General features: G+C 45.0%; 1 protein-coding gene across 1 annotated transcript; it reads left to right on the forward strand.

The window, feature by feature from the left end:
- Nucleotides 1-25,970: 25,970 nt before the first annotated feature.
- Su(dx) (WW domain containing E3 ubiquitin protein ligase suppressor of deltex) lies at nucleotides 25,971-89,429 on the forward strand. The gene is made up of 22 exons (XM_084590364.1): nucleotides 25,971-26,129; nucleotides 28,990-29,066; nucleotides 33,569-33,634; nucleotides 33,723-33,864; nucleotides 34,076-34,200; nucleotides 34,333-34,485; nucleotides 38,459-38,827; nucleotides 43,828-44,125; nucleotides 53,984-54,079; nucleotides 60,448-60,613; nucleotides 68,462-68,516; nucleotides 68,598-68,686; nucleotides 68,783-68,889; nucleotides 71,831-71,912; nucleotides 72,020-72,091; nucleotides 79,813-79,901; nucleotides 79,970-80,129; nucleotides 80,216-80,349; nucleotides 80,417-80,557; nucleotides 80,626-80,746; nucleotides 83,182-83,383; nucleotides 87,278-89,429. Exons 3-22 carry the CDS (start codon nucleotides 33,586-33,588, stop codon nucleotides 87,448-87,450), a joined length of 2,823 nt encoding a protein of 940 aa, XP_084446490.1. The 5' UTR covers nucleotides 25,971-26,129; nucleotides 28,990-29,066; nucleotides 33,569-33,585; the 3' UTR covers nucleotides 87,451-89,429.
- The last annotated feature ends 22,875 nt before the right edge of the window (nucleotides 89,430-112,304 follow it).

A 112,304-nucleotide genomic window follows, 5' to 3' on the forward strand; every position in this document is an offset into this window, starting at 1 on the left:
ACGACTATGTCACGTATCCATGTATTGCGACGTCATGACTTGGTCCCGAGAGCGTGTAACGTTACGTCACGAATTGGTCACGTGGCCTTGTATTGTTACACCATGACATGTGCATGTGAGCATGTATAATGCGACGCCATGACTTTATCATGCGATCATGTGACTTCACGACTTGATGACTTGGTTATGTAAAACGACATCGTAACTCAGGCCGTGTGACCACGTAACTTCACGTCGTGTATTGCTCGCCACATGGCTTGATGTCATCTCTTCACCATGTGGTCACATGACATTGACTATCTTATATGCTGCTGCTGATGTCATGGTGTTGATCTACAATCACCTCCTCTACGGACCGCCTGCTATAAATGGGGGTGCCTAAAGCTGGACTGAACTTGCTGAAGTGTTGAGAATCGCCGAACTCGAAAGATTAGGACAAGCACGGGTAGAACCATCTTAGAATGGTGAGACCGACAAACTAACAGGGGAACAAATGACAAGGTCTCCCTACCACCACAATGTCGCAGAACAAATAGACCATCCCCTCCACCGCAACATGCACCCAAAATGCCATAAGGGGAGAATGTAAAAGGCAGCAGAAGCGCTGGTTCACAGAGCAAAACAATTCAGAGTACAAACACGGCCGCTCGATGGAAGCGCACAGTGGTAGAAGAGATCGCTTACGTAGACGCCGCGAGTGGACGATCGGGGGCGGTAGTAGACGGTCGCGGGGCACCAGTCGCCAGACTCGCCACCGCCTCCATCAGGAGCAGAGACACAGCTGAAGAGGTCGCAATAGCGCTCGCTTGCGTCGGAACCAAGGCTCGATCCTAAGCAATATCAAAACTGCTACCTGGAATGTCGGAAAATGTATGCTTCCGCAAGAAACCTCCCGCATTCTGTCCACAGTTAAAATCGATCACAAAATCACCCTTATTTGGGTCCCAGCACGGAAATCCATCCCCGGCAACGAGGCCGCCCATGCTTTAGCCCGAGATCTCTACTTCCGGGCAAACGTGGAGCTGCCGACAGCCAGAGGATGGACGAATGTTTGTAAACTTATAAAGATCGTCGAATATTATAGATCAGGAAGACGTCTGATGTCGCCACCGGAATCCTAGCTTAAACAGTAAAGAGGCCGTAGCCTGGCGGCAAATACAAGACGGAAACTTCCGTCTGGTTGTTTCACACCCAGACAGATGACAGAAATGGTGACAAATGCGAAGAGAGAGGGACCCTCGATCACATCATTTGGGAATGCCCCAGATCATCGGGCGCTAGGGATGGCATAAATAGTTGAGAATCCTTGGAGACCCTGCTCCTAAACGAGGTCCCCACTGACCAGCAACAATTCACGAGTCGGGAACTGGAACTGCATGCATGTCTCGCGCTAAAAGACAGGCGATTCAGACGCTGAGTCTGATCAGACGTATTGCTCCTAAAACGGACGACACCCGCTCAAACGTTGCACGACAGTTGGTGCGGGCAGTTGTGCAACCGCGCCTTGTTTATCAAGCCCTATTTCAACATTTGACAAGGGCACAATGAGATCGCCTTGAAGCTGTAAATTGAAAGGTCATGAGGGCCATCACTTACTTTCCCCGTATCAACCCAATCGTGGCGTTCCAAGAAAACACTCAGCTGAACACAATAGATGAACCGGTTGTTATATGTGGGTCGTTGCCACATCGGTAGCGTTGGCCTGGCGGCTCCGTGGCTCGGCGGAAGGCCTCAGCGGTCCCGGCAAAGACGAGGCGTCGACTAGCAATACAACGTTTAATACAGCATCACGCAGGAACGGGCAGAGAAGCAGGCCCTAGAGAAAAGTTGTCTGGCGTCGTCTCTGAAGTCTCTGTGTAGTCTCTCCTGCAGCGGAAACTGCCGCTGCTTTTTATACGCTCGTCAGTTCAGGTGGAAAGGGCGAAGAATTCATGTCCGAGCTAGCTCGGACTCGATGTCGCGACAGAATCTCCTCCACCTCCTGTTGACGGGCGAGGGCGACGCTCTCACCCTCAAGCGCCAAGCTTGGTCAGCGTTTGCACGCACACGCACGCACGCACACACACACACACACACACACACACACACACACACACACACACACACACACACACACACACACACACACACACACACACACACACACACACACACACACACACACACACACACACACACACACACACACACACACACACACACACACACACACACACACACACACACACACACACACACACACACACACACACACACACACACACACACATTACGGCACATGTATTTCTAACGTGTCGGAGCACGCTCTCGGGAGGAAGCGTTGGGCGGCCGTTTGCACGCCGCTGAAATGGCCGAAACGCTCGCTGCTTTGACTGACGCTGCGCTGCGGCAGCGTCAGTTGTCGCACTGGTCGGTGGCGAATCATAACAGACTGCCCCCCCTGCCCCACCGGGGGAGGGAGATCCGGAAGGGCAGGGAAATGCATCCGCTGTCCAGAGGGATTATTGCGATGGCTGCTACCCGGGGTCGTCCGACTCGGCTTCTCTTGAGCCCAGTCAGCCAGAAGGCTTCTTTCACGCGTTCTGGTTCCCAAAGCATTCTGCAAAATGTCTTCCGGAGAGTTTTTCGTCGTACCCATACAAGCGTCACAACTACGCTGAAAACTCAACCGGTCAGCCAGCAAGCACGACACAAACTTCACTGAGCTATGCCAGACTCTTTTCCTCTTATACATCCATCTATCTTAAGGGGTAGCTCAGCAGCACTTGTAACGCGTCCACAAATTCGAAAATTGCACTGCAAATAACTTTCAAACAAAGAAGATACAATACAATATGTTCAAAATCCTGTGTCAGGAAGAAAAATACCGACAAGTGGCAATTTTGAGGCTTGCATTCTCACGTTAGGGGCTCCAACTCAAGCCATCGGCGTTAGCGTTGAGACTCCCCTTTCTGTAACGCACCTCAAAAGAATACTGCTGCAAAGCGAGACTCCAGCGCAAGAGGTGGCCATTTTTGGAAGAGGTTGTCTACAGCCATTGGAGAGGGCAGTGATCCGTCTCAATGATAAACCTCGAGCCGGCAGGTAACACGATAGTTTCTGAACGGCCCACACGAGACATGCACACTGGCTTCACTGAACGACCTGTCCCTCTCCTTACGTTTTGCACACCAATTGCGCCTTCTCTCAGCACAGCTACATTTCTGCCGTTGGGATAGTCTTTTTCTCTTTCGCGATAGCTTCAACTTCCTCCATTCTTTCTCACGCCTGCCTTTCCGCTTTTCCGGCGTCAGCACTTGAATACTCGTTTTCTGCTTGCTTTCGGAGCCAGCTCTGGCAAGCAAGCGGCAACCGGAGCGAGTATGGCACCGGCATCGTGGTCAAAGCGCGGCGCCGCGTCTGCATCGCGGTCAGCAGCGCATGACTCACTTTCAGTCAAGTCCGAACAACTGCCGCTCATGCCAGCCCCCAAGCTAGGCATTTCCTCTGGCGGCTTGCCACTCACGTTACCCTGGTTACCCTGGTCCCCCGGTAAGCCGCATCGCCCAGCGCTAACCGGCGCACGATCAAGTTCCTTCGACAGCTGGGGCACTTCGGATTGCGTGAGGGCCATGTGGGGCACGTCCGCGTTCGCGCTGGGGTTGCTGCTTTCGCGTATACAACCTGGCGTGGTGTCAGGGCACGAACGATGCTGAATCCGCTCTGGTCGCTCGCTGTCGCCTTCGCAAGTATGGCTAGCGGACGCGCACTGGTCGCAGGTCTGCCCTGGCCGATCATAACTTGTGGGCTGCGCAGTTTCTCTAATCGGCACTTCGTTTTTCTGCCTGCCCTGCTCTACCACATAGCTGATTTTGGAAACCACAATTTCGTCATTTCCTAGCTCGTTTCCATCTCCGCCACGCACAAGCTTCTGCTTTTGACTCGAGAGGCGGTTCAGATACTACCATTTCCCCACTCTCATTTGATGGAACCGGATCAGCTACAGCTACTTGGATTGGCGTGCAGTTAACCTCGCTGGATGGCGTCCCTGCGGATTTCTCTCCGATGGAGCCGGCGCTAAACGTCTCAGCTGCCAGTGGCTCGACCAAGTTAACACCGTACTCCTGTTCGAGGCTCGGTCGGCTCGCTGCTGCGGTCACGTTGCTCGGCCGCTTCCCCAAGCTGTAGTTCACTCTCTGGTACCTTTGACTTTTAAGGCTCACTTGTGTCTGCAGCGTACGTGGTCTCCATCTCAGCGTGCTGTGCCTTCGACCCTTTCTCATTGCTTAACATCTCCGGAACTACCGCCTTTGCAGCAAGCTCCCGAGCTCTAGATCTAGTTAGGGCCCTCTCCAAACACAAGCATCTTTTCGCGCAGGAGGGGATCGGACTTGTTTGAAGAGGTACGGGTACTGGAGGAGGAAGCACAGATGACACCGCGGCTTCTGTCTCAAGTGCACCGAAAGGCCCATCATAAGCAATTTGGTTATGGGCAAACGCACGCTGTGAGTTTCCAAGGCTTGTTTGATCCACGCGCACTCACCCGTGAACATCTCTGGTTCTACGTAAAAGGGATGAACCACATCCATGGTAGCCGCAGAATCGCGAAGCACTCGACACTCTTTCCCGTTCACAAGGAGGTCTCGAGTGTATGGTTCGAGAAGTTTCATGGTCTCTTCAGTGCTGCATAGCGACAAAAACACCTTTGGTTTTGTTTCTGGGCACTGCGACGAAAAGTGACCAGGCTTCTGGCACGAAGGAAAGAAGCCAACAGTCGGCGAGGCCAAGGAAAGCATTGGGGATTGTACTTTGTCTTTTTTTTTATTTTTACTTCGATAATCACATAAATTAGTAATGTAATCTGTTTAGGGGAAAGAAAATTAAACACAAAGTAGAAGAAAAACAACGTGCCGATGGTGGGACCCGAACCCACGACCTCCGAATATCGCGTCCGGTTCTCTTCCAACTGAGCTACATCGGCCGCTGTCCCACCTGCTACTTTCTTGGGTATTAATGTTGTCTGTATACGAACCTTGAGAGTGATAACCAGCGCCACCCTCAGCCATAGCGGTGGACGTGGAACATCCTGTGTTACCGCCAGCGCCACGTAGAACGTAATCAAGAGCGAGGGTGAAAGCTGTGCTAGAACCCTCTTATGCTACCTATGGCTTCAAGACTGCCAGAACCGAGACCCCCGTAAGCTACAAGCAGATAAATGAAGGGCAAATGAGGGTGCTCGTCATAATACACGAAGGAAAGAAGCCAACAGTCGGCGAGGCCAAGGAAAGCATTGGGGATTGTACTTTGTCTTTTTTTTTAATTTTTAATTTGATAATCACATAAATTAGTCATGTAATCTGTTTAGGGGAAAGAGAATTAAACACAAAGTAGAAGAAAAAACAACGTGCCGATGGTGGGAACCGAACCCACGACCTCTGAATATCGCGTCCGGTTCTCTTCCAACTGAGCTACATCGGCCGCTGTCCCACCTGCTACTTTCTTGGGTATTAATGTTGTCTGTATACGAACCTTGAGAGTGATAACCAGCGCCACCCTCAGCCATAGCGGTGGACGTGGAACATCCTGTGTTACCGCCAGCGCCACGTAGAACGTAATCAAGAGCGAGGGTGAAAGCTGTGCTAGAACCCTCTTATGCTACCTATGGCTTCAAGACTGCCAGAACCGAGACCCCCGTAAGCTACAAGCAGATAAATGAAGGGCAAATGAGGGTGCTCGTCATAATACACGAAGGAAAGAAGCCAACAGTCGGCGAGGCCAAGGAAAGCATTGGGGATTGTACTTTATGTCTTTTTTTTTTAATTTTTAATTCGATAATCACATAAATTAGTCATGTAATCTGTTTAGGGGAAAGAGAATTAAACACAAAGTAGAAGAAAAAACAACGTGCCGATGGTGGGAACCGAACCCACGACCTCCGACAAAAAAAAAAGACACATTGCCTTGTTAAGTAACTCAAGGGACCAACTGCAACTAATGATAAATGATCTAGACAGGAGAAGCAGAAAGGTAGGAGTATAGGACTAAACATTAACATGCAGAAGACTAAGGTAATGCTGAACAGCCCGGGAAAGGCTTGGTTTGGTTTAGTTTGTAGGGTTTTAACGTCCCAAAGCAACTCAGGCTATGAGAGACGCCGTAGTAGAGGACTCCGGAAATTCCGACCACCTGGGCTTCTTTAACGTGCACTGACATCGCACAGCACACGGGCGCCTTGCTTTTCGCGTCCATCGAAAAGCTGCCGCCGAGGCCGGGATTCGATCCCGCGTCCTTGGGAACAGTAGTCGAGCGCCGTAACCACTGCGCCACCCCGGCGGGGGCAGCCTGGGAAAGGGACAGCAGTTTAAAATATGTAATAAAGCATTGGAAGTGGTAGGCGAATATGTCTACTTAGGACAGGTAGTGACCGCAGATCTGGACCACGAAAGCGAAATAACTAGGAGAATAAGATTGTAATGGAGCGCATTTGGAAGGTGCTCAAACATTATGACAAGCAGCTTACCGGTATCACTCAAGAGGAATGTATAACAGTTGAATCCTACCAGTACTAACCTATGGGTCTGAAACATGGAGTTTAACGAAAAGAGTTCTACTTACGTTGAGAACAACGCAGAGGGCCATAGAACAGAAAATAGTATGTGTAACGTGTGGGGCCCTGCTCCGCGCACGAGGCAGCGCATCGCGCCAGCCACATTTGAAGGGCGCGCCGCTTCCCAGCACTCCCTGTGCACTTCCCCCACTGCCCCTTTCCCTCTCCCGCTTACGGGATAACCGGTCCCGGTGCGTCGCCTCTCTCTCTTCCTCGCCGGATCGTCTTGAGTGCGGGTGCTCTTGCTGCTGGCTCCCGACCACGACCCCCTGATCTCTGGACCTGCCTTGATGGACCTGCCTGATCTGTGAGCTAAAGATGTTTGTTTCACGGCCCGCTGCGTGTGTGTTTAGCGTTTCCCTCAGGCAGAGGAATCCCACAAACGTTAAAGAATAGGAAGCGTGCAGAGTGGGTCAGAGAAATAACAAGTTACTGACATTCTAGTCGAAATTGAGGAGAAGAAATGGGCATGGGTTGGTTGGTTGGTTTGTGGGGTTTAACGTCCCAAAGCGACTCAGGCTATGAGAGACGCCGTAGTGGAGGACTCCGGAAATTTCGACCACCTGGGGTTCTTTAACGTGCACTGACATCGCACAGCACACGGGCACCTTGCTTTTCGCCTCCATCGAAAGCGGCCGCCGAGGCCGGGATTAGATACCGCGCCCTTGGGAACAGTAGTCGAATGCCGTGACCACTGCGCCACCCCGGCGGGGTGAAATGGGCATGGGCACAACATGTATTTCGAGGAGAGGAAAAGGTAAGCGTAGCAGGTGGCGGCGGAAAAATTAGGTGGGTGGATGAGATTAAGAAATTCGCAGGGGACAAGTGGATGCAGCTAGCACAGGACCGGGTTAATTGGAGGAAATGGGAGAGGCCCTTGCCCTGCAGTTGGTATAGTCCGGCTGATAATGATGATGACTAGCCTCGGTGGAAGCGTAGCATAATTTCTATAGTCAAAGCATCCGCCGTGGTAAAGTTGCCTCGTGATTGCTCAGCCAACACAGTGCAGTTGCAGTGTACCTTGCCGGCACCGTGAAAGGTTCACGGTGAACGAGACGAGCGCACAGAGTAATCGACCACAGAATTAACCTTTTGCTCATAGTTAGAGTCTGCACGCATTTAAAGGAGCAAGGAAGCTGTGTACACAAAACTTGTTCTTGTAAGAACGTTTTAGTCATTCCAGCCAAGAGTTAGAGCAGAAAAAAAAAAAAAAAAAAAAAAAAAACTTCAGGGCTCCCGTATTTATGCTCTGGATTCAGATCGGGCCGGGCCGGGCCTTAAGTCGGAGCACCCAGAGCCAGGCCGGGATAAGGCCTCTTCATTGTAGGGCAGGTCCGGGCTAAGAATTTCGGCCCGTACACACCTATAAGCAGAAAGTCTTACCCACTGAGCCAACGCGCCGCGTGCATTCGCTCGTTATAACCCGGCGTAAGGTGGGTAAAACATATGCCCTTTGACGCGGCGGCTCCCATATGGCGCTTTAGTAGCCTTCCCGATGAAGCATGCCGTTGCACTGGAGCTGATTTCGGACACCACGATTAAGCCCTACCATATGACGCGGCAGCTCCCAGATGGCCCTACATGTGCAACTAGAACTACAGCTTTCCGTGCTTGCACACTATAATCGGTTTAACAGGGATATACCATGACAGCTTTTAGTGTTCTGGATTCGCCGATTTCCAATTCCGGTTTCCCTCTGCCTAACGTAGTGCTGCTATGGTAACAATCTAGCCTAGCTTTGCCACATGCATGGTTATACGTGACTTACTTAGTTACAATGAATACCATGAGTATATGCCCAAGGTCAATATCAATGGTAAATAGGTCGAATTAACACAAATTAAAGCTGCGTGAAACACAGACTAAAATTAAGTCTGCAAGAGCTTGAACATACAATGGCGCAATGGCGCCTTCCGAAGCCTAATTTGTGTGTTTGACTTAGAAAACCCTAAAATACCTAGCTAAGTGTAAAGGCCTTTATGGTCACATTACACTAGTACGTTACTGTCTGAGTGCAAACTGACCGTAATCACACCTTCCTAAGCCAAATTAAGCTCGATAATTCTTAGCTAAGCCTTATAGACCTAAGCCTATTTATGTGAAAACACTTCTAACTTTTGTAGACCCCTCCACACGTCAGTGGGATTTCGTACAGTATACTCCGACGGCACAGGAAACGAAATGCTTGCCGTGCCTCTTTTCGCGCAGAGCTTTCTTCTTCTGGCCGATCCGCGAGCATAATCCGCTCAGTTTTTTTGGCGCGGAGAAAACGACAGGTATGTACGTCGTATCGGCCAACGTTACTGCACCGGCCGGCAATCTTCAAGTTGTGCGCCATTCGGTGAGTATAGGGGACCACTTGTGGTCGCCTTGATCCTGGCTTAGCATGGAATTTTTCTTCCTGCCTTTCATTTTTTTGAAGGAGGGTCTACAGGGTTTTTCACAGAGTTTTTGTGGCAATGTTACCTTACTGTTCTGCCGCGGCAGCCTGAAAGGAAGACGGTGAAGCCTAAGAGCCTGGTCGACCTTGGGAATGCCTCCATTTCAGAAGACATTGCCGCTACCCTAACAAAAGCTGCTGAAGCAGCTTGTTCGCCTTCAGCAGCCGTTTCAACTTGATCACCCTTAATGCTTCATGCAGCGACGCCTTCTTCTCTTCATCTTTGTATTTGCCACATGGCGCGCGTGCTACAAGCATCGGTGAGGAGGGTGCCTTCCGCTGTAATGGAAAAAAAAAAATTAGGTTAGCCTCTGTAAAAACATGGCATGGCCTTATTGTGTGCTTTTCCTGCCCTTCCAACGGTCACATGGTCTGCGTTTTGGCTTATATTGTGCTCGATTTTGCTGAGAATAAACAGTTAGTAGTCAGCCTTCCTGACGTTTTGTGTTCCTTTGCCCCCCCCCCCCCCCTTTTTTTTTTTTTGCGCTGAATTTTTTATGTGCTAAGTATGAACCAATGTAAAACTTGCGGTTAGGTAATCGCAACTTTCACGTACGGCGTCCCCTTGAGATGATACCCGGCGAACGACGCGTACTTTACCAGCTTGGCGCGGCGTCTCCCGTCCAACTGAACGTCTCCCACCCAACATTTTGCATGTTGTTCAGTTGAGCGGCGCTTGTAGGGCGTAACTGCAAGTTCGAGTTGCCTTTTTCTCGCAGTCATGGCAACAGGCAATATAGATTCCCATTTGGGCGTGTGGAGCACAAAGTACGAACAGGAAACTATAAGCAGTTGAATCTTCTATACAATCCAGTGTTCGAAATGTGCGGTCAAAATTGCACATTACCTATAGGTTAATACCAAGAAAGAAGAAGATAATCAAGTCAATATCTCGGTAAGAGCAAGTCGGTTACTCACTGTGAAATGCATAGTGATAACACCTTGTCGACGAAGAAACACCCCCTAATGACACTACAAGCAGTTCGGCTGCCGTGTCATTTCTGATTTTATTTACGGTTTTCGCCTCTCCGCGCTGCTTTAAATGCTGAGCATAGCCAAGGTTTGCATTGGAGAGTCTATGATGAAGGCTATGAAGGTTTTCAGTGCGCATTTCTGCTGTGAGGAGTTATATTGACAGACCTAAGTTGTGAATCATCCGTGAGGATAACATTTTTGAGTAGCCACCACTTCATGGTGCACAGACGTTTTGAGGAATTAAGGACGTTTATTTCCTGCCCGATTCAATATATGTAGTGCTTGCAATTATAGCTGCCAGATGCACGCTCAATTCGGAGCTTGCACTGATCATTACAGAGAAATGGAGCTATAGCATACATCCACAGCCCATTTGCGGCATTGAAAAATAGTGACTCGGCTTCTTTTCAAAGCCGGAGCTACATCGCTTGTCAGGCAATTACTGCTGAAAAATTGTTCTATCAGGGCTGAGCCATGATTTGCGAGAGTCAAGATCGTTGTCTATCGAATGTGCTGCACAAAAAAAAAAAAAAATCAGGTGCGTTAAAATGATCGCAGCAGACGGTCATTATTACCTTGTGGTGATGTTCTCTTGTCGCGCCTTGATTGTGCACTAGTCCGATGATATGGAAAACGAGGCCACAATGGATGCAGGTTAGGCATATTTGTACTACGTGTGAGAATGCACAACGCGACAGCTTAAAATGCTGGGGTCCGCGCGTGCCCGTGATCCCGGATAACAGTTGAAACTTTTATCCCTATTCGCGTTTCTTCACCGAATATGTGTGGAGCAAACGTTTCACCTCTGCCCCTCGAGCCGGCGTTCCCCGACCCGAAAGTTTTCAAAAAGGAACAGCAAAGGGACAGCGGTCTGCAGCCCCTCTTTGCCGCCGCCCAAGCCAGCGGAGCTACAAACCGTTCTTGTGGGCGTAATGGCCTCCTATGAAAAATTAGTTACTCCCCTGTCGGCCAGCGATACCTACTCGTAGTTCCCAAGACGCTTTGCACTGACGTATTACGTGTCATGCATGATGATCCGATTTCTGGGCATCTCGCGGATCGGCTCGAACACTCCACCGTGCTCAAGAAAGATTTTACTGACCCAGATTGCGCTCGACGACTGAGCAATGCCAATGCCACAAAAGTCCCACCACAACTCCATATGGCTTGCTGCACCCTGTGAAGACCCCGACAGCTCCGTTCGATCAAGTAGGCATTGACCTCGTAGGTCCGTTTCCGAAGTCCTTGGATGGAAATCGCTGGATTGTAGTCTGAGCGGACTACTTCACACGTTACTGTGAAACCGCCGCTATTCCACCTGCTACGGCGCATCAAGTGTCGGTTTTCCTGATGCGCTCAGTAATATTACGACACGGGCTGCCACGAATTGTCATCACTGATCGGGGCCGACAGTTCACCGCTGATGTTGTTGAAGAGCTCATACGTTTATGCGCCTTAACTTCTCACACTCGACGCCATACCATCCCCAGACAAATGGCTTGACTGAGCGCGTCAACAGAACGCTTATAAACATGCTAGCTATGTATGTGGATGCAGGGCAAAAGACTGACTGGGACACCAATACTACTTTTCATCACATATGCGTTTAATACCGCCGCGCATGAGACGACTGGGTGCAACAGCCCCATTCTTCCAGCTGTGTGCCAGATCACCACGCTACTCCCATGGATACTATCCTGCCCTTCTCAAGCCGTGAAGATCCCTGCCTGGCTGAGACCCTCTGCCTCGCCGAAAAAGCTCGGAGAATCACCCGCTTACGCTCTGGGGCTTCACAACAACGCTCCAAAGTACGATACGATGCCATTCACCGGCTTGCCACGTACTCTAATAAGGTTTAGTCGTGCTGTGGCGTTCAATTCGTCGCCGCGGCCTACATCAAAAACTCTTGACCCCCAATGACGGTTCATACGAGCGCCTGACCACATCGGGTCATCGGTCCGCCAAAACCGAACTATGTCACGTTGCCCGATGAAGCCGTGTCAGCCTCGAACGACTCATGAACACGCCTAGAGGGCTTCGGCTGAGTAGGAGGAAATGTCACGCTACTGACGACGATGAAGTATTGTGGCGCAGAAGAGGAGGAAGAGGCGTTAGTGTTTTCGGAAGCTAGTAGGCTTCACCTGGTCCCTCTGCGACAGCACTGTAAATAAACAACCCCTTTCTTATTTCACCGCCGAAACAATATTATATATATATATATATATATATATATATATATATATATATATATATATATATATATATATATATATATATATATATATATATATATATATATATATCGGAACTGATATCAAGTATATATAATGCCTAGGATATAATGCCTAGGGTGGGCTTAGGGTGGCGGCGCGGCCATATTGGATGGAATCACGTGACCTAGGGTAGGCCTTAGGGTGGCCGTAATTTTGGTTGGCTAGGGTGCCAACCATGATGAACACTGCTTCGGGCTTAGAGAAATTCTAACTCAAGCCCTTGGTTATCACGTGACAGACTCGGACAAACCAACGCGAAATCGGCAAGCGTGAGAAGTAAGAGCCCCGCTCTTAAATATGAGGAGGTTCAACTATCCTTGAACCCAGTTTCACAAGCGTTAGCCATCTGCCCCAACCGCAGTCGCTGCTGCCGCTTCGATCTTGGCTTGATTCCACACTTGGTAAGCTTCTCGGCAACAGGCTTTGTCTAGCTTCCCGTTGTTCGGTGGTTTCGGCAGCCAATGTGCGCAATTAAGTGACAAAATGATTGATATGATTGATCTAGGTAATTAATTAGAGCCAATAGCAATAATAAATGGTCCACAGAAAAGGAAAGACGCAATGTCTGTCACACTTGTCCTGTGGGCACCTTACCGCACCATAAAAAAGGGAGGTGGATGGGAGTGAAAGCGGAAAGAGTGAAAGGGGTGCCGTAGTGGAGGGCTCCGGAGTAATTTTGACCACCTGGGGATCTTTAACGTGCACTGACATTGCACAACACCCGGACGCCTCTACGTTTCGTTTCCATCGAAACTTAATTAGAGCCAGTCAAGTGGTTTACATCAAAGGAAAGGTCCCGCGTAAACTGTCACTCGCGGAAGATGTACAGTCAAAACTGGATTTAACGAAACCCGATTTAACGAAAATCTCGATTTAACGAAGGTATCCTAATTCCCCCTCAGACGCCCATAGGGTTCAATGCTTTGACTAACCCGAAATAACGAAACCGATTCCGTGATCTGTCCCGATTTAACGAACCAATTTTCGAGAAATAAAGGTGAAAAAGTGTTAATTTTTGGTCTATTTTGTAGACAGCACCCCAAAATTTATTGATTGCGAGTCAGCGGTAACAGCGCGGAGCATCTTCATCCCGTCGCTTTTTTCAAACTGCGCGGCGCAAAACGAGTTTTAATTTTGAGTCGAGCTCAGAATTAAAAAATTAATTTGTCATTAGCTGTGTGGCTTGCCGTCCCGTCGACGAGTGCGACGAAAAGTGAAAATGGTATGTGCTAACCGATACGACCACGATAAGCTGGTACGGTTTATGCGGATGCAAAATGCATTATGTTCAATGGGTGCTCAGTCGGGGACTTGACTTTACTACTTTTAAAACGAAAGTACTGTTTAAGCGGGTACGTTTTAACGAGGTTTTACTGTAATCGAATGTACTGAATTATGTGCCCAAGAAATGCCTCATTCAATTTAACGAAGTTCTCGATTTAACGAAATAATTCACGGCTCCCCTCAACTTCGTTAAATCGAGTTTTAACTGTACTAGTTTGTATATCGCAAAAAGAATGATACCATATCGGATAGAGCATCAAGGAGAGATGTGGAAGTGACAAAATAGGTTTGCGTGGGTTAATTAGGTAATTCATTAAAGAAAATTAAGAGGTTTACAGGATAGGAAATGCCCGATATCTATCACTCGCGGAATTCCGCTGGCACATCTCGCGGACAACACAGCAACGCTTAGGCTTACGCATTTCGCCAGTGCAGATTCTGCAATGATCTCAGAAAATATTTGGCCTTAATTTACCTGATTTATTTATTCGCCTGAGACTACGATCGCGGTCCTCATCCACACTCACCCAATGGCATATATGTGTGTGAAGTATTTACCTAGGCGAAATGAAAGAGCAGCGCAGATGAAACGCTGCTATGTTCACTGCACTGTGCCAGAGTGGTTCCAGTAGGAACTTGAAAAAGACGACATTTACTGCCCAGCATGACCGTTTGTTGTAGTTTTACACGAGGCATAATCGGCTGCGGCTATAGCATACTGCTATCGTGTAGGGGCACAATGATGAAGACGATGATGTTTGCTGCACAGCGTTTGCTTGAGGGAAATTTTAAAGACCAGGGTGTACTCCGCGATGTCAGCGCGCTTTAAAGATCTCCAAGTCGTCGAAATTATTCCGGAGCCCTCCACTACCAGTACATCTTTCTCTCTTTTTTTAATCCAATCTTCCTCCCTCCCTTCCGGTGCGTTTCTGATGTCCACGGAGAACTGTGACAGTTACTATTTCTTTGATTTCCTATAAATTAATTAAGATTTAAAAAAAAAATACGTTTAACACTTTGCCAAACTACGTCCCAGCCTCTCAATGACAGAATTTCGCAGAATGAAAAGTCGGTGTTAAAGGGGATCCGGAACTAAAATCACAATTTCACTAAAAAGCTTTTATTTTATTTTTTTTTTTAATTTTCTTGTGTTAATATGTGCATTTATAAAGAAACTCACCAAGTTCGGTTGTCATCTGCGCAGTAGAGAAACTTTTTTTTTTTTTTTGCTAGAGAGGGTGCATTCACACAGAAAGCGCCTATGAACGTTGATTTAAAGCCGCAGCCGCATAGCGGGCAAGAAACTGACCGCGGAGTGTATCCCCAGGTTAGAATGCTTGTTTTTCCGCTCTCTAGCCAAAAAGGACATGCTATCTAAAGTACAGCCGACAACAAAAAAGAACAAAAGGAAAGAAAATGCATATTTTGAGCCATGACAACAGAACATTGACGAGTATGCCGAAATAGAAGCTTATATTGACGAAAACGCTGCCCGTAATGTTCGAACACTGTTTTTAGACCAGTGGGACTCTGCCCAGCAAACGTTCTCGATAAGCTGCAGAAGAATATGTAGCCCAGATAATGAGGCACGCCCGGCAAGTTACCAATTAGGAAAGCATTTCACGAGCGCAGACAAGGGCACCGGATAGCTGTTAAGCTGAAAATAAAAAAAAAAGAAAGAAAAAAGGGGCAACTAGAAGCAAACTCCACAAAGCAGTGTCGCGTTGAAAATGACGGCGCAATGTATGCACCAAGCTCCTTATTAACTCAGGCCCTAAATTTGAACAGCATGTTCTGAAATCTTTGAACTTATTTTCCTGTGTTTGCACTTTTTTCAAGATTACGACTGTTAGTAAAAATACCATTTTGCAACTCTTCCGTCAAAGGCCGCTTTCAAGGTGTTCTTTGCAGTAAAATTTTGTTGAGAGGAAGATAAAGCAACTTGTTGGACTTCTAATTATTCTCTAAGTAAAAAAGGTATCAAATAGGTCACATACAATGACGACAACAACAAAAAATGAAGTTTATTTTTAAAGTGTTCAGATTTTTACAAAAATGTCATAAAGAACCCGCGATTCGCCTTATCCTGCACAAAAAAAAAAGAAAAGAGAGAGAGAGAGCTCAACTGCCGCAGGCGTAAGATTAAGAACGTTAGCTCTATCCTAGGGCCTATCTCCTAGATCTTCAATTCCGGTATCAGCATGCATATCACGAAACAATGATTCGTTTGGTACCAACCGTACCTCTCTACGGCCCCCGGTTCGCACGCCACAGCCTCCCGAAGTTCGCACCCCATCAAGCTTTTGAGGAACAAAGGTCGTCTGTGCGATTTCATGCATCCCACGTACACTTTAGGATTCAGCTCTCAAAGCAGTTCTGTGCGCCATATGGTGCCGATTCGTTTGACATCGCTATGAACCATGTACCATAAACCAGGAGGGAGAGGCAGGAAAGGGGAGAGGCTTTCTCTTGAATCTGAAAGCGGCGGGGAAACGGACGAGAAACCGGCAAATGCAAGTAGTAAGAGCTAACACATTTTTAACTGCCTAGAAGTTATCTAAGCGCAAATGGTTAGTACATCATGTTGATTTTGGAAATAGTCTTCCTAAGCTGGACACACTTACTCATTATGAGATTTGCACCTTTTTGTGTGGGTGTGTGTGCTAAGGTTATGCAACTTGAATATTCTAAAAAGAAGGTAGGCTATCACTAAAAAAAATTAACGAAATTGGTGTAAAAGTTCAAAATTTGGCCCTTCAGCCCCGCATCCCCCCTTCGAGATGCTATCGCGTCTACTCTGACGGCGAAGCTTGAACGCCCTCCTAATTTTTCCTTAATTGATGCCCATCAGCACGCGGCGCACGCCAGACATAATGGCTATCTAAAGAGCGAGGTCACTTGCTCTCATGAATTAAGCCACGTGCTTGCATGTAGAATTTAAAATGCAGCCACTTGCTCACGTATGCCTTATGCGAATCATATTAGCGAAGGCTGTGGACCCTGTCTCACCGGAAATAATGTGCAGGAGTCACAAAATATGATTGAACTTTAAAACCAATGATTATTTTACGACAAGCGTTGAAACGTGTAGAAAGAGTGGAGGTAAGGCATCAAAAGAGATAAAATGAGACACTTGAACGTGTTCTTTGGTTGCGAACCCATTACGAGCAAATGAAGCAGTATCAATTAGTTCTTCCCTCCGCTGTAGGAGCAGACCCGAAAGAAGGGAAACATTATTGTTTATCACCAGTGTATGCTAAGGTGGCAGCGCGGTACATGCAGGATGGGAAAACAGGGATTGCTGCATCAATTATAGCGTTCAAATTAGTGTGATATCTTTGGAGCGTTGTAAATCTCAGAAAAAGGTGGGCCCTATTCATGCTGCATATGCCAGCTGCCCACACGATCGTGAAAACTCCTAGTCTTCATAAGCAGACGAGCTTCGAAAATTCAAAGCCAGCGTGGAGATTTCAAGGAAGGCTTGAACTCTGTCGCAATTAGTAAGTAGCATGTTTCGCCAGCTTACCGTGGGCATCGTCGGCGATTAACTCTACCGCTCGACTTCAGCCTTTGTTCTTGATGCGACGTGCCACTTCCCTCTGTGTATCGTACTTGCTTGCAGTGAGGAGACGCTGAACCGCTTTCACGACGCCTGTGGACGCTGTCGCTGTCAACAGCACGCAGTTTAACGATGCCTGCAGAGCGGGTCCCAAAGATGTTTGATTCGCCACCGCCCCTGATGTCATCGAAAAAAGTGACCTTCTTCTTTCGCTCAGCAGCGCGTCGTCGCGGAGTCGGAAAGGCTGGATGTTGCGATGCAGTTGGTTGCTGCTCTGGTTGGTTGACATCGGATAGGTTCCATGCTACAGAGTGGCACCCTAGAGCAGACTCTGCTTGAGATGTCAACGGAAGAAGTCGCGACGCACCTGGTTGCGCCTCCGGTTGGTTAAACTCGGGCATGTTCGATTCTCCCGACTGGTACCCCTGAGTGGAATCTGCTTGAGATGTCAATGGAAGACGCTCGTCGTCTTCTGCCTCCGTGGGCTAGACAGCCCATCGTCCGTTTGATGATCTCGCCGAAATCCTAAAACCTGAATATGTTTCAGGGGAAGCGAACAGCCGTGGTTGACACCGTCCGGTGGTGGTTCTCTAAAGAACACTTACGTAGCAATATCGGCGAGGATAGAAATCCTGCTCGTGATGACGGTCACGAGCATGGAGGACGTTCCTCCATGGTCACGAGACTGTTGTTCGAAATGGCCACGTGTACGTGACGCCAGTGATGATTGCGCCGCTCAGCTGAGCATATGTCGGCGATTCCAGCGCGCGACTGAGTGCCTCGTGTCCCACGAGGATCAAGGGTTAATGAGCCGATGCCGTTTCTTCTGCGGAGCGGGTGTATCCCGCGAACAGCCTCGATGTGGGTAGCATGCGCGGCTGTCCACGGACTGCTCGTTTGAGGCCTCTAATGTGCCGGTCAGTACGACTGGGATTTTGGTTCGGTTTGAGGGTTTAACGTCCCAAAGCGACTCAGGCTATGAGAGACGGCGTAGCGGAGGTCTCCACAAATTTCAACCACCTGCGCTTCTGGGATTTGATGGGCAGTGATTGCCTTTGTTAATAAAATGCTGTCTCAGTTAAAAGTAGCTTTAGCGCTTTCTTTCCGCTTAATTCAAAGAACAAGGAGCGCCTCGAAGGCTGCTACTATATATGACATAAAATGCACGGCTGTTAAATGATTTCAATATGCTGCCTTATTTTTTATTAGCTGTTCAGGCGGCCGGTGACTACTAGAACGAAAGGATACAATGCCAACGTCTGCTTCCTGCTACACATGCAGTGCACGCGCCATTGTAGGAATGGGCACGCAGATTGAAATAGGTACATTAGTCATATCTAGACGGATTATAACTTGCTTCAGCGGCCAGTTCTAATAACGCAGAGCTTCAAATTTCTCTCAAAACACAAACTAAATCGGACGCTTATATGTGAGCGTTTTATCTAATACCGTGTCATTTTGTTGTTGTTGTTGTTGTTGTTGCTGCTGCCGCCGCCGCTGCTGCCATGGAGGATGGCTGCTGCTGCTGCCGCCGCCGCCACCCAAATAGCAGATGGCACACACCCGCACAGCCTGTGATCACCAAGAATTTGGCTGCAGAAAGAATTTTTATTTTTATTTTTTTTTTTAGAATTACCTTTGCGCATTCAAAAATAAAATGACTGGACGGGGACAGAAAACTATAGACCAAAGGGTGAAGAACTTAAATAAAAATGAAAACCATAACCCACGAGGAACATTGGTACAGTAGAATTCGTAGTTATGTAATATTAGAGATTTTAGGGTAACAAACTGGATTTCAAGGGAAGGAAAGCGTAGCAGGGGGCGGCAGAAAGTTAGGTGGGCGGATGAGGTTAAGAAGTTCGCAGGGGTCAAGTGGATGCAGCTAGCACAAAACCGGGTTAATTGGAGAAATATGGGAGAGGCCTTCGCCCTGCAGTGGGTATAGTCAGGCTGATGATGATGATGATGATGATGATGATGATGATGATGATGAGATATTTTAGCAAGGCTGTCAATCACATTCCAGTAAAAAAATTAATGGAGGTAAAATCAGTTTTGTGCTTGTATACAAGTATGGTGGTGCCGAATCTAAGATCGGGAAATACACCAAGCTCTCGCAATGGCTTCTCCAGCAACCGTATGCTCAACATGGTGAAGCGACGGCAGAACAACAAGAAATGTTCTAATTATTCCTTTTCACCGCAAAATGCGCAGATGGGAGAAAGCGCCAAACCAAACCTGTGCAAGCAGAAATTCAGATTTGGTTTAGTTTGTGGCGTTTAACGTCCCAAAGCGATTCAAGCTATGAGAGACGCCTTCTTGAAAGGCTCCGGAAATTTCGACCACCTGCGGTTCTTTAACCTGCACTGACACCGCACAGCACACGGGCACCTTGCTTTTCGCCGCCATCAAAAAGCGGCCGCCGCAGACGGAATTCGATCCCGCACTCTTGGGCACAGTAGTCGAGCGCTCTAACCGCTGTATACCACCACGGCGGGACAGAAATTTAGGGGTGGAATACGGCAGCGCAGCCTTGTTAGAGAGACATCAAGCTGCCCTGAATGGCACAATTTCTTGCTCCATGAATATCTGAGATGCAAATAATCATCGGATCTTAAAAGAGATCCAGTTTGAGTGCTTAATAGGATGCGTCTCCGAAACCTTACTGCTGAGATGCACATAGCCGGGAGAAAAAGTATACACCAATGAGGGATGTCTTTGCCGAGATATCAGCGATTTCATTTAATGTCACTCTGCTTTGACGTGGTACCCATATCGCGTGTACCAGGCTCAAATTCGGAGGCAGCAGTCGAAGCAAGCGAACAAAGATAGTAATGGCCGCCACTGCAGAAATGAAGGGGTATAGTTTTTTCGTGTACAGCGAACACCACCGCTAGAAACCGGAAAAGACCGATCTATAAGCGGGCAGTATATTCCCACACTTGCGTTTTCATTATAGTGAGAGGCGTCGGTTGCTATCGTTATGGTAATAGAAAGGAATCTTAAATGATCTCATAATCCGTTTAGGACGCGGGTGGTAAATGTCTAGCATTATTAGGAAAATGTCTTCGAAGACAATTTCAACGGAAGACCCACCGATTTTCACCGAAAAGATGGTATAAAGGAGTACATTTAAAGGTTCAAGCAAATTTTGCACCAATACCTGCGGGATGTAAACCCTATAGGCCAATGGACACCAAGAAAGGTAACTTGGCAACAAAAAAAAAAAAAAAACAGGCACAATTCGGCTCAAATGTGATTCATAAATCCTAGTTATGTCTGAACAGTTATAAATTGAAATCTAGGTAACAAAGGTGGAATTCAGGCTTCAAAGTAAAGCACGTTGGTAAGCCTCAAATTTTGAGAGCCAAAGACACAATCCGTTTGGAGCCTCCCTCTCCAAAAGAACAAGTGGGCCAGTTTTATTAGCAAGCGAAAGAGAAAACAACAGAGATGCGAATTCTAAAATATGTCCCAACAAAAACCATTCAAACGCACATCTAGTTGTGGGCTTAACACCCCAAAGCAACTCAGGCTGTGAAAGGCGTCGCAGTGGTGGGCTCCTAAAATTTCGACCACCGGAGTTCTTGAACGTGCACTGACATCGCACAGCACACGGGCGCCTTCCTTTTTGCCTGTATCGAAAAAACAGCCGCCGTGGCGGGGATTCGATCCCGCATCCTTGGGCACAGCAGTCGAGTGCCCTAACCACTGCGGTGGGGCGCATCTATACGCATACTCCACGCCGTGGATTACTTAACCCCTCCTGCTTGGGCCTACTGTAGGCCTGCAGTATGTTCTAAATAAATAAATAAATAAATAAAAACATTCCCACGGCACGAGTCCCTTTCGCTGCGACATGGTCAGTATGAGACCGCCATGTGAGATTATCGTTTCATTTAATTGCTCGGGCTTGGTGTATAATGATGAATGCGCGACAATCTTCTTTTATGAAAATGCTCGTGATCACTGCGAAAACAAGATCGCATATGATTCTGACAATGTGGCCGCAACTATGGCATGTTCTGTATTGTCACAAATTAAAACTAATGCAGTAAAGCAGGGCACGTTGTCATCTGAAGCAAATTTAATGGAAATGCGACTTGACTTCAGCTCCAGAGTTGAAGCCAACCGCCTAGAGAGAGAGAGAGAGAGAGAGAGATAGACAGTAATTGTTTTTTATTTAAACCAGCGGATGAAGAAGCTCCGGTCCTCTGTCGTTTCGTATAGTGGAAAGCAAGGGGGGGGGGGGGGGGGGGGTGCCAACTACTTCTAATATCATCGGCCGGCAGACGTTTTTGGCTGGCGGCGTCCGAGGCCAGCTGTACGGCGGCTAGCTGGAGCCCAGGGTTCGAGCAGCGCACCACGTTCTCCCAGAGTTGCACCGTCAAATTTAGGCCCCTCCCGGGAGAAAAGTGGCAGTCCCAGATGATATGTGCTCGAGGGGTTCCTCTCGAGTCGCAGTTTACACATAATTATGATATTTCTCCTGGAAATATATGGGTCACCAGCAGTGGCGTAGCCAGAAAATTTTTTTCTAGGGGGGCTGACGTTGCTGCTCAGCCTCCTCCGTATCGAGACACCTATCACTAACCTGTCACCTCTCAACTGCGCCATAAATTCTGCCTGCCGGGGTGCAAAGGTTGCACGGAAGAATAGTACCGCCCGGGCTTTCGTTCCATTGAGTATCCTGCGCATGTATTGTTTCAGACGAAAATAATTTTTTTAATTTAGCAAAGCAGAACTGAAAATTCATCATAGCCAGTTTTCCAGCCATACTATTAACATTGGTTCGAATACGGACCCGCAGATGAAATGGTTGCCTGCACTCTCTCCAGTGTGCTTATTATAACTTTGATTATAACGCAGCATCTGCACTCTAACAAACTGGAGTGTTACGAACAGACGAGGACTCTCAGAAGACCACTTCGACAGACTTTCCACCGGAACATACATAGCGGCTAAAAACACCAAGATTCAGTGCGAAAAAGACGCCCGAAAGAGAGAAGACGCCGCGGCGTCAAAAGATCGAGTTTGGCCTGCGGAGGCTGCGCATGTGGCGTCATTTCTCCTCGCATTCCAACTCTGCGTGCTTTGTCAGCTTGTCTCCTTTGTATGGTCCGATGAACGATTTCAGAAAACTAAATGCACCTTTCGCTTTTTTTTATTACCGCCGAAATCCGCTTTTGAGCGTGAAAAAGACATACTGGAGACAAAGTCAAGATTGATTCCCGGCTCTGGTCGTTGTTTTAGTCTGCGGTATATGGCAGTACGAAAAAATTTCGTGGGAAGCTGAAGCCCCTGGCTATGCCCCTGGTCACCAGGAGCGGGCGTGGGAATGCCCCACTATAGGGACGGCGCCAGGCGACGGTCTGCGTGCAGTTTAGGGTTGTGGCCAATAGCATAAAAACGAGGAGTGGTGCAAAATCTCGCGCATTATTCCATTTTCAATGCAAGCTCCAGAGCAAAGGAGGAGCGATAACACCGCGCAGGTTGTGTGGGTAACGTTTTAGCTTACTTTCTTTTCCACATTTTGTTCTTGCGCCTTGCTATGAACTTCCAAAAAAAGATGCGGGGGCACTTAAGCTTCCTGACGTGCTATGAGAGCGAAAAAATGTGATTATTTGGCCATGTAACGGGACGTCATGGCTTGGCAATGTGACCATGTAACGCGGTGTTAACTTGGTCGTGTGACCATGCACGTAACGAGACGCCATGACATGGTCACGTGACCATGTAACGCGATACCAAGACTTGGGTATGTGACGGTCACACGACTGTGAAACATGATAGCATGAATTCAGGAGTTATGTCATGCGATCTTGTAACGTGACTTCACGACTTGTCACGTTGCCCCGTAATGCGACGTCATGCCTTGGTCACGCCCCCGTGTAAGATTACGTCACGAATTGTCATGTAATGCGACGTCATGACTGAATCATGCGACCATGTAATGTGATACACGGTCACATGTAATCATGTGACATGTATCTCTGTCGCTCCTGGCAACTTGGGCAGCATAGATCACGGCCCTCCTTACGAGAGTGTCGCTGGCAGGTGGTAGTTGGCAGGTGACATGGCCGGGCACTGACTGGTTGGAAGTTTCTATGACGTCACCTGCCTTAAAGTTACGTCTATTGTTGTTTGCATGCGTTAAATGTGTGTGTGCCGTCAGCTGTGACGTATGCGTCACGTGCAATGGTTTGACCGTAGAACATGCACGTGATGAGCTGGGTGAATTCAGTCTGCTTTGAAATGAATAGTCAACCTGGTCTTTCGCGGCAGTTGTCGGAGACTCAGATACGGCGTGTGCGCGCGCGCGCGTGTGTGTGTGTGTGTGTGTGTGTGTGTGTGTGTGTGTGTGTGTGTGTGTGTGTGTGTGTGCGTGCGTGTGTGTGTGTGTGTGTGTGTGTGTGTGTGTGTGTGTGTGTGTGTGTGTGTGTGTGTGTGTGTGTGTGTGTGTGTGTGTGTGTGTGTGTGTGTGTGTGTGTGTGTGTGTGTGTGTGTGTGTGTGTGTGTGTGTGTGTGTGTGTGTGTGTGTGTGTGTGTGTGTGTGTGTGTGTGTGTGTGTGTGTGTGTGTGTGTGTGTGTGTGTGTGTGTGTGTGTGTGTGTGTGTGTGTGTGTGTGTGTGTGTGTGTGTGTGCGGCTTAGCTGTGGGGAACAAATGATTCGAACTCACTGTAGGGCGGTAATTGAATATTGTTACAACGAAGTCGAAGGGGTACCAAAATGTCTTCTCATAGCCGTTTCTTCTTTGCAGCTGTACACGACCTTGGTTGCGACTGTCGCATATGCCAGCGGGCTTACCGGCACACTCTTTATATCGATGACTACATGCCAGTGTGCCGCAAACTTGAATTGCGTGAGCCTGGTATCACTTGGCCAGCGGTATATACCGGCCGAATACGTCAGCCCAATTGCCAATGTTCGCCGCTGTCTTCCGCTGCTCGGGGAATAATGTCGATAGAGGACATGAGAAGACCAGTTCAGAATATTCAACACCGTTTTATACGTGTTGAAGCCGATACGGCCCGTTGCAGAAGTAGTCGCGCGACGGCGATTTCTTTGCGACTACTGGTTTGCTTGGCTTTGCAGTAGAGCTCACGACCATGCACGCCGGAGCACTTGTCCACAAGACAGCAATGTCCTGTGGACAACGCGTATAGACCAGACTGAATACTTTGACGAAGGCCGCCTTCCTATGTAGTCATCGGGAATTTTTGGTGCTTGCGTTTTTCGGCGCTTGACCCCATGGAACCAATAAGAACCTGAATCTGTCAAAGTATAGCAATGCGCAACGGGCCGTGCGCACTAGCTAGGTAGCGTCGCGTGCGTCCAGACGAAAGCTTTATGCTGGCCCCGCTTGAAGGAGGATAAATTTTCCGTGTATTTCGTGCCATGCTCTACACAACAAAGTGTTCGAAGTAGTTTGAATTTACCCCGTTTAGTAGGTACGAAAGTTTTGGCTCCGTTGCAAATTTACGCACTGAGCGAAATGGAGCGCAACACTTCCGTAGCGATACGATGTGGCAGATTGGAATCACCGCGCATAGTTTGCGCCGTAGAGCATGTCACTGAAGCATGTGCACGCTGTACTGACTGACTGAAAAACTTATTGATCATTTGTCACTTCTCATGTCAATGTCTAATAAAACTTCTAAACAGGACTGAATGGAGAGAGACATCTCATTCATTGCACACTTTTGGCCCTTTGATTTTCGTAGATTTTTTATGTAGTACTAGCAACGTTTATGTCTCCGGCACTCATGGTAAAGATTGCAGACAATTAGTTGCTTCATTTTACACAAGGAAAAAGGTCGTATTATGAACAGAAAAAAAAAACAACAACTGAAGAGCAAGGGCTGTATAAAATTTATCGAGAAACTAATTTAGCCTACTAGCAATAAGCCTTATAGAAAACTTGCTGCTTGGAAAACGCTATAAAACATGTGCACGTTTGCACTGTAGTACAACAGATCAACACAATAATTGAACACACACCAGGCATTGGAATCCACGTTCAGCACTGTACACACACGAGGAAGGAGTACCTCGGAGTTTTTATACCAGCCACAACGATCTGCATGACGCTGACACATCTCGATATGAAGTTACAGCTGCTACACACAAGAATTGATTTAATATATGTGCAAGCACATGCACTTCGCACGTCCCCACCATTTACTCAACAACTAGATATAGTAAAAGGACCAAGACGTGGCAATCTATGTGCTGCCACCAGAAAAACAAGGGAATAAGTACCCCCCTCCCCCCTCCCCTTAGGTGTGTGTAGGAAATATCACTGCTCCCAACCTCTTTGTACACAGATTACTGCGAGCAGGCTCTGCGTCTATGGCTCCATGGACATTTTCGTTTCCGTTTTCCTAGCTTGGTAACATGCTGTGGCAGTACGCTGATGTGTGTGACGGTATCAATGTCCCGATTGAACAATGCCAAGCGGTGAAAAATGAAAACGCGATAAAGTTCAGAACTTACCGGACTTCCCAGAGGTGTTCAAATCCACCGCGCAGCGCAGCTAACCAGGCACGCGGGATAATGATGATGATGATCAGTGGCTTTCCCCTTTGCATTGGGTGGACGCAAATAGAAGGAGGTAAAAAAATTGCCTCTCAGCATCTTAAGCTCCACTAGGTGTAGAGGTTTGGATGCATGAAAACTAACCTACCAATTCACTAAGAAAAAATATTGGTAAAAATCTTCTATGCCGCTTCTTGAGGTATCCAGTTCCTGCTTCACTTGTACAAACCTTGCTCTATTAGTCTAGTTGGAAGATATCGCGCTTCAACGTACATAGCGGGATTGTGCGAGATGTTTTCCCCGAACAGGAAGCGCAGGAAGTCAAGAATAATCACGTGATAACAAATGGTAGGGTCTTATCATCTTACGAAGGGAGTTTCGGTGATGTGACCGTTTGTTCTCAATGTAGATGTCTGGGAGCTCGATCGCTTTGTTTAGGTCCGTGTTTTCGAATTTTACCATTATGCAAGGTAAGACCATGGTCATGTGTAAACTTCTGCTTCTGATCAGTGTTTTTCTTCGCCTTTTCAGTCAGCAGAACCCAAGGTTACACACGCTCCATCTACTCCAGTTGTGTATTTGCTGTTTTGCCGAAATGGGTGTGAAATAAGCTGCGAAATGCAGCCTGTGAAGGTTTGATATTTCGTGAACCTTGCTGCGGGTATGTGTTTTAGTAGATCGTCGTCGTCGCCTAGCAGAACAGTTTCCGATTTGTTGCTCGTGCCGTCTGTGCTTGGGTTGTTGGGAGGAAGGGAAAGAGGCGCTTCGGGGAGGCCCTTCGCGCCGATGTGTTTCCGCCTTGTACCGGAACAACGAGTCAGCTAACCTCCAGCCCCCCAGCCAGGAGGATCGCAGCGATGTTTGCGTGCCCGTAGCTTCGCTTGCGTGTTGGCACCCACCGTTCTTTGCTGCTCATTACATCACGGTCAGATTAGGCCTAAGCGGTGCCAGTATAATTTGCTCGACTTCCCCGAGTTTTCATTGCACTGGCGAAAGCGAGACAACTGCTCGTTCAGTGACCGATATTGTCGGTGGGGATATATCTGGTGCCTGCTGGTGTCGAAACGATTGGCCCCTACGTTCCTGATGTACTGCAAGTTCTAACACCCGTCGACTAACTGATGAGCAGCTGATTGGTACGGTATGTTATCTTCTGGCAAACATTCTTTGTGAAACTCTAGCCGAGCGATCAAGGTTCGCTGCCGACGCATAGAGCTGTGATCGCTGTGCGTCAGCATCAGAATCATTTCGTAAATGTAAGGACTCGCTTCCGGCTCGACATGAGTTGTCTCTCCTATCCTTGCTGCGTTATTTTTTATCCGCTTGAGGATCTTCAGTTGGCGGCTGAGAAACCTTTATATGGATGTTCTGAAAATGGCTTCATCGCTCACCTTTCGTGATATAACGGTTACAAAGCATAACATTCTGATCTCTTCGACATTCGCTTAATTTTATTCATTTTTTTCTTCGGTTTGTCATTTCAGGGTGTATGCAGTTCGACAAAGCATTGCTGTACCGTTGTCTCAGATTTTGTTTTTTTTTTTTCTTTTGAGCGAGGAGCCAGACATGATGCCTTGTCACTTCTGTATACACTTCAGTGACTTAGTTGAGGACTATGGAAACGACGTTTAACTCTCGGGGGGCCATTGATATTTAAATTAGCGTGGTGTTTCAGTTAATGGCATATGTATGAATAGAGTGGCATGCTTCATTGAGTTGATTTGAAAATTTATCGACTTTGATGAAGTGCCTAAAGTGTGTTATATGCTCATGTTTATTGAAAAAGGGGTAGTGTGCTCATAGGATGTCTCTAGTGCTTTAATTTTTCAACCTGGTCATTTGGCTTTATTTTCTCATGAGGATGAAAATGCATCCCTTGGTCAGAAGGGTGCAGCAGAAAATTCTTTGCTGCACTCTTCTGCAAAATGTCTTATTCAGGTAGTTTTACTGATGTCTCAATGTTGTGCAGGCTTGTTATGGGCACAGAAATATTGTGCTGCAGAGTGGAGCAGCAGTACTGGTGCCTGTTGGCCTCTGTCATGATTTTCTGGGCGTAAACAGTGAACTCTTTTCAGTATAATGACTGTGGCTGATGAAAAGCTTTTCTAAGCTCAGAGCTGCTGACATGCAATGTTGGGTGACCCATTAGTGCACTCTGAGCAGCGCTGCTATCAGTACTTAAAATGCCAATGGTGTACTTACAAATGCTGTATTGTCTTAAAATTATTTGTGCTTCACAGTATTTATAGAAACTTGAAATGAGTAATGTTGTGGTAAAATACTGGTTCTGTGCAAAATTAAGGATATAAAGGCTTGCATGCTCACTTTTCATGAGGTGGTGGGCTCTGTCATTTAAAAATGTGGCAGAAAGTCACTGCTGTTGCTCATTGGTCGGGGCGCTTGACTGTATAGCCGAAGGATTTGGGGACCACAGCAACCGCATTGTCATGGGGGCAAAACTTTAAATGCTTGTGTATTTTGCAATGTCAGTTCACATTATAAAACCCTAGCTTGTCGAAAATTACAGAAGCCCTCCATTGCAGCATTCCTCATAGCCGATGTCACTTTGGGACATTAAACTGCATATGCCACTACCAGTAGTTTTAGTGTGGCCTGTACATGTTTTCAGTGTATGACTGTGAACACTTGCGTCTGTACAAGCTAGTTGCCGATTTTTCCAACCTCTATTAGAAAACTTCATAGAACTAGTTTGATTCTACAAAACAATGTATGAGGTGCACCAACATTAATTTTTACTCAATATTTGGGTGCTACGCTATTCATGTCTTTGGTGAAATAATTTTTATCTGGGAAGATTTGACCTGTTGCATTTAGAGCCAGCTAAATATTACCGGAATGTCCAAAGTATGTCCTGACAGGGACATACTTTGATGAATCTTTCATGACTTTTCACTTAACAAGGGAATCTTGCAGCGCAGGTGCTGCTATATAATGTACAATTCTTTGGGGTAGTCGCTGTGTTATTACTAATGGGTTGCTAAGCGTAATCTGTAACTGTGCCCTGTGACAGTGGTGATTTTGCTATGAACTACTATAGGTCGCGTGGTTTTCCACTTCATTTTTCAATCTCCCTTGAGGTTTTTTTTTTCTTTTTTTTTTCTTTCACTGACTGCAGGCTGAAGGATCCAAAGATATTGGAGTACAGTGTTAATTTATAAAGCAGTGTGATTCTTACACCTACTGGATATCATTACGGGTTTCTGTTGTGCTTTTTTAGGGTTTAGCCGGGCACGGCATTGCGTTCCATTGCCAGAATTCTTTTGGAAGTTTTTGTTCATCCACGTTTTCTTTTTCTTCCCCCTATTTTAGCTCGCTGGCCAGTATGAGCTACTGCTATTTCCTGCAACTCTTTTCGGTGACGCTCCTGCTTTACTGACTGATTATAGGCAAGTTTTTCTTTCTTTTACTTTTTTTTTTTCTGTGTGTAATCACTGTCACCTGTTGTTTGAACTGTATGCTTGTTGATTATCTCTGCCTTTGATGCCTTCAGAATCAATGCTGAGCTTTGTAGTGCGCAGTTCTGACAGGCTACGGTTCCCTTTACACTGCAGATGGTGACAGTGGGCATGTACATGCACACATATTATGATGTCGCGCGAAGTACTGGGTTGTCGTAGCTAGTTGCCAAAAAAAGAATGGAAGGTGGGAAGCAGGCCTCGATTAGATTTTGTACAAGTAACACTACTGCTACTGTGGGGGTTCTTACAAGAAGCCCCTTTAGATTTTCAGGGATGCTTTCGGCACAGGAGTGGGTAGACTAAGAACAGCAATGCACAAGAAATAATTTCTTTACCTCGTGCCACTTACCATCCATGTGCAGGGCATGTGCAGGAGCTAAGGCAGGACTGGGCTAGGTTATGCTTTTGGATGACTTTTCTTTATATTTCACTTCTGAAAAACAGCGTGAACGTACTACTAAACTCGTACTACTTAACTCGTAATACTGCAGCATACTTAAGTCTTACTACTGTAATGAACGCATCTCTTATCAAATGTAATCTATGCATGCAGTGCTAAATACCCAGCCCTCTGTATGCTGCCCGGGTCATTTTACTAGAGAGAAAACGAGGACCTCGTGAGTTCCTCTTTGAAGCCTGGCTTGCATGGAGTGTTTTTTGCCCCCCAGATTTGCTCTGTGGAATGCATGCGACCATGCCACTGAATTTGCACTATAATGAGCATTTATTACATGTTCGCTTTTGCTTGTGATACAAGTTTGGTGGTGCGGCCATATGCATCTTACAACGGAGAGAACTTCTGGTCAGACAACGCTTCATGCAGGCCAGGCTTAACAAGGCTTGTTAGCCTAATATTTATCTTAACTTTGCAACATTTGGTTCTGAGTTTCACAGACATATAGTAGTAGTAGTAGTCAATCGCTTTATTCCAGAGCAGAAATCAACTGCTCAAAATCAGCTTTGCCTGCTATACCAGGCCGAGCTGATCCTCTTCTCGAGAATGAGCCAGCCAGGCATGCCAGGAGAGGGCTGGGGATGAGAGAGGTAGAAAGGAGCTTGAACAGCAAGAGGGCAGTATGCAAGGTTCACATAAAGCTTAGGGCAGTTGGAGTATGGTGGTTTAGAGCGGAAATGGTACAAATATAGTCTCACTGTTGTAGTGAGTGTGTTGGTCTGAATTTTATGAAAGATATGTACCTGGGAAACAGAGAAGGGTGTGAAGCACAGAGAATAGCGAGCTCCTGCCCAAATTCTAGGTAGGACTGCGATACGGCTTTCCCGATCAGAAGGCCCTCATCACATAATGTTTGCTGGACTAGCAGATCACTGTAGCTCAGTTAATAGTTTCGCGAGCAGTATTATTACACAGCTCATTTAAAGCAGTTCCTAAATGCTCAGGTATCCACCTTAATGTGGCTGTATCAGATTTCAGATATAAAAGTGCCATGTATAAGTCTGAGTATATTTGGGAGTATGGTTCGCTTTTGAAAGACACAAAGTGTCGCTTGGGAATCCCTGTACAGAATCAGTTACGTTTATCTAGAGCACTGACGCGGTTCTGTGCGGAAGATGCGAATGCACAGGCACAAGCGCATCACCCCTAACAAAGGAGCTGCATTAAAATTACACTTAAAGGGCTCATGAAAAGCTATTTACTAAAACTAGAAAATGCATACAAGTAATAGGTATCCCATAAGTCCTCTCCGCAGCACAAAACGTTTTAAGCTAGAGTCACTAACACCGAAAATATCGAAAATAATGCTCCATCTCTCCCCCCCTCAACTCAACACATGCCGGTGCGGGAAAAAAAGGAAGAAAACAAGCTGCGACAGTGCCCCACCATGTCCCGTTCCACCCGCATCTCTCGGGAGCTTGTAATGAGTGTGTGCACCCAGCAAGCCCTTACTGATTTCATTTGGGAGATTTGTTTGCACGGGGGAACCCCTACTTGCCCCCTAATCGGTGGCAAGCAGTTACCAGGAGCACTTTTTAAAAATTATTTCTAAATTATCGGCTGCACGCAAAGTTTTTAAATTTGACTCAAGTACTCACAAACACTACCTCTATGGATTTCTTCCACTAGAATATCGGAGCAAGTACCGTTTCAGGGGCCCTTTATTTTCGACCGCATCACACTGCTCCAGCGATCTGGGCAAGTGTGGTTAATTCTGTACTTGACATATGGTTAAGGGGGGGAAGAGGAGCAAATTCCTGGACAGCATGCACAATCAAGAGAATTACCAAGGTAGTACTGTCTGGTGAGTGTAGGTATGAACAACTGATAGAATCAAGAGGGTCAGGCAAAAAGAAGGAATGTATGAGTTGGGCTGCAGATCCGCGTATGGAGACATAGGTGTGACTGTGTAGAGGCAGCATGTGTCAGTCAGCCCGGGTCTGCCTGCATACGGAGTGAAGGATTGTGGTGATGTTGCGGGGAATTAGTGCTGTACGGAGGCTGGAGATCTCTGTGAAGATGCATATGATGAGAAATAAGTCAGTATTTTAGAGGTACTTTATAGAAGTTTGGATTGGGAGACCGAGGGCCGCTTTGTAGCAGGTTTGTAGAGCAGCTCTTGGTTTTCCTATCTGGGTTTGTGTAAGAGGGAGATGTAGAACGTAGTAAAGGATTTGGTTGAGTGCGAGGGCCTGAACAGGACGACAGGCCTGAGCCTCGTGGAGGTTGCCATATCGTGCGACTGCATGGCGGACAAGATGGGAGACAGTGTGACAGGTAGAAAGAGCTTGGTCGAGATTCTGCATGATTTTGTGCGAATGGAGTGCCATGCCTAAAATGAGACATCTTGAGACTTTGGGGATGAGTTGTGAGTTGAGAGCAAGAGAGATATGGCTGTTGTGTGTGTGCTGATATTTAGAGTAAAAACAGCGTGGGAAAACGAGACGAACGAAGAAAGACACAACACAAGTGCTGAAAACGTCTCGTTTTCCCACGCTGTTTTCACTATAAATCAGTACCAACTCGCCCAAATCGAGGTGTAGATCAGACTTCTCTGGTGTGGGAGTCGGGCCAGCCTTGAAAAGAAAGGTAGAAATAATGTCGAGACCCTGCTGAGGTGTCATGTCGATCTTTCCCAGTGAGCCTAAGGTGTATCAGAGAGTAAATCGTTTGCATAAAATATATGTTGCAGGTTGGGTACACTCTTGAATGGTTGTGCAAGGACGCACATGGCAAGATTGAGTAGAGTCTGAGAGAGGACAGCTGGATAGCTCCTTTCTGAGTACCCCAGGTCAGATTGAAAGGTGTGGAAGGGGTATGAGTAGAGCTTAGGTGAAAGGAGCCTTTGCATTGATTCAGGAAATTATTTGTAGAGGTTGTAGTCACAACCACTTTGGGCCACGTCCTCGAGAAGATGGTCATGGGAGATGCAATCAAAAGCCTTGCTGATGCCCACAGCAACTAAAGCATGTATTTGGGAGGAGCTGGATCAAACAAGATGTGTTGTAATGTGAGGAACAGGTCTTAAGCAGAGATGCGCGAGTGGAAATCAATTAGGAAAGGAGGGAAAAAGTTCGTGCGATCAAGAAAATTGAGGAACCGTGCGAGAGCCATGCGTTCTCTAAAGTTTTGCCTAACATGAAGTGAACGAGATAGGGCGTAGTTTAGAAAGAGATGGTGGTTTGCCTGGTTTGGATATGAGAGTGAGCAAAGGTTTATACTCAGATGTAAGGGCTCAGCGTTTATTCATGGTATCGAGTAAGAATTGTTTAGTTGAGTCAGGAAGGTTTCAGGAATGTGTTTAATGGTATTGTGTCCTCCCTAGGAGATGTGTTGATTTTCAGGTAGCGTAGCCATTCTAAAACAAGCTCCATTGTTATTCCAGAAATTCTCTTCAACCCTTCATTAGTCTCATAGAAGGCGCATCATTTCAAAGGCTGCAGAGTGTATCGCTAGATTCCTGATATGATATTTCAGTGGTTCAAGTGGGGTAAAAAGGTTGTTAGTGTATTATTCTTGTTATGCCATCAATATTGTTTGTTCATTTAAATTTCCTTCCTTGTCCTTGTACCAAAAGAACTTTGGTGCTGTGCTACATGCCTTAAGATGGTGATCATCCTAAGATTTGTGTAGTGTACTCCTGCCATGCATAGTAGCACTCTCAGTGTATCTTCATAACCACATTGCTGCTAAAACCCATGCTTCATACATTTTTATAGATGTCTGCATGTTTCTGGCTGAAAAGCTTTTTAAATGCATGAGGATATCCTAGAAAATGTGTAGGTGGCAAAACTGGCTGCAGTGCATATAGCTACTTTTTATTTGGTTAATGCTCTTGTATAGCTTTTGACAGCTTCAAAGCCACTCTGAATAAAAGATTGTTCCTGCAGAAAAATTGTTTGTACAGGCACCAAATATTGCTTTGACCTGGTAGGTTGTTTTCTTTTTTCTTCAAAGTTTGTTTTCTTTTCAGCAGTAGGTTGAAACTGGAAAATGTCAGAAGGCTCTTCAAGTGGGTCTCTCTTTGAACTCAATGTTACAGGTAAGTCCAGATTTTATTGTTGTCATCCTGTCTCATACTCATGTCATTGGATGTGTTTTGTTTTGTTTTTCCTTTTTTTACCTTGCAGTTGTTTCAGCAAAATTGAATTCGTCTGGAATTCTGTTTAAGCCAGATCCCTACGTTGAGCTCAGTGTAGATGGTGGTGTTCCTGTTAAAACGGAGTACAGTAAAAGCACCTGCAATCCAAAATGGGATGAGCAGTTTCCTGTGTAAGTATATTTTATGTTGCTTGTAGCCTCTTTTGTATTGTTTCGGCTAGAATGTCATGTTGTTGTTTTTTTAATTAATTAAAGGCAAAATAACATGAGTTTGCATTTGCTGTCCAATCCATGCTGCGCTCTGTCTGGCTCATAATGTTGCACCTCCTTGCTTTTCATCACTTTCTATGTCGTGTATATGTTGTTGTTTTTTAATCCCCAGGTTGGTGACACCATATTCAAAACTTCATTTCCGAGTATTTAATCACAATTCTTTGATGAAAGATGCACTGCTGGGAGAAGGCTGTCTTGAACTGTACCAGGTATTGGAGAAAGCTGATGGCAAATGTAAGTCTCCATGTATTTTGTTAAGCTAATCATCCTGCATGAGTGCTGTGATCTGACTGCCTTAAATTAAGGCTTCGGTACACTTGAGTGTTTCTGTGTTGTCAAGTGCTTGTGCACATGCTTGTCTTTCAGTGGACAAGGTGCCACAACCACTGGAATTGACCTGTGGCAGCAAACCTGGCCGTAGCTATAGCTACCTGCTAACCATTTTGGATGGAATGAATGTTGATATGAGCTGGTACCCACCAAAGGAAGGCATTGCTACAGCACTTGCTAGAAGAGAAGGTAACGATTCAAGTTTTGCCAGTGCAGACTGCATGAAATCAGCTGCTTAATTTTGGAACAGTTGCATCTGGCTTCAGGTGTGTCATCCTGATAGGTTGTAGCCCTAGAAGGCAGCAACTTGTCGATTACCTGCAGTTCTGTGGCCATAGTGTTCGGCTAAGATATAAAGGTTATGTGCTTGATTCCAGTTTTCATGGTCACCTTCTGGCATGGCAAAATGTAAACATGCTCGTGTACTGAGATTTCGATGCTGGCAATGAGCCTTAGATGATCAGAATTAGTTCAAGACCTTCAGTCACAGCATGCCTCACGGGGCTGTATTTGCATTGAAGAAAATTTATTTTTAACTATTTTATTGCCGGGATCTTTATAAGTTCCCTTAGTTCTTATGGGAGCTTACTTGCCTGCATGCCTTGCTATTTTAGTGTGAACCAAGCTTGATTGAAAAAGGAACATTTTGATGTTATTCTTTTTGCATAAAATTTTACTGCTACACAATGAAATATTTGTGTATCGCTTTGCTCTTGGTTTTAACAAATAGTAATATGGCCGAGTGTTATTGGCTGTATGAACATTTTAAGTCTGTGAATCGTGCTTTGAACTTTCAGCTACAAGTTCAAGAGGGGTCAAAGTCCTTGTGCATTAGCCCTCTGTTGTGCTTTATATACATTTGTGTACATTGTGAACTTGCAGTTGTTTCTAAGAGTGTGCAACACTTTGAAGTGATTTCTTTGTTTCAAGCTAATTATCATCCTTCATATTGCATATAGTTTCTATATAAACTAGTGAATGCGCATTGTAATCTTTCTTGAAACAGTGAGCGTGGTAGCATGTCTTCTGTCATTTTCTTGCGGACTAATTTTTTCATGAATGCCAAGATTTTTCTTATTTTTTACTTAATTTCTCTTTTCATGTGCATATTTGATAAAGGTAATGATTCCATGATCCCTAGGGCATTAATTTGACAAATCTCGGTATATTTAATGTTATAGTTTTATAACTATTTTCACAGCTTGCAAGAAATTTTATGCATGCATGTAAACAATTAAGGTTATTTCAAACGAAAACTAACAAACTGGCTTCCTTGGGGTCTGAATATGCTGCAGTAGGTTATTGTTAATCTGAATTTCAGGATATTATATGAACTTATGAACTTCCCTGACCATGTTTCATTGCACTATGAATAATATGAATGCACTAACTGACCACACATTCGAGCGCTAAGCACTACCCATGCATTGGCAGCTCTGGAATCGCCAGTCGCACGGTACGAAGCACAGGTTATGGATCACTGATGCTGCAAGTGAGCAGTGGTGTGCAGCTCACATTGAGATATCACCGATGTTGTGAATGAATGGTGGTGAATAGGGCCTTTCTTGGGCTTCTGAATATAACTTTTGTTCATTTTGGATAGTACAAATTTGAGGGGACGTGAATATTTTTGGCTACCCCATATGATTCATATCATCGAGGTTTTGCTGTATTTAGGCAGAAAAGTATTTGTTTCAAATTGAAATGATAAATTGTGCCTAAAAGGGTTAATAAAAGTTATTAGTTCACAGTGGTGCGTCAATACCTCAATTTGGACTGTGTGCCAGGACTCACTCACAACATCAGCGATCGCTTGGATGTTCGACTATGGCTGTGGCCACTATGTAGTTTTGTGACCTTGCAGAGAAACCAGAAAGGTGAGCTGGTTTGGTTTAACAGTAAGGTTTTACGAGATGTCACTGTGAAACCTAACTCTGACTCATTCTGTCAATGTCGATGTTTGTTGGATAAATTTAGATTTAAAAAATCATTCTGTCAGTCAGTTCAAACTCATGATGGCCTCACCGAAAAGAATGTGTGGCCTCCAGGATTCGGACGCAAAAATTGGTGTGCGATGCTGCCGTGTGCGATGCTGCCAGCACTGTTCCAAAGAGGCACTGCAAGTGTCCATGAAAAGAAGTTATTGCTTTTAATAGGCTGAAGTAGTGAAAATTCTCTAGCTTGTTCGCAGCACTGTCAATGTTCCGTGGAGTCGACAAAGGTTTTCACTGCAGTAGAAATGCACTGATGTGGATATATGTCGGTTTACTAGATGATGATTGTAAGCGCACAGTGGTCTCTGCTGGCCTCACTCGTGGCACTGTGTGTGCACAGGATGCTTCTGGTAAACTGGCGCATATCTATGCTAGTACATATTTGCAATGCCAAAAGTTCGTAATGTAAGGCTGCAAGAAAAATTTCATATGCACTCCAACTGATAGCTCACTTCGAAATGGACCTCATCTGCGCTCACTGTAACAGTGCTGTCAGCATCCAAGCTTCTGGATTCTTTGTACAGCAGAACAGCTATAATTATTTGGACTTCCAGAGTAGAAAATTGTTTCGCATGAATAGGAGTTCTATTTAAATTGAGCCACTTCTAATGACGGCATGACATTCTTTTTGGTGTGGCATACAGTTATCTCATTGCGCACTTGACTCACTCTTGTGCCGTTGACGGACGTCATTTGCCGCGCAAGTTTGAATAGTAGTTACAGTGCGTGGAAGTCTGAACCTTTGCTAGAGATTGCAAGAAACTCACTCTTGTGCCGTTGTCGGACGTCATTTGCCGCACAAGTTTGAATTGTAGTTACATTGCGTGGAAGTCCGAACCATTGCTAGAGATTTTAGACTGCAAGAAATATGTGTGATGCAGCAAAACCGCAACAGTGTCGTTGTATTTCCGCTGCAACATAACAACACTTAACGAAGTGAAGTGGCTACACTCACCTCGGAACAATCACTGTGGCTGGTAGCGTGTTCATCCACCCTGGCTTTCCACAGTGGAGTTTATTCATTTGGTTTGCAGTTAAAGGGCCCATGAAACGCTATTTACTAAAATTAGAAAGCGTGCAACAGCAATAGGTATCCCATCAGTCCTCTCTACGACGCAAATATTCTTAAGCTAGCTTAATTAGCATCAATCATATTGACGACCAAAAATTTCTCTCCTCCTCTCCCTCCTTAACTCAGCTCATGCCAGCGCACAAGAAAAAAAATGAAGAGAACAAGTCACGATCGATGGTGTCCCACTGTGCCCCTTCTCGCCCACGTCTTTAGGGGGCGTCCAATGAGCGGTCACACCCATCCCATCAAGCCATTGGGAAGTTTGGTGCGCGAGACACATCGCCCTAATTGGCAGTGAGCGATCACCAGGAGCACTTTTAAAAAATTATTTGTGAATTATAAGCTCCATGCAAAATATTTAAATTTGGCCCCAATACTCACAAAGGCCACCTTTATGGATTTCTTTCGTTATAATATTATTACAAGTACCGTTCGTGGGGCCCTTTAAGAATGCTAACGTTACATTATGGAAGTGCAGCCACATGTCAGTTTTGAAATCTTGCGTCTAATGTTTGAAAAGTTTTAAAGAAGCAACTAGGTGAAGATATTGAAAAAAGAACTGAATTAGGGGTTTTTCAACATTCTCTGAGTTTTGCAGAGAAATATTTGTGCCAATGTTAACATTACAGAATTTGCTCATTTTTCTTTTTTTAAGTGAGTCATTTTGGCTCACTGCCGACTTGTCCAAGACCATCTTTCACCCGTTAACACGCACCATTCAAATGTTTGCGCAACATGTTATTTTTTAAACTGTTGTGCAAATATCTTGAAATACGCTATGTAATTTGCATTTTTATCTTTCTCATTATTGGGCTGTTGAAAACACTAGGAGGCATTTTCGAATTAAATTTTTGCACACTGCAAAGCCTGCCCTTAAATGCTCTTGACCATTGCTACCACTAAACACAGTGTCAGAAAAGGAAAAATAAACAAACATATGAGAGCCCTGAGAGGTTAGGGTCATATGATTATAATTGTGAGAAGGAAAATGCCGTTGGAAAAAGCTGAAAGTGGAAGAAAATTTGTTTTAGAGGCTGCTTTAAGGTATTAACCAGGTAGTATATCTCTGATATTTGTGTATTGTTTCATGGAGCAGCTCCCAAAAGCTCGTCGTCTGGGTCCATCCATCAACAACACAATGGGTCTGTGTCCGGTCACCTGAGCAGCAGCTCAGCTGACCTTGGCGCGCGACAGTGGGGTACACCTGCTGGAGCACGGGTCCGAGTACGGAAGAGCCACAATAGCAGCGAGCCCCCTGTGACCACAGCTGCGGCAGCACCCTTGACTTCGTCAGCAGCAGAGGCAGCAGGGAATGGGCCCACCCCATCCGACCAACCATCACGTCAGAGCACCCAGAACGCTACGAGCAGCAGCAGCGGAGGCTCCAGACCTGATGGTGCTTCTCAAGTAGCCCACATTGCCATGCCAAGCTCTTCGACAGCAGCAGAAGATCCATCCCAACTAGGTACATTTTATGGTGGCTTTAGCATATACAATAGTGCAGTCTAGGCTGTCATAAATTTTGCCTTGATACAAATTCGTGAAATTTTCTTGCCAAAGTTTGTTGTGCACGTGCGGAGTTTATCTTTCAAACTGGTAAAACGTGGGAGCTGCAACAGCTGGCAGTAGTGTAACATGGTGTGAAGGCCATGACAGGTTTGGAATTGTGATGGCAGCAGCACGGCAAGCTGGTGTGTCTGTAAAGTGGGGAGAGTTGGGAGGGTAGGATGGCATTAAGATTTTGCAACCACTCTGCCTGTGCGTCGTCAATTTCGGGCTTGCTGGTCACGAAGTATGCACCCACAAGCATACATCACCAATGCTACCCACCAGTGCTGCAGTTGGCATTCATGCTATACACACTTGCGAGCACTGACGCATGTATCCTGCACATTGCCGACACCCCGATTAGCACTCGCATAGTAAATACCCACAAGCACTGCACTGTATGACAAAAGCATTCTTGTTTTTACACCAGGCTGGATGCATGCATGCATTCTTGCGAATTAAGCTGCAAAAGCATTAAAGGGGTCATGCAATGCCTAAAACGGGGTAAAGCAAATCGGTCGAGAGATAGGTACTCCCTCACAGGTCAATTCACCGCAAGAATTTTTTAGCTAGCTTCATTAACACCAGAGATATCGGCGATTAAAAATGGCGCTCCTCCTCGCTCCCCTCAACTCAACACTCCGAGACACCAGAAAAAAAACGAAGAAAACAGCTCGGGAACTCCGCCCCGCTAGCCCCGCCCACGCTCGGTTCTCAGACTTCCGGTCGTCGCGCCTGTTTTCCCAAGAGCGTCACCCATGCATTCACGGTCTCTGCCTTTCCCGTCTGCGTTTGCATAGCTTTCAACCTTGTCTGCTGTCTTCCTCGGCCGCCGGTGTCTTCAGTTTCTTGACCTCTCGGAATTGTGTGCGACAGCAGCCCGAACGACTCGGGTTGTTCGCGAGCGCATACCTGCAGGTGGGAGTCCACACATACCGGCGGCCGCCGCGGAGGGAGCACTTTCCTTCATATCCCTGTCCCATTCAGCGCAAATTAGCATGCACTCCTGCCGAGCACGGCTTTCTACAAGACCGCTTTCTTCTCTCGCGCTACCTGGGTCAGTCTCTTTGGTATCGTCTTCTGCGGTTTGACCAACGGCGGCCGGTGACCCCTCGCGGAGTTGACGCGATAGCATCGACTCTGCATGGATGCTGGCAGACGATCAAGCATGCGAGTTGCCCACATGCAAACATATGTCGTCGTCACTTTTAGTCCGGAGCTGCTTTCATTATGCATGCGAGAGGCACCTCTTGTGCATAACGAATGGAATGTATACGCGTACGTATCACCGACGAGAGCACGGACTGATGATCGCTACAGAGTTTGGATATCGGATGACAGGTGAGCAGTGTAGTGTTATTTTTTTTTCTTTTGACGTCCTTTCGCACATCGTTTAGGAAGTGCCAATGCGCAACGTGCACGCGTGTTTATCTCATGTGTACGCATCGTCCGAGCCAGAATCGACGCGGCGCAAAACATCAGCAAAGCAGCTCGGCACATTCAGTTCGGCAGCGCAGGTTGTCACTGATTTTCGCACCGACACGCAAGAATCGCGCACATGAGCATGCGAACGGCTACGCTAGAGACGCAGCGAAGCGGGTGATTCCAAAACGCCGTCCGCCGTGGCTTCGACGCAAATAAGGCCTAGCGACGACCAGGGAGCAGCGCACGATCGGAGTGCCGTCGGTCGCAGCGCCCGCGGACGGCATCTCTGCGGTAACCTGGCGACATCCGGTGCTGCACATAAGCGGTGCGAATTTGTGTACTTTCGCGATGAAGCTGAGGACAGACCTTTTTTGACGCACGTTTCATTTACACGAAGGTTGATGCTGCCTTTTTAATCGGTACGGTGTTGAATCGGACCTGCGTGCTCTTTTCGCACTGCTGCACCGACGCGCACTTTCAGTCGGACGCACATAGTTTAGGAAGTGCCAGTGCGTAACGTGCACGCGTGTTTTATCTCGTGTACGCATCGGCCGATCCAGAAACAACGGTGCAAAACATGAGCAAAGCAGCTCGCCACATGCAGTTCGGCAGCGCAGGTTGTCACTGTTTTCCGAAGCTACACGCAAGAATCGTGCACAGGAGCACGCGAGCGACTACACTAGAGACGCAGCGAAGTGGACGATTCTAAAATGCCGTCCGCCGTGGCTGCGATGCAAAAGAAACAAGGCCTAACGACGAGCAGGGAGCAGCGCACGACCGGAGTGCCGTCGGCCGCAGCGCCCGCGCCTGGTGGCATCGGGTGCTGCACTTAAGCGGTGCGAATTTGTGTACTTTCGCGATGAAGCTGAGGGTACACCTTTTTTTGACGCACGTTCCATTTAATTATTAACACGCCGCACAAATGGTCGATGCGGCAAAGACGAGACGGGACTACAGTACGTTGCTGCGCCGTCGGTCGGTACATAAAGGTTGATGCTGCCTATTTAATCGGTACGGTGTTAAATCGGACCAGCTAGTGCTCTTTTCGCACTCCTGCACCGACGCGCACTTTCAGTCGGATGCCACCACCTTTTCGGTTAACATCGCGAACTGAAGCGCCAAGCTCGGGTTCACGCATGCATTGCAGCACTCGAGCAGACGACTTTCGGAGCTACCGGAAGTGTGTCAGTTACGTAGAGGGCGTCGCGGCTGCAGCCAATGGCAGCCTTTCGTGGCCTTTCACTCTGGGACCGGTGACGTAGGAAATCACGGCAGAATAGTCCCAAATTTCGCCGCCACGCGGAAATGGCGCAGCCCGCGAATTTCAAAAAACGCTGTTTTTAAAAATTAATAACAAATCGCTGGATTTTTTTCAATGAGTTTTACTTTGAACGAATGCTCGGAAGCATTTGTTCTGCACATTGAAAACGTTTGTCAGTGACCTTTCTAGCCGTTTCATGCCCCCTTTAAGAACGTTTGGAAATTCACGTCTGCCCAGTATTACAGCTTCCATAATTTCCTTCACCTCTAAATAAAGTGCGGATGCAGTGGCTATGTTTCAACATGTAGATTTTTTCCACTACAGTGAAACCTTGTTGATACGTTTTTAATAAATACAGGAAAACAAATTGTGTTATTCCGGAAAACGCATGTTCCGAACTGCTTAAACTTTCAACTGCTTAATGAGGTACGAAGGCATTTAGAACCGAGACTTTCACCGCATAAAAGTGTACATTAGCATTTATAGACATCCAGTAGGCATAGCTCTTCTTTTATTTTTTTTTTTAGCTCTCGCAGAATTCAGTTCGTATTTGCGTTGACTTAAGCGTGCTATGAGATTTAGTTACAAATCCGGTTCATAAGAGGCAATGGCAAGTTCGAATCGCTTCCATGGTTGTTTCTGGATGCTTCGCCCCCTTGCGCCAGTGACATATGGAGAAGCCATCGCGATAGCTTACAGTCACCATATTTTAGCTCATGCTGCATCCCTCAGACCCGGCCCACCCGTATGCCAGCGAATGGTTGTAGTTATCAAATGGCTCACCCCTGTGACCCTAAGACACCACAAAGAAGCCACCTTATTTTTCCTCGTGGTCATGTTTCTGCGGAAATAGGCAGCCTCATATTTTGACTTGTTGGCTTTTCTTTGATGCTTCGCCCCTTTGCACCCTGGCACGGCAGGAAAGCAACTGCGGCGGATGAGTCCCTCTGATCAGTTTTTTATGTTGCGGGCGCTCATTAGCACATGTTTGGTTGATCGCAAAACGTATGATATGACCACAGTTTGTCGAAACTTCGAACGTAGTGACTGGGAAATCGTGTTATCTGGCAACGTATTAACTGGAAGAAAAATAGTGTAACTCTATGGGAGATGTCATACTGCCCGCAATTTTGAGCATATGAATCCAGAACGTATCATACGTGAGGTTCTGCTGTAGTTGTCTATTAGCACATTCTTGCGATTGCCACCAGGTGCCAAAATTTTGTCAGCCAATGTATGCATTACAAATGTTACTTTACTGGGAGCTTTCGCCTATTTTGTTCAGGCATACCTGGTGAGGACGAAGCTTAATAATTGCATTGAGTTGGAGGTTCGCTTTAAACGTGAAATGACAAGCATATTAACTAACATACTTTCTCACAAATTCTATGATTAGTCATATAGGTCATCAACTTTAGGAGCCTTTTAAGGAAAATCAAATTTAGGGCATAGCACATACTGGAGATATGCCAGTGTCATGGGAAACTTATTACTGAAGGGGTTCTCTTGCTGCTTTCATCAGTATCTGCAAATACTTTTTGGGCACACTGAAATAGTGCTCTGCCATTCAGTTCGTTGACACCTCCGTGCATATGATTGCTCGCAAAAAAAGTTGCTGAATAGGGTTACCCACGCTTGCAAGGCATGTCTCACATGCATGGCTAAACAAATGGGGGAAGTTTCATTCAGTATAGTGGTGGAGCTAGGCCCTTATCTTTTTGTTAGCCTTATTTGATAATCTTCTGTGCTGCTCCCTGGGCAAAAAAGAGGCAAGAGAAACCTTTGCACAGCAATAGCGGCAGCATTTGCCATAGTTCGTAGCGTAGTTTGTGCCTAACTCTGGTTGGCATCTTGTAGTCCTTCCCCTCCACCCGTCCCCTGGTTTTAGAGTGTGACTCTCAGAAATCAGGTCTGCCTACACACAAGTAAAAATGGTAAATGAGTGCTGTGCGTCAAGGGCACCAATATAACTATGGCTGCAACATATTTCTCGGTATAGACCCAGCATGGTAGTGGACTTCTTGTGCCTCTATTTAAAACAACCCATCATAACGTGCTTATGATTTTAATGCATTTCAGTGTCTGATTTCAGGTACTGCATTGTAGTGGCTCAATGCATATATAGCATGAAAGTGTCTCTGCATGATAGTGGCTAAGTGGTATAGATGCAGCTTATTGGAAAAACTTGTGCTGGGGTGACATTTTTTGACCTTCTGATGCTGTCTGTGCAGGTGTTGGTAGCGGTAGCCAGGCCTCGCCATGGTCTTCCACTTCTACCATGGTTATTCGCATGGACAATAGTGGCGGGGAGGCAGGTGCCCGTTGGGCTGCCTCAGAGCCTCCCTCAGAGGGTGCTTCGGTCCAGCCAAACCGCTTGCGCAGAACCGGGGTCCCAGCCTCACCCTGTGGCCGTCCCAGCCGCACAGCCCCAGCTGCAGGCACTGCCACGGGGACAGGCCCAACGGCAGGCGCCCCGGCCACTGCAGCTGCAGGAGGGGCCTCTGCAGATGAGGAACAGCTGCCTCCGGGGTCAGTTCCCTTTTCATTTTGACCTCCTGCATGGCTTATGCTGTTCATTGTTGGCCAGTTTGCTGCAAAGATCAGTCACAACATAATGTTTTTACCACCATTCCACCTCTGCTGCTTACGTTTCCAGTAGGTGTTGTTCTTCATAGGGAGGAAATGGTAGCTGTTGAATGCACTTTGTTTACAAAATGGTTGATTTTCCAGGGTCCTGTTTTTGCGTGTTTCTGTACAAGAACAGCATTAATTGAAATGACAAAACATGGTTCAGCATGTCCTCGAAGAGCAAGGCTGTTACAAGAACTACTCGGTACACCCATTCTGTTTGTCTTAACACTCAAGCATTCTGTGCCACAAGCATAAGCTGGGAGTGAGGCTGTAAGAACTTGTGGGTGTGATTGCTGCAGAAACTGTACTCATGTGTGAACAAAAAAAAGTGTTGAAATCAGTCAGTTGCTTTTGTCTAGAACGTTTTCTGGTAAGGTCAGTGGGGTGTACTCATTGCTGACCTCTTAGATGGCCTCTAAGGCTTATACCCTTGTCACACAGTCATTTTCAAAGGCGATTGAGTCGATAGCATTCGAGATTTTCAATCGCGATTGAACTCGGAGTTGTGCCGATGCTACACGGCAAAACTTGAAGGCTGTTGAAATAGTTTTGGTGTTTGGCACCAAACTTTTGTGGTGCCATTATCGTTGCTTTCTGCTTTTAACTAAAATCTTTCTGGAAATGCAAATTAAAATATAACTGTTATCCTTTTTTTTTTTTTTTTTGGTAACTGCAGGTTTTTAGTTGTTATTAAAGAACAACTTTGTTTTTTGTTTGTTTTTTACGCGTTGACGGTTATATGGCTATGCTTTTCATTGTGTTTGTTTTTCTTGGCGGCGCAGACTACAGTGGTAGAGGGTACAGAAATAATGCGCCTTAAAAAAGAGTGATGCAATTTTAGAATTATTACGCACACTAATATTTTACCGTGTAAATTAAATATACAGTGAAATCTCGATACAACGAACTTCGCGGGACCCCCAAAAATAGGTCGTTATATTGAAATATCGTAATAACGAAATAATCGGAAATCAAAGGTAATAAATGCGCCACAGAAAACTTTTATACCTTTAAGGGGGGAGGCTACCCTTGAACACCAACTTTTTTATTTCTTGAGGTATTCGAATGAAATTTTCAGGGTATGCTCATAGTACATACATTTGAAGAACTACCAAGTTTCATGGAGCTGGGCTCATCGGTTCTCAAGTTAGAGGAGTATATCAAGATAGTTTACATAGGTCCCTAGGGGCGGGCCTGGAGAATTTGCAAAATGTGCTAGCAGTGTGAAATTTGTTATGGTCATTCCTGGATAGTTTCCCCAGGGCAAGACAATTCCCTTTTTCCAAATTTCCTCTCCGAAAAATTTTAGTACAGCCCCAAATTTAGTGTTCAAATTTACACCTGACTTAACGATATTTTAATTGACTGCCCCTAATTACACATGAAATATTTTGAAAAAAACGAATTGTCTTGCCCTCAGAATTTTACTTAGGTATATAACAAAAAAAACCTCATGAAAATCCAATAAGCGGTTCTTGAGCTATGACTTTCCCTAGCAGCCACACCGTGAAAAAAGTTGATTCTGAGAAAACGGCTCTCAAAGGTTGAGAGAACAATAACTTTTTTGTTTCTCAAGTTATCATGATGAAATTTTCAAGACAGGCTCATGACATTAACAAATGAAAAACCACCAAGTTTCATAGTATTGTGCACGCTAATTCTCAAGTTACAGAAGCATATCAAACTGGTTCGAATAGGTCCTTTATATCAAGCCTGGAGAAATTGTGAAAGGCACTGGCATTGTGCAATTTGTCATGCTGATTCCTAGATAGGTTCCTCAGGGCAAGACAAAGCCCTTTTTCAAAATTTTCTTGCTGAAAAATAGCATAGAATTGGATTTTTTGTTATCAATTAGACCTATGTTGATTAACCAAATTAATTATGACAAATTCCAGACATAATATTTTGAATACATGGGCTTGCCTTGCCCTCAAAAATTTATTCAGGTACAGTCGAGCCCACTTATAAAGGCCCCACTTAAGACGAACACTCGCAATTATCACGAACAAGTCCGGTGCGGCCGTCAAAATATACATTAGGGCTATGGCGCTCCGTCGATCTTGGCTACAGCGAACATCTGTGCGACTAGCCGATCAGCTACAGCGAACGCCTTGGTGCCGCGGACCACTTTCCACATGCTGAGATCCGTCGATCCTGAGCCCTGCAAGCCGCGACAATCGGCATTCCCGATTCCCCCGCGGCATTTCGCCCTAGCTTGGTAGGCGGCGCAGACGCAGCAAGCGGTTTCCCGGTTTATCTATCGCGGCATCTCGCCGGAGGAACAAGAAGCGGCCCAAACGCGACAAGCGACTTCCCGGGTTATCTTCCGCGGCATAAACGCCGAAACGAAAAAAAAAAAAAAAAGTTAGCAAAGTCTGCACTGAATGCGTGTCGCACCTCGAGGCAGCCAACAACGACAGCAAAGAGCCGTAGCAGACGACGCGGGGAGGCGGAGACCGACGCGTCAGCGGCCGCAGCAGCCAATAGTAGTCGCCCGATCCCCCGCGTTCTCGCGGAGCGCGCGCTTTGCCCAATCGCAGCCTTGAATTCGAGCGCGGGAAACTTGAAAGCCGCCACGAGGCTCTCAATCGGTAGCAAGCCACGCCTCGACCGCGCCGCCGTCGCCGCCGCCGAGGGTGGCAGAAGAAAGCGCAAGAATTCACAAACAAAACAAGACCAAGATGGCGGCGCTCAGTTGGGCGGGAGAGGAATGGTGCGCGCGCGAAGTTTGGGAATTTTCGGCGCTTGCTCGCTGCTCCGCGGCTGCCGCCGCTTGTTAAATAATTAATTTCGAGCATTTCTACGGCGAGTTGGGCATTGATAATTACAGAAATGGTAGTTTATAAGACATACTACCGGAATATATAATCTTCCAAAAATCGACTTTTTCGCGATTTTTCGGTTTTCAAAGGTCGCGTCCCCCCTTAAAAAGGGTTCTCGCATGACAGCCCAGGCAATCATCAAACAGTAACACAATGAGCAGTTTTCTTGCTTGTTTATTTAAAGAAATCGATAATCTTCTTCTGGCGACTATGGCACATGCTTCCCAGGACAAACGCTTCGACGTCGTCGACTTTCTTGTGAACAGCTTCGGGCACTTCGCTGCAGCGTGCGATGAAAGTGCGAAGCTTGCCGATTGAGGCCAATACATCTGAAGTGGATACAGGTTCGTCCGCATCTTCCGTACGCGACGATTCTGTGTCGTCGTCGTCCAGGTCTTCTTCATCATTTTTTTCGCGCACGCTAGTGATGATGTCGTCTACGGTGAGCTCGGCTGACGTCAAAGCTTCGCTGTCACACTCCACGTAGTCTTTGAACGTTACCGATCGGTCGACGGACAGCTTCTCGGTGACCTCGTTCCACAAGGCACTGCTATCGTCTAGCAGGTCATCACTTTCTTCGCAGTCTTCTGCGCGTGCCGATTTGACTAGCCCTGCTTTCCGCCAGCAGTTTTGAATAGTTGACACCTTAAGATTCCACCACGCTCCAGTGAGCATTTCTGCGGCTTGGCGAACGTTAACTGTAGTCGGGAGCCCGAGCCGGATATTAATAAGCAGCCGCTGCCCAAGCGCTTGCGAAATTCTCCCTGCACACTTTTAATAATCCCTTGGTCTAAGGGTTGGAGCAATGCAGTGTTGTTGGGGGACAAGAACTCCAAGCGTACATTTTTCAGGCGCACGTTGACGATGTGTGCGGAACAATAGTCCACGATCAAAAGTATTTTCTTGCCATCCCTCCTCATCTGGTCGTCCAGTTTGATAAGCCAATCCGAAAACAACTCTCACGTCATCCAAGCTCGCTTATTCGCCCTGTACTCACATGGCAAGGATGTGACATTCTTCAGGCAGCGAGGACTGGCGTACTTCCCTATGACTAGGGGCTTCAGTTTTTTTGTGCCCAGTGCGTTGCAGCAAAACAGGACGGACACCCGGACATGGGATTTCTTCCCGCCCCTGCACTTCTCGCCTTTGAAGTTCATTGTTTTATCGAGCAGAAGCTGGTAGAAACAGGCCGTTTCGTCGGCGTTAAAAATGTCCTCCTCGGAGTAAGACTCCGCGATCTCCTGAAAGCGGTCGTTGCGCCAGGAGATTGCGCAATCTTTGTCTGCAGCTGCTTCCTCGCCGGAAATCACTTGCCATGTAATTCCAGATCGTTGGCGAAAACGAAACAGCCAGCCGGAACTCGCTTCAAATCCAGTGATTTCGAAGGCAAAGGCGAATGAACGAGCTTTTTCCTGAAGCATTGGGCCAGTCACAGGAATGTTCTGAAGCCTAGCCTCCTTGAACCAAGCGAGGACAGCTTCGTCCACTTTTTCATAATTCCCCAGTCGCAAACGTTTCCTTGCGGGATCAAGATGGGACTGACGATGAAGCTTGGTGATCTTCTCCCGATCCTTCAAAATGGTCGCGACGGTTGACGGCGCAATGCCGCGCTCCTTGCATACGTTGACCTGCTTTTTGCCGGCGTCCAGTTTGTGAAGAATTTCGACCTTTTCCTTTAACGAAAACTGTCGTCGCTTGTTTTTAAAGGGCCACTGTTCAGGGAAGGCCCTTTTAAGCAAAGGAGCCCAATGTTTCGATCAGGTACCGGAGATAGTCTGTGCAAAATGCTACAGTGACACGCGCGCCGCAAAGCATCGAAAATACAATTCAAAGCTCTCTCATGCTCTCCTCCGGGAAGCCAGCTTCCCCGTTTCCTGCGCTGGCCCGACGGGCCACAGCAATGACGTACGTACCGCGAACGATGTCCATTGGTCCGTCTTGCTGACTGACGGGAGAAGGATGGGTGTCTACTGCTCGCAGCGCGCATTTCCCTCGCCACGGCCAGACTGAATCCAGCGGCGCGCGCTCCCTCGACCGTTTTTTTTTTTTCGCGCTCGCGGAGAGCCACGCCCCACCTCCCGCCAAACGCGGAGGGGGAAGGGGAATTTGTATTGCGGAGGCTAGACGACCTTGGGCAGGATAGTGAAAAACCTTTGCGAGGGAACGGAAGGAGAGAGGCATGACAGAATCGGGTGATTGCGGTGGCTATAACTGCGTTATTAGTTACTCTTTTCAAAAACATTTTGCGGCCTTGCGTTCTAGGGGCGAAGTCTCACAGTCACCGGGGAAGAAAATATTTTCGACCGGAGGGTGGACAGTGGGCCTTTAATGCCGGTGCCAGCAGAACTCATAGTCAAGCACTTTGACTTAACACCACGTGAAAGTAACTCCGCGTCTTCGAGAAGCTCGGACAAAAACGTGGCAGCTAGCAAGGCCTCGTCCGCGTCAGCACTCAAACACAACAAAACACAAAATGGCCGAAGTCTCGTTTGCAGTCCCGAAGAAAGTTTTTGAGAAATTTAATTTTAAGAAAGTTCGTAATAACGAGGTGCGTTTCTACGAGAGAGCAAATAAATTACGTACATAATTTTGAAATATTCGGAATACTGAAATTCGTAGTAGTGAAATATATTTACATAGGAAATACAGGCGTTTTGGCGGGAATTTTTGAAATATTTGTAAATTTGAAAAAGTCGTTAATGTGATGTTCGTAGTAACGAGAGTTTACTGTATTGAATAATAACGCTTGTTCATGTTTTTGTATCGTAAACGCGCTGTGCACGAGAGTGCGTGTGGCGCTCCGCGGGCCAACACTAGCAACCTTGCACAACGTTCGAAGGCCTTCGAGGTCTCGATAGAGTTCTGAGCTGTTCCGTTGACTCGATAGACAATATATTCGAGAGCCTTCGGAATGCCTGTGTGACAGTGGTATTAGAAAGATCATCTGAGAAAACTGCGCTTACATAAGTGCCTAGAAACGTCGCAACTCTCGTCCACGGCGATTGCAAATTTTGGAGAGCTTTTGACACTATTAATTACTTGCTCTTCCACATCCAACGCCATTTCGCGGATCCTCCGGCCAACAGTGTCGTTTGAGCATGGAATTTGCACTACTTTTTTCGATTGTTCTTCTCCAGGCACAGTCTTCACCACATCCTGAATACAAGGCATGATGAGGTCTTCGCCGATAGTGTGCGGTTTCAGTTGCTTGGCGATTCTGTAGCTGAGGAGGTATGACGCCTTTGTTTTGCCGAGAGATGGTGCCGATTTCTGCAACAAGATACGCTAGTGTCAGAAACGAGACTTCCCTATCGTAGTTAACAAGTTTTTTTACCTGGTGGTGAGAGTCCAGTTTTTGCGCATCGAAAAGTTGCTTTTTTCTTTCGAAATACTCGACTGGCCTGTCCTTGAAGGCCAGGTGCTCTGTAGCCAGGTGACGCGACAGCTTGGCCGGATTCATCGAGCTGTTAGCCAAAACCTCGCAGCATATAACACATTGCGGATTTCCTCCACTTTGCGTAAAGCCATATGCAAGATCGCTGCTATCGTACAATCTCCCTTTTGCTTTCTGGCTCATGATGCTAGGGCGAAAGTACTGCGTGTTGAGATCCACCGGCTACCTCGGCGACATAACGAGCTTCTTTTTGCTTGTCTAGGCTTGGCTTGGCTTCGCGGCGGCGGCGTGGGTAGTGCCATCTGGAGACGACAAACAGAAGTGCTGATAAAAACTCATGGCCTCCGAGATTACGCCCGCGCGCGTTTCAAAAACGCGCACAGACTTGATCTCGGAGGCCACAGAAAACGGGTAGGCGTGTGAATTCGATCGTATGCAAAAAGACGTCCGCTGTCGACGCCTGCTATCGCGGGCGTGACACGCAAGATTGTTTTTTTGAGGCTACGAAGAGTAAAAATTAGGTTTAACGAACCAAGCGCTGTTTGGTTCGCGCGCGTACACTAAAAATGAACCTGAAACGGGGGTTGGCCGGTGAGGGTTCTCGCGGGACACAAGAAGACAGCCCGCGGAACCCCCGTGTTCCGCGGAACCCAGTTTGAGAACCCCTGCCTTATGTGAAGAAATGCCAATTGATATTGCATTTTTATGAAGTGCAAGTGTCAGGTGCTTCATTCAACTGGCACATTTCTCAGAATCAGGTGGTTCGTATTGTACATTTTATCTGCAATTTTTAAAAACCAGATCAGCGAGCTTTTTATTGTACTTTTTTCACTTGTTGACACTATGCCCCCACAGCGACTGATGAATGATCTGCTATTTCATAATGCCCTGTTTCACAGTCATCCATCTGCTTTGGTGGCTGTTGCTTGAAACAGTGCACAGCCTGACTAAACTTTTGCACCTGTCTGCTACTTTCTTTTATCATTCCTTGTTGACCTGGCATTATAGCAAGACTCTGAGCACTACACGAAACTAAAAATGTTTTTACTGTCGTTAAAAATTTTTTCAAAGGCGGCCGGCATCATGACTTTCTGTAGAAAGGTGTAGACGTGTTGTCACCACTGCTGCATTTGACATGCTAAGTGTTCAGAGGGGCAGAACAGAGCAAGCATGGCAAGGCATTAGGAGAGCTGTGTTCATAATCAGGTACCAGCCTTCCCAAGAGAGTGCAGAATTAATTATCCACATTCTCATCATTCTGTTATTTCTGCTCATGTCTGCAGCAGTGTCATTGAAAAGGGGAAATACGGAAGCTAATGCACAGTTCTCTGAAAAATGCTTGCCGGAAACCACCATATGAGTCTATTCCAACGGGCACACTTTTTTTGCGAAAAAAATGTCTTGCAAATGACGTGCATTAATTGAGAACGAAAGTGAAACATGGACATCATCCCATTTTCACTAGTGTCACAAAACGTTTACTTGGTATTTCTTCCAAGTCTATATGGGCTTCATGTGCTGGTAACACTAATATATCGATCTAATAACTTGCCTCGTGAAGACTGTATGAAGTTCATGCAGGCTTCGTGGTATAACAAAGTGAACAATAAACACCTGGCCAAACCTATCATTAAAGCATGCAAGTCGTGCAGTCATCAAGAGCAGTTTATTGAAGTAATTTTGTGTTGCTTCCGCATACACATCTCGCACACAACTTCATACTCCTCAAACAAGAGAAACCTACATGTGAAGCATTCAGTGATGAGCTGACAATAAACCATGTTCAATACCTTGCGTGAAATTTGAGGAAATTATGTAAAAGTCTTTTATGTGCCTCTATAATGGACACATACTACTCCATCCAAACCTCTGGCTACGATTAGATGCCGTTGTTCAAATTTCATATATTTTGATTCCTTAAAAGAAGGAAATCTTGTAAGCAAACTCTGGAATAGTCCATGAGAATGAATTGTTTACTCTGTGTTTGGCGCATGATGGTCTATAAGAACTGCTGCTGCTAAAATTATGCTGATGATATAGTTGCACTCTGGGGTTACAGTAGAACAAGTAGACATAAAAGTTTTGCCAGTCAATAATGTATGATTTATTAAAACTTGGGTAGAATGCTGATCAATTAAAATCTTGAAATCTTAAAATCCATCAGAGAGAGGCAAACATCGATTGCACATTTGTTTTTAGGATGCCAAAATACACTAGCCACAAAAGTTTCATCTCTCTAAGTTAAATATTAACAAAATTTGGTCAAAGACCAGGGTCTCCCCTTAACTGCATTTAGTGCTATTTTATGGCCGGAAGTTGACTGGTTACATACACTTACTACATGTGGGCAGTGTGCCACCCATTTTTTCAGCTATGTCTTGCTTTTCTTTCACACAACAAGTTAAAGCGAATTACTCTAAACTTTGCCTTTACATTTTACACAGTGTTTAAGTTAATTTATCAGAGAAATCAAACCAAACCTTTGTTTCTACTAAGTTTAAGCTCACACAACATGGCTGAACATCAGTGGAATTCATCAGCATCATTCTTGCATGCAATTTAGGAGTAAGAAAAGTGCTTAGTGGCATAGGGCGTTTATGCTCCTTGTTGACATTGGACTATGTCTAGTAAGTAGTGCCATGTTTAGTGACATTATCTAACAAATGCACATGTTATGAGAGTCTGCTGTGCCGTTATGCAAACACTGACGCTCATTTCATTCATTGCCAAGCATACACTCAGTCAAGGAACCTGCTTCGCATTTTACTGAGACTAATAATGCCTTAGATTGGCATGGCATGCTTTATAAACTCACTGTAATGTTCTCTGTCTTCAGTCAGTCTTATAAATAAGCACATGACTTTCACCAAGCTTTTTCTTTTTTTTCATCTTTCTCTCTCTCGGCTAACTTCTATTCCATATGTGCACCCTGCCACGGCAGCTCAGTGTCCAGGACACTTGACCCGTGTACTGGATGATGCTAGCGCACATTGAAGAACGACAGGTGGTCGAGATTACCAGAGCCCTCCACTTTGGCTTATCTCATAGCCAATGTTACTTTAGGACGGTAAACCTTATATACCATATCATTACAATATGTACAGTACGGTCCACTGTTAAAGGGAACATGAGGCCGCATTGCTGCCGCGCTTTACAAAACACTCGAGAGAGGGCCAGCGACAAACGAAAATACACGGTGTATCTGCAGGAAGCACGACCGACTGCTCTTCCTGGCCATGCACTTGGTGGCATCCATCCTTGCCAGTGGTCTGTGGCAGCGCTTTGCAAAGTGTTTAAGTCACGCAATCTCTTGTTTTATTTAACGGTGGACCGTACTGTACCATCTGCCAATGCAGCATGAATGGGGAAAACAAAAAACTAACCAGTGCAAGCAAGCTTACTAAGAGCTGCCATTCTGGAGAACAGCATTGCCTCAAGGCACTATAGGTTGTATGGGGTTTCACATTTAGCTGTTTGAAAGTGATATCTGATACTTCGCCATGCTTGCAATGTGTGCATAAATCTTTTCTTCCTCTTCAGATGGGAAGTGAGGTATGACCAGTTTAACCGCAAGTACTATGTGGACCACAACACTCGAAGCACAACGTGGGAACGACCGCAGCCCCTACCTCCTGGGTTAGTTTAATTGCCTAGTAATTTGCAGTGCTTGTTTCATTTTTGATGCTTGATTTTTAGGGTTTGGTAAGGTATTGTTAGGCCTAGCTACTACTGCTACGGCTTTTAAAAAAGCGGTGTGACATTCTTTCTTGCAGCCAAATCTCATTGCCCATTGTCAGAAGGTGTGATCAAACACCTCAATACCGAGAAGGGAAAATGTTTGGCCGTGTTGGTTCATCGTCAACACAGCGAAGCGCTCAAATTCACAAAGGACGAGGAGGGGACAGGACAATAGCGCTCCTTTCCCCTCAATACCTTCATGCCGGATGAAGCAGATGCATCTGTTGCAGTTATTCGTGTTTCATTTAGTGCGATAGCAAAAGAGCCTTATTGGACAGAAGTCGCGGGCATGGCTCTGGCAGGTGGTAGTTGGTGGCTAGCATGGCCGGGCACTAATTGGTCATAGGGTTGGCTAATTTAATTGGAGCTGCCAACTCTGGCCTCTCCTTTCATATGGGAGGGTGAGATCCCTATGCCACATTTGTACGGCTTGGTTAAGTGTGGCTTTGTATCTGTGTTGGGTGGCCTTTCACCTAAGACTGTACGCTAAAGAGTAAGAGAGGATTAGGAGAGGATTAGTAATGAGGCAAGTAGCAATAGAGGTGACAGCTATTAAAGCTGTCACCTCATACCCTTAAAGGCAGAGCTTAAGTGTTCCCCCAAATTTTTTGTAGCGCAGATCTTTGCATATGTTCATTTATAGAGCACCTCTTTTTAGCAATGTGGTCAACACAATTGGCTGGTTATGGTACAAAATTTGAACAACATAATATGCAAGAGCTAATACATAAGCACTACAAATTTTATTGCAGCTTTACAATCTTTGTGAAAATGGTGTAAATACTAAAGGAAAGACCTAAAAAGGAAAAAGGACAGGGCAAAATATTGTCTGTGAGGAGCATCGTCATGGCAGCACTAACAAAAGGCCAGTTGGAGGCACTTGCTTTCATTCTAGTGTTCCTGTGGTTTCCTCAATTTTGCAGAAAGCTTTCCTCGAAAACAGCACAGAAATGCACTCTGCCCTCGCTTTGTACACCAGACAGCATGCATCGCGGCGCACTGGCATGGAATCTGTTCATGTCATTTGCGGCATCAGCCGGCTCCCATATCTATCAGTGGTATGAGGTGTACTGCAAGCATGATGAAAACACAGCTTTGGCTCGAGTGCAGGCTAATTTTGTCGCTTGCAAGCTTGAAGTGGTAACCACATGAAGCAAGATTTCTGACAAAACCACGTATGATAGCAATGGCTGCTGCTGCACACTTGTGTAAACCGATGAGATTTGATGACGGGGCAGCACGTTTTCAGTGCTGCTTGTTGCTGCTGCCTCTCCGTTCTGTCGTCTTGCATCGGCAGGGCTCACTTTTTAAAACTGTAGAGCATAAAGTAAATAAGGAAGCACTAATGAAAATTCTGGCAATACTTAAGAGCATTTCTAAGGGGAAAAGCGCAGTGGCAGCAAACTTCATTCTTCGGTGCTGAGACTTGTAAAGAATGATGTTTCTCTCCCCCAGCCTTCCATAACCACACTATTTACGCTGCAACAGCCATTTACGTTTTGTTATTTCTATCAAGCTTTCGCTTAACTACAGCAAACTCTTGGTAATTCAGATTTCAGTGGATGAGAAAAACGTTCGAATTGACCAGAAGTTAGAATTATCAAATGGGCCATAAAAAAACGACCGAAAACCATTTGCCTCGCTCTTATTTTATCTATTCAACACCTGTATGATGGTTGTCTGCACTTGAAATTAAACCCATGTGAAACGATGGTTTTTCCTGGTTTCGCGTAGTGCTTTGCTTTGAGCAACCTCTGAAGAAGTGCTGCAAAATCGTAAAGACTTCCGCTACCATTTTCACCATGCAACGCAGTAGCAGTGGTGCCTTCTCAAAACACCCCCATAGCGTTTTGAGGATGCTTCACCACACAGTCCACACAGTGAAGCATAGTGGATAGCGGGGAAGCGCGCAGTGCGGTGAGCTGTGCCTGTCCAGCACCCAGTTTCAGTGGTTTCATCAAACTGTAAGCAGTATGTGGATGTGCACAAGGTACATATGCGTAGGCGTTAAGACTTGACTCCATTCGAAAATAAACCTAAAAGGCCAGTGACGTGCTACGCTACGTTCGAAATAGCGTGACTCCCCGACATATGCGCTCGATCGCAGCTGTAGGAAAGCAAAATCAAAACTATGTTACTGAGCTATATTTTGGAAATTGGAGCTTGCAGTCATTGTCTTCTTGCCATGGCATGCAAAGTGCTTGGCGGCCACAGTTCGATGCAATTTAGGTTCAGGGAGGTCTATTTTGGTGTTCACCAGGTGCGTGTGTCATGCCTCAACGCGATCCCTCATCCAAATTAACCGGACTGAGCTTGCCTATGTCCAACTTAACAAGCATACAACACCAAGACATATATTGGCATCGGCCGGGACAGCACTCTGTGTTCAAATTTTCCGAATTAACAAGATTTTATTGTATTTTGGTGCTTGGCTCAGAAAAAGGAAGTATTGGCAGCGTCTTCACTAAATTTGAGCTAGAAAAACAAACCTCATTAAAAAAATGTGAGATTGGAAGTTATGTACCCACAAGGCTTTCTGCTTTTGGCTAGGCTAGTCTCGGGGGCTGCTTTCAGGCGATCAGTGAAATGTTCTGCGAACACAGAAACTCATAAACACGATGAGCATCAGGGATTTCTTGAGCTCATTATATGGCCTGCTTTCTTGAATTATGGAGACAGCATTTAACATGAAAAATAGCGTAATACACGATTTTTAGACTTGCCTTTTTCTTTATCAAAAGGGTTTGTATCTATATTCAAATTTGTCCGACTGTTTGAACATTCAGACTATTTTCCAGTACCCTGTAGGGCCTGAAAAGTTGCTTTTATTAACTGTATTAACTCTAGGGGCCTCAAAGTGATGCTCGAAGTCCAATGAAAGTGCAGAGATGATAAAAGTGCTGAGATAGATGCTGTCACACGCACCTTGTAGTGCAGCATGGCTACAAGAACTTCTGGCAAGATGCAGTCAATTTTTCATACTCTATTGAGGCCCAAGAAAGGGTCTGAGTAAGTAAACAGTCTGAAAAATACATGAACTTCACCATTTTCTACATTCGGTTTGCAATTAATATTGCACTCAGTGACCTTTTCTTTTTTTTTTCTCATCTCCAAGGCGTCAGAATTGTCGACCATTAATGTACACATTCCAATGAGATGCTTGATAGTTCCTTATTGATGTCCAAAAAAGTTGGCCGGTATCAGAGCAGAACAGAAGAGACAGCAACTTGTGACTACAAAACCACACTAGACATCAGTAGGCAGTAGCAGGAGCACAATCTTGTATTGAGCAGCTAGAGGTAGGGGCAGGCAGTCTTAAAGATCCTCTGTACCTGCTAGTTAGCAAACTCTGTGCATTTCTCTCCCCCCCCCCCTCTTTTTTTTTTCTTTTCTGGTGCACTTCCGTAAATGCGACAGAAAGTTTGTTGGCCCCCTTTTTTAATGTAGCAAGCCTGCAGTAAAATTCTCCAGTTTTCTCTTGATGCTTGTCCCTTAAATTAATTCATCCTTGTGTCTCGTGCTATTCATAATACAGTCGAACCCGGATATATCGAACTCGAAGGGGATCGCGAAATAGTTCGATATATCGATAATTCGATATACAGAAATTGGCTTGGAATGGCACTTGCGATGCGAAAAAAACGATACCGTATTTCTTGCGTAATCAACTCACTCGCATAATGAACCCACTCTCCACTTTAGCAACCGAGAATTTGGGGAAAAAAAAGCGTTAAGGCCAGCTCGTTCAAATGCAAGCAATTAAGCGATCTGAGTGACGAGCGGCAGCAACAGAGCAAAAAATTTCCAACTTGTTGGAACTGCGTCCCTCCATAGAGAAAGAGATTGGTCCCTCTGCGGTTCGAGCCACCGCAGCAGCTCAAAACAAGGTTGCTGTGTCGCCGCGGCAGAAATCGCCAGCATTTTCGCTTGCATGTCGCACTCCGTTTCAATCGTCTCATCCACAGCTCATTTCTTGGCAGCGTGCCAAGATGCTGCGCAGGCAGTGATAACGTCGCGGAGTGTTTATCTTTTGGTAGCTCCTGCGGCGGTGGGGAGCGAACTTGGCAGACTGCCCGTGATGGCTTGATTACACAAGCCTGGTTCGATTATCACGCCGCGCTTGGGGCAGGCGTAGTCCACTGCCACAAAATCATTGGAAAGCGTGATACAGTAGCTGCAAATGCTGTTTGAAGTGAAAAATGCTAAAAGCCGGTGTCATGATCGCAGCTGACCGCGTGCTTTCGTTGATCCATACATGCAAAGATAAATGACTCCAGCAAAAAAAAAAAAAGAAAAATGCCGCTTCGTAATGCCATATCTTATGCTACACTGCGCTTACAGCACAACGATAAAAATAGACGACTCTCGCAAAAAAAAAAAAAAAAAGACCTGCCGCTTCTTGACTTCCGCAGGCGCCATTGCCACATCAGCCGCCACGTGCAGAGGGTTCGCAACGCACGCTGGAGAAAGCGTCCGACGTTCTCTCTGAAAACGGGCTGAGCTGGCTTGGCGCATGCGTAGCGCGTGCTACTGCGAACGCAGGCCGGGAAAGAGGAAGGAGAGAGCTGAGCAAAAGAATGGGCACACCCTTGCGCTTCGCTCTGTCGCGTTTTTCCCCTCTCGTTCCCACCGGTTCTCTCCGGTTCATTCAAGCACATGGCTTGCAAACGTCACATGCTGGTGCGCAGAAAACGACAACCGCAAATGCGCGCGCCTTTAGGGAATGGGCGTGGCGCTGCCCTAGCCGAAGTGTCCCCTCTCATTACTTCCGCGCGTGGCTTGAAAACATCACGCGGCAAACGGCCACGGGTGTTGCGATCGTCTTTGGGAAAGGCACACTTTTCAGTGCGTGGTGCGGAGTTCGATATATCGAGCAACCGATGAAATTGAGTTCGATATATGTCGCGGCTTCCCTATACTTTTGCATGGGATTTTCAAGGGGATATTCCGTGAGTTCGATATAACCAAAATTCGATATATCCGGGTTCGATATATCTGGGTTCGACTGTATTAAGAATATTGTTGCCTTGTGTCACATTGTAGCAGTAAATGATTTTGAGTGTATTTGCTACTCGTGAGGTTTCAGTTTTACTTCATTTATGTGTCACGTGGATTGAAGTAATTTGAGGGATTTAAAGGGCTGATGAAAACCTATAGTTACTAAAACTAGAAAAGGCACACAAGCAATACATATCCCATCAAATCCTCTCCACAACGCAAATAGCTTCATTAGCACCGAACATATGGGCGATCGAAAATGGTATTTCTCCTGTCCTTCCCCCCTCAACTCTGCCCACACCGGCGCGCAAGAAAAAAAGAAATCGAAGAAAACAAGTCACGATGATGCTCCACCATGCCCTGTCCCACGCGCATAAGCTGGGGCGTGGTTCCATCCTTTCAATGGTAGGCCCTGTCCTCTGAGCAGTGTCGCCTAGCAACAAATAGCAGAAATGTTGTTAATACGAATAGGAGCACAGTTAAAGCCGGCCATTCTCGTTGCTTCGGTGTTGCAATGGAATAACGCTACATATTTGAATGCCAGAATACGTAGGTTCGACTCCACTTTTTAAGATATTTTTTTTTTTGTGTTGTTTTTTTATAACTGACAACCATCTAATATATTATCACATATTCTCTGAGGGTGTGTTTCCACTTGGTTGCTTTGTGTGTACTTTGATCTAAATAGCTGTGAAACCATTCATGAACACACCCGGTTGTTGGGGTATGGCAATGCCTACACAATGTAATAATGTTCATTGTAAACTTGTCCCACCTTCCGTGGGTGTGTGTTACCTTTAGGTTGTGTTCAGAGACAGGGCTGCAATTGCCGTTTAACTCGCTGATAGAAAAGCTTGAGGGGAAAGAAAAAGTTGTGGGAACTTACCTTTGAGAAATCGGAATTATGCATAAGTTGGGAGCATCCATTGAGCAGATGCCCCAGCAAGCCCCAGTGACGTCATCGGTGAGGCGCAGGGTTATATCATTCAAATCTTTTTGTAGTGGTCACCAGGACCGCTTTCTAAAAATTATTTGTAAGTTATGGGCTCTAAGCAGAGCTTTTAAGTTTGTCTCGAATACTCACAAAGACCACCTTTATAGATTTCTTGCATTCGAATATTACTGTAAGTAGCATTTCAAGGGCACTTTAAGTAAACGTTTTATTAGTTTGAGGGAAATCTTGCAGCAGTACAAGAGGAGTGTTGCAGTGCATGCTTAACTTTTTGCACACTACTGAATGAAGAGTGCTGTTGATCTCTTGTGTCTAGATGGGAAATGAGACGTGACAACCGGGGACGAGTGTATTATGTGGATCACAATACCCGGACAACTACATGGCAGAGGCCAACTGCGGAGAGCGTGCGTAACTACCAGCACTGGCAGTCGACCCAAGCTCAAGCCATGCAGCAGTGTCAGCAGCGTTTCCTGTACCATGTAAGACTCTGCAGCTTATTTTTGGTATACTTTGCTAAGCCTGCTGACTAGACTTTTTACCATTGCAAGAAAGGGCTGTATTTACATGTAAATAATGCGACTGCGAGTATAATGCGAGAGGGAAGTTTTGAGACCCTACAAAACCGGGGGAAAAAAAAGCTATTATGAAATTAACTTCGTGTTTTCAAGCCAGCTATATCTTAGAACTAAGACTGGACTGAGACAGCGCGGAAAAATACAGCACTACCGAATTATTACATTTGAAGATTAACGCTTCAGAAATATATGCAACATCGTCGAGTGTAGTAAAGCCTCTGACGCCGCACTTGCCTCACAGCGGAAAAGGAAAGAGAAAAGAAACTTTGATGCTGGATGGCACTAACTGTCCAGGAGCGCCGTGCATGAGCACCCTGTGATGAAGTTGAGTGGCAAAACAAGCGAGAATATGCACATTATTGCAGTGCTCAAGCGAAGTTATAGGTTTGCTGCTTGGCTTTGCCAACTGCATTTTTTGTTCTCTGCTCGAGCTGTTGATGGGGCCACTAAATATATATTTCCTGTGTTATTCTATGTGCAACAGCTTGTTAATTATAACGACATATGAACTGGAAAATGCATGTGCAGCTTTTTGACTTGTCTGACATTTGCACAGCCTTCTTGCTATTGTTTGTTTATTAGAGCTCGAGATTTATTTGTGCAGAAATAGGTATACTGCTCCACTAGGTGCTTCTGCATCATGTTTTATTAAAACTTAGAGCTGCAGGAGAGGTAGATAGTATAGTCAAAATTGAAGCTGGTATGTAGTGCTTCATGAGCATTTGTTATCAGCACATAATTTTTTCACTTAAACGTTTTCAGTGCCGTTGTATGTTTATCTACCAAAAATCAGTTGCATAGTAAAAAGCTTGTCCGCGCAAGCATTGATGCTTTTTTTACTGAACAGGGCAGCACGGCAAAGTGGTAAGAGCAGATATACTACACATTTCAAGGAATGCCTAACTATATTCTCACAGCATGTCAGACAGTTGCTGAAGAAAAACAAACAAACAAACAAGTCAAAGAAGAAAAAAAAAACACAATCAACTTGACAATAGATGTTGAACACTATTTTTTTTCACCCTATCTCTGACTAGTTAAGACCGAACGCTGACTAGTTAAAGATACAGTGGACTCCCTTTAATCAAAACTCGACGGGGACAAGGAAATCTGTTTCATTTATTGGTACAGTTGAATCCCGCTATAACGAAATTCACGGTGCACGAAAAAAAATTCGTTCTCGCGGAACTTCGTTATCGCAAAAATTTGACGTGAAACGCAGAAAGAATTGCCCAAGCAGCAGCAAAGGCGTTTAATGCCAAAAATCTGTAAGCTTGGTTTGCTTACGCTTCACGGCGAGCAACGCCGTCACGCGATTTTCGCACTCGGTCAGCAAACCCATTGCAACATCGTCGTCTCGGACAGCAACGAAATTCCTGATGACATCAAAAGCGTCCATCACCTGTACGGCGGTTGCCGCAGCCGGCGCTTCCTGTACGTCGTCGTCTTCTTCATCGGAAGAGTCCTTATCATTCCGGGCAGCTTTTATGATCTGCTCATCACTCACATCTTCGTGAACAACAACACAAGCGTCAGCGCCGATGTATTCGTCGAGCTCGAGATTAGGCGGCACGGTTCCTATTTCTCCCAGCGTTTTCCAGGCGGCCGCGATCCCCGGAGCCGGTGACGCCTCTTCGTCGTCGTCTGTAACGCCTGGTGTTAGGCCAGCAGAGTGTACGGGTCGACCTTCGGCAAATCCGGCGTGCCTGAAACAGTTCACAATTACTGAGCGCCCCAGTGTGCTCCAGGCAGCAGACATAATCTGCAGTGCCACGTACAAGTCCACCTTCGTGTCTCGGCCGGTTTCAGTGTTAAAAAGCAGCCGCTGAATTAACCTCCCGCGGTAAGCGCGCTTCAGGCTAAGAATCACGCCCTGATCGAGAGGCTGTAAGACAGACGTGCAATTGGGAGGGAAAAACCTCAGCTCCGTGTTAGTGAGCTTGACTTCGTCGGAGTGATGCGCTGAACAATTGTCCAAAAGCAAGCAAACTTTACGGCCCTGCCGCTTCATGTCGCGGTCGAATGCCATCATCCACTCGGTGAAAATAGCGCGGGTCATCCATGACTTGTTGTTCGCCTTGTACTGCACAGGTAGGCTACGAGTTCCCTTAAAACAGCGCGGCTTGGCACTTTTGCCTATGACTAACGGCGGACGCTTGTCCGAGCCATCCATGTTTGTGCAAAGCAGCACTGTGATGCGTTTTTTGCTGTGTTTGCCGCCGTGACAGCGCTGCCCCTTGAAGTCGAGCGTCCTAGCCGGCAACATCTTGTAGAATAGCCCGGTCTCGTCGGCGTTGTAAATGTCTGCAGGCGCGAAGTTGCTTAAAATTCCGGCCATGTTACTCGCCTTCCAAGCAGCTTCTCCGTCCACGTCTGCTGACATTGACTCGCCGCACAACACTTTTCCAACGATGTTATGGCGGGCCTTGAAACGGTTTAGCCAGCCAATGCTGGCTTTAAAATCATCAATGCCAAGTAGGCATGCATAGTTCAAGGCTTTCTGCTGGACGATGCTTCCGGACAGGGGGACGTTGCTGGCTCGTGCTTCCACAAACCACGCTTGCTCTGCTTTGTCCAACTCTTCATGGAGGGGCCGCGTCACCTTTTTGTGCTTCGAGGATGTGCCTGAAGCAAGTGCCATTCTCACGCTGTCCTTATTGCCTAGAATCGTTGACAGCGAACTTGCAGGAATTCCGAAGTCTTCAGCAATTGCCGCTTTCTTCCTTCCGCTTTCTGCTTGGGCGATTATTTGAGCTTTTTGCTCAAGGGAAAGAGTTTTGCGTTTTTTCACTTGCGTTGCCATCGTGTCCTGCGGATGAAAACTCGTCGTTGTCGAAGAGAATGGCAGCGAGTGAACAACGCGACCACGACACAAAGCCAAAATGGCGGAACTGCAATCACGTGATTTCATGCTTAATGTGGCTTTGGATTTGACTTGGACTTCTCGCCAATAAAACTAGTTTCGGTTTCGATTTTGAACGCGAAAATTTCGTTGAAGCGGAAACGCTCTGCAAAAATGGTTCGTTGTGCAGAGAAATTTAGGCCATTAATTCTTATAGGATACTCGCGGGGAATAAAAAATTATTCGTTGTCGCGGAAATTTCGTTGTGGCGGGATTCAACTGTAGTTTCATTTAAGGGTTGTGACCCCCAAGGAAACTGTGCAACGTAGTTTGTTTCAGGTTGGCATGCCGCTGCTTCACTAAATAGGCATTCATCTTAGCTAGGCTGCACGTGTGCTCCAAGCAGCCCTCTCGCTCAAAGTACTGCTGGAGTACTTGAACTGCCTGGCTAGCCTCATTAGTCGACACTAGAGAGCTTTGATCGTTATGATGTTCGGTCTCCTCTTCACTGTCATTATCGTTGGCTTCGTCGACTTCCTTCAATATGTCAGTCAAGGTGTCCTCACGGCAGGTGACAGCATCATCATCAATAACTTCATAATCATCCATGGTCACAGTGCCACACTTGGGAGCCAGTACACTAAAAACAGCTTGTGCTTCAGCAACTTCATCAGGTTCTTCTTGGTCAGCGGCCACTGCTTTGGAAAAGCCCGCATGATGAAAGCAACGTTGAATTGTTGTTGCCGTAACTTCATCCCACGAGTGAGCCAAAATGTGGATGGCAGAGAGGAGGTCTACGGTGTATTCTTTGCCGCTGTCCATACACAGCATCATCCTTTTCAGGACGTGGCGACGGAAGAACACTTTAACATTGCGAATCACACCCTGGTCCATAGGCTGGAGTACTGCTGTCGTGTTCGCGGGAAGGAATTCCAGGTGAATTGAAGTCAGGTCTCGCACTTCACCATGCGCGGGGCAATTGTCAACAAAAAATACGACCTTTCTGCCTTTTCTAGTGAACTCTGCGTCCCTCTGCCGCAGCCAGGTTTCAAAAATGGCCTGCGTCATCCAGGCCTTGGTATTCGCTTCATATAAAACCGGCAGGTTTTTGACACCCTTAAAAACTCGCGGTTTCTTTGCTTTCCCGATAACGAGAAGTTTCAACTTCTCGGACCCGTCCATGTTTGCTCCCACAAGTACAGTAACACGGTCCTTACTGTGCTTACCCCCCATGCACCTCTCACCTTTAAAGCTGAGAGTCTTGTTAGGCAGAAGCTTATAAAAAAGTGCCATTTCGTCCACGTTGAAGACGTCGCTCGGCTCGTAAATTGCAAGTAGGTCTTGAAGCTTTTGCTGCTGCCAGTCAGAGCAAACATCGTTGTCTACCATGGCACTTTCACCTGCTGTTGTGCGGAAAACAAGGCCGTGGCGCTTCTTGAAACAGCTTAACCAGCCATCGCTGAATTTGAAGTCTTCAATTTCCATCTGCAGTGCAATGTCTCTTGCCTTCTCCTCCAAAATAGGCCCGGTCACTGGAAGATTGGAACTTCGAGCACGCTTAAACCACAGGAAAAGTGCCTTCTCGAGGTCCTCATGCTCGGCCAGGCGCATCCTTTTCCTATCGGGGGCGAAAGCGCCGCTGTTGTATGCTTTTTCAATCTTGTCGCGATCCTTCACAATCCTTGAAAGCGTGCACTTTGGGATGCCATGCCTTTTCGCGATAGCAGTTTTCGACTCCTTGGCACACTTCACATCGTCAAGAATTTTCATTTTGGCCTTTAAAGACAACGCATTATGGGGACGCTTTCTAGCAGCTTCTTCCATACTACACGCCGGAAAGAAGTCACGAAACACGAAGTCACGGAACAGAGAGCAAAATGGCGCCCACACAACAAAAAACAAGGCGTGCAAGGTACTGGATTGGATTGGATTCTGGATATCGACATCAACAAAGACGACTCATGCACAGTTTCGGTTTCGTTTATCCGAGTTGCAAGCAAAATGGGGTTTCGATTGTCGAGCGCAACTCTGCACAGATTGTGTATGAAACCAATTACTTTTTTTGAAATTGTTTCATTTAAGAGGTGCTTTCGTTTATGCGGGTTTCGTTTAGCGCGCGTCCACTGTAAAGTGCGCAGATTTAAATTATTAGGCTCGAATACCGCAATACTGACTCGCCAAGCACTTTAAAAATCATCAAACATAGTTGTACACTGCACACGGATCTCAGCCTGTATAAAACTGCACCCACTGCTCTCAGCTTCTGCGCTACATAGTTAATGTGGCGAGTCCAGGACAATGTCTCATCAATGTGCATTCCTGGGTATGTAACCACAGTATACCGGCATACACTACTGCAAACACAGATCTCACAGCTTTCTTTATGCATATAAAGCTGTCCTGAAAATTAAACTTTCTCGAAAACAAATAAACCACATCTTATGCGTATTAATGGAAATACAATTCCTGTCAAACCACGCCGAAATTTGGTACACATCATTTTGCATCAAGGAACCAGTGTCCTAATTGAATCCAGAAACAATGAGCGCAGCATCATGAGCATACTAGAAAATCCTAGAATGTAATGGCAGTTGGGACAAATCATTGATATAAAGATTGAAAAGGAATGGGCCCAAAATTGACCCTTGGGGCATTCCAAACTTGAGCGGCAATAGAGGGCTATTCACATTATGACAACCTTGATGCCTTCTGTGAAAATAATTGGAGAAGAGTGACCGATACAGTTCACGAAATGCCATAGTCAACAATTTGTAGAGCAATATTTGGGTGATCTATAGTATCAAATGCTTTTTTGAGATCAAGAAAAAGGCCCAAAACAACCGTATTAGCATCAGCCTCCTGATTTACAAAGTCAGAGAATTTTCGAGTAATGTATTAGTACTGTGGGTACTACGGAAGCCATGCTGCACATCACTCAGGAAGTGGTACTTTTCGCAATAGGAAGACATTTGTTTGAGTAACGTTTTCTCAAGGATACATTTCACTGAAAACAAAATAGCAATGGGTCCGTGATTTTTGCAATTCTGCTTATTCCCACCTTTGTATATTGGCCTGACCACTGCCACTTTCATTCTTGCAGGGATTTTTCCAGACTTTACTATATTTGATAGTATATTAGAAAGTATGAGTTTAAGTTTATCAAAGTTCATAATAAGATCTCTCATTCTAATTGCATCATACCCAGGGGGCGTGACACACACAAAAAAACAGTAACTCATAATGGAGCTCCTCAGATCTTCACTTACGTCTATCGTATATGCAGAGTGGAGATTCGGGCTGAATTCATAAATAAACTCAGTTCCCAGAGTGTTACCTTCTCTTAAATTATTGGTAACAGAAGCAAACGATTCTTTAAAATCTTTAGTTAGTTGCTGTATCTCCTTACCTGGAAAATATGTATTTATAGTGTCATCAATGCTATTTTTATTCTTCCTCTCACATAATTTACAATATTCCGCGATTTACGAGGATCTTTCTTAGAAGCATTGAGCTCGACTCTGCAATATTGACTTTTAGCCCTTCTTAACATTGCTGTTAATTTATTCCTAGTTTGCCGCAATTCTTGCTTTAACAGGAAGTTATCTGGGTTCTTACATCTTTGCCAAATTTTTTCTTTCAGGAAACTCATCTCCATTTATCCCTTTGTTAATCCATGGCCAATGAACCTTCCTTCTTTTAATGTTCACTTTCTTTTCAGCAATCCTATAAAAGGAGTGTAAAACAGGAACAAATTTCTCATATTCCTCGAGATGGTCCAACTTATGAGTGTATTCCAGTTATATTCACTCATCAGAGAATCTAGTTTCTTATCATCTTATCATCTACAATAGTAATAGTGCCAGATAAACTCTGTATTTCAGAGCCGATAGAGGAAAACAAAGTTAGTGCTAAGAAGTAATGATCGCCACTTTTTGCTGATCAACTCCAGCTATTGCCTTTCGACAAGTTGTACCGACCATTAGGGAATCAATGCATGAGTGTGTGAGTTTATTTCCAAGATGTTCGTCTTGAGTAAAGCCAGATATTTTACTCTCTAATCCAAATGCTGAGATGAGGTTTAGGTGATCGGCCACATAGTGCCTGTCCATGTTTATATCAATATTGAAATCTCCAACTAAGATCAGGTAATCAAATTTATCAAGCTGTGCTAAAAGTGAATCCAGTTCATCTAAAAAAACCTTCACATTTTTTTATGGTGGCCCGTAGACACATATGGTGATGCATTCAGAAGCACTTTGAATTGTCAGAAGTATTTCAGCTTCGTTCACACAAAGCAGTTTTCTATCTCATAGCCAAGAATCTCTGATGTAAATTATCAGCCCACCACCCCAAAACACTGAACTGCTGAAAATGATCCATTTGAAAAGTTTCTGCTTGGGAACTGTTTACATTAGTTTTTGTTAAAATTGACATCTAAATTGCAACTATATTGATCCAAATATAGATGTAAAATATCCCAGTGTTTCTTAATACTTCTTATGTTAACATGCACTAAATCAAGGTTAGCTTGAAGATTTTCTGTAGTAGCACAATCGTGTCTAATCTTAAGCCAGTCCTGGAACAAACTTTCTTGGTGATTCAAACTTATGCTGATTTCAGGAGACTGTCCTCAGTCTCAGTTCAGATTGAGTTCATGTCGTCCTCTTCCCTCATGAAAATATGACCGTTGTGTGCCCACACATACCTATAAGAGTTCTCTTTTGCCCATTTTTTCGCAAGCCAGAGCAGTTTCTTGTCGTTTCTGGTCATGTTCTCATTGATATAGATATCCTCTTTTTTCAGGTGTTCTAGTATGCGAGGAAAAGATCTAGCATCTTGCAATAATTACATTTTTTGCTTGTCTTTCTGTGCATACCTCTTACCACCACCCACTTTCTTTCCTGCATTAGACACCAGTACAAGTGGATGATGATGATCCACTAGGGCCTTTGCCAGAAGGATGGGGTATGCAGAAAACTTCACGTTTCACATGTTTCAGCCACTTTGTTGGGATATTTTGCTTAATATTTTCTCTATTTCCACCAGAGAAAAGAATTGACCCAAACAACCGCGTGTACTTTGTGAACCACAAGAACAAGACAACTCAGTGGGAAGACCCACGCACTCAAGGGCAAGTTCCATCTTTGCTTCTTCTTCTTCTTTTTTGTTTAAGCTGTTGAGTGTGGTCTATGCTTAGCCTTAGCCTTTTTCCTTCTGGTTGCTGCAGGAAGGAGGAACCACTCCCTCCTGGTTGGGAAATAAAGTACACAGCAAACCGAGTGCGCTACTTTGTGGACCACAACTCCAAGACGACAACATTCAAGGATCCTCGGCCATCGTAAGTTGTTAAATACAGTCGAACCCGGATATATCGAACTCGGAGGGGATCGCGAAATAGTTCGATATATTGATAATTCGATATACAGAAATCGGCTTGTGATGGCACTTACGATGCGAAAAAATGATACCGTATTTGTCGCGTAATCAACCAACTCGCATAATGAACCCACCCTCCACTTTTACACCGGGAATTTAAAAAAAAAAAGAAATGCGTTAAGGCCAGCTCGCTCACATGCAAGCGATCTCAGCGACAAGCGGCAGCGACAGAGCGAAAAATTTCAAACTTGTTGGTCTCGCTGCTCGAGCCACCGCAGCTCAAAACAAGGTTTCCGCGTTGCCGCGACAGAAATCGCGAGCGTTTTCGCTTGCATGTCCATGGCGCGCGTCACTCCGTTTCGGTTGTCTCATCCACAGCTAATTTCTTGGCAGCGTGCCAAGATGCTGCGCAGCGATAGCGATAACATCGGGGCGCGTTTATCTTTTGATAGCTCCTGCAGTGGTGGGGAGTGAACTTGGCAGAGTGCCCGTGATGGCTTGATTGAACAAGCCTGGTTCGATTTTTCACGCCGCGCGTCATGATCGCAGCAGCTGACCGCTTGCTTTCGTTGATTCATACATGCAAGAATAAACGACGCCCGCAAAAAAAAGAGAAAAAAAACCTGTTGTTTCTTAACGTCTGAACAGCACAACGATAAAAAAGGATGACTCGCGAAAAAAGAAAAAAAAAAAAGCTGCCGCTTTTTAACGTCCGCAGGCGCCATAGAGGGTTCGCAACACACGCTGGAGAAAGCGTCCCACTCCTGTCTGAAAACGGGCTGATCTGGCTTGGGGCATGCGTAGCGCGTGCTGAAGAAGAGAGATAGCTCGGCAAAAGGATGGGCACACCCATGCACATGGCTTGCAAACGTCATGTGTGGGTGCGTGGGAAACGATAACTGCAGATGCGCGCGCCTTCGGGGAATGGGCGAGGCGCTGCCCAGACCAGCCGTCGCCGAACTGTACCCTTTCATTCCTTCCGCGCGGGGCTTGAAAACGTCACGCGGCAAACGGCCAAGGGTGATGCGATCGTCTTTGGGGAAGGCACACTTTCCAGTGCGTGGTGCGGAGTTCGATATATCGAACGACCGGTGAAATTAAGTTCGATATATGACGCGGCTTTCCTATACTTGAACATGGGATTTTCAAGGGGACATTCCGTGAGTTGATATAACCAAAATTCGATATATCCGGTTTCGATATAACCGGGTTCGACTGTACTAACCCAGTCATTATTGTGGGTGTGGCTTCAGCCGGGAACTACAGTATCTAAACACTAGGAGTGAAAAAATAGTGCATTGTCTACTGAATTTATTGTTTTTTCTGTCCTGCAAGGGCAAGGCAGAATTAATGTTTTTGTGCCAGCCACTTAATATTACACAGTCCTCATTTATTGAAATTGCTGCATGGAGATAGAAAAAAAAAAAAAAAAAGAACATTACGGAAACAAAAGCGTAGGGAGTCAACCCATGCAAATGCATCTTATACAGCACTACCCGTGAAACAGGGCGATATGCTTTGTTAGGTCAGCCATTTGCCACACAGATGCGTAAATCATATTGTGCTGTGCGGTCTTGCTCTTTTCTTTATCGGGGTAAGTAGCACAGCGTATGAACAGTAGTTAAGGGCTGATGCAGCTTTGAAATATTAATAAATGGCCAAACATCTTATTCTTTCTTCATATATATTTGCGCACTTGCCAAGAGTTTAATGCCTGAAATCTAGTGGGAATACTTGAAAAATATATATAAATATACATTTTTGTGATATATATTCGTTGTGCATGTCGGGAAAACACTCAGAACAGTCTGCATTTTTCTCCATTCTGCTTTTTTGACTAGCCAATCGCCTTGTAAAGCAGATTTCTCCACTACTGTTTCATCTATTTTGACTCAGCTTGTTTTAGTTGCACCCTGGAATAATATGCAAGTCAAGACAGTCTTGTTTTTTAAATTTGCTAGTTTCAAATTTGTAGCACGAATTTTTTCTTCAGTCTAGGCAGGTCTACAGTAATTGCATAAAAATTCAAAACTGAAAATATGTCTTGCTGGAAAATTTAAATGACTTGACCTGCAGCATGCCGTTAGAAACATAGTGAATATTGATCCAGCTGTCTGCCATATTTTGTTAACTCTGCATGTTTTTCACAAGAGTCAAGGAAGAAATACATTGTACTAACAAATTTTCTTGATATATATCTATTAAGTTTTGTAAGTTTAGTCATATTATTTCTAACGAGCATAAAAAGTAATGTGCAAATCAAAAAAGAAACAAAAAATTTCCAAAAGCTGTGCTCCCCTAGGTGATATATGGTTAATCTGGTGTTAACCTTGAGGCACTAAACGGAAATTTAGTAAACTCTAAGAAATACTATCTATATACTCCCAGCCCAGGCTGTTAGTTGAACCCAGTCCTACAGGCAAGTTTTCAATTATGGCAAAAATCAGTCGAACCTTCCCCGTTGAAGCTTTTACCGCGGTGTTAGAGATGCGGTAATCTGTTGTATAAAGAGCACAGAATACCCGAAACAGCTTTATTGAATGGGCACCCTGATGAAAAGAAGACGAATTGGTGCCTTAAACATTCACAAGATGTACTAAAAAGGGTCTAGAACCTGATGAAGCGATTTTTAATTTAATTTGGTGTGCCACACTCACATGCACAGTGGGCTCTATATGCGATACAAAATTTGTGTCTGCTACAACTCAAAAATGAGTGTTGCTCTTGTTCCTTGCGGCACATGTCGGGCATCCTTGGTGCATCTGTTTTTGGGTTTGCATGCTTTCTGTGTATGCTTTTCCTTTCTAGTGTTAGTATTCATTTGGCAATTATAAATGGATTTTTTTAGTATCTGCCTCGATCGTTGATCCAGCTAATACTTTGCTTGATTTTCTTTTTTTCAGTCCAAAGGGAGCTTACGGAGTGCCATTAGCTTATGAACGAAATTTCAAGTGGAAGCTCACGCAGTTTCGCTACTTGTGCCACGTAAGTTTATGTAATTCTCTTTTTAAGTGTCTAATGTATAGATTTGGCAAAATATACAAAAAAGCTAATTCAGAGGACTTTTACTTGTCACTTGTCTTTCTTTCCAGTGCAACTCCTTGCCTAGCCACATAAAGATAACCGTCTCTCGAGGGAACATCTTTGAAGATTCTTTCGGCCAAGTGAGTTAACTCGTGAATGTGTACCGACAAAGCTTTTCGATCATTTGCATGCATTTTGTTTGTAGAGTACTTTAATGGCATATTCACACACATTGAAAGTAATTCAAGTGTTTGTTTTAACTTTTTGTCTTGTGTTCTTGTGGGTGTGTTTTCTTTGACTTGGTGGTGTTACAGCACACTGTCTGTATGTAATTTTGTCAGTTAACGTGTTGATTTAGTCATACCAAGAACTGTCATATGCCTGTTGGGAGAGCAGTCTGCACTCACTTCAAGAAATCAAATAGAAATCATATATCAAGAAATGGATGTAGTGGTAGTTGTGGTAAATGTAATGTGTCCTCAAGATTTAACTTATACTCTTGTGTGATAGAAAAACGGGTGAATAGTAGCCCAATTTTGTATGAGCTCTCGGGTGTCACATCTGCATTGGAACCTTTCAGTATTGAGCTTTTGCTGCTCTTTTAACTGTTGGTGAACTTTCAAATTTCAAAATTTACTTGGATACCGTATAAACTCGTTAAGGGCCGCACTCTGTTGTCCATATTCGAGAGCCAATTTTTGAAGTGCGGCCCATAAACGCTACATACTACTTTTTTTCTTTTTTTTTTTTTTTTCCCCCCCCCAGTAAAAACAGACCGATCAGTGAATGCGCAGCGTTTATTTATCATTCAATCGTCACTCAGCGCTGTCTTCAGACTCCAAGCTGGTGCTGTGTTCTAGTACACGTTCACCTCACAAGTCGTCTTCAGTCCCATCTAAACTCTCTGAAATCCTGTTCACCTTGAAACTACGGGATACAATGTCCGTAGACACGGAGTTCTACGCATAGAAAATCCAGCCAAACACAGTCACTCACAAGTGGTGCCCTCTTGAGCCACCGGTCAGGGTCTAGTCGTGGTTGCCGTTTGCCATCCATTCTTAGTTCCGCCTTCAGAATTCAACCTTAAAAGGCCGATTGAGGCTGACGTCCAGGGGTTGCAGTATGCCTGTGAGGCCGCCTGGAGTAACGGCCATGTCGGTGCGGATACTGCGCAGGTGTTCTTTAACCCTGTCCATCAAGTTGACCGCGCAAGTCGTAAAACAAAGCTGGAGTGGCAGGGGCTGGCGATACCGATACCGATATGGATTGCAGAAGATCGCAGCAGAGGAAAAATATGATGATGAAGACCCGCGACTTTGGGCGCCATCTGAAAGTTTCTGTGTGCGCGCATTTTGAAGGCTATACCTGCGTGGGTCATGGAAGGTTTGGGTGCGGCCCTTACACGGATTTTTTCTTTAATATTTGCTTTGGGAAATACGGGGTGCGGCCCATACATGGGTGCGGCCCTTACACGCGTTTATACGGTATTTTCTCATGTCATTGCATGGAGACTAGAAGAGAGAGTTCTGTAATTTGCTTTGTCCTCAGAATCAAAGCACAGAAAATTTCTGATCATAAAGAGGGTGAAGTGCTGCTCTGCTCTTTTGGCCAACTTTGGTTCTGCAAAAATAAAAGTTCTGTTAAGCCATTGCTTAACATGAACAGTTCGGCAAAAAATCTTCCCCCGTCGCGTTCCCGCTGCTTTTGTGACTCTGTAAGCACGATGTTCATCTGTTCAGTTGGCAATTTAGCATATCGTTGGCAAGCAGCGTCTTCATCAACAGTCTAGCCAGGGCTGAGGAGGCAGCACAGTGAATCATCTCACCCCCCATTCTCCTGGATAGCAGGTTCTAGGAAGGCTTCTTTGAAGTAAACTGGCAGCGACGTCAGTGCCAGCAGCTTCCTGCAGAGCAAGGCAGAATATTCACTCCTGCTTGCCAAACCCACCTGTCCTTTCTAAACTCACCCTTTAAGGGTTGCTGAGCAGGGAGCAAAAGGGGAGTCTATCATAATGAAACCAGGTACAGTAAAATTTCCTTAATTTCACTCCCATTAATTCTGAAATTAGGATAATTCGAACCAGAAGTGTGGTCCTGGCAAATGCCCATGTAAGTGTATGGCCTTGGATGCTCATTAATTTGGACATCTGTAGGCTTGCACTGGTTAATTGAGGCGGGGTTCGCTTCAAGGTATGACCTATGCAGTCAGTGATCACCGAAATAGATCTCCCCGAACCTGAATTACGTGGAACAGTACTACATGCATGATTACAATGGGATTTGACAATTCGCTATTTGTTCATCGTTGTCGTTTGAGGTAGTGGCAGTAATGGTACACTCTTTGTTGTCATAGAGGTGGTCTACAAAGAGTGCGTGATCACATTGTAAATGGCACTGACTGAGTATCTATTGAGTCTTTGGCCACTCCATTGCCCACGAGGCAGGAGTCAGCGAGGGATGCATTTGGAAATGTTTGTCCCGTGAGTTTTATGTTGTGGTTGTCGCAGTCTTCGTTACCCATGGAAACTGAATGTTATCGCTTCACGCGGTACGTGCATTCATTCACTGCATTAGTTGCAGCCGCATCGCGCTGTCACATGAGGTAAAGTGTTGTGAACATGACATGGCTGAGATAAGCAGTCAAATTATAGAGATAGTCATAGCATAGAGCGGTCAGCTTCCGCAGGGCGCCATGGCATGTGTGCAGGTCACCTTGAGGGAGTCGCATGCTTCTTGGCGGCATGCACGCCTGTCATATAGGGAGGTCGCGGAGCCAGGTCATAGTAATGGATTGCACTGTGCTATAAACTCTATATATTCGCCTTTCATTTCAAACGAAACAAGGGGAGCGATGAAGCTTGTAATTTTAAAGCTGACGTTTTGCAAAAAGTAACTTTTCTCTTTAGGTTTATGGATTTTTCAAAAAGACTGTTCGAATATTCGGATGATTTCTCGGTCCTGCAGAGTCCAAAAATTTTGTTGGTTACTGTAGCATACAGAGTCTGGCCTCCACAGAGAAATCTCGTTGTTTACTGGAATTAAGGCATTGCGCATTCTGCTAGCTTGGACAACTGTGATGCATGCTAAGATTGGAATGTGCGCACTGTCATCTACTCCTCTTCTGTAAACTTCAGAGCATCACAGCTGTCCAAGGCAACAGAATGCACTTGAGAATGCACTAAAAGTACAAAAACCACACTGCATTTTATACAGATGGTTCTAAAACTTTTTATGTTGGTAGTGGTGTAGTAGGAGAAAAACTTGAAAAAAAAGTTAGGCTGACTCTGTGGGCAACAGTGTTTACTGCCGAATGTTATGCCATCTCCTTAGCTGCGGAAAAGGTAGTAAAGTGCAATATTGCAAAAAGTATAATCTACACAGACTCAGTTAGTGTGATCACAGCACTACACACCAGAAATGCAAGATAACCCTTATTAGGAAATATAATACATTGCATAAAAACAGCTGAGACACGGGGACACGAAATTAAATTTTGCTGGGTGCCAAGTCACGTAGGTATAAATGGAAATGAAAGAGGTGATGCATGTGCAGCAGCTGCCCAGAATGTAAAAATAGAATGAGTAAATGTACCTCATAGAGATGTCATAAAATATATACAAAGAAAATTGAAAGAGAAATGGCAAGATTCATGGGACAAAGAAATCAACAATAAGTTACACGCACTGAAGCCTGTGGTAGAGGAATGGAAAACATGTAGCCACCAAGAGTTCATTGAAGTGGTTCTATGTCGTCTTCGTATGGGTCACACACACACCTTACACATAACTTTTTACTAACGAAACACGATCAGCCTACTTGTGAAGAATGTGGAGACATGCTCACAATCAACCATATCCTAATCAGTTGTACAAGACTTGAAGATCTATGACAGAAGCACTTCCCAGAGCTTTACAATGAGCATATACCATTCCACCCACGCTTACTTTTAGGAGAAAGGTCACTCATTGACATTTCCTTCATATTCTCGTTCCTAAAAGAAGCAAAGTATCTAAATAAGTTATAGAACCTATAATAACTTTTTGAAGTCCTTTAGCATAGTCCAGATTTTTAACCTTGCTTTTGGCACATGATGGCCTTAGTTGCCTATGTGCCATAAAACACAACACAACACAAATTATTGACTGCTCTATTGCTAACTTACCTTTGAGTATTGGGGCAATTGACTTTCTGAACAGATAGAGCTGGTCGTATTCCTCAAATGATTGACTGCTCTATTGCAGACATATGTCACCTGGGAGCACACTGCCAACTGTTGTACACCTTTCTTCTTTCTTTCTTTACTTACCATGCCACTATGATTAGATCACCGGTGATATAAAAAACAAAAATCGAAAAGTTCAAATTTCGCACCACAATATATTTTGTTTGCATGATTTTTTTCTGGCATTTTCAAAAGCGATCTTAGTTGAAACTGAGAGTGCGTTGTTATCAAGCCTTGAGCAAAAAAAAAAAAAAAAAAAATATTTCTTCTTTTTTTTTTTGTAGAATGAAGAGTAAAGTTTATATCAAATCAGAGGCTTAAATGACCCTTTAAGTAGTATGAGAAAAAAGGTTTCATCTCAAAACACAGTTGATTTTCATGAAAGCATGACGTGATCATCATCATGTTATCTGTGCAGACCAACTTGCTCAACATTCCACTGTGTTGTTGTTTCAAGGAAGATTTGAAATATTTTGTATGTTCTGGAATTTCTTTGCTGATTTTTCAAGGGTTATTTTCTTTTAAATTCAAATATTTTATTCCCATCCAACTTTTGTATTTACTTTTTTTAATGTTCACTCTGAATGTTTGGATTAAATTTAATGTTTTTGGAATGTACGTTCTATTTACATCCTTGCTTTGCTTCTTTGCCATTTTTATCTCTCATACAATCTGCAGCAAGAACATTTGTAAGGCATCTATCATAAACAGCTATCTTTCCGCGCTTACGAAAGCGCTAACAAGAGCAAAGCAGGCACGACTAGAGTCATGGCTCATATCATCACTTAAAAAAAACTGTGCATGAATTTGAATTTCACTCCAAGAAGCAGTGGAAAAAGCCCTAGCTAGGGGTAATAATACTGCAGTAATGGTGATTCTCATGGTCACTCTTTTACATGGTCTTCTATAAATACCATATTTACTTGAGTAATGAACCTGCTCGCATAATGATCCCTCACACATACACATGCATACACATGCACATATGTCATTAAGAATTTTTTTCTTTTTTCCCCCTTAGCATGCCGCATTCTCATTTACATTAACCTTGTCCCAGTAGGCAGCGTTGACCTTGGCAGCTTGTCAAGATTTGGGGTGCAGATAGCATGTTTAGCCTTTGACCAGCTCTCTTGTAGGGGTGACACTCTTGGGGAAAAGTTGGTAGAGTGCCAAGAGCTTTGTGCCTTTGTCACGGGTATGAAACTAAGGAGCTGAAATTGCAACTTCCTTTTAGCAGTTTCATAAAAGCTTGCTTCTGGACACAGAAACAAAGTCTAGCAAAGTGACAGATTTTATTTCAGAGGGCTATAATAAAGGTAAGTTCAGTGCCAAGTATGTTTCATTCGTCACCTTTTGGAACCTGTTTCGGATGGATAGTACAGTCTTTGGAGAATACTTTCTAATCTTTATTGCCCGTGATACTCAATTATCAAAGAGATCCAGCTATCCTTGTTTCTTGTGACAATGGTAGGCCTGAACCTCTTCAAGAAGCAGTGGTACAGTTTTCAGCAAAATCAAAGAGGGAATAAATTGCTCCCTATCTTCGCAGATTGAATTTGCTCTTGTTTGTGGATAGCTCTTACCTTGTGTCTTCTCCAGACCTAGTGTAAGAAGCTGCAGTATAATACTTCCTGCATTTCTGTGTGTCATGCCTTGCACAGCGATCTCATTGGACGGGCTGTGGCTACCATAACATTGACATTGTGGTACATGTTTGTGATTCTTCTAACACTGATATACCGAGAAATATGCCATCTATGTTTTAACAAAGTATCAAAAAATGTTTTTTTAATCATTTGTTTTTTGTTTTGTTTTTTAGTTTGCATGACTATCATGTTATTTGTAAACCATATAAATGTGATGTTCTTTGGGTTGATAGACAAGCTTGTGTAAGACACAATGTGTAACTGTGAGCTTGTGTAAGACACAATGTGTAACTGTGGCAGTCCTGTTGCATGCCTTTCTTGAGATAAATGCCTTCAAAGTAGAGAAGAAAAAAAAATTTACTTTATTCATTTTATGAATTAAAAAAAAAAAAGACAGAACTCTTGAAATGAACAAAAATAACAGTGCACTGACTAAAGCATTCATAGGCTCACTGTAAAAAAAATTTATGTACCTAGTGTTATTATATTTTAATTTATTATTCATAACCAATATTGTCCAAAGCAGTAGGATGCCATAAGCTTGGCACTCCACCTCTTTGTGGTTAAAAGGTTTCTGTGCTTTGAAAAACATTGTTTGGGAAAAACCAATGACAGAAATTTTTATTCGTCATCAATTAATAATATATAAAAATGTCAAGTGAATTTAAGAAGTCAACCAGTCTTATCTAAGAGCATGTCAATGCACGTCAAAGAACCCCAGGTGGTCGAAATTTCCAGAGTCCTCTTCTATGGCGTCTCTCATCGCCTGAGTCGCTTTGGGACGTTAAACCCCACAAACGAAACCAAACCAAACTTCTTGCTTGTAAAAATGTCTATAAGAGGTCTTGGTACTACACCTGTGGCAAGTCAACTTTCATGATAAAAAAAAGTTGTAGCACTCTATGGTAGCACTCCGCGAGTGCTAACTGGCAAGGGCAAGAAGTGATTTTATCAATACAACATGGAAATGTGCAAGCTCATAAAAGGCAAAAGAAAAGTGAAGGAAATGTAGCTTCATGGCTTTTGTATGCTCATAAGAGACTTTTGATGCGCGTACAAGAAGAGAGTGAGAAGTTTGGGCTTAAACTGAACATTAAAAAGACAAAGATCATGGCGTCTTGCCCTATCAAGTCCTGGAGCATCAATGGACAAGAAGCTGTGACAGATTTTCTGTTCTTGGGCTCCAAGATTACCTCGGAAGGAGACTGCAGCCATGAAATTAGGAGACGCCTGCTTCTGGGAAAGAGAGCAATGGTTAGCCTTGACCGCCTAGTAAAGAGCAGAGACATTAGTCTGCCAACCAAGATCCGTATAACTCGTGCTATGGTCTTCCCAGTTGTGATGTATGGATGCGAGAGTTGGACTGTGAAAAAGGCTGACCGCCGAAGAATTGACGCGTTTGAATTGTGGTGCTGGCGAAGGCTATTGAGAGTTCCTTGGACTGCCAGAAGATCAAATCAGTCGATATTGTCGACCATAAACCCTGACTGCTCATTGGAGGGTCAAATTCTAAAGTTAAAGCTCAGCTACTTTGGTCATCTGATGAGAAGAGAGGAGTCGCTGGAGAAAGATTTGATGTTGGGAAAGGTTGAGGGTCGCCGGAGAAGGGGTAGGCAACGAACGCGATGGTTAGATGGCATCCTCGAGGCACTGCAGATGAAGTTATGTAATGTTAAGAAGATAGTGAGAGACCGGAAAGCGTGGCGTGACATGGTCCATAGGGTCACGAAGAGTCGGACACGACTGAACGCCTGAACTGAACTGAACATGTATCCTTTCTCCAACCATGCTAGTGTTTCCTTTTTTTTTTTAATCTGTGGCTGGAGGTATCACTTTTTAGTTTTCAACTTGATGTTACAGTTCAGCATACCTTGTTCACATATGGTGGCAAAAAATTTAATTTAACTGTGAAATGCCGCTTTTTTTTTTTCATTTCTCTGTTAGTGCTGGGTATTCTTTCTTAGAATATATTTCATTTGTGGTTTTTATTGCAGATTATGCGGGTTCCACCGCATGAACTGAGAAGAAGGCTCTTCATTACATTCAAGGGGGAAGAAGGCCTTGATTATGGAGGAATAGCCAGGTGAATTTCTGTGCACAACTGAGAAGTGTCAACGAGAAAGTAACTTGTTATTTCTTTTTGTTTTTCAGAGAATGGTTTTTCCTGCTGTCACACGAGGTCCTCAACCCCATGTACTGCTTGTTTGAATACGCGGGGAAGAACAACTACAGCCTGCAGATTAACCCCGCTAGCTCTGTGAACCCAGACCATCTTCTGTACTTCCGGTTCATTGGAAGGTTCATTGCCATGGTAATTTTTTTGTTTCGTGTAGAAGGTGAAAGCCAGTGAGGGGGCTGTACACTAGTCCATTGCTCATCGGTGTGTTTTTTTTACAGGCTCTCTTTCATGGGAAATTTATATACAGTGGCTTCACGCTGCCTTTTTACAAGCGTATGCTTGGCAAAAAGCTTACCATGAAGGACATTGAGTCTATAGACAATGAATTTTATAATTCTCTCATCTGGATAAAGTAAGTGATGAAGTGGGTGTTTTCTTATTGGAAGTGGTTGATTACTAAAACGTTCTTACTCTTTCAGAGAGAACAATATTGAAGAGTGTTCCCTCGAACTGTACTTCAGTGTAGACTTCGAGGTGCTAGGGCAGATACAGTCTCATGAACTCAAGCCAGGTGGCGGAGAAATTAGAGTGACTGAAGAGAACAAAGACGAGTACCTGAGGTGGGTGTCTCCTGGTAGGACATCATGTATCACGTGGCCACTGGTGATCTCTCTTTCTCTGTCAACAGGTTGATGACAGATTGGCGGTTTTCACGTGGCCAGGAGGAGCAGACAAAATCCTTCTTGGATGGCTTCAACGAAGTACTTCCTTTAGAATGGCTCCACTATTTTGATGAGCGGGAGCTCGAGGTGGGCCTCCTCTTATTTTTTTTTTTTTTTCTTTGTTCTACGGTGTTCTGCAGCATATGCAGGTATTCTGCTAATTCATGTTGCCAACAGTGGTATAAAGTGGCATAAAGATATGGCTGCACTAGAAAATTGAATTTTAATGCTGTGGGGTAACTTTTTTGTTTGTTTTTTGGTTGTTGTTTTTTTTTTATGAAATATACCTATAGTATGAACACTGAGTAGGCTTAATTTCATCTTCAGTTCAGTAACTTTGTAGCATAGTAAGTTGATGAATTTGGCCTTACTTAAAGAGGCCTGTACTCATTTTCATAGGGGTGCGTATAGTACTTCTTCAAAGCTGAGTAGAAATTGAGTAGTGTGGCTTTGCTATCAAATTGAATGCAAATAGATTTTTGTATGTATTCTTGACTTGTGCATTTAGCCGTGCAAAACGAGTAAGGTGTGGGAAACAGCAGGGCACTAGCGGCAGAGTGGCATATGCAGTTGTAGCTGTAGTTGTCAAGAGTCGCAACAGTAATCGTTTCTGAAGGTATGCAACATAGCCAGTTTTCTAACGTCATCGAGCATGTAGTAAAGTTACATTTTGCTACTGATGATGACAACAAATATAGGCTAGTGCCATATTTGAGAGGGGCAGGACCTACGGTTTCTATGGATTTCAAGGTCAAGCATCAAGGAGGGTTTGCTAAATTTGCCCAAGTCCTGTGATGTTAGCCAATCTTCGAGGACATGTACGAGCATCATGAAAGCTGCCACACAAAGTGCATCACATCACGGCACTGACTCATCTAGCCCGGGCCGACAGATTGTAGCTATAGGGTGTGCAGCATCAAATGAGGGCCGGTTCTTGGAGCATTCGTTGAAGAAAGCCACAGCATGCCTTTTTGAAACCTAGAGCAAATTATGTGAAAATTACTCTAAAAATATTGAAAATATTTGATTCATTTCAACAAATTTTGACCGTGCATTGTTCAATTTGTGAAAAGCTGAGCTCCAGGAGGGTATTCAATTTGCTATTTGAAAATTTCGACTATTTGCAAATCCTTTCTAATTCTTTTTCTTTTTTAGTCTTATTTTGCATAATGAAATGTCCTAAATAGCTGGTGTGAAATTGCCACAAAAAAAATCATCACCAGTGTATAGGGTATTTTAAAAGCCTCTCCTGTGATGCATGTGATGATGTGGTGTCTTGTGATGCATTTACTGTTATTTTAATGGGAAAACATTATATGCCTCATTGGCAACAAAAGCCGGCATGGTCAAGTGTGTGGAAAGATTGTCGTGGTATTTCAGGAATTTCAGAAAGGGTCAAGAGCAGCTCCAAAATATTTTCATTGATGACAGATTTCTCAGGGAGGTTCCTGTAAGCAAAGGAGAGTGAGCTGAAAAGAAAACTCATTTAATTTGGGTAGAATGGGAATCGAGTACAGGACCTTTGGTTTGTAAGACGGGACACTCTACTGACAGGCCATTAAGGCTTGTTGTTCAAAGGGCAGACATATTTTATAGTCTGATATGAAGTGCTTAGGGTCCTCGAATGCTGAGCCCAAGGATACAGGTTCCATAGAGGTGAAAAACAAGATGCCCGTTTACTGTGCTATGTGATGCACATCAAAGAACCCGGAACCAAGGCTTCAGTCAAAATTGCCTCCCTCAAAGCCGATGTTGCTTTGAGACTTGTGCTATATATATCTAATAGGATCAGTTCTCTGAAAAGGAAAAACAGTAAGCACCACCATGGCTGTCATTTAACTATTCCCTGCAGTGTTCTGATGGTGGTGAAAGCAGGCAGTGCATGAAACTCTATAGTACACTGAGGGCCAGATTTTAAAAGGCTCCTTACCTCAGTGAGGATGCCTTGAAAGCTGCGCGCCCTCCTTCGGTGAATTTTTAAATACGGCTCCATAAGCACTCCTTATTCAGGGCATATTTAAAAATTGGCCAAAGGAGGCTACACCGCTCTGAAGAAATCCTCAGTGAGGAAAAGATCCTTCTAAAATTTTGACCCTAAATTTTCTGGCTAGTGCTGTGATGTGTGGCTAATTAGTTTATTGCATTGTTCTTAACTGCATTAAGTTGCGTTAAGACAGCTGATTTGTGTTTTCATTGTGCTAGCACAATAATATTATTGCCAGTGTGAGCCGTGGTGAGTGAAACGATTACTTTTTTTTTTTTTAATATATTAGATGTACAGTGCACACAACCGTGAAACCTTGTGTGCATGCTCCATACAATTGATGCCATAAAATTTGTTGCTAATGTTTCTGTGTTAGCGCTTACATTTGCACACAGTTTACTTTTAGCATGAGTCTGTGTTTAAGGTGAACATTTTACTATATAATATTTTTCTTGCTTTTGCATTTTGTGTTCTTTGTTTCCTGTGGATGATAAGCTTAGTTTATTTATGCAGCCTGCATTCCTTTTGTCCACTTTAGTTGATGCTTTGTGGAATGCAAGAAATTGACATAGATGACTGGCAAAGAAACAGCATCTATCGGCACTACACTCGTAACAGCAAACAAGTGATCTGGTTTTGGCAATTCATTCGAGACATGGACAATGAGAAGAGGGCACGTCTACTACAGTTTGTCACGGGCACTTGTCGAGTACCCGTTGGCGGATTTGCTGAGCTTATGGGTAAGTTATTGCAAAAGTTTCTGCACCTTAATTAAGTTCTGCTTAGAGCTACAGCAAGCGTGAGTGCGAAAAATACTGTTATTAGGCAAGTAGTAGTCGTATGAAGCCATCCGTGAATAATGTTTCAATAGTTGTGACAAGTCCATGAAAAAGCTCATGCAAAAAATAAAAGCAACACAGTGGTAGCTTGGTAGCGATTGCGCAGATTTAACTAATTGTGATTCGAGCAGTTTTCTTGGCAGCAAAGTTGCACGGAATTAGAATGCACATGCACACCCACAGAGGGAGAAATATCTTCATGTGAGTGGAGTCGCCTGCATAAAAGCAGTATACCATATTTACTCGCATAATGAACCCCCTTCCTACTTTTGTCCTTGAGAATTGAAACAGACACTAGTCATTAGCACATCTCTTAGTTTCACACCGTTGTCGTCACAGTCCACAAAGCATTCCTTGGCAGCGCATCAAAATGCTGCACAGTGCTGACATGGTGGCCTGTTTATCATCTGACATTAGCTTCTGGGGTGGTAGTGGAAAGGGTGACTTGCACAGTGAACTTGGAAGGATACCAAGAAACTGCGTGCTCTTAACAGGAGTGCCAGCCAGCTGTGGCTTGCTCAGCGCTCTACCTGAGCTGCAGTGTGGTGTTCAGTGTGTTTGCTTTATCATGCTAAAATTGGGACGGCCGTTGTCCACTGCCACAAAATCCACCTTTTCCGCATGGCTGCACTGTGCATGCGCGCCCCTCCCCTGGTTTAAAAACCCAGCTGCGCTCATGCGCAGTTCCTGGCCGCCGTGATTGCCGCAGTTGGAGATAATCATGGAGGCCATGCGCAGTCCATATTCGTGACAGGCGTATGCGTCCAATGGGGGTAGCTGTCAAATATATCATCGCCACTTCACAGGCGGCTGCGTCTCCCAAGGACATTTTCAACCAGTAGCAGACAAATTTTCAGCCACTCCACAGTGATGCTACATCTTGTGAAAAAGGAGGATTGTTATAGAATGCATAATAGCAACGAATGCTTTTTGAAGCAAATAATACTAAAAACTGTCATTGTGATCTGGCTGACCATGCGCTTTCATGGATGACTGATAGACGGATGGGTGGAGTACAGCCCACATATGTAAAATTTTGATTGTCACAAGAGAGGTCAGCTTTTTTCTGAGTAATGAACACTCCCCCCAAACTGATGTAAATATTTCTTGAAAAAAAGTGGGTTCATTACCTGAGGGAATATGGTAGTTTTCTGACCTCACATGGAAGTGCACATAAAATTAGTAGAGCTGTGATTTATTTAAATATGAGGAAGGTACAGGTTATTACAGATGGGATACATTGTTTGAGCCTGGGGAAGATGGAAAAGCTTCCTTGTTAGCTTTTGCAGATTTGCAAAATATGTATCATTGTGTTTCCATCAAGCTGACCACCATTGTCCAGTGTTGTTCCCATGTGGCTTATTTTTTAAATTTACAGAGTCTAGGGTTATAACATTATCTCTTTGAAGCTCAGTGCAGCTATACTTCTACACCAGCAGCTTGATGCTTCTGTAGCAGAATACAGCACAGTAGTTAACATGGACAAGAATAATGATGGGAGAAAACACAGGTGCTGACTAACAACATTGTTTATTGATGTTATTGATAGCACCAGTCACAAGACAATACAAGGGAAAAAAAAACTCAGGCAGCCCTGGCATGGCTGTATGAGTTGTCATCCGGAAAAATTGTCCATTAATCTATGCCTATATGAGTTAGAAGGTGAAGGAGTCTGCAGGCAAAAAGTTTTGCTAGCCTCTTTTATTTTCACTTGGTACGCCAAATCTAATAATACAGTGAAACATCGTTGATATGTTTATTTTAAAATTGCGGTAAAAAACGTATTATCTGGAAAAACATAGTGTCTGAACTGCCTGATTTTAAAAATTAACTGCTGATAGAGGTCCAGAACACTTAGAATTGCAACTTTCACGGCATAAAAGTGTAGATTAGCATTTATAGACATCAAGTATGCACACCTCCTTTTTTTTTAGCTCTCAAAGAATATATTTGTGTCGTCCTAAGCGCGGAAGAGAATAACAAATCTGGTATGTAAAAGCCAATGACGAGCTGAAATCACTTCCTTGAGTGTTCCCGGATGCTTGGCCCCCACACCAATGGCGTGTGGAGAAGCAATCGCGATGGCTTAGTCGCCGCATTTTTGCTCGTGCTGCGTCCCCCGGACCCGGCCTGCTCACATGCCAGCGAATAGTTGTAGTTATCAAATGGTTCACCCCTGTGCCCCCAAGGCACCGCAAAAAAGCCACCACGTTTCTCCTTATGAAGTCATGTTTCCATGGCAACGGGCACCTCGCATGTAACGTTGTTGGCTTTCTTAGATGCTTCGCCCCTTCGCACCTAGGCACTGTATGAAGAACTGTGGTGTGTGAGCGCCGTTGATCAGTTGGTCGTGTTAGTAGCGCTCGTTAGCACATGTCCGGTTGATTGCAAAAGGTATTATACGACCACAATTTGTCGAAAGTTTGAACTTAGTAACCGGAAAATCGTGTAATCCGGGAACATACTGACCGTGAGAAGAATAGTATATGGGAGATGTTTTGTTGCCTGCGATTTTGAGTGTATGAAACAGGAAATTGTATGAACTGGGAACATATCAAAGAGTTTCTACTGTAGTCAAAGACGGTGAATATGTTCACTTAAGCTACAGAAGAGATAGTACCATTTTACATTCTGCTGACTGTCCCCTAGCTTCTCATTTATTAATAATAAACAATTAAGTAGCTTCGCACTTTTCGTTCTTTCTGCTCACTTTGATAAGAAAGTTGCATCTGTTTTCATGTAACAAGGTAAATAAGTTTTGTTCATAAAATGAGGGGTTAACCATTTGATGGTTGAAATGTGGTTAGATTTTTATTTTGCTGATGTTTAATAAACAAAATGAGTACAGACAGAAAAAGAAAAAAAAAACATTAAGGGCAGCATTTTGGTTACAGCATCACTTATAAGTGTAACAATATTCAATATTTCTTGAATGGTATGTTGAGAACTAGAACTGGTGGAATGCAGCTGTTGTCTGAAGATGAGCTATCATTCTCCAAATACCAATTCGTGTCAGATTCAGACTCTGTGTATGTAATCAAGTCCAAGTCAGTAGGCATTGCTGCCAGTGTCTAGGGAGGAGACATTGCATGCAACCATAACACCGCATTGCCAGTCATTGAATAACTCGGGGGAAATTTGGTGAACACAGAGAGCCATAATACCACATGAGCATCAGTAATATAAAGAACGAACAAGAGCACCAGTAAAGGTAGAAATTAACATATGCAATTTCAGTAAGCCATACAGCAATAATGATCCATGAGTGTTGGTAGTAGACTAAAAAGAGCGCTAATAAACAAGTCAGAATTTTGAGACCTTTGCAAGAGGATGCCAGAAAGATAAAAATTAACTTTTGCACAATTCCATTACGGTCACGCAGTAAAACCGAAACCTTGTCCTCAAAATTATGTGGCACGCTAGAAATCAAAAGTGGTTCTTTTCCTCATCAACATGGTTGAGAGGCAGCTTTTCTCGTGCTTTCATAAGTCCTAGAAGGCGGCATCACCTCCCAGTGAGCATGTATCTTCAGCAGGGTGCAAAATTTCAAATTAAACATAGGCACTGTTTCGGTAAAAGCCTTACAGGACAGAAATCCACCTCCTTAGCTGTAAGATAAAAACCATCAAAGCATTAAGGTTAATAAAGCTTGCGTAACTTTTTTTTTTTTTTTTTTTTTAATTTTGAAGCATGTAGAAAAGAAAGCTAGCTGTACTCCTTGCACGTATGCACAAATATCAGACTACTGTGAATGGTTTTTGTCATCCATGCTGGTATCAAAATGGCCTTTTTCAGGGAGCAATGGGCCACAGCGTTTCTGCATTGAAAAAGTTGGCAAGGAAACGTGGCTTCCTCGCAGTCACACCTGCTTCAACCGGCTGGACTTGCCTCCCTACAAAAGCTATGAGCAGCTCGTGGAGAAGCTAACGTACGCCATAGAGGAGACAGAAGGTTTTGCTCAGGAATGATGCTTTATTTGCCCTGTACATCTGCTCTTCTGGCAGCCAGCCTTCAGAAAAAAAAAAAAAGAAAAAAAAAAGCACCTGGGGATGTTGTCAGGCTGAATGAGATCATATAGAAAGGTGTTAATATGGAGCTTAGATCTCTCCAAAGCCAGCTTTCCAGGGCATTTAGGTTACATGCTAATAAGGCAGCAAGCTACATTGCCTAATGATGTGCAATGACTTAAGAAAAGAATGAGCAGAACGGTAATTTTTGCTGTGTTTTGTTATTGTTAATTTCGCTTTCTCCACATTATTCATGCATCACATGTTGCTGCATTCAGGCCCAAGAGGGTGCGGCTGTAGGCTTGAATTTTTCTTGTGTATGTTTTCTTACTGTGATAAGAGACACCACCATCCAGACACTATGGGTGGTGCAGCAGTTTTTTCAAGCAGTTGGCTGCTAAACCTGTGTTTGCTTTTATCTTTTAGTCAGCATTAGGTGCTGCTTTAAGGTGGCATCCGGTGTAATTTAGGTTGGTTCCTGTACTAAATGGTCTCTCTTAGTGACATTTCAAATCTGTAGAGTTGCTACTATAAGATTGATGTCTGGCAGGGGAATGATATGAAGCCATAACCTTCTTCTGCAGTTTATGTATTTATTTTGTCCAAATGTTCACCTGACTTTTATGAATACTGGCATGGAAGAGGTTTTATTTTGGCTCTTATCTGCAATGAGGCACACCAGACAGACATGCAGCTCAGAATGCGAAAATTGAGCTTCTATTCCAGTGAAAAAAAAAAAAAAAAGGTATAGGCCTCAGGGGAGCCAGAGGATGGTTGCATTGCATGCAAGGAAAACCAGCTGCTTGTCTGCAAAAGACTCTCTTGGGTTTTGAAGACAGCTGGAAAAGCTTCTTTTTTGTTGTTATTGTTTTGTCTGCATCTTGCTTTGTTATTTTGGTGCAGCTGCAGGTCCATTTCTAGCTGTGTACTTTAAAGCTGGGCTCTGAAGCTCTGTACATGCCCGTACTGATCCTTGTATTGGCCCACAGGAATCCCCTGAGGGAATACAACGAAGATTGTGAAATGAGAATGCATTCGTGCTGCCAGGCACACTAGCTGATGTACATACCCTGTAAAAAAGAAACGAAAAAGGAAAAAGGACCCACTGTGCGCACTTGTTTTGGTGTAAATTTTTGCCACTCTTAGCATATACTTTGGGTGGTAGTGCTCTTCTCTTCCAGCTCCAACAGCAGTAGCCATGTCTGCTGCACAGTTCAAATTCCATCTTCACACAGCAAATTTTAGAATTCGCATACTAATGCCCTAACTGAAGTGTGCTTAATTGCATTTGGTTTTGGGTTTTCTTGCTAACTTATGTTTGTATGCCAACGCTGTCTGCCAATGTATGGTAGAAAGCTGCCGTTTCATGTCTTGTCAGGGCTTCAAGTCAATTTTTATTGGTTCCTGCTGGTTTAATGAAATACGGCCTATTTGTTTTAAATGTACTGTCTCGGCTGTGGTTGTGAAAATATTTCCTTCTGCAGTCATTTGTAATGCATTACTTTGGTTGTAAGTGTACATACTTGTTTAAAGTGTTTCTCGTCTACCATGCTGCTCACCTTGGCATATCTTAAGTCTTGTGAAGCTTTACTGTATTGCTCCTTTATATTATTTTATAATGGAGATTTAGATACAAGCTGAACAAGACTGCTGAGTGTGCATATGCAGGTGTTTTGTCACCGTGTAGAACCACCTCCTGCAGGAATAATCTGCCTGTAATTATTGTTTTAGACATAGTATCCTATACTGAATCATTATTTCCTGAAAGTCATTGCCAAGACGTCATACACCACGGTTACTTTGTGTAGTATGTTACTATGGAGAGAATATATAAATATATATATATATATATATAATATACAACAAAAAGCTGTGCAAAATTGGCACTTTATCAAGTTTGACTGTACATAAACATGAATTAAATTTGGGTGCAAAGTCAATGGTTGTGTTTTTTGTGTGTGCTTGTGAGCATGGGTGTAAAGAATGTTAGCTGTACTGCTGCCCTAAGCGTGAGAGGAGCATGCCTAGAAGACCTCAGTCAGCTGGAGAACAAGATCAGCACTAATAAATCTTGCATGCGGTGCTGTGGGCATCGTAGAACTTGTTCTAACAGATAGCAATCATCATCATCATCAGCCTGACTATACCCACTGCAAGGCGAAAGCCTCTCCCATATGCCTCCAATTAATGCGGTTTTGTGCTAGCTGCATCCACTTGACCCCAGAAACAGAAAACAATAGCGGCAGAAAAAGAGGATGCAGGACAAGTGTTTTGCAAGGGTGCAGCATAAAAGAGGCGAGAATGGTCATATGTTTGGCTGTTGCAGTTTTGGATATAAGAGGCAGAAAACGTTATTTAAAACAACTGTGCTAGTTGGATGAAAGGGCATGTACAGATATGAAGATCACCTTCTGGTGTCTTTATTCGTCCGTGGTCTTTTTTTTTTTATGTGTGTGTGTATGCACTGTAATGAAGTAAAGCATGTAATTCAGCATTGTCCTGTTTTGGTGCTGTAGTTACCGGTATTAGTGCATTGGACCGGGACATAGTTTGAAGCAGGTATATTTATTATATTTTTATTGGAGGTAATGAGTTGACAGAGTGATGTGTGGCCATGACCAATATGTGGATGCATAGTCAAGGCAGGCACCACATACCCGACAGCAAGGGTGGCCAGGGCAGTTATTCTGTGTTTGTAGAAGACATAATAATAATAATATTAGCTTTTATTTACCATCAACGTTTACATAATGGTGGGAGCCTGCAGTAAAAGGTGCCTCACTGCAGCTTGACAAAGCCTCAAGTATGGTATATCAGCGGTCACATTATAGTTGTTACAAGCTTAAGCAATTACAGTCGACGACCGAAAAATCTGGCACCTGATTTTTCGGATATGCTAGATTATTCAGACTTTTTCGCATCACCATTACACCATGCAACTAATGTGTATGGGTTCCCGAAATTCTGGATGGATCGCAATCAATTGCTCGATTTTTTAGACTTCATTCGCTATTGCCACGGCACCACTGCCAGTAGTCAAGCCTCCATATAACGTGTTGTGGGATGGCATTAATCCAGGCTTCAAGGGGGTCGAGAGTGCGATTATATAAAGCAAATGTAAAGCTAGAAATACAGAGCGCTGTATGCAGTGCAGCGCAGTAGCTGCACATACACCCTCGCAGAGTTTTGAGGATGCTTAACTGCATGGCAGATAAGACTGTGTGGTGAAGCATCCTCAAAACGCGGCGGTTCAGCACACTCGCAGCAGCATGTTCGATTTTGCGTCTGGACTTCGCCTAAGCCAGTGTATTCGCCCACGAGGTGCGGTACAGCCATTAAACGCCGACTGCCACTCGTTGTCTATGCAAACATTGCGCACCGAGACCATCAAACATCAGACTGGCCTAGTGACCCTTTCCTCTACCACAGTGGCAATCGGAAGTTATGTGAAGCAATTTCCTCTGCAAAATTTTTTTTTTTTTTCAGACGTTTTTGCAGTCCCTAGTTAGTTCGAAAATTTGGTCATTGACTATATGCAATTTATTATAAACATTGGTTGGCCACAAATTGAAAATGCATAACACTGCCTGATGTATACAATGTACGGTTTGGAATACAGGAGTAGGGCATAGCAGAATACATAGCGGTAGCATATGAAAGGAGAAAAAGTTGGCAGAAATGTTAATTTGAAAGCAACTTTTGTTTCTTTTTTGTTTTTAGCAAAACAACCTCATCTCAAGGTGAACCTGGATTTAAAAAAGAAAGTATGAAAGTAATTCTTGAAATGATGCATCTAAAAAAGAGAATGCTTACTTGGGATAATTGATTAAGGAAGCGGGGCAATCTATTTTTTAATGTGTGCAGCCCGTATGTGTTAGACAGAGACAACAAAAATACTGAAAACAAGTCGGGACACAGCGCTACTAACAACTGAGATTTTATTGCAAGAATCGTCCGCTTAAATGCAGCAGTTTTTCCATATCTCTGGCTGCCTCCTCTGTCCGGGGGTGAACCTGCCAAAGTTCCAAGGATCACTGTTGCAGATTTCGTATGCTTGTTCTCATTTTTGTAGGTTATCCAGTGAGCAAAGAAAACATATTTTGGGAAATTCCTCTTTTGTAAACACGACATAGTGCGTAGTCGGGCAACTTTAATGCTGGTGTTATTTTATAGTTTTGTACATAGTAGAGGCAAGCAAGTAATTTGTGGTGAGTGAGGTGTGGGGAAAGGGGAATTTGGAGTGTCTTAGTCTTTTAACCGTATTTCTAAAGTGCTCGTGGTTCTTCGACAATGCGTTCTTATGGCTGTAATCTTCCAGCCAGATAAGAAGGCTACTTAAAGTAATTTCACGGATTCCATTGTGTCTCTTAGGCACTCGGGCCGGATATGTTCTGTTGGTAGTGTGGTCATAAAGTTTGCTCTGGCTATCTGTGTGCATTGTGACAGTGTCAGTTTAGTGAGGCTGGTGAGGAAACATTCTGCTTGTCGGAAGTAAAATCAATTACTGCACATGCATAAATGGTGAGAAAAAGAAATGTACTGTTATTTTATAGTAATGACTTCAGGATTAGCATAACGTTTAGCTACTTAGTTGTGGAACAGCTGTGCCATTTATGCAAATCCTGCTACATGCTGCTATAAAATAGTTTTTGGTCACTTTTCGCCACACTTACATCGAAAGGTCATTGAAAAAATACAGCGAGAATAAACTGAAGCCGATGCTTTCGCATGTCTACACAGCCCTTCTGCGGCAGTGGCGCAGAAAGTTGAGATATAGAAATCTGCAAAATTTCAAACAATTTGTGAACATAATCTGCTGTTCTGATAGTCCCCAGGGCTGGAATTTAAAAAATGGGAGCCCTTGGCTAATAAGCTTGTAGTCCCCCCTTCCTCTTTCTTGGCAGTTCCTCCCCATTACCCCATGCACTAATTTCATTTTAAGCGCACTAAATTTTAAAAAAGAACAAAAAGTGATACAGCAATGCATTAGCATTACTAGTTTTACAGAACACAAATGCAGCAACTAATACTCAGACAAGGATATAACAAGGGACTTGTCCCGGAGGCACTGTGGTACGTCCTTGCTATTTACCTCTCCGAAGGAAGCAATGGAACTAGTACTTTAGAGGTGAAGGATGATGGTGGTAGTGAGGAAATCGGAAGCTTTTCATCTTCATTTTGCACATTGTCTCCATTACATTATAATGCGATAGCGTTAAGGGCCTCGTTCTATAGAAAATAGAAAATCAGACATTGTTGGCATTATTGGCTTTGTGAGCACAAGATTATGGGCATGGATTTAGCAGGTGACGTGGCTGGGTATTGATCGACCTACTGGCTGTACGACGTCATGAGCCCATGTGGCCTGTTGTATGAAGAGCTGCCAACCTGGACCTCTGCTCTCTGTTGAGTTAGGTAGGTGAGATGGCAATCGAACCGTCCAGAGCGGGGCTTTATACCTATGTCAGCTAGTCACTTAAATGGCCAGTAGCTGGATAATGTGGTGCCTTAGGAATGTGAGATATTTTGGGGCATTGGTAATTAAGCATGCAGAAACCTGCATATTCGAACAGCTGAACTTCTGGCTTGCCTAGGACTGCAGTAATTCTCTGAGAAGTGGTCTTCTTCAGTTTCAGTGAAACTTCTTTGTGACACACTGCACTGGTTAGTGTGTTTTCACACTTGAAAATTCACGGCTCTATTGGTTTTGCAACTACGTGTGCACGACATAGACTTGTTTCAGTCTTTCAAACCTATGAAACATGGCAACTCGAAGTGTCCAACACTGGTTTTTGCCCCCGAAGATGCGCAGCGAGGTTTATGGAGCCTCTTCCAACCACAAATGCCTCAATACCGATATTTATATCAACGTCCAGGATGTCCTGTTTGCAAGTCACAAAATCATAAGGCAGATATTCACCACTTGTTGTGGGTTTGCCCGCGACAAGAATGCGGCACCTGACGGCAGTGGGCCTTTCGCGGAACAACCCATCTTTGTACATTGCTTGGACGCAAGGACCTTGTCAGCGTTCCCTCTTCAACTTTATTAGAGCAGCCAACCTTTATTCTTTCATCTAATACCCCGTTTAATTTTCTTTCTACATTTTCCTTTATGCCTTGTGGTAAAAAACGGTATAAAAGAAAAAAAACCCTGTGAGAGCTGGGTGAGTGAGTGAGTGAACTTTATTAACTGCTCGGGGATCTTTTTCTTCGCCTCTTCAACCGAGGCTGACGAGCGGTTGGCGCCCCCAGTCTAGGGCACCACTGGCTTTCGCCAGTTTGCGAGCTCTTGTGACCAGGTAGAGCTGAGCCTCCGGGTCAGAGCTGGCCAGCAAAGCCTCCCACTGTCTTTCATTTGGGTTTTCAATTTTTTTTTAGTTTATGTGAGCTGCATTCCCATGTTATGTGGTACAGGGTAGGGGTCTTCCCGCACCACGGGCACTCGTCTCTTAATGTCGTGGGATGCATCATGTGTAATATGTGTAAATTCATGAAGGTGCCCGTCTGTAGCCGCCTCAGATTTATGGCCTCCTCGTTGCTGAGCTTTTTATGCGGCTCCGGATATACTTTCCGCAAGCCTCTGTAGTGTTGTAGTATTGTGGTGTAGTCAGGGTCAAGCGGAATCAGGTCCTCTGTCGCGAGACTGTTGGGCGCACGGTAGGTTGCATGTCCTCGGGCTACCCTGTCTGCGTACAAATTCCCTGTGATCCCTGCATGCCCCGGAATCCACACTAGTGTTTGAGTGTATTGTTTTGTTGGCTCGCTTGTGGAAGTAAGGATTTGGTGCGCTACCTTAGATAGTTTACCCTGTTGAAAATTTCTGCACGCGGATTGAGAGTCCGACAGTATCGTCAGACTCTCTCCTGTTTCTCTTCCTTGCCTAATGGCCAGTGAGAGCTGGACGCCGAGCCGAGGAATTAACACTTTTACCAGTAGGTGTCTGGCGGTAGGTTTCAATCCGCCCTCATAAGCCAGGGGCCCCGTCTCCTCATTCTGGTTTTCTTGTTTAGTATGTGTCGGTGCCACCTGTGCTCACGCACTGGTTGGCCCCGACACAGTTGGCATGCGCCGTGTGGCCTCGAGGCACCCAGCATATGGCACTTCCTCACGGCGATCTGCGCAATCGCAGTGGCGCCCCGCAGAAGCGGATCGCACTGTGCTGTAACTTTAACATCGAACAAATAAATTCATGGATTTTTCTGCTCGTTTATAGCCGCGATCAAAAATTGCATTACAGTACTCGCGACACACACGGTTTCGCGCTATTGACAAATTAACCTGCGCAATTTGCACGTGTGATCGATCGCTAGCGTGTGTCACAAAGCGTGGTGTCACTAGGTCTTGTATGAAAAATTCGTAGTTTCCGGGAGCGGCCGCGTCCGTGGATCAGAAAACTGAATTCGATGCGGAAGTCAATGAAAGTGCGGCCGTCAATATGCGTCGTACGTGTCCATAGTGTAGCTGGCAGTTTCCCGGTGAATGCGCTCGTGAAGATATGAGAAGACGCCGCGAGCACCGAAATAAGCATTCAGGGCAGGTAGCTGCAACACGCGTGCACTCTAGTGGTATATATGTCCGCGCGGTGACACGCGAACTTTCGTTTATTCGATCTTTTAGACCACAGAGGATACGCGAAAGCTTAAAGTGGAAGCAAAAGCCTCGAAGCATCTTGTGAGCTGCCAGCCCGTTTTCTCTCTTTCACCATATAGTTTTGTTTTCGTGCGATTGGCTGCATGTGCGAGCACGCATTTCAAGCCGCGCCTAAGCACGACCGTCTTTCGAGAAATTTTCCGAACGTTTTCGGATGCGACTGCTGCAGTGTGAACAACATAAAGCATCTCGAAGATTTTCATGTGGAGTTTTCTCAAGTCGAGCGCAGTTGATATATGTGCTGAGAAGAAAATGCTGCCCTTGCTCAGCTGCATGCAATGAAACCGCGTCACATAGGAACACAGAAGGGATGGTGCCGTTGAGTTAGAGCTTCTCATTCGTTTTTCGAGCTTTCCCGATCCATTTCCTCCAGCAAAACACCACTTCATGTCCCTTTGATAGCATTCTGCCTGTGGCGTCGTCCAAGCAAAGAGCCGTTGAAAAAAAACTTTAGTTTCAACGATGTCATCCCCGCATCTTACTTTTTTTTTTTTTTTGTACATATGAAAGAACACTGAACAAGGGTTGAGCGCGGAAGGGGGGGGGGGGGGGGGGGGCTCGATCGGTTCGCAAGCCAAGTCAGCGTTTCGAGGGGACAAAGTAAAAATTAAAAAAAAAATGTAAAGAAAGTGCACCTCCCGCCTGCTTTTGTATCAACTGAACGCCATAGACGCTTTGTGTGCAAAATAGTGCGTAACGCGTGCGCTTTCAGCGTAGTATGCCCTGACGCCCCCATTGCTACCACCGCGCGTCCCCACATTACCAGAGAGGAGGAGTAGCGCGGCATGCTCCTACATGATTAGAGGTTATTTTCCTCCCCTCTGCACTGCAAAACCCAACGTTTTCGCTGCTTAAGAGCTGTAATTTGTACTCCGAAATACTTTTTTTAAGCTACTAAAACTGCAGAATTCCCACTTCTAAGTGCCATTTTTCCTACTACGGCCAGAAATTGGAATTTCTGCAGCAGATTGCAATTTTAGGCTAATTGTTAATTGTATATATTGTCACGTACTCGGTGACTCGGGACACCAAGGAGAGCTTTTATGATAGTGGGTCATCCCAGACAACGGCAGCAATTAACCAGCACAGACGCGCAAGCGCGAGCGACACTTGGTTACTAGTGCTACAGTGAACTAGTGCACTGTAGCTTGATCGTCCATGATGACGTTGGCTAGTCCCTTTGTATCGGTGCACTCTTCAGTCATGTGCCACCTGGCAATGTTAGGTGGCGTTACCCACACCCCCCTTCCGAAAAAAAAGTTAAGTTGAAAGTCCTTTATTTAATAGGAAAGCATGGCCATGGATGGGGGTACCGGGGAGTACAGGCAGAATCTTCGGTGTTGATGACACGGGTCGTCATCATAAATCAGATTGCTCTGACCAGGCCACTAAGGGAGCCAACATCATTTGTGTGTTAGCGTCAGTTACTAGGAGGGAACGGTAGTTCAGGCGGTAGGATTCGATCTCGGAGCGTCCAGTAGAAAAAGAAGGGCAATCCCAGAGAAGAGATATACCGCTGCGCTTTAGGCAACCTGCAGTGGCCAGGCGGCGCTAGTGGAGCGTATTGTTCCTGTATGTGCTCCCGCAGGGAGCAGAGTTCCTGATTACTCGGCGCCGCCAACGGCGGTGCCGAGTAATCTAAGTAGGCCGGCGCAGTCGGGTTGCGTTCGCGTTGTACAGCTGGAAGCATCTCGGCTCTCATTTTCTGCGGTTTTAAGGCAATCGAATGTCCTCAGAGCTACTTCCAAAAACCAATACTGATGAAAGGACACCGCCTGTTCGAGAATGCTCATGTTTAAAACGTGGACGGTGTCGACGTCACCGCGAAGTGCGCGCCGCTCGCGACGGAACTGACGGAACGCCCGCGCACACAGCTTTGAATTTCGCGTGAGTAGACGGAATTTTTTTTTTTAACGAAATTTATTCTCTCAGGGCATTAGTCGGATATGTGATGATGAATTAAGAAATAATTGAATGAAAAATGTTGTAAACGTAGCTTTTCATTTACCTACTGCGTTCACACCTCATACCCAAACATTAAAAGTGCAGAGAGAACCTGAGAAGAGATTGATCGCCGTTTCTTTTTTTTTTTTTTTTTGTTCTTGCTGTTTGATTACAGCAGCAAAATAATTTCCTCGCGGTTTTGCTTTACAGTTTAGTACTATTAAGGTTACAGAGTGATTCTGCACCTTAGCCTGGTGCGCTAACCAACAGATGGCGAGATTCCTCTTCTTCAACCTCTATTCTGGAGAGCCTCTTTTTGCACTTCCTTGTCCTCCTCTGTGCGCATGCCTGACAATACCATGACGAACACTTTTGTTCGTGGTGCACCTTTCGACAGTGCCGCGGAGGTTACAGGAGGTACGGTGCGGTATGTCGTGGCGATTGCAAGCACTGTGCGGTTGTAGCGTGCGTCATCAACGAAAACTGTGCGTGCCGGGGGCGGGGAGTAGGGGGCCTCCTACATCGTTGAAAAAATAAAGCTCTTAACAACAATTGGCGTGCATTTTGTACCTCCGTACCTCAATCTTGGAAAAAGCCGGCGGGTAATGCTAGCACTCAACGGCAAAGCTTCGTAAAGGAGTTCGTTAAGAGTTAGAATTTTTTACTGTTGCTACTAATGAAAGCTGCTCAAGAGTCCAACGTCTGGGACAAGAGACTCTTGAGCAGCTTGAGCAGTCGGTGAAAGAAATATTTGGCGCGGAACCATAGAACGAAGTTCCATTCTCAGCGTTACAGTATATCACGGGCCTCTATAGGAGGTATTCACGTGACGTCATCCGCTAGGGGCGCTAGCGGCCAGCGCAGAATTCGCCATACGTGTGGTCGTGCATGGGTCATGTGTGTGGGCGCCGCACCCAGCCGCAGTATTCAACTCGGTCTGGTCCGTGGGGTAAGCCTTTCGCGCCTTTACAGAATTTCTGCGTGCGCCAGCGAAAACCATGCGAGCGAGTGGATACACCCGTGGACTTCGTGGAACAAGAAAAACGACTGTCTGGACAAAATGGTTGACTTCGTGAAAACACCGGCTCGTACGACCGCGGTAACTTCGTCGAGGTGTGTCGTGTACTACAAGACCACTGCTTCGCGTTGAAATCCCCGACATTGGTGCCTGCCACGTGAATTGCGGTCTGAAGTTTTGCGACAGGTGAAGAAATTAAAACCTACTAAGCCACGAATGTGTTTTAATTTTTGGCAAGAAAGCGAGGCAAGAGCCACACGTGCGTGAGGGTGTCGATGACCGGCGTGTCGTTTTTAGAGGTGAGCACATTGCGACGTGTCTGTTCGCTCAGCTAACGCTGTCACCTCCTCCGACTTGCAAGTAACAAGTTACAACTTTATCAAGCGTTATCGCTGTACCGTCTTTGCCAAAAGTAACCAGGCTGCTGCGAAGGCTGGCGGAGCAAGTGCGCGGCCGTGTGGCGGCGTTGCGCTCCCTGTGGCTTATCGGTGCTCGTCAGCTCCGAGGGTACAACAGCTGACGTAACTTCGCACCCTCACTCTCGCTCGTTGGATGATAAAAACTAAGCGCGCATGATGTGTGGTCTACGTTTTCACGTGTGCGAAGCTTGGTTATGCCCAGCGAGGGCGCTCAGTATAGCGACGGGGCTATTCGCTCTTCTCGGCAACTGCCTTGAAATAGATGTCGCGTTTCTCGCTATATAATTATACGTGCTTGTGTTCTGCAATCCGCTACTGAAACACACCAGCAGAATTGCGCTTTCCTGCATGTTTGATGCACCTGTACATAAAGAATGATAACGCACCTTAATTGAAATTTCAACATGCTTTCTCCGAGGTGCCTTGCGTACTGCAATTTTACGGACCGTAACTCCGGTACAAAGTTATGGGAAAGCTTGTGAACCCTTCCAAGCCACCTTATCTCTCTTTTAGGCTTGCAAAATTGTGCTAGTACCTTGGGGAGGCTGTGTATAAATAAGAATAATGTTTGATTCTAACAAATTCTTGCATTTGCTTGTAGGCAAGTTTTGGTAGCAAAAGGGTAACAAACTGGATTCCAAGGGAAGGAAAGCGTAGCAGGGGGCGGCAGAAAGTTAGGTGGGCGGATGTGGTTAAGAAGTTCGCAGGGGTCAAGTGGATGCAGCTAGCACATAACCGGGTTAATTGGAGAAATATAGGAGAGGACTTCGGCCTGCAGTGGGTATAGTCAGGCTGATAATGATGATGAAGTTTTGGTATAGGTAACAAACGATAATGAAAGCTTCCTCACGCTTAGCCATTATATGCACATGACTGCTTTCTCGTTCGCGGAACCCTTATTTCAGAGCAGCATTATCTGGCAAATCTAGCACATATTCGTTCTAGAAACGAACAAGAGCTCACCGTGTCTACTATCACCTGCTTTCTTGTTTTCCGCAGTTGCAGAGAAAATATAACAGCCCCGTCGCTATACTGAGCGCCCTCGCTGGGCACAACCAGGCTTCGCACGCGTGAAACCGCAGCCCACACATCATACGCGCCTAGTTTTTATCATCCAACGGGCGAGAGTGAGGGTGCGAAGTTACGTCAGCTGTTGTACCCTCGGAGCTGACGAGCACCGATAAGCTACAGCGAGCGCAACGCCGCCACACGGCCGCGCGCTTGCTCCGGCAGCCTTCGGAGCAGCCTGGTTACTTTTGGCAAAGACGGTACATCGCGTTGTTGCGAATCTAGGTTCCATGGGTTATGTGCATTTCGAGCAGAGCTACGTAGCCGATACTAAATTTGTAAAACATGCTCTCTGGGTGGGTCGTTTATCCTGCGAGGACATGACAGTACTTTTTTTTCTCGACCTTCTGTCACCCAAATTAAGCAACTGCATTGATTCGCTTTACTGCTGGAACAGCGCCTGTGGAAGCTTCGGCAGTTTGCCGACTACCGCCACTAAAAGTGTGTTTCGCTGCCATGCCAGCTCTGGAATTGGAGAATTTAATGCGCTCGCTGTCTTTTCACGATGTGTTCTGCCTCAGTGGCAGCCAACAACGGGTTTAACTAGCTGCAAGTCGTTTTTCGCTAAATGGGTAACCGGCCACTTTTGCTGTCGAGCTGTTGCACGGGTGATGCCTGGTGCAACACTGAACAGCGTGTTATGTCCCGGAGCATCAAAATATCGCTGCAAACTCCGTGCCCATATAAAGGGCTCAACAAAGAAAAGTGTATGTGGACGTATTTACCAGCTTGATAAAACTTTGCGGATCACTTCCAATATACGGCGGGCACCTGACAGCGAACCTGAAACAGCGCGAGCCGACGCGCGTCGATGCCACCGGCGACCTCCGACATGGCGGACGAGGCGGGACGATGCTCGCGCCATCTGGTAGTACGACCTCAGTGAATACCTCCTATACACTCCGCCACTTCGACTTTTTCAGCCCCTTAAGAACTAATTTACAGATAAATATGCTTATTGAAATCTGTAATTGGAAGTTTTGAAGATATTTTGGCTTTGTAGTTCCGAATAGACACCGCATTAGAAATACGGTTCACAGATCCACGAACATTTTGTTTATATTTCGCCTCCGTTGAAATGCGGCTGGAATACGATGCTGCGGCTGCGCGGCTTTGTTGCTTTTCTGGACGTATACTACTCGATCTTGCACAGCATATACCAGTACACCCCAACTTTTACAGCGCGTACTGAGTATAGTGTGCCCCAACCAGCGTGCGACTCCCCGAGTCAGAAGTTTATACAGTTTCCTCCGCTCACGGGCAATCGTCTTATTTTAGCTTCTTGGCGTCTGTACGCCAATGGCCCCATAAGAAAACGAATTTCAGTTACATTACTCTCTCGCAGCCAATATCTCCTTCTCTCATCATTCTCCCCAGGTTCTCCCAGCAAGCGGTACGCTTAGGTTTCCTTCGTGATTGAGGCAGTCTTTCTCGCCGCCCTTGCGCTTATTCTTATTCTTGTTCACATCCGTAGTAGTCGAAGCATCGGACGAGACCACTGAAGTCACTAAATGAGTAAACCACACTCACTGGGATAACAAAACGCGAACGCAGAAGGAACACAGCGGCCGCAACATATACGGCGTCAGCTTCTGCGCCGCCTCAGTATTACCCCCCGTCGGCCACCAGGTGGCGCCCCATGTCTCAGCAAACTCCAGAAGGTAAAAATTGGATAAATTCGATGGAAAAGAAACAGAGTGTGGAATTATACCGAAAGTGGAAAATGCAGATCAGGAAGGAAGATTTCTTTGATAACTCAAGAGGCAGTGCCCTACTTTTTGAAGCTAGATCAGGGTGCATTAGAACACGCAGCTACAAAACGAAATTTAACAATGGAGATGACGCATGTGCTGTATGTGGAAACTCCAGTGAAACAATTGCCCATATTATATTCGAATGTAATGGTATCCATCCGGAAGTTGGTGCAGGCGCAATCACTGTTCCTGAAGCTCTGGGGTTTAGAGATAACAGTGGCCGGGTGAATTAACCGGCGGTGGAAACTAGCAAACAACGACTGAAAGATTGGTGGCTTAAAAGCAGAGAAGTGACATAATGTTAGTAATGTAGGAACAAAATTTAATAAATAGAATGATGGTTTAGTTAACCATTCTAAATCAATAATTAAGATATAGGGAGAAAAATGAGCATGATATAGCTACTGCTACCACCCCGTTTCAAAGGGGACGCTCCTATATTCCATCCATCCATCCAAACTCCATTGCAGGTTGCTTTTAGAGCCATGCAGTGGGGCACGTAATCATTTCCTCTGTGTACTGACGCCAACGGGCCATCATACGTGGCTTGTAAGCCGCATGGGCGATTAGCTTATTCAAGAAGCCTTCTTGACATCAAGCTTTCTCTTATTCTCCATATCCCTAAACCTGGCAAAAACCCTCCACTTCCTAGTAATCTGCGACCAAATACACTGATTTCACATCTCTGTAAACGCATTGAACGCCTGCTCCATACCCGAATTAGTCACTACATCGAAAACGTCAGCCCTGGATTTCATCCAGCCCTAACCTTGGGATTCATGACTGTCTTTGGCTTTGGCGAAGAGTTCTAATAGAGCTCATCGTAAAGCGCTGCCTGACTATCTCCTGGCTGTTGATATACACAAGGCATTTAACAACGTTCGCCATGAGGGGTTTTTTTTTTCGATAAGTTTGCCATAAGGCATAAGTTGAGAAAGGGGGAATGGAATGCAGGAGATAAAAAATTAAAAGGAGTGAAGTCCAGTTTCACTGAGGTAGTAGCAGAGGTTGCCGGTGTACATGGTTGTCCATTAATCACATTCGCGGTTTCACCGCGCAGGCCCACCTTCATGAGCAGCCGTTTTCTAACCGCAGCCGTTGCTGGGCACGTCTACAAGTGACGCATATCAAATTTCAGGTGCAGCGTCACAGTGAGGGCACCTGTCAGTCACATGGCAGATCTTTTTCGCGCCACCGATGACGTACAGATGGGGTCAGAGCCGCCCCTGCCCGAATCCGGCGCACAAATACCTTCTAGCTCCTGCCGAATAAAACTACGGCGGAGAGGGTTCGAATACGGAGGAATGAGAGCGCGTGTTCGCTGGCGCAGAACTTGTGAATCGGAAACGTGGGACAAGAACGGATCTGGGGGAAGAGGGGAAGGTGGTGGGTCGTCTGATGTGTTAATGTGTCATAGCATCCGCTTAAATGTTATGTGGATCGCGAGCATGGCCGCGAATCCGGCATATGCGCACAGGACATGCATATTTGGGGCTCGCGTGTCTCATCCCACCGCTGACGCCAGTTAATTGTTACATGCGGCTCGCAGCCCCATTGCTAGCGTTGACCTGGCGGCTCCGTGGCTCGGCGGACGGCATCAACGGTCCAAGCAAAGACGAGCCGTCTTCTAACAAAACAACGTTTAATACAACTTCATGAAGGAACGGGCAGAGAAGCTGACCCGGAGAGAATACTGACACGCTCACACAGCTGGTGTCTAGCGTCGTCACTGCGACGTCTCTGGTAGTCTCTGTCGCAGCGGAGTGGAGTCTGCCGCTGCTTTTTATAGGCTTGTCAGTTCAGAGGAAAAGGGAGAGCCCGCAAGTCCGAACAAGGCGAGATGACTCAATCGTCGGTGGCGCGATAGAATCTCCTCCACCTCCCGCAGACGGGCGAGGGCGACGCACTCTCCCTCGAGCGCCGGGCTTGGCCAGCGTTTGCACACACACGCACACACACACACACATACACGGGCACGTGTGACTTGCCCGCGGGAGGAAGCGTTGGCGGCTGGTCAGACGGCGCTGAAATGGCCGAAACGCTCGCTGCTTTGCCTGTTTCTGCGCTGTGGCCGCGTCAGCTGTCGCACTTGTCGGTGGCGAAACGTAACAGTATTTTGCACAAAGCAGATGAATGGACTGAGCTATCTGGAAGTTGCGTTGAACGGCCTTCAGCTGTTTAAGGGCAGTTAGAGAGTCAGTGTAAAGACGAACTGCATTGAATGTAGGAATGAGCGGAAAGGAATAAATGGCATTGTAAATCGCTTGAATTCCCAGTGCCAGAGGAGTGCACGTATCCGCGGTATGTGACGTGAGAGTTCAGAAGGGTGATGAGAGGGGCTATATACAGAAATAACTCCTCGCTCTGCAGTGTGTGATGCATCAGTATAAATATGTACCTTACAGGCAGATGTGCGGATGATACCGACGGTGAAGCAGTGGGTCGATTGTCCGTGAGCTGGCAGTACGACCACGGAGAAAGTGTCTTAAACGATGAAGTTGTAAAGACTGCGAGCTCTGTTTGTCATCCGCTGATCAATGAGTTCGCCGAGCGTATTTAGTTGGGCGTACTCCTGAAGTGCGGGTATGAGTGTTAGACGGGGGAGACATGTTATGGCACGCATAGCCTCACGATTGATGGCGTCAAGGGATTCATTAGAATATATATATATATATATATATATATATATATATATATATATATATATATATATATATATATATATATATGAAGGAAAGAAGCCAACAGTCGGCGAGGCCAAGGAAAGCGTTGGGGATGGTACTTTTGTCTTTTTTTTTTTTTTTAATGTTTACTTGGATAAGCACAGAAATTAGTAATGTAATCTGTTAGGGGAAAGATAATTAGACACAAAGTAAAAAAAAAAAAAAAAAAAAAAAAACGTGCCGATGGTGGGATCCGAACCCACGACCTCCGAATAATATATATATATATATATATATATATATATATATATATAGGGGCGAAAATAGTGGTCCACACGACCGCAAGGCACTCCTTTTCCGACGTGGAGTAATTCGTTTCGGCACGAGAGAGTGCGGCTAGCCATGGCCGGTATCGAGGGAGAGAGCGCTTCTCTTCTCTTACGGCCTCTCCAATGGGGTCTGTTTCCACCGCCCGCCGCGCCTCGGTGGGGTCGCCACCGCCCCACTGCTGCTCCTCCGCAACAGCCGTTCACGCGCAAGGGAAACGCGCGCTCGCTTTTAGCTTCGCCCGCGTCAGTTGCAACCGGCAAGTCCTGACATTTCGCCCCTTATGGTTTATACAAAGTCCGTCATCAACATCGAATATTTATCGTGTCATCATCATCAGCAGCAGCAGCCTGACTATACCCACTGCAGGGCAAAGGCCTCTCCCATATTTCTCCAGTTAACCCGGTTCTGTGCTAGCTGCATCCACTTGACCCCTGCGAACTTCTTGATAGCATCCGCCCACCTAACTTTCTGCCGCCCCCTGCTACGCTTTCCTTCCCTTGAAATCCAGTTTGTTACCCTAAGCGACCATCGGTTATCCTCTCTTCACACTACCTGTCCTGCCCCATGTCCATTTATTCTTAATTTCCACTAGAATGTCGGTAACTTAAGTTATTTCTCTGACCCACTCTGCACGCTTCCTATCTCTTAATGTTACCCCTAACATTTTTCGTTCCATAGCCCTCTGGCTTGCCCTCAACTTAAGTAGAACTCTCTTGGTTAGCCTCCACGTTTCAGTCCCATAGGTGAGTACAGGTAAGATGCAAGTGTTGTATACTTTCCTCTTGAGCGATAACGGTAAGTTGCTAGTTATAATCTGCGAGTGCTTGCCAAATGCGCTCCATCCCAATCTTATTCTTCTTGTTATTTCCTTTTCATGGTCCGGCTCTGCGGTTACTACCTGTCCTAAGTAGACATATTCGCCTACTACTTCCAGTACTTCGCTACCTAATGTAAACTGCTGTTCCTTCCCGAGGCTGTTGAGCATTACCTTAGGCTTCTGCATATTGATTTTCAAGCCTACCTTTCTACAAGTTCCTGTCTAGGTCATCAGTCATTATTTGCAGTTCATCCCCCGAGTTACTTAGCAAGGCAATGTCATCAGCAAATCGCAGATTACTGAGAAATTCTCCATCTACCCTTATCCCTAACTGCTCCCATTCAAGTCTCTGAATACTTCCTCCAAGCAAGCTGTGAATAGTACTGGGGAGATTGTGTCTCCTTACCTAACACCTTTCTTTATGGGAATTTTGTTACTTTCTTTATGCAGAACTATGGTTGCTGTAGGTGCAGCGGTGGCGTAGCGGCAGAACATCCGCCTCGTATGCAAGAGGACCGGGGTTCAAATCCCGGTGCCGCGCAATTCTCCACCGGATGACAGAAAAAAAAAAAAAAATCCGCGTGTCGATGGAATTGCATATACAGGTTTGGGGTGCGACCTGATGCCGGTGAACACCTCCGGCATCCATTTATTCTTAATTTCCACTAGAATGTCGGTAACTTAAGTTATTTCTCTGACCCACTCTGCACGCTTCCTATCTCTTAATGTTACCCCTAACATTTTTCGTTCCATAGCCCTCTGGCTTGCCCTCAACTTAAGTAGAACTCTCTTGGTTAGCCTCCACGTTTCAGTCCCATAGGTGAGTACAGGTAAGATGCAAGTGTTGTATACTTTCCTCTTGAGCGGTAACGGTAAGTTGCTAGTTATAATCTGCGAGTGCTTGCCAAATGCGCTCCATCCCAATCTTATTCTTCTTGTTATTTCCTTTTCATGGTCCGGCTCTGCGGTTACTACCTGTCCTAAGTAGACATATTCGCCTACTACTTCCAGTACTTCGCTACCTAATGTAAACTGCTGTTCCTTCCCGAGGCTGTTGAGCATTACCTTAGGCTTCTGCATATTGATTTTCAAGCCTACCTTTCTACAAGTTCCTGTCTAGGTCATCAGTCATTATTTGCAGTTCATCCCCCGAGTTACTTAGCAAGGCAATGTCATCAGCAAATCGCAGATTACTGAGAAATTCTCCATCTACCCTTATCCCTAACTGCTCCCATTCAAGTCTCTGAATACTTCCTCCAAGCAAGCTGTGAATAGTACTGGGGAGATTGTGTCTCCTTACCTAACACCTTTCTTTATGGGAATTTTGTTACTTTCTTTATGCAGAACTATGGTTGCTGTATGTGCAGCGGTGGCGTAGCGGTAGAACATCCGCCTCGTATGCAAGAGGACCGGGGTTCAAGTCCCGGTGCCGCGCAATTCTCCACCGGATGACAAAAAAAAAAAAAAAAAAAAAAAAAAAAAAAAAAAAATCCGCGTGTCGATGGAATTGCATATACAGGCTTGGGGTGCGACCTGATGCCGGTGAACACCTCCGGCAACGCACTCCCTCACCAGAACAGGAGCTGGCCACCCTGGTGCAGTAATTGGCCACAACCTCCTATGATAAGCTCCATAAAACCTCGGCCCTCAGTCACCAGCGGCTGCGGAACAACTGACCACGGCGGCGGTCAGACCTGTGACGCAGCAGGGGGTGCTAAGAAAGCCTGGCTCCGCTGGACAGGCCGCCATTGGAAACTGACCCTGGCAACGTTTAATGCTAGAACCCTAGCTAGTGAAGCTAGTTTAGCAGTGCTGTTAGAGGAACTAGAGGGCATGAAATGGGATGTCATAGGGCTTAGTGAGGTTAGGAGGCCGAATGAGGCATATACTGTACTGAAGGATGGGCATGTACTGTGTTATCGAGGTTTACCAGAGAGGCGACAACTAGGAGTAGGTTTCCTTGTCAATAAGTATATAGCGGGTAATATAGATGAATTCTATAGTATTAATGAGAGGGTTGCAGGCATCGTAATTAGGCTTAATAAGCGGTATAAACTGAAGGTTGTACAGGCCTATGCACCTACATGTAGTTATGATGACCAGGCAGTTGAAAGCTTCTATGAAGATGTAGAATCGGCAATGCGAAAAGTAAAGACGCAGTATACTGTACTAATGGGCGACTTCAATGCCAAGGTAGGGAAAAAACAGGCAGGAGGCAAGGCAGTAGGTGACTATGGCATTGGTTCTAGGAATAGCAGGGGGGAGTTACTAGTTGAGTTTGCAGAGCGCAATAACTTACGAATCATGAATACCTTCTTCAGCAAACGGAAGAACCGAAAATGGACATGGAAAAGTCCTAACGGAGAGACTAAAAATGAAATCGACTTCATAATGTGTTCAACCCCCGCCATTGTGCAGGATGTAGAGGTAATCGGGAAAGTTCGATGTAGTGACCACAGGATGGTGAGGTCCCGAATTAGCCTAAATCTGAAGAAGGAACGCAATAGATTAGTAAGAAAGAAACCCATCAACGAATTAGCGGTGAGGGGGAGGGCAGAAGAGTTCAGGATCTCGCTACAGAATAGGTATTCAGCTCTAACTGAGTATGGCGACATTACCCTAGAGGCAAGGAACAATAATTTCAGAGATATCATTACTGAGTGCGCGGTAGAAGTAGGCGGTAGGATAGTTAGAGAGGATACCAGTAAGCTGTCTAAGGAGACGAAAGATTTGATTAAGAAACGGCAGAGTATGAAAGCTTCCAATCCAACAGACCAGATCGAATTCGCCGAGATATCAAAGCTAATCAATAAGCGCAAGGTGGCCGATATAAGGAAGTATAACATGGAGAAAATTGAGCATGCTGTAAAGAACGGGGGAAGCCTTAAAGCGGTAAAGAAGAAATTGGGCATAGGCAAAAACCAGATGTATGCGATAAGGGACAAGGCGGGCAACGTCATCACTAATATGGACAAGATAGTCAAAGTAACCGAGGAGTTCTATACAGATCTCTACAGTAGCCAAAGTAGTCAGGACCGTAATGAGATTGGCGGTAGGGAAAAACAGTCAGACGTTCCACCAGTGACGAAGGACGAGGTCAAGAAAGCACTAGAAACTATGAAAAGGGGGAAATCAGCTGGAGAGGATCAGATAACTACAGATTTGCTGAAGGACGGGGGGGATATCGTGCTAGAAAAACTGGCCACCCTGTATACGCAGTGCCTGGTGTCATCGACGGTACCGGAAGCATGGAAGAATGCAAACATTATCCTCATTCACAAGAAAGGGGACTCTAAGGACCTTAAAAATTACAGACCAATCAGCTTACTGTCTGTTACGTATAAGGTATATACTAAGGTAATCGCTAATAGAATCAGGACAACCTTAGACTGCATTCAAGCAAAGGATCAAGCAGGGTTTCGGAAACGGTACTCTACTATCGATCATATCCATACCATCAATCAGGTGATAGAAAAATGCGCGGAATATAACCAGCCCTTATACATAGCATTCATTGATTACGAAAAAGCATTTGAATCAGTTGAAACCTCGGCGGTGATGCAGGCATTGCGAAATCAGGGGGTAGACGAGCCGTACGTGAAAGTGCTGGAAGATATATATAGTGGCTGCACAGCAACCATAGTTCTGCATAAAGAAAGTAACAAAATTCCCATAAAGAAAGGTGTTAGGCAAGGAGACACAATCTCCCCAGTACTATTCACAGCTTGTTTAGAGGAAGTATTCAGAGACTTGGAATGGGAGCAGTTAGGGATAAGGCTAGATGGAGAATACCTCAGTAATCTGCGATTTGCTGATGACATTGCCTTGCTAAGCAACTCGGGAGATGAACTGCAAATAATGATTGATGACCTAGACAGGAAAAGTAGAACGGTAGGCTTGAAAATCAATATGCAGAAGACTAAGGTAATGTTCAACAGCCTCGGGAAGGAACACGAGTTTACATTAGGTAGCGAAATACTGGAAGTAGTAGGCGAATATATCTACTTAGGACAGGTAGTAACCGCAGATCCGGACCATGAAAAGGAAATAACAAGAAGAATAAGATTGGGATGGAGCGCATTTGGCAAGCACTCGCAGATTATGACTAGCAGCTTACCGGTATCGCTCAAGAGGAAAGTATACAACAGTTGCATCTTGCCTGCACTCACCTATGGGGCTGAAACGTGGAGGCTAACCAAGAGAGTTCTACTTAAGTTGAGGACAACTCAGAGGGCTATGGAACGAAAAATGGTAGGGGTAACATTAAGAGATAGAAAGCGTGCAGAGTGGGTTAGAGAAATAACTCAAGTTAACGACATTCTAGTGGAAATTAAGAAGAAGAAATGGACATGGTCAGGACATGTAGTGCGAAGAGAGGATAACCGATGGTCGCTGAGGGTAACAAACTGGATTCCAAGGGAAGGAAAGCGTAGCAGGGGGCGGCAGAAAGTTAGGTGGGCGGATGAGATTAAGAAGTTCGCAGGGGTCAAGTGGATGCAGCTAGCACAGAACCGGGTTAAGTGGAGAGATATGGGAGAGGCCTTCGCCCTGCAGTGGGTATAATCAGGCTGATGATGATGATGGTTTCTGTGCAGCCACTATATATATCTTCCAGCACTTTCCCGTACGGCTCGTCTACCCCCTGATTTCGCAATGCCTGCATCACCGCCGAGGTTTCAACTGAGTCAAATGCTTTTTCGTAATCAATGAATGCTATGTATAAGGGCTGGTTATATTCCGAGCATTTTTCTATCACCTGATTGATGGTATGGATATGATCGATAGTAGGGTACCGTTTCCGAAACCCTGCTTGATCCTTTGCTTAATTGCAGTCTAAGGTTCCTGATTCTATTAGCGGTTACCTTAGTAAATACCTTATACGTAACAGACAGTAAGCTGTTTGGTCTGTAATTTTTAAGGTCCTTAGTGTCCCCTTTCTTATGAATGAGGATAATGTTTGCATTCTTCCATGGTTCCGGTACCGTCGATGATACCAGGCACTACGTATACAGGGTGGCCAGTTTTTCTAGCACGATATCCCCCCCGTCCTTCAGCAAATCTGTAGTTATCTGATCCTCTCCAGCTGATTTCCTCCTTTTCATAGTTTTTAGTGCTTTCTTGACTTCGTCATGTACGAGGAATAAAATACAGTCAACAATCCGCTCACGCGCGCGCTCCTTCGTCAGTGCGGCCGTGCACGGTCGAATGAAGCTTCGGGTACACTTCATCATTTTTTACCTCTAAGTTTTGTGCAAAAATAAATTTACCAGGCTATGCAATCTACCTTTGAATGTTTTAAGCAGGTGTAGCGCGACCTGACGTGAGTGCATGGCGAATTGTTGGGTGGAGATTCTGGCAACCGCTACCGTTTTCGTTTAGATCAGAAGAGGCACCGGCAAAAATTCATGGCGCGTCTCAGATTCAGAGCAAATAACAAAAATTTACTCATATAGTAAAAATTTCACTTGTCTAGTGGAGTGGGTTGTTCTAACTTCGTTCAAAACATATCAGTCGGTTGAAAGACCGAAGATGTATATGTAGTCTAGCGACTACTTTTAATCAAGGAAGTGGGCATAAACAGTTAAGCAGAATCGAAAAGAGCGGCAAAAAATAAAAAAAAATTGTCCTTCAAAGTTACACATTGCACTATACATTCATCAATTCATCAAAATGCGACCTGCGTCTAGAAAATTCAGGCTCAAAATCTTCCTGCACGGCTTGTGTACATAAGGAGTTGGCCTCTCGGTCTTCTCTGTCACGTTCCTGGTATAATTAATTGAGAAGAAGAATTTTGAGAAATTTTTCAAATATCAAAGAAGCGGACCTAATAACATAGGTGTTGTCAATTCCTTTCGGGCAACTCAGTGTTGAGTTCTGAAATGCTGACTGAATCAGGATCTGAAGTACTTCAAGAACATTTGTGTGTAGTAGGTGCACGGCAGCTTTTTTCGAAAAAAAAAAAAAAACTTTGTCCAATAGGGCAACAAGCTCTGGTTTCGGATAATGCAGTCCACTAGAACATTGTCCTCGTAGAAGAGCGTACTACATGGGGCTGCTTCTTTCGCTAGTTTCAACAATAGCGCAAGCGTCACACCCGAAGTGGATTAACTAAACGATATATCCAGCGACGTAAGGTGAACCGGAATATGTGACAGTGGGAAATGGGATGGTAGGAGATGCCATCACTTCCTTCAGTGCCTTGATTTTTATCTCAGATGAAACGTCCGTCTTGACAATGTAGTCATGTAGTCATGTGCCGCTAGCTGTTACGGCTCTCGCATCTGGCACATGTCATTCCCTTCCGCACATTAACCTTACTTTCCCGAAGAGAGCTTCAATGAGTCGCTATATAAGGCTTGAAATGAGCCTTCAGTGAGAGTGTCCTTCTTTAACGCTTTAGAAGTTTCTTGCATACTTTCGATATAGCAGGTGAACTCATTTGTAAGTCACTGCATCGAGTATCACCATCATTTATTGGCTTTTTTTTACCACTTCGAGCACAAGTGGTGTCATGAATATCAACCATTTTTTGTTTTCATAATAAGCATAATATCATGTAAAAATTTCATTAAAACAATGTTTATTTGCAAAATTAAAATAATGTTTAATATACCACACATTGCCTAGTATATGAATTGTAATAACATTTAGAACTCAACCCTACAACGTTTACTTTGACTGTTATACTAATATTTTATATCATGCAAGCATTTTCAATTTACATTACATTTTTATGAAATTATTTTCATCTTCGGTGCTACATGAATGGTTTCGCATCTAGCGCTGAAAGACGGTTTTGCTGTTGCAGACGAGTTGCTGTCATGTTAGCCTTGAAGAAGCTTCGATGTGATCACTGCATGCTCATTCAGTTTTCTTTTTGTTCCTATTCTTGCACAGGCTTGGGAAAGATTCGAATTACAATGGACAAAAGTAGCTACCGTGCCGCAATGTATGCCATGCTTGTCGAACGTTTTCTGAACGACAGTGTTTTTTATATCCGTTCACGTATGGTACGTTGACGACATGCCGCTGCAGCATCTACCTTCTGTGCTCTTTAATTTCGGGGCTGCACTCACCACGAAACTCGCGAGCGACAACGCGAAACCAGGCAAAAACCACCCGCCGCCGCTGAAGCAGACGCGGAGCGAACAG

Source organism: Amblyomma maculatum, chromosome 1 (genome assembly GCF_055883805.1).
Source record: "Amblyomma maculatum isolate TAMU_Amacu chromosome 1, ASM5588380v1, whole genome shotgun sequence".
In the NCBI taxonomy this organism is placed as follows: domain Eukaryota; kingdom Metazoa; phylum Arthropoda; class Arachnida; order Ixodida; family Ixodidae; genus Amblyomma; species Amblyomma maculatum.